This window comes from Fringilla coelebs (assembly GCF_963513975.1).
Source record: "Fringilla coelebs genome assembly, chromosome: 5".
Taxonomy (NCBI): Eukaryota; Metazoa; Chordata; class Aves; order Passeriformes; family Fringillidae; genus Fringilla; species Fringilla coelebs.
In genome coordinates this window covers 15,134,048-15,278,226 of record NC_140033.1, presented here as the reverse complement: position 1 = coordinate 15,278,226, position 144,179 = coordinate 15,134,048, and the positions used below count along the sequence as shown (strand labels likewise).

General features: G+C 41.3%; 1 protein-coding gene across 2 annotated transcripts; it reads right to left on the bottom strand.

Annotated features, from left to right (window-relative positions):
• Positions 1–74,167: 74,167 nt before the first annotated feature.
• Positions 74,168–143,407, bottom strand: CPNE8 (copine 8). 2 transcript variants are annotated; one of them, XM_084206276.1, is made up of 20 exons: positions 142,843–143,407; positions 129,539–129,579; positions 123,007–123,053; positions 121,938–122,041; positions 119,166–119,205; positions 118,327–118,403; positions 112,920–112,983; positions 110,153–110,256; positions 108,414–108,518; positions 105,152–105,193; positions 99,530–99,605; positions 96,842–96,895; positions 93,727–93,788; positions 89,913–89,959; positions 89,056–89,237; positions 87,063–87,190; positions 83,574–83,676; positions 80,920–80,977; positions 78,192–78,265; positions 74,168–74,750 (listed from the first exon to the last, which is right to left on the bottom strand). In XM_084206276.1, the coding sequence occupies exons 1-20, from the start codon at positions 142,980–142,982 to the stop codon at positions 74,562–74,564; spliced, it is 1,737 nt and encodes a 578-aa protein (XP_084062402.1). In that variant the 5' UTR covers positions 142,983–143,407; the 3' UTR covers positions 74,168–74,561. The 2 variants fall into 2 exon arrangements, with proteins under 2 accessions (XP_084062402.1, XP_084062403.1); XM_084206277.1 differs by lacking the exons at positions 93,727–93,788; positions 96,842–96,895; positions 99,530–99,605; ... (8 more) ...; positions 129,539–129,579; positions 142,843–143,407 and adding an exon at positions 93,789–93,848.
• Positions 143,408–144,179: the final 772 nt, after the last annotated feature.

The following is a 144,179-nucleotide window of genomic DNA, read 5'->3' as shown; positions in this document are numbered from 1 at the left end:
TGCACCATTCAGTGCTGTTCCACTACAACAGACACTGTAATGGGCTGTGTCATTTGTGTCCTTAATAGCTCTGCTCCCAGCAAAACAAATGCTATCTTTGAGTAATCAGAATATTTATACCTTAGGTCCTCAGTAAGGAGGAATGAAGAAGTTTAGTGCTTTAAAGAAAATTTGAACTTTTGAGTTCAGAATTTCTTTAAATAATTTAAAATAGAAATAATTGTTTTCTTATGCCTCAGACCATTAGTTAGGTTTTTTTAAAGAAAAAAAATCTCTTTTAGATTAATTCATTTCCCATTGGACAAAATGTGGGCAATGTCACCAAGAAAAATATCTTAATTAAATCAGTGATTTCATTGCATCAAGAATCCCCTGCTTTCTCTGATGTTTATTAATGTTTTTCATTTTCAAGCTTTGGTTTTTCCCAGAGTCATTGTCAATGACTTGAGAAAGTATTTTGTAGCAGAAGGACCAGCCTGCCTAGGGTCTCTGGTCTCCTCTCGAAGGCCACAGAAGCAATGTGTGGCTTTCAAGTCTTATTGTTTTTACAGGTAGGAAATAGGTGAGGATTAATGACCATTATGCACCTCTAGAGAAGCAACAGAGAAAAAGCCCTTCCTAAAAGGGGACTAACAAGTAAAGAAAAAAGCCAAACAGCTCACAGGGATGGATAAAGCCTGGGAATCTCTTTCTGTGAGCAGACACTTCCAGCTCAGATGTTACAAAGGACTCTCGAGTTTGAACTATCAGAGAAATGGATCAAACAGCACAGTCAGAAAGAAAGAAAAGGAACAGCACAAGATCCGATTTAGGCAAGAACAGAATTGTGATGATGCATCAATGAAATGTAGTAATTTAAGAAGGGATTGTCTGGTGAAGGAGAAGAGAGATAACCAGGTAGCATCACTTCAAAATCCTCTGTAATCCTCTGTACTTCTTCATGTCCTGCAACTAAGGATGCATTCTATTTCCTATATGGTAAAAGTAGAAGATTATGTTTTCTATCCCATATTTAGGTCTTGTGGTGACATGCAGGGTCTTTGAGGATGTGTCACAGTCCCGAGGGCACTCCTGTCCCTGCCCAGCCTGCCCATGGCCGGGGATCCCATTTCAGCACAGTCCACACCTGTGATGCTGTCAGGGCCTGCTCTCCAGCCCTGCACAGCCTTGCCTGGACAAGAAGATTGGGGGTTTTTCTGGTTTACTGAGTGAATTGCAGAACTCCCCTGGGCTTTGAGGGGGACAGGACATGGCCCATGGCATAGTTCAGTCATCTACTGTATGGTGTAGCAGGTGATCAATTGAGCTCAAAACCAATGAGATTTTGAGCATCTTTTTTCCATAATGCATGCTTGTTTTTTAAAAGATGTTCTCTTAAAATAGACACAGCCTGGAGCATGTAGCAAATATGTTTTTTCAGCTAATCTCCAACATCTGATTGCTGATACTGTCAAAGATAATCCAATATATATTAGGTGACTTTTTGATATGCCATGATAGGGGAGTTTTGTAATCTTTCCTCCATATACTTAAAAGGGGTATGTTTTTCACTGCTGATTGAAATGCTCCCTGAATGCCAGAAATGCACTCATCAACATTTCAAGTGATGTATTTATCTGAAGTAGTTTCCTTCTGATAATTTCATTTGATGAATCAAAAACACAGCTTTCAAATCCCTGCAAATCGAGACAAAAATTTTTGGAGAACATTTATGAAAGCAATATTGGGGTCAGATAATCTAGCCTTGATTCCTAGTGGATGTTTTATTTTCTTTTGATGTTGACACCTTATAGCAGCCCATTGAAACCCAACATCAACTTATTACCCAGCAAAAGATACAGCTGTGATGCTCGTGTGAAGAATATGGCATTTAATTCAGCTGGCTTCAGCACACGGGGACCTCCTTCAACATTGCAGAAAGGCCCAAATCTCTCAAAGCTTTTACCACTAATTTGACAGCAAGGGAGTTTTTTTTTTGTATTTTTCTTTCTTTTTTTTTTTTTTTTTGCCACTGGGAGCCAGTTATTTGAACAAAGCTCACTATCTCCTTCCCCATGCTCTCAATCTTTTGCTTCCTCTCCCCTGCCATTGCTTCTACTCTGATATGTCTCAAAAAAACAGCTTCCAGCATTCCCCACAGACTTTATTATACTAAAAGGAGGGAAAAGAAGGATTTCATTTAAAAGATTTGATAGATGCAGATAAATCTATGAATTTATTTGAAGTTTCCAGCAAAAATAAAATGCTTTGGATGGATAATGAACAATTGAAGACAGTAATCTTAGAATATTAAGCTAGAAATCTGAATTTACAGCCTGGCTTTCTGTAAACACAATTACTGAGATATGCAGGTTGATTTTATTAACTTCCAAAAAACTCCAAGGCAGATAAAAACAAAAAGTGCCATGAATTATTCTAGAATATTTTTCATTTAAAATTACTCCAAACCTAAAAAGGCTCCAGCAACTGGAGATAAACTAAATTGTACTTAGAAAATGTTATAATACTCTTTCTAGCTGCTCTGTCAAAATAGATTTCAGGTTGCCAGGAAAGACAACCATTGCCCTTCCCACGTACTCTACCATGCTTTCATGTGCTGGAAACCAAAGGAAAAGGTTTTTTAAGTTTTCCTTGAAAAGGAACTTCAAGAGTAGCACTGTAGAGGAATCAGAAGAGCCCTCTGAACCGATGCTTTTTGTTATGAATTCTTCTCTCTCCATCCTAGTCCTGTGCAGAAATCTGCCATTTGTTTTTGTGTCAACCCAAGCACAGACAGGATGCCACAAACACAGTCTGTCTGTGGTGAGGAGTGCCTGTGCTGCTTTCATGTGTAGCATTTCAATGCTGCCACAGGCTGCTAGATGTGGCTGTGATGCCAGCTCGAGGGTTTGCATTGCCTTTCCTGCCTCTGCCAGCTCTCCTGGGCTCTCCCACGGCAGACTGGAGAAGGAGGCAGTTGTCTGCACCCCTTCATGGCCAGATGTGGCTCCAGGGCAGGCTGCACTTGGTGCCTGTTGTCCCACCAGCCTCTCCAGCCCAGCTCCACGGACACCCTGTGCCACTCACCAAATGGGCCTTTTGCACTTCAGGACACAACCCCTTCCAAAAAATGCAACCATTTCCTGCTAGGAGCAGGGCAAGGGCTGAGCAGCCCCGCTGGTGCCATCAGTGCCTCTTCAGCAGAAGATGCCACGCTCTGGGTCTGCCCCCAGGAGCTGCCCAGGCACATCCCAGCTCCTGTCCAACCTCCCCTCGGGACCAGAGCAGCGCTGGTGACTGAGTCAAATTAGGGATGCCAGAAAGACATCTTTAGTTAGGAAAACATCTGGCAAGTCCCTATGACCATTTGTGTGCAAGAAAAAGCATTGTTTACTGCTGCAAATCCTTCTGGGGGTCTGCGTTCTGGCGATGCAGTGGCTGTTCAGTCATGAGCCTGGAAATAATTTGTGGGATTATTTTTGGAAATGTCCAATTGTCTTATTATGCCAAGATTAAATGGGGCAACAGATGTAGTAATTAAAAATGAAAAAGTGACAGTTATTTTTGGCTCAAATTGATACTATTAACTGACACGGTAGATGGGCTTTTAGAGCCAAAAATATATGCAATAGCAGTCAGAATAGCTGTTATTTCCCTGCTGTTTGTGAAAGGCTTATGAATCATGTTCTACACCCAGCCAATGGCATAGCTTTATTTCAGATGCTATTTAAATTACACTTAATTTAAATGAAGAGGTGGAACTAAGGAAATATCTGAAGGTTTTTTTCAGGCTTTGTCTGACATCAGAAGTCAAATGACTGCATGTCTTGATTTCCAGAAGAACATATGAGACTAATTAATAAAATGAACAGAAAATGTATCCCAGGTAGATCTGTAAAAAGACCATATTGAATTTATAGCTGCAATGGCAGAGTTAATTTGTATTTCCATAAGATCAGTATTGAGAATGTACTTCTTTTGCTTATTAATATTATGTGGGAGAAACTGGTCCTTTCTTACTGACCCATCATTTCCAGAGCATCGTATTAACATGTATCAGTAGTAACAGCACCAATTTTTTCTCATTTAAAATGGGAACAGTAGGATTTGACTCTGCTTCTTACATACTCCTAAGTATAGTCCTAGAAATAAAAATTATTTAAAGCCCCCACAACTAGTTGTAGGCAAAGCCTACAACTAGGGACATTCCCTGGCTATAAGGATTTGACTGAGGACTGTGTGTCTCTGAGCTCATTTGCCCTAGACTCACTGCAAGCCTTAGATAAATGCATTAACTTTTAAAAAAGGTAATCATTATATTAATTTATCTCCTTCATCTATAATTCCAGGTAATGCATTTTGGCAAGCATCACTTATAAGTAGAATTATTCTCCCCTGGGAAGCTGCAAATGACTCCTCTTCGTCCAAACATGTTTTGCCTCAATGCACAGAGACACACAGGCTATCTTCCAACTTAAATCAATATTGTGATCAACACTGAATCCAATTAAAGCATACTTTCTTGGCTTTTCAGATGGTGAAGTACTGATCCTCCCCAGCTCCAGCAGACAGCAGGGAGGTGCAGAGGGTAGCTGGGGAGCCTGACTGCACAGCCCCTCCTGGAGCTGTCGGGGTCACTCCATCAGCGCTGGAGCTGGTGGGCAACGCCTGCTTTGGCTGGCAGAGAACCAGGGGCTGCAGGTGAAAGCTTGCCTGGCACCATCATCAGAGAGCTGCAGCACTACAGGTTCTCCTTGAGCACAGACACAAGCAGGCAATGGGAATTTATTGCAGTGCCTTTGCAGCTTCCACTGGGGGAAATCTGCTGCAGATCAGGCCCTTGACTTTCCTGGCCATTCTCTGCTCTTGCATGTCCGGTGGATTAGAGATACTCTGCTCCTGCAGTGGTTGCTTCCCCTGCCCACTTTGGCAGGGCTGCTTAACCTAATTTTAAAAATTTATTAGACATTTAGTCTAATGCCCACTATTTGGGAAATGTCTCATGGGATGGGTGTAAAAGCAAAAGTAAACTTTTTTTGCAAGAGGCTGGCCTAAAAAACGCAATCTCCAGCTGTTCATTGCTGGGAACACACATTCATAGCATTCCCCTTGGGGTGGTATTTCTGTGGCACTGTACTTTAAGTGAGGTGTATCCTTTGGAACTTGCAAGGCAGCTCAACTAATTTGCTGTGAAAAGTAGACAGTAAATGAGAATTTATTTTTGATAAACACTTGAAAATTTTCTATCTCGATGGAACACGTTTGATAAAAGAACAAATACTTGATGTCTCCTTCAGGATGAATTGGAGAAGCCCAGTTAGAAAGTTTGCATAGAAATCAATCATTTCCAATTCTGCATAAACGCTCTCACGAATTCTGTGTTCTGCAAAATCAGGGGAGTAAGCACATTTGTAACCATTAGTCACACACACGACACTCTGCAATGTTATCTATGATTCTTTGTGCCAGAGCAATAGCTTCCAGCTCTAAATGCAGATCACACACCACAGACTTTATTTATGGCCTTTATCCCTGCTTCCTTGCAAACAGCAGGGCCAAATGGACAAAATGTTAAATAGAAGTATCAGAAATCTCTGGAAGTCATAGGAGAGCAGCTAGAGCCTTTTTCTGCAAATCCTCTTATGCCTATGTTTCCACATTGTAATGGAGTTTTTTAGAGTGTTTAAGTCCAACTTTCAGGGGTAAATGGTTAGAGTAGGTTATTGTACAGCTGTGCCAGCAGCACGAACTAAGCAAGTCCCAAAGAGTGCAAGTGCAGCCAAAGTGATGGGGAGCATTTCAGTGTCATATGCTGAAGGAGTGTCTGGCACCTGACATTTCCTCTCAATTCTATGTCCCATTCTCTGCAGCTCACCTTCAAAAACCACCTGACAGAGGAAAAAAGTGTGACCCTGAGGATTTAAACAAAACAGTCAAAGCTTGATCTTCTACTGTTTTGTACATCTTGTGATGATCTATGGCTCTCTAGAAGGGCAAAGTTGCTCTGAAATGTGGCCTTCCTTGAGAAGAAGAACTTTACACCAATTTTGTTTCCCTGGTATAGAACGTAAATTGCTGCATGGCCTACAAGGTGAGTTCTCCACGCAGCCTTGTCCTCTCTTTCTGCCATTCTGTTCAAAGCCCCTTTCACAGCTGTGAATTAAATCAAGGGCAGGACTGCTGGAGAAGGTGGATGTCTCGGGGAGCTGAACTGCAGTTGTGCGCTGTGGACCGTCCCGAGTTCCTGATGTGCACACAGTGCTTTGCCAGGCACTCAAAGGTACACATTGCAGTGGCTTGTGCCCCCTGAGAGCACAAAGTATAATGATGTTTTTTAAAGATGTTTGTGTCTCCAGACATTGCCTACATAGCCTGTCTTATAATTATAGATCTGTAATTATGTACTTAATGATGACACCCCCTCTGTCTGATGATAAATATATTTTTTCATAATAGCACTTAAGCATTGCATATTTACTAATCAAAAGGAGATTTGCAGTGCAAGTGAAGAATTACAAATTAATTATACCTTATCTTTAATTATACCATAAATAATCTGGATCATTTTCCAAGAAATTATGTTAGAGCTCTTGTAAAGGCATTTACCCTGGGTGCCTGCAATGGTCCACATCTCGTGCTTACCCTGACAGTGTAAGAAATCCAAAGTGCTAAGTTTTCATTACTACTGCTTCTGAAGTAACTGCAGTGCACTTAAAATAGATGTACAATTCATGAAAATGAATCATTAAAAGGCATTGAGTTGAATTGTGCCTGGCAGATGTTGTCACAAACATTGCTGAAATACTTAAACACTTCTTCCAGCGAGTGACGAGAGGATGCTTGGCAGCAAAATTATACCATACCCAGAGAAGCAATGCTTTTCATGCTAATGCAAGAAAGCTTCATAAACAACCTCTTGGAGCCCTACTGCACAGTTAAGAGGGGGCTCCTTCCTCATCTGTTGGATAGTTCTTGGTCAAGGCTACATCATCCTACCCATGGTGATCCCGCACCTCAGCCCTGGAAAAATGAGAAGTTGCAAGCAGAGGGAGGCAGAGGCCAGTCTGGCCTGAGCTGCTCTCCATCCCCTGGGCTCTGTGGGCAACCCTCCTGCTCACCCATGGTGCTGCTGCACAGGGCTCATCTGCTTCTCTCATCTGAAGCAGCTTGATAACACAAACCTGAGCAGGGCAGAGGAGGACATCCTGGACAGCAGGAAAGAATGGGCTGGTTTAAGATTGCCAAGGCCCTGAAACCAAGGTTTTGAAGAATATGATGATTTTCTGTGTCCTTTCTGCTGAAGAGCTGGGTCAACCCCAAAAATGCTTTGGCAAGTATTGTAATTGCATAATTTGCAATGGCTTGTTTGCACCATCTCCTTGGGTGCAGGACTTGATCATGGGCAAGACTGCAGGCTCTCCAACACACAGCTGTAAGCTTGACTGAAGCCCATTTTTGGTGAGTACATTTTGGTGCTTAAACGTGGCATGTCCACACCAGACTCTTCTTCATGTCACACATGGGAAATGCCCCAGCCATCTTTCTGTGATCCAGGGAAAGCAGACTGATGGGCAATTCCACTCGCATGACACAAAAAGTAATTTTTTTTTCCCCCTCAATAATGTTTCCCCAAATAAGACTCATGTATGTAGAGGTCAGTTCTTACTGGCAGGAAAATATCTTGGTTGGAGGATTTTTTTAACTTCTGGAGGAAAATGGCCTTATCAGATTCCTCAGCAATTGAATAAAGCATGTGGTCTCCCAGCTTACCTACAATTTGAATAAGATCCATGCTAATGCTGATGGCCTCAAAGCACACACAACCTAAACATACTTTGACAGATGATTTTTCTTCTGTGTGTGACTGAAATGAGTATATCCTGGTAGAGGACTTTATCAGTTCCAGCCCAGCTAATGAGCTTAGTCTTCTTTCTGAACTGCTGAAATGATATCAAAGTGCCTGCCTGAAGGAGGCATATTGATGAAATTTTGCTTCAGCTCAGAGCACTGAGAAGCTTAATCACCTGGATCTCTCACCAGGAGAGTTTCCTCACCCACTGCAGGGTCTGCCTGAAGGGTGGGCTCTTTGCTGCTCTCAGCTCAGCTGTCAGCACCTGCTGATCTACAGCAGCCTGGTGGGTTAGCCAGGGAAGCAGTGAGTGGTTGGGCTTCCTGAAATATTTTTCCTTGCTTCATCCATAGATGATGGGGAGCTGGCCTCCAAACTGACCATCTCTGTTATGATGGAGACCGTCTGTGGCTGAACCTCACTGTGTTCATGTGACTTCAAAGATGCAATTGTTCTTGCTATGGTAGCAGTCATTCCTCCTACCTCTGGGCTAGCAAGCTTTCCTAGGACTTGAACACACTGCTTATCTGACATTTCCTGTTTCAACAATTCAGAAAGTGGACACCCTACTTTGCAGTATTTTACACTATTAATTTGTCCATTTCTGGTGCACAAATGGAGAGAGACTTTCTATAGCGCATAACCCCTAAGCAGTGTTACCAGTGCTTCACAAATCCTTTGCACTTCATTTCTCCTTCTAATGAAAGGTCTCTCTGTTTCCTGGGTTATGAATCTCTGCAGAGCCTGTCTCATAACTCCCTAAATCTTTCTTCCTTCTCAGAGTTATTGTTGCTGTGCTCTTTTACATGACACCATTCAAAAGCAGGTTTTGTTCTGCACGAGCACATAGTCATGTTTATAGCTCCTCTGAAGCTGTGTCCCATCACCCTCCTCCATGCTTTCCCCAATATCCACCAGCATGACATTGCTGTTTGAAAGCCCTGGGGCACCAACAGCTTGTGCCCACATGAGCTGGGTCTCTGGGCTCATTGCTGATTGCCACAGCTGGTGGTGGGACACAGCTCTGGCAAAGCCCCAGTCCCCATGGAAAATCCACCTCTAAGGGGGCAGCCATGGCTTGAGATCAGTAAAGCAGCATTTGCTTTCTCTCTTCTTACCTACAGCATGTCTTGTCTGGAGCCTCTTCTGAAGCTGAGAAAGTGAAATTGTGGCAGCCTGGAAACAATGTTTGAAGAAGAAGAAAATGTGATACCACTAAATGGCTCTTTCATTCTGCTGCTGAGCACACATTAACCTTATTTAAAGATGCCAGTTCTGCATGCGTCATGTATGCTAATGTGGTTTTGCTTTTTAACTGAGAGCCCTTCTTTCCTTGCAAAGCTGGCAGTAAGGATATCTATTGAAGGATTTGTTGGTATCTTGAGTCTATTTATGTTAAAAGATTGAAAAGTTCCAATCATTATTGAAACTCTGTAATTGAGTTCTCCAGAGACTAGATGAATCAGAGAGCACTTGTGTTTTCCTGAACATAAAAAACAGTAAAGATTTCAAGAGACAGTTGGGTTGTTTTTTTTTTTTTCCCCCAGGAAAGGACATATATTTTTACCAATTTTAGCCAAGAAAAAACATGGAGATGTTTGAGACTTCAGAGTCACTCCTGAAGGAATAACTAGCTCTTCAGAGGGCTGGAACACAAGACATCACCCTGGGATATATCCTGGTTTCAGGATAACTGTGGCTGGTTGCTGTTACCAGTGTAACAAAGAGCCCTAAAACATCATTCCTGTGCCTTCTGTAATAGCACATCAAGTTTTGCTTTTCAATTCAGAGTCCTCATTAATTGATATAAATTATTAATACAAAAAATGTCATTTCCACCTGAGGGTGAAATTAAGATTGTTTACGATTTTATACGAAAACTGACATCCATGTTTTATGTTGCCCCATTGCCTGTTTTTGATGGTATTCTCCAACACTGAAAGCCCCAGCTCCAAACTCCTGCTCCCTCTTAGCAAACACTTGCAGATGAAGCATGCTCTCCCTGTCGAGAGCCAGAGCACACATTTGACTTGCTCAGCATTTGGCTGCTGGTGCCAGGGGAACAAACCCCTCCCCAGAGAGGGGAAGGATGCACCAGGGCTGGAGACCCACTGGCCAGCCTGGTGGAGACCACAAATTAGCCGAGTCTGCAAACAGTTCAGAGCAGGAGCTGTGGTTTCCTGACTTGCATTAAGTCTAGAATGTAATTACCACTGAGCACACGGCACTAACAATAACAGTTGTTCTGCTGTACTGACAGCTTTATGCTTCTCTTTGCATTGTGTTGCACTGTAGACCTTACCCTGGTTTTAAACCATGAACCCTGATTATTAAAGCACACAGAGAGGAATTGTGCTGTCCTACATAGCCCATGCTGCAAACAGGGTGAGTGCCTCGGTAATGGCATTGTGCTACACACAAACGCCTTTAATCATCCCAGCACTGCTTCCACAGTGTCTTGTTTAGACTACTTAAAATAACCTACCCAAATTAAGAATCTTTGCATAAGAAATGATGTGTGTTTAAAAACACAATGAGACACATTCTGCACAAAGGTTGGTTGGGAAGTGGGAGTGAAACTCTGTGCAAGAGGCAATTCAGCAGAGAACTTGCATTGTCTGTAACACTGCAATTAACCTAAAACATCGCCCTTGTAAATAAAAAGATTTGCAGTGTGGCCACTGCTGAGGAAAGCTAGTGATGAAACATTTAGGACAGTCCTTTCAGAATGCGACCAATTTTCAGAAGGCATATCAAAGTTTCATAGTGGCACTAATGCAATCACAGATGAGGAATGATTTTATTTTTATGTTGGGCTTTAACAAGGCTGGATGAATGTGGGGTGGCTTAACGAGTGTGTGTGTGCCGAGGGCCGCCTGAGTCACAGCTTGTGCAGAGCTCTTCCTGCAGCTGAGCACTCGTGTCAGCCTGCACGGGGCTCTGAGCCCCCTGCTGCCTGCACAGCTGAACCCTAATGCAGGAAACCTGGCAATTATGAGACAGCTTCACAACCGGCAGCACAGCCTCTGGTTAAACCCTCATTAACCACCTCTACCCTGCTCCTGGCCCAGTCTCTCCAGGCCCAGACTGATCACATTGAGGGGTAATAAAAGGAAGCAGAAGTGTGTTTCTGTGAGGTGCTGGTTGTACTTTCTGTATCGCCAGGTTGTCCTCACACCCCGCTGCAGTGGCTCAGCCGTGGAGGGAGCTGTGATGGTGGGAGTTTGCAGGGACAGTCCAAGGTGCAGCAACAGCACAGCTGCTGCTGACACCCCCCTCTGCTCCTACGCTTTCATCACTGTGCTGCAAAAGGTCTGCTCTTCCTGCCTGATCTAAAAGTTCAGGAAAGTAGAAGAAAGTTTTCATGTAAAATGGCAGGAGAGACAGAGTGCTGTGGGGTGATGTACATAACAAGCCAAAAGGCAGTACCATGGATCCCTTTTATTGGGATTGGGTGAGGACTACATAGAAAATTCCAGCCAGTAGTATTTCTCCATGCAGCAAACAATGGCAATTTAATCATGGTCTGTAGTGAGTGCCTGGATCTCAACACAAGCCTGTCCCCCAGACCTGAGCCCCAGGACTGCCTGTGCTGCACAGCTGCCGGGCAGTGTGAGCACAGACACGGCAGAAACTCATCCTCCTCTTTATTCTCATCCTTTTCAGCAGGTGCAGCACGTTTTCAGCAGCAGAAATGTTACCCAGGAGATGCAAGCAGGCACCAGCCTTGCTCAGGGCAGGATGAAGCTGCCCCCCTGCATTCTGCCTTGCCCAGGATCAGCCACCCTGGAATGGGGCACAAAGTGGGGTTGTTCCCCCAGGGCTGGGCAGGAGAGCATGGGATTCCTCCTGCTCAGAGCACCCATGCTGACCATGGGGAAAGGGCACAACACACCAGTGTGGTGCTGGGAAGGGAAGAAAGCTTTGCATCAGCTCTGGAGTCACAAGTTTGCCAAGCAGATGAGTGGTGGTCCTTTTGCATGCTGTGAATTTCCAGCACTGCCTCAGTTGTGCTGGGAACACAAATATTTTCCTGTTGTGCTTGTTCCAAATCAGTAACAGCATCCAGCAGCTGTGCTGGTGTGTTTTGACTGAAGAGACACCACTTGATGTCAGCATAAAGTAACTCATTATCAACACATTCACCCAAATTCACATTTAGAATCTTCATAAATTATTACCATTATATTAAGCTACATGTTTAAAGCTTTGCAGCTAATTAATATGCACTGATTAATATGCAGCCCAGACTCAGCCTCAGGTACTGGGAAAGTTTCTGATATAATAAAGCTACAAGCAGAGTGACAGGGACATATTACCTCACCAGATGGCACAGTTTGTTAAAACAAACCAACGCATTTCTAAGAGTGTTCTAAAATCTCCACTTGAAACACATTTTAATTTAAAATGGAAGGACATTTACATAAAAAGGGTTCAGAGAACAAATATTCCACAAGCTAGATAAAGGCAGTTCTGGTGTAGGGCAATAGAAGGTGGGAAAACATAAACTAATAAAAAACATTCTCAGTGATGGAATTTCAAGCATGACTGTTGTTTGTGAGGAATTTAGATTGCTATGGAAAGCTTTCCTCTGGAAGGTGACAGCATAGTCTGTGTTCAAGAGTCATCGGCACAGCTGAGGTACAGAACTGTGTGAATAATGATTAATCTGATAGGAAAACAAACATTTTATTTTGGAGGACTGAATCCTTTAAAGGTTTTATTAAACTTTAGGTCATGCTTGGAATGGAAACACTGTTCTGTAATGAGATCCTGAATAGACTGAAATAAAGAAGACAAAATTAATTTTTTGAGATTATAATCTGATTAGGCCATTTGCTGTCTGAAAAAAGGAATTAGCATGTCTTGATGAATTCACTGTTGGATGTAAAAAAATGTTGCTGGATCTTTGGGTGTAGTGGAAGTAGGTAACGAACTCAAAGGTGGATGTAGGCAGTTTCCCTGATTCACTCCTGCATTGTTCAATCCAGTCCTTGGGGTTTTACTTATTTCCTTTTAGTAATCTGAGGCCAGTTTAAAGCAATATGGGTGCTTATATCTTTGTTGCTCCAAGACCCAGGAAGGATGACCAGACCCCAGCATCCACACCTCTGTCAGGAGACGCAGGCAGTCTGCACCGCCTGCCCTGGGCTCCCCAAGAGGAGCACCACCTGCCCTGCTGGGCTGACACCCCAGTCCTGCAAGCCTTTCCCACTGCGTGGTGTCTCTCCAACAGAGAAAGGGAAGATGACAGGGATGAGGGCTTTTCTTCCAAAAAGGGAGAGGGTGCTTGTGATGGTGTTGGGTGACAATGCCAAAGGTGTGGGAGGTCTGTTTTCCAGCCTGCCCGGTTTGCTGGGCTGTCACCTCTGTTCAGATCTGTTATTTTGGCTTCCTATGTGTATGAAGTTTGCCTCTGATCTCCTCCTTCTGTTCTCACACAAGAGGTAAGAAACTCCTCCTTGCCTCATTGTTTCTTCATTTCTTTCTGCCATTTCCCCTCATCTCCCATGCTTCCTCCTTAGCTGCCCATCTCTTAGAGCAAGGGCTGTCTTGACTGTTTCTGACATGTCTTTGACTTTCATGGGAGGCCTTTAGCCCCTCCATACTACAGAAAAGAAAAAGAGTTAGTGTTTTCTATCACTTTGCTGAGAGGCAATACACACAAGAGAGTTAAACATTTTGATGCAGAAACCTTTTTCACTGCAGATAAATTGCAATATTTTATGTTCTCTACAAAGAAACAATGTACGGAAGGGTAATTCAGAGAGCTGACATTGCCATCCTGGTGCCTTTCTTGTGCAAAGACACAACTCCAAAAGAAAAATTGTAGCAACCAGGAGCAGTCAGAAGAGCTTAACCTATCTCTACTTGCATCAATAGAACATGCAATTGGAAAAGATTAATGGTAGAATTTTAACCTCATTGACAGGGGTCTCACTGAACGAGAGCAGATCTGAGCTTTGCTCTTGATTCCTTGATTAGTTCCTGACACTTTTTAAAACATCAAAGATAAAATACATTAACAGTCTTTGACTGGAGCCAGAAACAGTCAGAAATTCTGAGATAAATGGTATTTTGCAGACAAGCAAGGTGTTGCCACTTACTGAATAACACAGGTAAATTTTTACTGCAGTTCACCTTCACGACCTCCTCTTCTTCCAGCAACTCAGCATCTTGGCTGCACTACACCCACTTTTCTTTTTTTTTTTAATACCTCTGACGTATATTATATTTTTTCTCAAATATTTAGATTCAGAATCAGAATATTCATATGCTGACCACACTGCTTCTTTGAGAAGTTATGCTCAGGGGACATTATTTTTTGACCTGGACAAGAGCCAGATGTCCCAAATATCTGCAGTTCTTGGGCCTCATAAAACTCATCTATTTTGAAAGACAGTGAAAGAAAAAGAAAAGCCTAAACCAAAGCAAGTATTAAATGGTGAGTCCAAAGGTAGCTCACGTGTTATCATCTCAGTCCTCCTCTTAGTCTGCTCACATCAGTCATCCAATCTATACCTGTTTAAATAAAACATAGGCAAATATTCACTGTCTGGTGTATCCAATAAATTCACTTTCCCATATTCTCAGTAGCTCTTAGGAGCATCAAAAGAAAAAAAACCAACCTTTTTTGTGTGCTTTAAAAGCAGCTAGAGATTTAGAAACATTTCCTCCCCATTCTTTTTTTCTATATTCTTTACATCCAAAAAAAAACAAGTCACAAAAATAAATTATCAAAAAGCGGGCTAAGGTATTAAGTTTATTCAGGAGCTCAGAATTATTTCAGAGAGCTGCTTTTCACTCCAATCAAATGCATATGTATAAATTTTAAGTCAATATGTTTTGTTAGCACTGCTAAGATAGAAAGCTGCCTGCTATCCCTTTTAGCTAAATGCCAGGTAAATAAACAACCAACTGGCTTAAGCAAATTAAGTCAATATTGTTTGTGAGCAGGGAGTTTTGTTCAGTATGTGGCACATAAATGTTTATTAATGCTGTTAACCTGGAGAAATGCTGAGGTAAAGGAAGGGATTAAGCAAATGTACAGATTAAAACAGAAACATTTGTCAAAAACAATGTTCACAGAAGCAAATAGTAAACAGCCACATGAGTTTGCTGAAGCCAAATGCTCCCATTTAATAAATGAAAGGCTTCATTAATCCCCGTGATGGAAGCTTGGAATGGAGAACAGATCCCAGAGAAAATATTTTTCGAAGTCACATCCCGTGAGTCCCTGGCAGCCCAGGCAGGAACCACAGCTGCTCCCAGGCAAGGAGGAGTACAAGGAAGGCAGCCCCTTGCAGCTCCCACAGCTCCTGCCTGCTGCCTAAATGTTTGGGGCTGATAACAGGGCAGCTGGAGGAGCTATCAGCTGTGTGGGTTGCTGTGATCAATAGCTGCCTTAGAGATGCTCCTGGCCCCTGAGTGCTGTGCACCAGCTGTGATCCAGATGCCAAAACTGTGTCGTGACAGGGTTGTCCCCACGCTGTGTCCTACCCTTAGACACCCCCTTACCACTGTGGCACTTGCTCTGAGGGCTGCCCAGAAGCAAAGCTCATGGTGGTGGCGAGTCCCCATAGTTCAAGTGAGCCCTCCAGCACTGGCTGCCTTTCTGCAGGAGCACTCAGAGCTCTGTGATCAGCTGCATGTCTCATCTTTACCCTGAAACAATATCTTTCCATCTGTCAAGATAAGGTCTTGAGCCACACCTTCAATCCAATGCAGTTGGATGAATCTTGTCTAACACCCAAGCACGATGGAGGTGTCAGGTGCGGGGCAGTATTGTGGTAGGAATGCATCCACACACAGCACTGCTGCCTGAAGGTGCATCTCATCCCCTGAGCCTCAGCTGCAGCCCTGCTCCAGTGCTTGCTGACTGCTCTGCAGCAGTGCCTAGGAGCAACACCCTCCTTTTCCTTCAGCAAGCAGCTTTGCACAGCACTGACTTGGCCTCCACAGCTTGGACCTCTCAGCTTGCCTACAGCATCACAACATCCCTGGAATGAAGCCAAAGGCAACCCTGCACACCAGCTGGCTCAGAAGGCTGAGGCATGGCTTGCCACCATCACCACTGAAATGTCTTCCCATGGAATTGCTCGTCACCTTCCCAGTCACTGTGCCCAAACTGCTTCATGTCCTCTAGTTTCATATGAGCTAGAGGACCAGGACAGAGAGCAGACAGTGACTGCTCAGCTGAGGCAGCCCACAGCACCTACAAAAGAATTCCTGGTGTGGCCAGCTTTCTCTTCTGCCTGGCCCCTGTCAGGGCACCTTGTCCTCAGACTGTTGTCCCTTTCCAGAGTTAGATCAAAAGTGAGCAGATGCTCTGGCAGTGTCTGGGGTGGGGAAATGACGTACATAAACCCCGCATTAGGAAAATCAAGCTTAAAATAGATGGGCTCAAAGCCAAGATACTCCTTTGCACACACTTCCTCCCCAGAGCAGAGGAGGAAAGTGCAGAGATGTGACAGGTGCCAGTCACTTTGCTTCACTTTGTATTTCTGGTAGCAGATTAGATACTGCAATGAGAACAACAAAGAAAGAATTTGAACTAAATATTTAAGTCCTCTGCCTTCCTGGGAGATGGGCCAAGGGAGAGCCATAAGGAGAGATCTGGGATGAGAACAGGCCACACACCTTCCCTTTTGTCAGCCTGGAAAGCATTGGGTGTTTCTGTACTGAAAATGCAAGATCAGCACTGAGTTGTTCTCCTAGCATGGGAAGCTTTAGGAGAAAAAATGTCTAAGAATGTACAGACAAAAGAGTCCTGGACTATTGGCTGAAAAATGGATCAGAGCAAGTTGTTCCAAGGGGACAGCTCAACTGAGGATCCCAGGAAAAAAATTTTTTAAAAAGTAAAGTGGAGGAAGCAAGGGTGTTTGAAAGATAGCTGTGATGCAGATAGTGTATCACTGGAAGAAGGTGGGGAGAGGAGCTGTGGACCCCATCCTTACCCAGCAGCCCCTCAAGCTCCTGCCCACACTGTGGCATGTGCTGTGGTGTCCCAAAGCAAACATGGAAATGTCAGGGGAACACTTTTCTATTTGGTTGAAGGGACTTTTTTTAGATTCACTGACTTCTTACACATTTTGTACAGGGGAGTGAAGTGTAATGCAGATTCCCCCAGAAGCCTTCGTGCCAGAGTTGAATTTGCAGCACACAAGAGCTAATGCCACACGGCAGCTGAGGCTGAGCTTGAGCTTGCAGTGCTTTTGTGGTGAAGAGAACATTGAGATGGTCAGTGCTGCAGGAGCTGAGTTGCACTGAGTCCCTCTGAGTCTGGCAGCTACATTTTTTTTCTTTGTGCTGCAACATGCAAAGAGAATTCGCTTTGCCTTCTGATGTTTATCTTAGTTTTGCATGTGTTCACAACTCACAGGAGAAAATGACAAATTGAGAAAATATTTGTTTTCACAAAAGCCGAGAGACTGTTGCAGCAGACAGCCAGACAAACACAGTGTAAGTGCCAAAGTCTGGGCTTTTCTATACAGTGTGCCATGTACATGATCAGTTTTACCTTCCTAAAGGGCAATAGGAAATTCAGTCTGTATGTGCCATAATCACTGCAGCGTCTCTGCACAAGGAGCACTTGTTGCATCCCACTGCAGATTTTTGGAACACCCCCCAAAAGGGAGGCTGAAATCATCAGCCACATTTCATTTGGCTACGCCAACTGAATCTAAACAAATTGAAAAATGACCTGCCTGTAGCACTTCGAGGCATACAGCAGAAAATAACTCTGAAACAGCTGCTTATGTTCACTGCAGAAAGGTTTATTTCTGATTCTGAGCTTGAGCAGCAGAGGTAAATAGAACCACCTGTAAACCATTACCTGTCATGCCCCACTGCCCCCATGTGAAAAAACAAGAACAAGCATTGCTTGGAGTGGAGTTGGTCTAGCAAATGATGAGGAAAATTGAATGTTTTCTCTCAAAAAGCAGCAAATGAAGAGGAGCTGCTATATCTGAAATGATGTTTGCCTGAAAGGTACCAGCTTTTGACAAAAGGCCCATGAGTCTAGCATTTGCTTTCTCTCCTGGGGTGCCACATGAGCCACTTTGGCCTTTCCTTCATACTTCAAGAGGGATTTTGGTGGTGAAACAAACGGCTCTATTTTACAAATGGCTTAAAAGGCTCTGCACTGGTATATAGGCAAAATGGAGAAGAGCTCTGGAGAGTAGTATAGCTAAATGTCTTTTTACTTAATTGTTATGGATTAAGTTTGGGGGGAGTTTTGTTTGTTCTGTATTTAATAATGGATTTTGGTGCCGTGATATTATACATTCCATGTAAAACCCTGAAAAAAGCAGACCTTAAAAATGTTTGCTTGTAAAACCGAGTTATTTAGGTCCATGGTTTGCTACCAGCAACTGGCAGCGTGATTCCAAAGGTGGGCAATGCCGAGGTTCCCTGGTCCATGGCATCCTAGCTCTCCTAGACAAACACAGCACAGTACAGCTTGCCTGAAGCATTTCTCTAGTTCCACTGTGACTTTATCCCAGTTTCCTAAGGAAACAAAACCATCTGAGCATGACCTCTGTCTTTCCCTCTCCTCTTTTCTCAGCTCCTGAGCCCATTGACTGGTTTGGCCCCCGTGAGACAGAGGGCTGGAAGCCTCAAAGATCAGTTTTCCCTGTGGATTCTGTGCAAACTGGTGGGAAGGTGTTTACTCAAAAAGACAGCTTTTAGTGCTTCCACCAAGGAAAGAGGTCTGAAAACTTTGGTATTTCCCATTGCTTGTCAACCCCTAGATAATCAAGCAGTAAGTGCAAGGCGCCACATTCAGTGTGGACTAACCACACCCACGTTCTGTCCTGCCAAGAGGGAATGCCACAGATGACAAGAGAGGATGGAATGAGGGTTACCTAAAGAAGGAGGATGTTCAGGGGACAAAAGAACTGTATTAGTAGGACAATATGTCCTACTGGCTTGGCTGCCCACAAATCTGCTTTTCAGGATATTTTTTAATTTTCTGTCTCTTCCTTCTCTAAGTCCCTGCAGGCAGCAGTTGGTCCTTGGAAGACATGACAAGGAGAAAACTCTTTGGTACCTATAGAGAATGTAGAAGAGAAAATACACCCCCCAGGATCTCACCTTGAGCTGAAAGGAATTGGAAAAGTTAATGTTTCGCTTTGTTCCTACATCCACACTCGCTCCTGGAAGTAAAGTACAAGTACAGGGTCCTGCCCTGGCAGTCTCTAAAAGCAGAAGGAAAAGAACAAACCCTGAGGGGGAAAGTCAGGAGCGTGCAGTGCCTGGGAGCTCTGTGGTTATCCCTGAGGGAAGGGTCAGCACAAGTTCTCACAGAAATCTCCTCCTGAGGGATTGCCAGGATGCTGGCTAGGAAAGACAAGGTGCTGTTGTTGGCATGCTGCTGTCCCTTGGTGCTGTCACCAGGAGCTCTCCATCACTCAACAGCCCTTCTGCTCCCCACCAGGCCACTCGAGTCCATTAGCAGAGTGTCTGGCATTTGCTGCCACATGCCTTTCCTTTTCTTCTGGCTCATATATAAGCCCTCTTGACCTCAACGCTGGTGTGACACATAAACAAGTTATATAAAAACCCTACAAGTGCATTTTTGCAGATCACAGGTCCCCTATATTTAATAGTCCAATATTTGAAGAGATTAGCTCGGTTCAACATGCGGTCAGTTCTCCTCTGAGGGGATTCTATTTTACGCCCTTCTGCTACCTCCCTAAACAAGAATTCACATATTTCTTGTTTTGAATGCTTTGTTCTTGTTATGAGATGTAGAAAAAAGCAAGACCCAAAGTGATCTCAGCAAATAAGAACTGGGTATGTGATGCTTCCATCGTGTTGTGCCACCAGATCATAGAGAGGGAATCCACCCACTGCCCTGAGTCTGGTAACTGCTAATTCCAATGCCAGCTTTAACATCTGGTTCTTTAATGTGGTGTACATGAAATGGTGTTTGTGCTGTGTGCATTATTTGAAATACCTTCAGAGGTTTTAAGATGTTTTCCACAATAAACTTGTATTTAGTTGGCAAAGCAATATCCAGTCTGAGTACGCTGAAGATGAGGCTGGTCTTCTCCAGTTTTAGTGCTGTTCAGACTGTGTGACTGAGCACAGGAAAATTATAAAAAACAAGAAGGGGTCCAAAATGGGGCTGGGAGATGTTGATGCTTTTAGGGTCTCAGATGGACCCCCAGACTCCCTGAAACTGCCTCTGAGCTCCCAGGGCTGCTGGACCACAGCCCAAAAGAACCACTGAAACAAGGCTCCTTGTTTATTTGATGTGTTAATTTACTTGGGTATCACTATGAAACATTGGAACAAAAAGCATGTACATAATTCATTCCCAGGTGCATTTGGGATGTCTGGTCCTGTCAAAGAAATATCAGGAACACATGGACTAAACCACCTCCCTGTCTGCTCCTGCAGGAGCAGATTTGATCCCTGACACCGGCAAGCTGGTACGTGAATTTTACAGATCCACGAGAATAAATTGATCTTAGTCACTTCTCACCAGTTTTCCACCAAACCAAAAGTATTTTAATTATTTGAGTGTCAAGCAGTCAAATGCTGTACCTCAGACACAGCTATTTTCCAGGAGAAAATTAGAAGCACAGTGGAGCAAACAATATGCCAGAGAAACTATGATCACAGTGTGATCCGGAGGATAAGTTTAGTAATGCAAGTGTTTCTTTGCTGGATGACTCATGGAGAGAAGCAGGGGCTGGAGCTGCTGAAAAAAGAGCCTGCTCCTTGGGAACATGAGCGAAGGTCAAGGATCAACTGTGCAAAACCAACTTTTTGTTTGACGTTAATAATCTTTAGGAAATGGATGGAGTGAGAGCAAATGTCAGCTCCAGTAATGACTATGTAACTTTGGGACTGTACAGAAAAGTGATAGCCCAGCTCACACTTTGCTGGTGGAAATAATGGGGAGAGGTGAGCTGAGGATCCAAGCCTTGCTTTAATGGGGTTTTTTTTTCAGTTTTTCTGTGAATTCTGATTTATCAAAGGCACAGGCAGCAATCTTCAATATTTCTCTCTCTGTATATATAGCATATAGGCATTTATATACATATATGCACTATGTATATACAGTATAGGTATGCACCATATATGTACTGTATAGGCATCTTTTACCTTTGTGTTTTGTCTGTGCAGCAGCTTTCCAAAGTTGCATGAGAAACATCATCTCACTGACTGTCACTTACTGAATTTTAAAAAGTATAAATGTCTCATAGATTTTTTAAATTAAGGTTCAGCTGGCATGTTATAATATTTAATACAAAACATAAACATGGTATAATAATATGCATATTATATAAGAATATGTGTTCAATTGTTAAATTTTACACATACTGCTCAGATCCACCCATACTTTTTCAGTGGTTATTTTCAGAGTACCTTCTTCCAATAACAGTTTGTTGAAACCTCTTCTGTTGAAGTCTCTTGCCAAAATAGCAGCAAGTTTAATTTTGTTTCTCTCCCAAATTGTGGCACAGCTGGCAGTGTGCAAACCCAACAGACTGCTCTACATTTGTGACTCTGCTCCTTCCTTCTAGACGAGGGATGCCAGCTCTGTAAATTCAGAGGCCAGATCACATCCTGTGAGAAGGTCAGAGTATTAGGGGAGAAGAATATAACATGTAATTCTGCTGTCTGTTATTTTGAATTTGGTGGCATTTATTTCTAAATGGAGGCTTGTTGGCTTCTTTTTTGGCAGGGCCACCAGCCATGATGCAGCTCTGCTTTGCACTGATGAAAGGATTATTGGTTCCCCAGCCAGCCTGCTCGTGGTTTGCTGTCCTGTGCTGGAAAGATTTCCTGGTGCCAGCCTCAAATGCCACTTCCTCTGGCAGGTCCATGGCCGTTTGTCCCACTCAGAGCAAACAGGAAAGTCTCAGCTGGGAAGTCTTCAAGCTGAAAACAACTGGGAGCTGGAGTGCTTGGGGAAAGTGTTTTTCATGTACTTGCCCTGTTTTTTTACTTCCCCAGACATTCACTTTGGTACTGTCAGAGATATGATCCTGGCAGGCACAATTTTAGTCTGATGCAGTACAGATATTTTTAGGACAAAAAATCCAGTTTATTGCGTTCTTCTTCACAACAGCCTTTTCTGTCCTCGAGGAGTGTTACTGATTCTCCTCTCCTCCTGACTATGAAATTCCAGTTTTTTCAATTTTCCTTCAAAGGAGAGAACCTCAGACCTCTCATCTTCATCCTTTTAACTGCTCCTTGCCTGCACCACATCTTCCTGGGGACACATTACTCACAGCTGAACACAGGGCTGCAGCAGGGCCGCAGCAGTGCTGGAGCCAGGGAAGGGTTAATCCTTATGTCTTTCAGGACAAGTTTTCTGTTCACCCTCAGGATGTGTGCCCTTCTCCACAGTGGGTCAGCACCACTGACTCATGCTGCTCTCTGATTCAAAATTCTACAAATTCAAAAGTTGTTTGCGGGTCTGCCAGCATGCAATAAAGGCTTTGTTTTTAGTTTTGGAATTTGTTCATTCTTTTGTTTTTACACTTTTTTATTCTGCATTTTTTAATTTGACCCCACCTTGCAAATCCAGTTTCTCTCACACCAGTTGTGAATGCTGCAAATCAAGCTCTGAATTAATATATCTCCTTCAGGATTCTCCTGAATTAATATATCTCCTGGAGATATATTAGACTAGAGAAGCCATAATACTGACCTATAAGACAAGTACAAAAAAAAAAGGGGGGGGGGGGAAATCAGCTTTCATTTCAACTGGAATATTTTTAAATTAAAGGACAGAAAAATGCACATCCTTTCTATCAAAAAGTGTAAAATAGATCTACTTTTTGTCAGTGCTCAAAGATATAGAAGCAAAGTGTGCTTGTGACTTTAGGGAGGAGACATTTTTGTACTAGCATCAAGGCATGTAATGAAAGTGACAAGTTTGGATGTTGGGAGGAAAGGAGTCACAAAATGCTCAAATATTTTTGATTGAGCCAACCTTGGAATGACTGGAACAGTGGTCCTGTGTCCATCTTGCACTGTGTGCATTATTTGAATTGCCTGATTCTTTTTAGGCCAACCAATGTATTTTTGTATTTTTGTACCACACAACGTCGTCTCTCTATATCTTTACAACATGATCTGCTTGATTCTTGCCAAACAGATTAGTGGAGGGACAGGACAGGATACAACAAAATAGATTAAATTGACTGTGAGCTGTTGGGGTAGAAATGATTTTCCAAAGGACATTTTACAATTGTGCTGTTTCCACTGAATTTAATTGATTTTTTATTTAATTACAGGGTATCCATTTTCTCTTAAATCTGCCTTCTTGTCTTCTCAAAAGTTCTATTACTTTTTCAATCACTGTTGGACTAATATGAAGTACAGAACTGCTTCCTTTGGCTCCCTTATTCTAAGGTAAGTGGAGCACTATAAATTTCAGGGATAAACACAGTTCTGCCTAGGACATTAACGTCCCAGACTAAAGAAGTTGATCTCCTAGAGGATGAGAATGGGGAGATGGCAGGCTTGTGTTCCAGACATGTGGGATAATGCCAGAATGGGTTCCTGCCATTTGAATTTTGGATCTGTGAGATAACAGACTTTGCCTTAGTAGGAGGCAAAACCCTAAAATCTAGTGCAAGGAAGAAGGGGATACATGCTAACTTAACAAGTGAATAAAGAGAAACTTGACCAAACTTCACCTCTGGCCACGACTGGCAATGGGGGCAGAGGAATCAGTTTAATCTGTTGGCTTGACAGAAAAGCTGTATATGATGTAGTGGACGACATAACTCCCATAATTTTTCTTCAACAGTTTTAGAGAGTTCCAAAGATGTTTACAAAGATGCTGTTGGGTTTCTACTATGTATTCTGTAAGCTTTGAAGCAAAGTTCTTTACAAGTCTTTTCTCTTGCTATATAGTCTCTGAATTGTATTACTTCCATCATGATTCTTGAATAAATATGGCATGAAAATAAATTTAAATTTTAACCTTCATTCTTGTTCCTACACTTCTGAGAGGTTCTAAGAAGATTTGAAGGTAATATTAAATGTTCTTCAAAAAAGCAGAGCTTTTATTATCTCTAGCTACTGCTAGATGCCATGGAAAATCCTTAGAAATAAAATGAAACATAACACATAAAACCCACTGAGCTACCATCTAATCAAATGAGTCAATTCATAATGACAGAATACCATTAAAATGCAGGCAGAAACTTCTCAGTACTCTCATTCTGCATTTCTTATTGTTACTTTAAGTCTTCACTTAGGGAGTAATGGAAGCGAGCTGAATAATGAATACAGTTAATACAGTCTCAAGGAGTCTCAATTTCTTTCTCTTGAGCTGAGCTGAAGGTCAAATAACTTCAGTATAGTAGAAAGCACCAAGATGGTCCTTTTTAGACTCTTTTAATGACTACAGTTTAATGGTGACAAAGAATAATAATGGAAAAGGAGATGAGATATTTTAAAGCTTTACTTTGCTTACAGCAAAATAAGAGAATAATGCATTTCAGTTCCTTGGGCAAATGACAATAAAATAATCACTTTGCTAGTTTTTAGGTGGTGCAGTGAATAGCTCAAATCAGAAACACAGACAACTGCTTTTTCCTTAATGAGTTTATTCCACTGATGAATGAAGACAAGTCAAATGATGCAGTTATTTTTCCATTAACTGGGTAATCACGGCTTGTTACTGAATTTAATCAATGGATATTTCCATATATCTAGACCCTGCTGTGGAACCCTGCCTTGAGCTGAGCACCTTGTTCCCCTCTACAGTTACCTGTAAGATGATTTTGAAGAGTTTGATGATTTTGAATTATTTTGCAGAGTATGAGTGCAAGTCAGCAGGAACACTGCCCAAGGAGACCTGCAGTGGAAATGTACGCCCAGAAAATAGAGGTGCTCATCTGTTTTTTAATATATGTACTCATAAATGTTATGTTATGTATGCATGTAACAGTTATAACTAATGACCATAACTAGCAGCTAGATCTACAGGGCAAAGGCTACAGAAGATTTATGTATTCACAGAACCACAGAATGGGTAAGATTGGAAGGGACCACAGTGGGTCGTGTGGTCCAACTTCCCTGCTCAAGCAGGGTCATCCTAGAGCACATTGCACAGGATTGCATCCAGAAAGGTCTTCAGTATCTCCAGTGAGGGAGACTCCAAAACCTCCCTGGGCACTCTGTTCCAGTGCATGGTCACTGCACAGTAAAGTTCTCCCTCATATTCACTTGCACCTTCCTGTGCATGTCTTTGTGCCTGTTGCCTCTTGTTAATTGACACCACCAAGAAGAGCCTGCCTTCATCCTCTTGCACCTTCCCTTGCTTATATTGATTCCCTTACTTATATTGATTATTCCTCCTTCATATATTCCTCTGTGCCTTCAGCTGGACAGACAGATGCTCTGCTGTGGGTGTGAGCAAGCGTGGCCAAGGAAGGATTCATAAACTGGGACACATGAGCTTGGTTGTGCTAGGTTCATGAAAGGAAGGAGCAGGAGGAAGCTTGCTGCTGGCACTGGAGCTTTTGAACCACTGAGGCAGGACCGTGAGGAATGGACAGGAGGAATGGAAGGCAGCTTAATTTGCAGCCAGGATGAACAGCGTGGCAAATCTGAAGAGAGATAATTCAATATGAATGGCTGTGAAGCTGTTTCTGTATCTCCAAACCTTACTGCAATGCCAGGGACCCTTCTATGTGACCAAGAACCAAGGGAATACCATGTGGCATCATCCAACTGGACATCATTATGTCAAAAAAAAGTCATCTTCATGTTAATACAAATGTATGAAGTTTTTCACTTCCTTGTTACATTTTGACTAAAGCAAGTAATGTATTAGTTTCTCTCTCAAATTGTCCTGTACTTTGTGCCTGATTTGCCCTCATACCAGTATGTTCACATTCCACCCTTATCATATGAGCACTGTGCAAGCCTTGGAGAGCTTTTCTCCATTACTCACTCCTTCAGCAGATGTTCATGTTTACCACCCTGTTGACCTTGTTAGCATATTTACCACTGAGTAAACAGTTTGTACTCTGTTCAGACTGTGGAGTCTATTTTGGCCAATATTTTAACAAAGGCTTAGTGTGAGTATGTGCTTACTAATCAGTATACCAGAGAAATCTGCATATTAAAAGAAAAGGGCGAGGAAATAGGAAGCATGATAAAGACAAAGAGATTAAATAGTGAACTTTTCAGTGATCTCATATAGATGGCACATTGAAAGTATACTGGGCTAGGCACCAGATCACATATACGAAGAGTGCAGGCATAGAAGGAGAAAATTAGAAAGTCAATGCATAAAATGTCATACATCTAGCAAGGGACATGAGAGGCAGCAATAAAATATACTAGGTTCAAATTAATAGTGAGAGGATTCTGAAAGGAAGAGTTGGTCTTCTACTCAGAGGGAGGCAAAGCTATTTGTAAATTATACTGAGAAGACTGTTCTGTTTCTTTTTTACCTCAGCATTCCATGGAAGAAGAGTGAAAAAGGCCATGAATTCAGGTAGAAATAGAAAATCTGCTGAGAGGAGAAATCGGTACATTGATTTTTTTCCCCAAAAATTTCTCTGGAGCTAATGAAATTTCACAGGCAATTTTGAAAACCAGATGAAACACATCTGACAGCAATTAGAGGCTAATCACTGGAAACCAGAGGATGGGTAGAGTTGGGAGCCTGCTTATCTTTATGATGGGGAATAGAGTGAACTGGGGAATTACAGTCTTGACAGTTTTTCTTCGTCTCCCAAAGTGGGAAGAAATAATCCAGCCACCAGTAAATACCCAGAAGATAATGAAGAATAAGTAACAGCTATCAGGGATTTGTCAGGAACATAAGATCTTTAACAAAGGTCATTTCCATTTACAGCAGCATGAGAGGCCCCGTGGGCTGCAGGAAGGAGGTCAGCACCACATTTCAGAAAGGCAGTGACACAGAGCTCCTGTTTCTGCCCTCTGATGAGCTGGCTGCAGGCCTGTGATGCATGCTCCATGGCTCTCCATGGGCACCTCTCCCAGGCCCCTTGGAACCAAATATTTCTGCCGACGACTTTGTGATAAACTGAGAAGTGCATTCATTCAATTTTTAAATAGCAGAACGCTGTAAGGTTGTGAGTGTACTAGGGGATGAGTGAGGTGTGAGAATGCTTCTGACTGATCCTGCCAAGATCAGATGTGTTTTCTGTAACACTTTGTAGCTGGCTGGGGTGGCCCCTCTGAAAGCCCAAGCACCAAAGGTCTCCTTGCTGGGTCCTGCCAAAGCCCCTGTGCCTCAGCCCAGGGCTCACAGACAAGGGGGTCACAGCCCCTTGTGCTCCCCACTCCTGCCTTGGGGGTACCTCCACTGCCAGCCTGGCTGACCTGGGGGCATGGAGACTTTCACCTCCTACAACACAGTTAGCATGGAACAAGGAATGAGCACAGCCAAGACCAAACATCATCTTCACGACCTACTGCTCAAAGCTCACTTTGCCTTGCAGCAGGTCCTGTGGATGGGGAACATACAGGCAGCCCCAGAAGGGGCTATTAGCCCCCCGTGCTCCCCAGCCAGCCTGCTGCCATGGGGACAGCCTCACCATAGGGACTCAAAGCCTAAAAATCATCTTAACATGCAGATTTAAATTGCTTTAATAATGATTTTCACATGGGCTTGGAGTTGCACGTGCTCTCTATGTTTTACAGGGACATTTAGTGCTGTCTCCTCTGCTGAGAGGCAGCTTTGTGTCTGGACAAACAAGTGCCCAGGCTCATAAAGGGAGGGTGGACTCCCAGACCTGGTAAGCCTGCTGCAAAGCTGCTGCTGTCAACATCTAGAGGGAGGAAAACTGGGCTCTGTTCCACCTGCCAGGCTGCTTCCTGCTCTCACAAAGCCCTTAGAAAAATGAAACCAGTCAAAAATTTGCAACCTGCCCTAAAATAAACTTTCTAAATGTGATTCAAACTTTGAAAGATTTCAATCTTGAGTTGTCTTGAAGTAATTTTTTTTATGTTAATTTTCTACTATTGACCTGAAAAATCAGTCATTTAGACAACCCTGCTCTGTGCAGAAAGGATAAAGCTTATCACAGAACCAAACACAATTTTTCAGGACCTGTTGGGAAGAGGAAAAGGCCATACTGCTTGCTATTATAGATTCAGAGCATGTTTCTCTGACCTGTCCTCCTCTCAAGATAAGCATAGTGCATATGCAAATAGCTGTAATAAATGCCATCAACACGCAAGTGGAAAATAAGCACCTCAAGCAACTAAACTAACAACTTAAACTGAAGCATGCCTCTCTCTTACTGGGAAAAGATTAAAGAACAAGTGCCTGACAGCATGTTGGGCACCTCACCTTGCTTTTTGAAGGGTAAGTCGTGGTTAAAGCCTGGCAGTGGTGATGGCACTTTTGTTGTCCCCCATTAGCAGGGGTGCTCCCTGAGGTGGCATCCCCTGGTCACAAAGCACAGCAGTGCCAGCACAGCCAGATCCTCTCTGGGGACGGGCATGAGGAGAAGACCAGCTCATCTCTGCCTGGCTGTGAGCTCTGCTGCTGAGTGCCAGGAATGGGCTGCACCATCAGGATGTATTCATGCCCAGCTGTGGAGATGTCTTCTGGACAGGTCCTAAGGGTGGGCACGCCCCATGTCCTGAAGACTTTCTCCAGTCGTTCGTCACTATTGCTGTCCAAAATCAGATTTATTCCCTTCTTCCTTCTATTGACAAAACACAGTTAAAGGTAATTTTGAGCACTTGGTTAAAAATCCCTGCCTGTGCTTGGTCTGGCTGCTAGTGACAGCCATCCTCCTGAAAGCACTGCCCAGTAGTGGGGCATCCTCACTGCCCAGCACTGCCAGGGCTGCAGGCATCAAGGGCATCTGGTACATCTTCCTGTAAAAACTCAGATTTTCCTTTGTGCAAAAATGATAGCAAGAGGCTATCTAAAATCTCAGAGTTATATAAATATTTGTAATCTCCCCATCTTTTTCATCCCAAATCCCCAAAGCTGGAATTTGATACCAAGGGACTAATGCCTATTCCTGCTGTTCCCCAAAAAAATCTGTGGGCTAAATAAATCCCACGATCTGAAGGAAACTCATCAAGGTGCATTTAAAATAAAAATCTGATATTGAAAAACTAAGGGAATGTCCTGCAGTATCTGACCCACAACTAAACACTGTACTAAACACTTCAGATATGTTAACACAGGAATGTACAGTTTGCTATCAGCTTTTACTGAGTCAGGAGAGACTATTGCATATGAGTGTTTCTGCATGGGGAATTCCAGTTCTGTCAGAAATTTGCCTCTGTCACCATCTGAGCTCTTGAATTTTTTTTTTCTTCCAGTCATTTAAAAATGTAATTACAAAAATGAAAATGCTAACAGATTTGAAATCACTTCAGGACATCTTGCCAATTAGAAACATGTTGACTTTTTAAACAAATGGCTTGCTTTCCCTGTAATTAATTTTAAAACATTCATTTTTGCACTGACAGACATCAAGCAGCTATTCTGCAGCTGTCTCAGGATTTCTGAGCTTGACCTTAATAAATAATACAAGGTTTTCTTAATTTGAAGACTAACATATGCTTTTCTTCTTCCCCATTGAAGTGGATCCATTCATGTTTCCTGCAGCCAATGCATTTGCTAGGGCAGCATATGCCTTTTGCACAATGTGATTACCTTTATGTGGGCAAGTAGGCCACACCATTAACAATTAAATATATTCAGAACTTTACATTTAACAAGAAAATAATTACTGTCTGTCCCCTTTCCCCTAATGTGGTGGGGGATGTAAACTGTGAGCTTAGAGTTCTCTGGCCATGGGGGTTCTGCCATCAGCTGCTGATGGCTTCCACCCATCCTCATGGGCAGTGCTGGCAGGTGCAGCTGGGACACCAAGCCAGCTGTGTCCCCAGGAGCAGAGGGTCACTGGGAGGCACTGCCAGCCTCTGGGCTGCCTTTGGTGGATCCCCTCAGGGAGCTCTTTTCCTCAGCAGTGTGGGTGCTGTGGGTCATGTCCACAGAAAGCACCTGCCAGCCTCCTGCAGACTGAGGAACACAGAGCACTGGGGAGGCCAGCGTGTGCTGGTGGCTTTGTGTGGATGCTGTGTCCTGAATTCACTGGGTTTGTGCATCCAGGTTTGTCAGTCTCCAGAGCCCAGCAGTCTTTGGGAACACTCCACAGACTTGCCCTCCTTTGTCCACTCCTTAGACTGTTGTTTTCTGGTTCCAATTTCTGTAAGAATGTTCACAGGTACTTGCAGAGGCCATTTGCAGAGGCCATTGATCCAAACTCACACAAGGGAATCTTAATACAATCTAGTGCCTTTTGATTATGTTACTTTGAGGGCAAAGAAGGAGAAAAGCCCAAGTCTGTGGCAGACACCAAGAAGTTAAAGCAACAGGGTGCAGCATGTTTTATTTACCTCTCCTGCCATCATTGCTTGGGGCTGCCCCTCCTCATGGCACAACACCTGCCATCAGAAAGCCCAACACTGGTTTTGTGGCAGACCCATTGCTCTGAAGTATGGGATGCATCACGGTATACAAAAGTCCTGTTGTGAAAAGGTTTTTAAGAACAAGGCAAAACAAAAAGGCCTCCCTCAGGGTCAGCAAAGAGCAGCTCAGGATGCAAAATGCAGGATATTTGCCTGGGATACTGGGGCTGAGTTGGAGGTGTCTCAGCAGGACATACTCGCTGCATAATCAGCAGCTGAACATCAGTTCCCTGGCCATACAGGTGTGGAACACTTTGGAGACCCTCTCAGTGTTGGATTTTTTAGGTTTCCACTCCCAAGGGGTTTGCTTTGCTCTCTGGAATATTGGAGGATGTTGTCACAAAGACTTTTGAAGAAGTTTTGAAGCACAGAGTTCCTAAGAGCAGCACCACACACAACGGTCCATCCCTCCTTGTGATGGCAAAGATACAGGACATCAGGAGGAGCAGCACAGTCACCCACCAACATTTAATCACACAAACCTGCATTCAGATGGCTCCCCACTTCCCCTTCCAGGAAAAAGGTTTTAACACCAATGGAAGACATTAACTGATTGGTGAAATGAAAGATCTGCTTTCATTTCTGTCCCAGCCACCTGTACTGGGCACATTGTGCCTTGTCAGCACAGTGCCTGGATCATACTGTGCTGCCTGGTGCCATCTCTGGGAAATACCCACTCAAGGTATGGAGAGAAATAGGTATCATTTTTTGAGATTAACTTTATATTCTATTTTTAATTCAAGGAAGGATCAGACCCTCCAGAGGTCATTGCTCTTCCAGTGACAAATTTTCTTGGAAAATATTGCTAGGGAAGACTCTGGATTTATTGTAAGCAAAATATTAATCAGCAACAAATACAGAGTAATTAGCTTGCTGAACAAATCCTATATGTCTTTACAGATAATAAAATTGCTGGTAAAATGACAACCACATAAAAATGTACAAATGACCTAATGGAAAAGAGCGATCACTTTAATAAAAAAGAGGTTTACTGCATTGAGGAAGTGTTTCTATTATTAAATGTTAGTAAAGATAGGCTGTATTGCTTGGTTTAATTCTTCTTCAGTCACCTAGCAGATTCCAATCTAGTGCTCTGGCCAGCTAACCTGGAACATAAACCCAGTATTTTGCAGGGGGCAATTATTCTGTTCCTCCAGGTACCTCCTGAGGCTGGCAGCAGCACAATCCCTCTGGGAAGGCAGGGTAGGAACAGGCAGTCACCACTGCTTGCACTTATTTGTACTTCCTTGCAACTGAGCTCTTGCCAGCAGTCAAGGACTGGTCAATGCAAACCAGTGAGTTTGTACATTTTTTCCTACACTGTAACTACTCCTTTTCTCACTGACCTGCAGTATAACACCCTGGATCCCCCCTTGGCTCTCTCTGTGACTCCTCTCCACTCCCCTCAGGAACTGGGACCCACAGCTGGGGGGCAGAGATGCTTCCACACAGGTAGTGCTCACTCAAAAGTGTGTCCCATGGGATACAGAGGGCTTGTGGTGCCTGGGAAATTCTGAAGCCAAACTGAAGGTCAGTAGGGAGGACATAACACCGGCCTTCCCTCTGCCTTCTTTCAGCATCAGAAACCTTATTGTCCTTCTTCCCCCCCCTGCAGCTCCTACAGTGGTTAAATTCCACATGATGCTGAGGGATCCACTAATGGTAATGGTGAGGATAACAACCATCAGTATAATAGTAACATGGTAGAGAGTAATTGGACATAAATTCAGGACCTGAGCCAGAAAAAGACAATCATGTCTTAGCTGTCAGATACCTTTTCCTTTAGCTTATGCACCAATGTTCTCAATATTAAAAAGTCTGTAAGCATTCTAGGCCTTCAAAAGCCTGCATATAAATCTTCTGTGTGTCTGCAATAACAGCAGATCCCAAACTGTTGTAGCAGGTAAAGCAATTTGCAATGCATGAGAACAGCCACCAGCCCATAAGGTGTGATTCCAGCATCAGATAAATATTTTCTTGTGCTCATTTTGCCCATCAGGCTTGCAAGAAAATTAGCCATAAGGAAAAATAAGCTGATGCTGCTGTTTTTGTAAACTAGGAACAGGAGGAACTGAGTGCAAGAGGACAGGGGAATCAGATCCAAACTGGTTTTGTGTGCCAGGTGAGCAGGGTAGGTGCTGCCCCACATGGCTCTCGGGGTGAGCTCAGCTGCTTCCACATTACTGCATTCCTTTTGTTCCCACATTTCCCTTCCCAGCCCAGCTGTGTGACTGTGACCTGTGACTGTGACCAGGAGCCTGACCTCCCCACCTGCTCCTCATTTGTGTATTTGTCTGTCTGTCTAAGGATGTGCATGCAGCCCTGCTAGCCACCCATACCTCACTCATCTCCTGTGGTAGGAGAGGTTTCATGGCCATCACAGACTCCCATTTAGGGGGGTTAAAAATCAGCAGATGACCATGGGATTTGCAGGACAAAGAGGGATTTTGGCAGCACTGGGAGTGTTGCCCAGGGAGCAGCTGGCTGCTGTGAGGTGGGGAAGGCAGAATTGTCACCTGATTGCCAACTTTCCCATCTAAGGTGGTTTGGTACTTCCCTTAAACCAGCATGCTCTGGGTTTGAAGGAAGGATCAGGAAGTGTCATTTCTGATTAAAATAGCAAACTATTTTTGAAAAAGATCTTCTGTAAAGAGTAAATGCAGCCAATGGTCTCAGTGGGAGACAAGAAATATTGACAGGCATAGCTCCAGCAGTGAGGATGGAAAGATTCAAATAGCAAATCATTTCCTAGGAAGCTCCTGTATCCCATTTTGTGCTTTAGCAAGAGTTAGGCACATCTGATTCATGATCTGACTTTAAACCCAGTGATGGCTTAGAGGCTGTATAGATCTCTGTGTTACTGGTGGCTGCTGTCACAGGAGCTGTAGAGGTGACATTGTTCATTAGTCTGTACAATGGTGATGGTGTGACGCTGCATCTCAGCTTCAGAATTTGGGTGTGGAGCCCAAATTAATCATGGTTCATATAAGCTCTGTGGAGAATTGAAGAGCTGCTGGGGATACTGTTCCATTTTCTCACTTCCACCAAGCTGGAGCATTCAGGTTTGTGTCTGGCTACTCGTTCTGTTTAATGAATTTCAGTTGCCACTGATAGGAGGGCTTTGAAGGGAAATTGCAGGATGTTGTGGGTACTCAAGTGTTCCATTCTTTTCTGTCACTTATGCCCTCAGTATCCCTGTTCTCACTCTGTTCTCTGGGCAAGGTAGAGATCACAGTGCTAAGAAAAAGGTATCTGTGGTAATGGAGAGGGTTGGAGACTGCAGCAGTGAAGACAAAACCTCCAGTTTTGACTTTTGTCTTGCTGCCTTAAACGCTACCACAATTCACTAGCACGGATTTAGCTGCATTTTATTCCTTGTAGGTGTACCTGTATTTAGATTTAAGAAACAATGGAGGAATGAAATACTCAAGTGCATGCAGAAGGAGTTTCCAGTAGAAGAAAAATCTCGAAAATTTATTCATGCTTTAAATTAAATTTGGACATTTGGTCCACCCCTGTTTTTATTTCCAAAGATAGGCATTATGCAGTACAACTGAGCTATTGCTGGAATCCAGTTTTTAGTCACCATTGACAAGATAATAATTGACCCAATTTTAGGATCCTGCACAGTATGCCTCCTTTCAGGGCAGCCTCCCCTCCCAGCCAGGCTGCTGCCGGTGAGTCAGAGCACAGCGTGCACTCCTCCTCTCGGGGAGACGGCCTCTCCCCCACTCCGCCTTCCTGCTCTCTGTGAAATGAAATGCCTTCAGTGGCAGACTGAAATAAGACATTTTCTTATCCTAATGAAAAAACTGAGTGCCTGGGTGTGAGTCCCTGAGGTGCCACCACTGCTGGAGAGCGGGCAGGAGGGAGCGCTGGATAAAGCTGGAAGGCCTGGAAAAGCAGAGGCAGGAGGAAAGAGCCTCAGCCACAGAGGGAGGATGAGGAGCCAAGAGACCGACCTTGCCAAGTGTCCTGGTTTAGGGCAAATCTGGGAGAAAACCTCCAAAAGGGAGCCCCTCCAGAGAGCAAACCCACAACCCCTCTCCCAACCAGTTCGGGAAGGATTCCTGGGAGAGAAGTGGAAAGAACCTGTTTATTTAACAGGCACAGCACCCCCAGCACACAAAATGAACAATACCAGGTGACACCACTCTGTCACCACTCTGAAAAGGATGACAAATTCAGAAAGTCTCTCTGGGGATGGTGGCTCTGTTATCAGTCCCTCCAGCGCTGGGGCAGCTGCTGCAGCCACAGGGTGCAAACTCTTGGTGTTCCCAGATCCCAGCCTGGAGCAGGTTTGAGTGGTTCCAAAACAGGGAAAGGAAAAACAGTCCAGGGAAAAATTTGGACTGTTTAGCTAAACTAAATAATGAGCAGAGACAAAAAGCAAAAGCAGCACTGTGTACTGCCCCGTCTGTGTGTCCTGCCAGCCATGGGGGAGTGGCTGATAAGAAACCAAAACAAAGCCTTCACTCTTCAGAGCCAGTCTTGAAGGCACAGATAACATCCAGCATAAACAGCACGCACGAATGGGGATACAAGCATCATAACGTCACCCCAGGACACCAAGGTTTCAGCATGAGCCCCCTAAATGCCGACCAGGGCCAAGAAAACACCACAGACATTTCCTCCTGCGCGTCGTGGTTTAACCCCAGCCAGCAGCCAAGCTCCAGCAGCCCCTCTTTGACACCCCCAAACACAGGTTTCAGCAATGTGCACCTCAGAGAGCAGAAGGGGGAGTGATGGAAGTTAACATCTGGCAATCTAAAACCTCCAGGAAATCAAAGTGTCTCCTCATGGATTATGAACCACAAGGAGTCTGCCCACATTTAAAGGAATCCTCCAGGCCTCCAAGGTATGAGTAAGCTCAAGGAAACAGATTGGAGCATCACACCAGGCCCCAGCCAAATGCAGCAGGGCAAGGGGTGGCTGGAGCCTTGTAAGACAGGGCACTGAGCAGTGAGCTCAGCAAAGCTCCCTTTCTGCTCACACTTTTGGGGAACTTTTAAGATTGTGGAGGAAAATTACTGAGAGAACTGACTTCAAATTTTTGCAGCACTATCATTTTAGGTCAAGAAAAAACAGGAAACTAACATTGTCTCTTAAATCTTTAAGATGTCAGTAAATAAATGATGTGGTTTTCAGAACTGTAAAGCATCTCATTTCTTCTGCTGACTTCAGCTGGTGCCATTGGGTGCTTCAGCACTTCTGGAAATAAAATCATTTGTTTGCCAAGGCTCGGAAGGAAAAGCTGAGCAGGCTGACTTGAAGTTCTTGTTCTTGCAAATATGAATATGAAGCAGGAAATAAAAATACAAACTGAATATGAATTGAACCAGAGTCTGAAACTTATATCAGTAGTGTTCCCTCAGGAAAATCATTATTTGGAAGAAAAGAAAAAGTGCACATAAAGACAAATTGGTAAACGCCATAGGAAAGAAGGAAGGATGGGACTTGTTTGGCATTATTATTATTGTTTGCTGTTTTGGAGCTGGTCTGCCTCTGCTTTATTTTGCAGTATTTGTTGTAGTTCTGCATTGAACTAATTGCTTCCAGCCCTGGGGTCTGTCATGAATTGTGGGCAGTGCTAATGCCTTGACTGTTAATTAATGTGATGGCAAAGCATTGAGGAAGGGACTAAAATGTCAAGCAGTAGAAAAAAAAGAATATGAAAAATGCCAGATTCCTGTGCAGTGAGAGGGGCTCCTCCATGGAGTTCTCCCAGTCCTGGCCCACTGCAGCCATGTGGGAGCCTCAGCCAGCCTGCTCTGCACAGGAGGGGTTACAAAAGGGTTTCACACAAAATCCCTTGGTCGGTTAATCTGAAACATTCTTGGTCAACTCCTTTCCACTGCAGTGTCCCAGCAATCAGGAAAAGCTTGAAATGGGACATGAGGGAGGTAATCCCATGATATGCTGGTGTCTGAAGGAAGCAAAAAGAGTATGAGATCCCAAAATATGATTTATCTAATATGATGCCCACTGGGAAAGCCAAAGATCAGTGTCTGATGAAGCTGAAAACCTTTGTCCTGGCCAACATAAGATTGGGTTCAGGAATGTTGAATGCATTGATTCCTCAGTTGTAGTTTGAATAGAATGGGAAAAAGCATCAAAACAACAGGACTATACAAAAATATTAGGACTAAATTTTTGCTCATTTTTTTCAAAAGACTAGTGTTTAATTTCTTTTTCCCAGCAGTAACTCACACATTTTAATTCAAACATCCTCACACCAAAATATTTATATAGACATTAATTTTAGTAAGGGACTTCAAATTACTAAGTTTCTACTACAGAGCACTACTTAAGATCCGTTTATTATATAGCTTGCCTAGCAAAGCACCTCATGACACAGAAGGGAGAAATGCCTTAGTACACTGTTGTGGTGAAAAGAGAGAAAAGTAAGATTCAGCGGCTGAACGAGATGGTAAGACTATAGGGCGAAAAAAAGGCACCTAAAAGCTGCTGAAGAAGAATCACAGACAAAGCAGTTGAGACAATCTTTGATTTTATGTAGTTTCCTCATTAAAGGCATTGAAGAAAACTTCACAAAGGGAGGCTGGTGGCAGTGTTCAGGCAGGGGAGGTGAAATGGAGGATGATGAGTGACGGTCTGGCTCACCCTGCGAGCCGAGAGCAGAGCCCAGGTTTGTCAGACACAGCTGAACGTACCTTTCACAAGACTGGCTCCTTTTCTTCTGGGGCATGACATGAAGCCCAGAGTAGCTTTTCTCTCTGGGTCCTGACACAAGACATGAGTCAGAATTATGAAATACAATGAGCCATCACGTGGACTTCTCTAAATCAAGCTATGCATTGTGTTAATATTTCTGCAAACCTGTTTGGCGCTGCCTTGTGAATCCTTGACATGTGCTTAAGTCCCACAAGTCATGGGCTCTGTGTTCCTTGTCCTGGAGCACTGTCTGCAGTGCTGTATTGTGTGCTGCTGAGTTACCTGTGGGATCACTGGGCTGTAAATTTCAAAATGCCAACACATCCAACCTCTTCCAGCCATCATCAAGGGAAGAGGGATACAATGAACTTGAGAACTGGATGCAATAAAACTGAATTTAGGGACAGGAGGGACCACTGTGATGTTAGTTGATGCAATTTTTAATTGACACCATTTCAGTCAGTATAAGCAATGCAGAGAAATACTCCTCTTGCTCTAACTGGTCACCATCAGACCACTGGCTGCAGCTGAACCCAAGGGTGTCTTTGGGAGTAAGGCTGCTCAAAAGTGCCATGCTAATCTATTTCCAGCACTTAATGAACTTTCAAGTTTTTGAAACCTTAATAATCTGTCTTATTTAAACTTCTTACCAACCTCCAGATGAAGATGACCCTATGAAATACATTTATTTCTATTCTCTGTAATGCAGCATAAGGTGCCTGCCCAGAGTTACAAAATGTGAAACACTGCAATAATTTCTAGAAAAATTTTATGTGTATCTGCCTATTTTCTCTTTTGGTTATATATGCAAACTTATGTTTCTGGGCTGGAACTGCTTTCCTGAAAGGTGCCAATGTTTTTCCAGTATGTATATCAGCAGATCAGCTCCTGACTCACACTCTCCCTCCAGGATTCCTTAGACGGCAGCTGCAGCAGCCGGGCTGACTGCTGGGGCAGCTCCAGACATCTGCCTTGTAAGCAGGGATTTGAAGATGCTCCACTTTGCACAACCTTTGCCTTAGGGTCAGAATTACTTTTTCTTTTTTTAAGCTAGCCATGGCTGTCCTTCTGGGGCACCTCTCACACTTAAACCTCCCACTTAGGAATGTGTTTGGTTTAGCACAGTTTAGCAAAAGCTGCTCAGTAACAACTAACTTTCCCCTACACCTGTGTTTTCTTTTTTTCCTATTTCTCAATGCTATTGGATTTCCCATGTGTGTTTTCATGGGATTAATATCAATGTGATGTTGTATATCCCTAATATGTCTGAGCTTCATTTTGTAAGAATGTCTTTTGTCCTCTGTTCAGAAGAGGTGCCTATTTGTGAATCCCCATTTGTAGGCTTTCTTGACCCCAGAGCATGGAAGAATTCTCCTGCTATTTAAAAACCCCCACAAAAGTAACACCTCTTATACCTCCATGCTGATATCTTTCTGTTAGATCACCTTGTACAAAGCAAGCTGAATTCACCCAATGTACAAAGCAAGCTGAATTCTCTGCCTTAGAATCAGACACTCATTAATTGTTTTTATAGGTGTTTGCTATGATTACATTGCCCTTATTTCCAGTATCTGCTTTGAAACACAATATTAATTCATTTATTTGCTGTGTCCCATACCAATCTCATGGTGAACATTGCTTTTCAAATGTGTTGACATAATGCATCTCTTGAGAGCTTTGTCCTGCTGTTTGTGCTATTTTTTAATGTTAGAAGTGTCACCCTTTCATAAAGTAAACTGCTTTGGTTGCAAATAGAAGAATTTGCCCCTTGTGCTGAATACATTTGGATCTTATTCTGACTGTTGTCATCTTGTTTATGGCTTCTGGGCCAAGCTCTGTGCTCACCCTTGTCTCTGTTTCTCCTTAGGTGCACATCAGCTGCTGTCTGCTGTCCTTTGTTTTTGGGAATCACAGCACAGCTTTCCTTCTGCAGTGACTCAAGGCAAGTACCTTTCTGATAGTACCCTGCTGATCTGAGCTACCCACAGTTCTCTCAATTCTAATTAGTCCATATGGTAACATGGCTCAAACTCTGTGCACCCCTTGGCATCAAGCTCAGCCAGAGTGCTCAGCTTGCTTTGGCTTCCCAGGGGCACAAACAATGGGAAACAATGGGAATGTGGGGGCATAAATGCGATTGTTAAAAATGAACATGAAGAACCTCACTGCCTCTTCAGATGCTTAAATAACATTTGAAATCTGCCCTCTGATATTAGTTCTTCTCATAGGATGGCTTTGAGAATGCAGTTATTGCACATGCAAGGATTTTAATCTGCCAAGTTTCTCTCCTGTCCCTCTCAGAAGCTTTGAAAGCTCACAGTTCTCATCTGCTCTGCCTGTGGCTTTGGACTGAGCAGCTCTGAGCACCTCTTTGCTCCCTGTTTGTCTGAAGGCCAATCTGGCTCCAGAGTACAGAGGAGTGACTCACAACGAGCTCGCTGGACACTGAACTTCATTCCTTCCCTCAAGCACTATCTGTGTTGCTCTGCTCAATTTTAGCACTTGGTCCCAGGAAAATCTCATCCTTCAAGGCCCCAGGGGACCTTCTTTACCATGTGTAATGCTCTTCACACACAGCCATGGGGTTTCAGTAAGGGACTGCTCTGTGTCCTTCATTGCACTAAAGCTGTCTAGACAGATGCTCACCTTTGATTTAATGCTCTCTGCAGCCAGGGATATTCCTGTCTTTCTAGGTCCATGCTTCCTATGACTAAGGATTCTCACCTGAAGGTTTACACAAGGTGTCTTTCTTGAGGACGTGGCAATGCTTTAAAAGGAAAGTTTTGGGGCTGAGGCCAAGAACAAGGCACTGAGAGAGGTGACTGATCACATTGCTCTAGGGGTCAAGGGTCCATGACCCTTTTACTCAGATAATTGTTGTTGATCTGGGGAAAATTCCTTTAGTGTCCCACTGTTGGAAGGTCTTCTCTGGGAGCAGGTGGCTGTGCCATCCCCTCAGAGGGTACCTTGTGCTCTCCAGGGATTTGACCATAGTCAATCTGCCCCTCTCTGCAGATTACAAATATAGGCATGAGGTTTTTCTCCCATCCCTTTCAGCAGCTGCTCTAATAGATTTTGCTCAAGGGAAATATAAAGGAGCCAAGGAAAAGAAGACTCCAAGTCTACATAGACAAAGAGCATGTTCTTCCTTAACCTTACAGCACAAATTTTTTAAAACTGAACTTCTTTAAACTCTCATTAATATAGTTCAGGGGGTTGGGGATTTTTTTAAGTTTGGGTTTTGTTCAGTTTGTTTTGTTTTGTTTTTTGATGGGTTCTTTGGTTGGTTTTTGGTTTTGGCGGGGGGGGGGGTGTTTGTTTGTTGAGTTTTTTTGTTTTGGGTTGTTTTTTTGGGGTTTTTTTTTTTTTTTTTTGGTGCTATCCTCAGTAACATATTTGTCATTTTCCAGTAGCTTTTAAAAATGCTGAACCTGAGATTTCACTAAACATATGTGATGGTAATCTGCCAAGTGAATTTGGGCTGTCAGAAGGTGTAATGAGCTCTGTATGGCTCCCCTGTGCCTCACCAGACTGGGGCTAACCACACACTTTCCCAGGAACACATATTGTGCATATTTTTCCACTTTTCAAGTTTTTGATATAGATTTTGAGTGGCACTAGCCTAGGCAGTATTCACTGGGAGGCCCTGAACTGTGTGTGCTTCGAGCTGCAGAGAGGAGCTGGTGGCCTTTGAGGGTCTGTACTGTCAGGGCAATGTTTCAATTGCCAGGTGAGAATCAGTGGCAGAGCAGGTGCTGTGTCTGCCTGGGCACATCTCTCTCTGTGCTGGGGATGCCCCTGTGCCTGGCTCAGTAGCATGCCTCTGCCAGAACATGCATGATCCAAAGCTGCAAAGCCTGGAAGAATTATGGGTTGAGTCATGCCCTCCTTCTTCAAATTGCAGAGCAAATGGTGCAGGTGACAATGAAAGAGGCCCATGTGTAGTCCTTGCTGTAAAGCTCAGTATGGGATTGTCCTGGTGGGTGTCTGAGCCAAGCATCCCCCTAGACCTGGGGTAGCTGCTGGTTCCAACCCTGCCTGCAACTCTCTGCTTCTGCCTGGGGCTTTCTGACACCAGTGGTCACCTGGCCTGTCCCTCCAGACCTCAGCAGGAGGGGATGAATCCAGCACATGACATGTATCCCCAGGTGGGGCTGTGGGGTGGAGGCAGCTTCAGTGCCACGCGAGTGAGTCAGCCTCCCCTGTCAGAGAGTGCTTCTTAATTTAGAAGTACCAGGCTGCAGTTCCCCCAGACATTCATCCCTGAGCCCTTGTGCTCACATTTGCTTCATTGCTGGCCCTCTGATGGTCTCCTGTGACTTTCTGAGGGTGCCTGACAGCCCCCCAGGGGCACCTGCGGGGCAGGAGGAGCTGTACCACGAAGGGAAACGTTTCCACAACGTGACCAGCAACATCAATTGCTTTGGAAGCCTCATTGCTGTTCTAAGCTCCAGAACTTGGCTCCTGTGTCATGCTTGTATCACAGAGGTATTGCCCAAATGATTCTGGAATCAAGGTCTTTGAATGTGTCCCACCTCAATTAATGCACATTAAGGACTAAGAATTTACTTGTATTGTTATTAAATTTTGTTAATCTAAGTAGTGGGTCTTCTTATTGAGGTCCCTTTTGCTAGTCATTGAGGCAAGAGGAGATGATTTTCTTTTCAAAATGAAATCTTGATAGTGTCCCACAAAGGGTGTGGTGGAACTCCTAAAAATGAACTTCCTCAATCACTACTTGCAGTGGGAGCGGGACAGTAGTGAGGTGTCCACCTTGTTTGGCTCACCTTGTCTCTGGCTGTTGTTATCTTGCTCAGTTTCAGACAGGTTAAGGGTGAACCTACAGAGCAAGTAATGGAGAGGAAGAAATGATATTTTATTATTGTTATTAATTATTTTCACTATGCTGGCTTCTAGCAGTGGAGGCACAGAACAGGTCCCTGCTGGGGAAAGCACTCTGCAGGTGCAATGGAAAGGCAATTCCTGCCCCAAGCAGCACAAACATTAAACAAAAAGATTATGAGAGAAGAGACTAGGTCTCGGTGTCATAAAGCTCTTATTTCCTTCTGCAGTGGTGAAAACATGAAAATCAAAGATTATTGCCTGACAGATGTTTCCATAAAGCAATAAAACAAGCAGGGAGAAGAGCAGTCTTCCATGAAGACAATAATTTCCCTTTGGATGCTTGACTGCTGCTTCACTGGGAAGTTTTCCACATCCTCCTCCATCGCCAGCAATTTCTTGAAGCCAGTGAGGGGAAGCCTCGGGACAAGAAAACCTCTGGAGTGGGAAACCTCCACAGCACACCTCTTCAGTGCTGTGTGTTCTCCCTGTGACCTCCTGCAGGGAAACTTCTCCCAGGGGCTGTTTCAATACTCAACAGAAATAACTTTCCTGTGTTCTCTGTGAAGTCATGTGTCAGAATGACTCCAGATATTTCATTAATGGGGCAATGCCCACGAGCAGAGTACTGAAGCCAGCTCTTGGCCTCTCCAGACCAGCAGCAATACCAATGCCACCTCTGTAAGGGTGAACAAGTAATGCCCTGAGCAGCTGAAGCTCTTGGGTGCTGTTTTCTCCTAAATACCAGCATGTGTGAGCGAGGGTCTGGTTTTGGAGTGGAAACTGCTTATTGCATCCCCAGCATTCTGTGGCCAGTGGGGAAAAGGCTGTAATGCAAATTTCTGTTTAGTGGTATGATCTGAAGAAAGCTTCATTTAGTAATACCCATGTATTATTTAAACATTTATCACTTTGCTCTTTCTCAGAACTAGTTCTCATCAATTTATCATGTGCCTTACATTTTGCTACCTACATTTTCTTCCTTTTGGTAAATCTTTTAAAGGCAACCTGGAAAATTACAGCACCAACCATGAGCCACTTTGCATGTTGGTGGCTGGGTGCCTCAATTACTCTGCTGCTCAGGGTTCAGAAAATAGTGTCTTTGTAGTCAATCCCAGTCTTTGTACGGTAACATCCCACTGCCAGCACCCTCTCTCTCCTGCAAGACACCCAAGACAGACAAGGCACTGAAATAAGACCATAGGGATGTGGAGGAAAAGAGCTTTTGGTATCTCTCTCTGTCTCCTCTGCCTCCCTTGGAATCCAGCCCTGGGCAGTGCTGGTGGGGCACAGAACTGTGCCCCTGAGGGCTGGAGCCAGCCAGCATCTGGCTGCAGGGCTGTGGTGAACAGCTGCAGCAGAGGTTCCTCCTGCCTGCACAGGGCCTTGGGGTCTTTGATAAGTGCTGTGAGCTGCTCCTCTGGGTCTGGGCTCAGAGCCCGGGTGGTCTGCAAAACCCTGACAGAACCCCAGCCAGAGGAAGCTCCTCAGCCACCCTCCTTCACCCAGTGTGGCTAACCACTGTGGCTAACCAGTGTGGCTAACCAGTATGGCTAACCAGTGTGGCTAACCAGTGTGGCTAACCAGTATGGCTAACCAGTATGGATAACCAGTATGGCTAACCAGCTTCCAGATACCTTGGGGGCAGTGGACACCCAGGAGGTCCATGAGGAAAGATGGAATGCCTCCCTGGTGGAACAGCAGTGTGGGGCAGCTGAGCCCTCTCAGGCATGGGGAGAGCTGGGATGGGGCATGCTGCTTGTGCCCATCACCCCAGAGTGTTGCACAGTGCACCAGATTCCAGCTTGGAACATTTAAGTGCAGGCTGGCTGCTACCCCCCATCACAAAGGAGTTGTTTCTTTGCAATGCATGTTTTATTTATAGATGAACATTAGCATTTGCAAGAAGAATGACTTGGGCTCTGAGTTATCACTTCCTATTAACCTGAAATTATTGAGTGTCTGAAATTCGTGAGGAAAACCAGCGAGCAGAAAGTATAAGGAAAATGTTCCTCTCCTTTCCTTGGAGCACAGAGAATAAACAGCCTCCCCCCTCTGGAGGGCTGTGCACAGAAATGTCAAAAGTGACAGCAATTGCCTTTTTAAAGAATCACAAACATTATCCATTTTCCATCTCGTATGTATACAGCTCTTAATATATATTGTATAACATGTACATTATCAGATTCCTATTTGCCATTAATAATTGATTTTATATTGCACAGAAGGGCAGGTCCTGCAGCCTTCTGTTGTGCTTTACAGCCCTTGCTCCTATGAAAATATTTCCCTCTAGCAACGCTACAGCAGCCTTGGGGTTTTGTTTGAACAGGATCTGAGGGGCTGAGGAAAAAAAAAGTACCTTTCAGCTACACAGGACTGGGCATGGGGATGGGGAAGGACTGAATGGTTACTGTGCCCCACTGCTGTGGGACCTGACCCATTCCCATCCCCAGCAGTGGATTTCTGTGCTGGCTTGCAGGGAGCTTGGGATAAAGGGCAAGGCTCATCTTGGCAAGTTTGGATACCTACAGTTTGGGCATCTTAATCTGATTGAGCCTGGATTGCTCCTCCATCCTGCCTGGGGGCCCTGCCCCACACAGAGCTGGCCAGACAGGCAATAACAGCGGGCTGAGCTGCTCTCCCCTCTGTTGTATTGCACTAAAACCCACGGATTATTGCACCCCTCTTTCCCAGGGACAGCAGGGAGAACTCCACCAATTACTCATGAGAGATGTTTAACTTCTTTCCAGGTTTATCAGTGATCTGGCATGAAGCTCAGGCTGTGAGGAGGAGGGCATTCCTCACACCCCTAGAGCAGACCCTGCAATTTTGCAGAAGGCCCCTTGTTGTTCCTGAGCCCAGATATCAGGGCAAGGCTCGGAAACAAAGCCCCCATCTTCTAACCTCCACATCTGAAAGGCAATATTTTTAGTGCCTCATTTTCAAGCATTCTTCCTCTTCATTCATCCAAATCACAAATAATCATTTGCATTTATGTAGCAACTTTTAGGCAGAACTCTAAAATGCTTTAGAGATCCAAGATGGCTCTTTAAATTGCGTTTTTTAAAAATCCTCCTTATGCTCTGGATAGGGACAAGCTGGTATCAATCAGTTCTTTCCATGCTTATGAACTTCCTTTATCTGTGACTGACAACTTTAATAATCATCTTTACGAAGCTTAGGCAGCATCCAGAGTAGCACCTAAATGGCCCCCAGGAGCTGTAATTAAAATTAAGCCGCCCATGGGTTGCTTTGATTACAACGGGGCAGGCCAGCTTAACCTTCAATTTATGCTGACTTAAAAGATGGCTCATACAGAGAACCTGCTTGCCAGACATAGATTTGAATTAATTATGCTGATTCTCTGCTTTTATTTTACTATCTGATTAGGCTTACAAATGAAATCACAGTCCCATCTTTTGCAGAGGCTTTGGTGGGAATGCCACATCCCAGCAGGCTGCTGTGGGGTACCTGTGGGCTTTCTGTCCCTTCCCCAGCACAAGGGAGGTGTTTGGGCATCTCTGGGAGGTGGTAGCCTGCCATGCACCCGCTGCTGAACTATTCCTGGCAGACACAAAGCTCCTAATTTGATCTCAGAACTGCTGGGCTGGAAATGTGTACTGAGCATAAGCAACCAACCCTGGCAAAGCCCAGCTCAGCCAGATGCACGTCTTCCCCCCGCTTCTCACTAGTGGAGCAGGTTTTCAGGCATTTCTTGTCTTCCAGCTGCAAGGAATAGACTCTTAATTAGCAGCAATAGAATCTGAAAAACTAATCAGAAAATATGATTTCTTAGGTAAGGTTATTCTGTGCACCAAATGCAGCTTCACGTGGGGCATTTTGCGTAAATTAAGCTAGGTGTCTCTCATGTTGTGTGGTTTGAAAAACTGAACTGAAAGGTGGTGGATGCATTACAACAAGGCTGTAATTTTGTTACAGTCACTTTTTGAAAATGTCAAAATACAGATATGAAACCTCCCCCTCAGCAAATTTACCAAACCCATTGCTAACAGATGAGCAGCATGTAGCATTGCTTCTTATCAAACTTTTTGTGTTAACTTAATAATTATATTTTTATTTCCTTTTCTTTCCTAAAAGCCTGTATCATATCACCAGCTGAGCTACAGTCTCCCTCTGACAGCCTTGCTTTCCCATAACTTGACAAAGCACATGGAGTTAGGGAATTTCTTATGCCTGTTTTCCTGTGTCATGGTTTAACCCCAGCCAGCAGCTCAGCCCCACAAAGCCACTCCTTCACTCCTCCATGGTGGGATGGACGAGAAAATCAGAAGGGTTAAGGAAGAAAAATTTGTGGGTTGAGCTAAAGACTGTTTAATAGGTAAAGGCTGTGCACACAGGCACAGCAAAACAGGCAATTAATGAATCCCTTCCCATGGGCAGGCAGGTGTTGAGCCTTCCCCAGGAAAGCAGGGCTCCATCATGGATAACAATGACTTAGGAAGACAAACGCCATCACTTGGACTGCCTCTGCCTCTTCTTTCTTCTTCCCCCAGCTCTGTATGGTGAACATGATGCCACATGGTCTGGAAAATCCCCAGGGCCAGCTGGGGTCACCTGTCCTGGCTGTGTCCCCTCCCAGCCCCTCGTGCACCCCCAGCCTCATCACTGGTGGGTGGGGTGATGAGCAGAAAAGGCCTTGACTCTGTGTAAGCTCAGCAGGGACTCAAACATCCCTGAACTGGTTCCAGCACAAATGCACAACACAGCCCCATACCAGCTGCTATGAAGAAAATCAGCTGTACCCCAGACAAAGCCAGCACACTGACCAAATGCTATCCTTTTCCAGCAGCAAAGACATTCCATGCACTCTTCCTGCACCCGTGGTAGATCCAGACTGCGTTTTTCATTGGCATCTTTTAATGCAGTACAGATAAAATAAAGCTACTGTGTGCCTTTCTTGGTGAGTATGGCACGAAAGAGGCTTGAACTCCTCTTATCAGTCTATGAACAGATGAGTAGGTTGAGATAAGAAAATACTAGAATGGAGTGACTGCCAGTGCCTAAACACATGCATATCCCTGGTGGGTGATCTGTAGGGTGCCACTGTCCACAACTGCCTACCCCTGGCTTTCCAGAGCAAAGCTGGCACCCACACCTCTTGTGGGGCAGCAGCCAGGGGTCCTGAGCTGGCTAAATGGGGGAGAAATCTCCCTCTCTCCTTGTTTCTGCAGGGGGAGATGGATCCCACTTGAGGATGAGGGCACCCCATGAGCAGACCACAGCACCACCTGGGCTCTGTGGCACACAGGACTCTTGTACAGGACAGGAAATATTGGCCAAGCACAGCCTATTTCTCACATGCAATTTTTAAAGTTTCAAGGCACTGCTTTTGCAAGTTCAGGTGGTTGATGTGATAACTTCTGCTGCTCTTCTGTTGAGGATGTCCTTACAGACAATTGCTTCCCATCTTCTCTAAAGTTATTGGCTCAGCACACAAGCAGCTTCTTCAAACACCATCCTAAAATGTCCACTTCAAAGACAGCAGAATATTAACTGCTTTGGTAGGGAGGTTTTGGAGAGTTTAGGCCCAAGTTCCTCTCCTCTGTCAGCTTCAGGCACTCAGCTCTTGCAGTGAGAGCCACGGTGCCACAGTTGGAGTAGGTCTTACTCTGAAAAGAGAATCAAGCATTTGCCAGACACTTGGCTTATCCTGCACTGTGTTCCAGATGTTTTAGGAAGGCTTTAAATACAAGCCCTGAGATTTACTTCTTAATTTACACAAATTATTAAACTGGCAATCTTCGTATTGCTGGTGAAACCTTATTAAGATTTTTCAAATTATCATTACAAATTGAATTTTCTCCCCTGTGTCTCATGTACTATGAGTCCTATTTTCTTAGCACAGTAATATTTCAAGGCTAGAATTAAAGCCAGAAGGATTGGTATAGCAATTAGCCTTTGAAATAACTCCATCTGCAGTACTCTGGTGCCTTTTAATACTTGGTCAGTTAATGGCAGAGATCTTCCTAGCAGCATTTCTGTCTCTGCATTTTTGTAATGCCCTTTGAAATGGGAATTGGTTTAACTGGGAAATGGCTGGGTCCAATCACCTGCAGTAGCTGAGAAATACCTTTGGATGGTGACTATAAGGACAAGGAAAGAAGGACCAGGCTTTGCCTTGCTTTCAGAGACTCTGGGGGACACAGCCTGGATGTGACCTCCCAAAGATGTCTCAGTGGTTCAATCCTGCACCTTCTGGTACCACCTTACCTGCATATGTCACCTTCTGCTAAGTCCTGATCTGTGGCAGCCCATTTCCAAGGCAGCTTCTCAAAAATGTTCTTCTGACTTGACCTATGTAAACCTCAGCCACAAAATCACAGGTAATTGGTGAACAATAAATTTCAAAGAAAGTTTTAAACAAGCAGGACTGGTCAGGGAGGAGAAAGAAGAACCACAGCCACACACAAATTTTGCCCAGTAGCAAACCCATCACTAGCAGCTAGCTGCTGGTGTTTCTGGAGTTAGGCAGGCTCTAGCCCATCTCTCTGCTTTAATCCCAGTGTTGTGATGGCTCAGGGGGACAGCAAACTGGTTTAAAAGCTTCTCAGGCATGGTGATTGGATAGCCCTTGTGCAGGCATCAAGCCCATCCATGAGGAAAAGTGGGGCAAAACACAGTCAGGCACAGCAGCTCTTCTGTCTTACCTGCATCTGAAGGATCTCCACAGCTGAGGCTTCCTCAGCCTCTCAGGGCAGCCTCTCTCTCACTGTCCTGATGAAGGGAGTGCAGCCTTACCATGGCTGATGTGCCAGGCAGCAAGGCTTGGTGTGTCCTCTCCCAGCAGCCAGGAGTTTGTGCCACTGCCAGGGTGAAGGCAGGGTTTACTCCATAGAGGATTTTGCTCCTCTCCTTGGAATACAAACAGTTGAGTTTGACTGCTAAAGCTGCTCTGCATCGCTGCTGGGAGGCAGCACCCTTGGAGGCACCACTGCTGGAGGCTATGTGGAGATAATAACTGTGTTTTTTCCCCCTGGATGTCAGTGGAAAGTAAAGCTGCAGTTGTGACCACTAAGGACATGACTATATCTCTAGTGCAGGTAGGTTAAGTTTTAACTTACTTCCTGCTGTGTCAGTCAAATGTCAAGAAGAGAATGTGCATCATAAAGTACCACAGAGAGCCAAGGTAGATATGGGAGGTCAGTTAATAGTTCAGGTCCTTTAAAAATCCTTTAGGTTTCCTTTACACATATCAAATTATTATGGCCATTTTCATGGCTGCTTTAATTATATTGTTCCTTCCTTCCTAGAACTCTGTAAGCATCATGAGTGTGCAGCTGATATTAACTGCTAAGGGACAGGTTATTAAGGGTAACAGCTCCTAGACAAAGAATGTGGGAGAACCAAACCAAACAGAATGAAGTCAATCAGCTTCAAGAAAGACATTTCAGTTCTACCAGCATGTAGTCACACTGGAAATTGCAGCAGGAGACCAGTTTGGACTACTTCAGCTCTTCAGTAAACTCATACAGGAAAGAAGTACAGAAAAAATGGGCATGAGGTCAAGTGAGCAAGGATGGCTATCAAAGAACAGTATGTGCTGGAAGCGAGAAAATCAAATTCAAGAGAAAAAGAAATAAAGAATAGCAAACCCCACAATGTGTGGAGGCATTGGAAAGAGAAATATCAGATGACACATTGGTTCACTACTCACCGCAGAAGGAAAGTTAATGACAAGAAATACCAAGGAGACAGAATGCCTCTTTTGCGTCAGTTGTTACAAGATGCTTTGGTAGTGATTGAACAGCTACTCTAACTGAGGGGAAATGGTTCAAACTCAGATTAAAAGAACAGAAACATGAAAGATCTTAGAAAGTACAGCAATAAATAAAATATTTTCAAATTGCTGGAGCCTCATGGAATTTGAAAGTTGGATGCTCTCCAAGGATACTTTGAGAAGTACATGTAAAATATCAGGGTAGAAGTGAAGAACGAAGAAATTCCATAAAAGAAAATTGTATCTCTTGCTGAGAAGAGGCAAAAGGAGGCTCTGGTAAATGCACATCATTTGGATTATTTCTGAATCTCAGAAGAGGTCTTGAAACAAAAAACACCCTACTTTTAACTGTTTCAGCTGTATCACATATACAAGAAATAGCCCCTGTAGGTTTGTCATACACCAAGAGTGTGTATTGATGGCTTTGGGCTGTGATCTTCTTGGCACTTCACAGATGTCATGGGACAGCTCCTGAACCTGGACTGCAGGAAGGAAGGATACAGGCTCTTTGGGAATAGCAGGCAGGAGAGATGAGAAGGGGGTGTTACCCTCTAGGTCAATAGGCTGAGGGGATGCACAGCCATGGCCTGGGAAAGGGCAGCGGGAGTGGGTCAGACCAACATCCCACCCTGGTGTGGGATGGCCCAGCCTGTCCTGGGCAGCGTGGGAAAGGTGCCTCTCTGCTAGTGAGCCTGTGACAAGCGGCTCCAGGCACCTCTCCTGCCCCACCGAGTGGGTGGTACCGAGAGATCCACAAGGGACAGCGGCAACGCTTTGATTTCTTCAACAGCTGATGTGGGAGGACTCTGGAGGGGCCAGGGCCATTTCCCTGCTCCAGCCTGTGCACCCATGGGCACTGCAGGGGGATCCCCCTGCCCTGATCCCAGCTGTGGCAGGCACAGGAGGAGCTGCTTCCCCTCTCTGGAGTGGGGACAAGCAGGATCATGGCTGCAGGTGACTTGACCACTGCTGTTCCTGGTGACACCAAAGAATTAAAATGTAACCAGTTCAACGTGGATGTAGGTGACACTGAGACAAAAGCTGTCTCAGGACATGTAGGAATTAATTCAGGGGATTGTCAAATACCATCAATAAAATGATGGAGGAAAAAATGCATCTTGCTTTAACAGGTCTTAACACTCTGGCCTTTCCAGTTGATTGTTAAGAGACACACAAGGAATTTTAATCCTATCTAGAGAGTACTGAACAGTGTCCTTCAACTGATTTTAATTACCATAAACGCCGTCACTGTTTTTCAAGTTTCAGTATTCAGATGCAGTGAGCAAAGCCTGCTCCCCCCCCCAAAAAAAAAAAAAAAAATCAGACTGCACAGTGTGAAGATTAATTCATGGTCGCTGTCAAGGAACTTGGATATAATAAAGGAGAAATAAAGTGTTTCTTGTAAACCTAATATTAAAACATTGTTCCTTTCTGTTCTTCTGCAAAGAGCATTTTAATGGGACTCTGTAGGTGAAAACTGCATTAAAAACAATTATCTGTAATTGCTATCTTGCTGCTCTTGACCTCAGAACACACAATCCTACACTCCCTGTAAGGGAATTATTCTTGGGATAGATACTTATGTAAATGGGGTCAAATATGTGAGACATTTAAGATCGATGGATAGCAGGAAAGCAGAGTGACCAGAGGCTACAGGTGAGTTTTCACTTGTAGAGGACTTGTGCAGAGGCTGAGCTCCCAGCATTTCTCACCCCTGCTGCTCCAAGCACTCACACAATCACTGTGGCTCTGGCACTCACAGCCAATATTGAGGGTGTCTGACAGCAGCTGTACTCTGAACTGCTTCCAAACACTGCACTATTTACAACTGCAAATGAGTGCCCACGAGCAACTGAGGCTCACATTCCCTCCTACAATGGTACCTGGCACTTAGTCAAAAAAAAATCCTGGCAATTGCCTCTGTGTCAGATGATGAACCTCAGCCCAGATTTGCTGTGCAAGCTGCAGATTTCCAACGGGAGATGCATTAGAACAACAACAACAAAAGTTTCATCCCACCTTTTTCCATATGGCTAGAGTAATATCTATGGCAGTCAGCTGCTGAATTAGGATCCAGGATTCTGGATGCTGTAATTTGTCCTGTGCTGTTGGAGAAGGGCTCCCCAGTAGCCCTGATGGAAATCATCCAGTGGAGTTAAAATGAAAGCAGGCAACAGGACTTCTTAGAAACCTGTTCCCTTTCTGCTTTTGCACCGGGAAGCATCATCACATTCATTTTATTTTAATCCTTCTGGCAGGATGGCTCTCCCTTATGCTCAGACACTGCACCCTCAGGGCTGCCTCCCTGCTGCCTGCCAGCTCGCAGCAAAGTGAGGGAGAGACACGAGAGACACTGCTGGTGCAGCTGCTCCATGCACCCTGTTTGTGTGATGGCTCTGGTTTGCCCACTCAGCTGGAGCTGTTGCTGACAGTCCTGACACCAGTGTCCAGGCTCAGGACAGCCCAGCACCTCATGGGGCATGGATTCCTGTTGGGAAGGTGCAGCTGCTCAGATGCTCTGACCTAGAGGTGGCTGTGAGCTATCCCCATCACAGATGCTACTTTTAATCACTTTAACCATTGTAACTAATTCAACAGAGGACCTGTTAGTTGTGCCTGGCCCTTGATGCTCAACCGGGGAATTTGAGGATTAAAAGCCTTTTTTCCCATTATAAAAATGGGTGTCGGGCACCCTGCTGCCAAAAATGGCGTGGGGAATTTCTTCCCTACCTTTTGCATAACACAAATGATGCTTCTAGATATTTTTATCTGCAAGGCAAACATGGAATACTCTGAAAAAATGTCCTGTTCTTCCCCTGGATCTGCAGAGACCCAGAAGCACCAGCCTGGGACAGCGACTCCCACATTTACCAGGAAGGAGCCCTGAGTGTCAGGTCTGGCCATGCCACAGAGAGCTGAGCTGAGAGGACTGGCAAAGGTGTCTGGTTTTTTCTCAGGGGTTAGAGTATTACTGTCCCTGGTGTGCTGGAGCGAAGACTGAAGGCCCTAGGGAGAGTTACAGCCTATCACACACGAGCAGGCAGGGAGCACACAGGGAGAGAAGGACACTTGGCCTCTACTTGGCTTAAACTTCGACTTAAACTGAGTGCAGGTGCTGAAAACAGCACGTGGGTCAGGGTTTATCTATGGGTATGAGAGCTACCTGCAAGTAGCTCTGTACTGGTGGGTGTGTCAGCTGGACACAGCACAGTGACAGCAATATCCTCTGCAGGTACCTAGAGAGACTGGAGGAAGTGATCTGCCTCTAAACACAACCTTGTTATAAACATCTCTTTACTAGAATTAAGACCAGACTCTTCAGAGGAAAAAGTCTGCTTCCTCCTCCTCAGGAGAAGAAATGACCTCCCTGCAATGCCTGTGCTGCCTCCAGCTGATTCTCCAGCTCCCAGGCAGAAGGCAATCAGATGGCCAAAGTTACAATTCCTGGGTCACATCAGCAGAGGAGCTCCTCCTGGATGGCGTAAAGTGAGTTTGTTCAGTGATACAAAATGCAAATTTTAAATCAGTGGGAATTACCAATTTTATTGGGTTGGTCTCACACTTAAAAGCTAAAAAGGAACTTTCACTTTATTTCTGGTTACAGTTTCAATGCCTCTTACATTTGGAAATGGTTGTTCCTTCTCTCTGCCTGGCAGTGTATTAGTCAGAATACTTTTCACAGGCTCCTTTATACACTGAAATTGGTTTTAGAAGAGGGCACCTTGCCAGTTATTTTTCTTCCATTTTCTTGGAAAAGGATCAGACATATTTATTGTCCTTGTATTTGTAACCATGGCAAAGTATCTTATCTTCTCTGATGCTTATGTGGTAACGCTGCTGTTTCCTCCTGGAAGTGTGTCAAACTGCCTCCCAGAGCTTTTAAGTCCATTAACATTTTCATAGGTGCCTTTCTTACAGGTGTATTGGAGTTGAACTATACAATCTCCTCAGCAGATTTTGGGCTTTGTGCTTTGTAATGACATGAGTTCTGTGCTTACATGATCGAGGCTGGAGATCAGCGGTTTTGTTTAGTGGATATGGAAGAAAAAGGAGGAGTATCATTGTCCTGCCCAAGAAATGTGAATATCCCCAAGCAATGCCAAATCCCTGGGGCCTGTCTGCTGCAGAGAAAGACACTGCATTTTCTCCAGAAATGTACTAATCAAAAAGCAGATATTTTGGGTGCAGAAAAATGACACCAAAGCATAACAAAATAGGGAAGTACAGGTGTGCAGAAATTGTGTGAAAGAATAAAGTTGCATGAGGAAAACAAAGATAGTAAGATAAAGTGTAAATGTTCTAGATGCATTGAGGCAGTGAGGACTAATAGAAACTATATTGGAGGAATATTGCAAATTGCTGCCTCCTGTGTTAAATAATTGTCTTCTATTAAGATCTTCAACACAGCAAATTTTCTTGCTTAGATTTTTCGCCACTCTCAATTTCAACTGATTAAGCACAACTAAATCAGTTTAGGATATCTTTAAAGATGACCTGAAAGGGTAAGAAGTACTTCTGCTTCATTACCAAGTAAGCATCTTTTTCTTAATGTCACACACCAAAGGTATAGCATTTATTGTTTTCTTCAATATTTTTAGTTTTTCATTTTGCTTTGGGAATTTCTAACTGATTTTCACAGGGTATTTTTGTACTTTTTGTTGTCTGCATATACAATGAGATCATACAATTATTTTTCTGCAAGACTGGAGACCAAATATGTTGATAATACAAAGAGAATAACATTTGAACATCTGACAGAGGCAGAAGTTTTAGTCAAACTGTTTAAAAAGGTTTGACTTTGTTTTTAGGGTTTACTGCCTCCAGCTTTCCACAGTGCTGTTTGTATCAGCAAAAATGTGGCCAGCAGGTCTAGGACAGGCATCACTCCCCTGCACTTGGCACTTGTGAGGCTGCACCTTGACTCCCGAGATCAATTCTGAGCACATCACTGCAGGACAGACACTGAGGTGCTGAGTGTGTCCAGAGAAGGGCAATGGAGCTGGGGAAGGGTCTGGAGCACAAGTCCTGTGTGCAGCAGCTGAGGGAGCTGGGGTGTTCAGCCTGGAGAAAAGGAGCATCAGGGGAGGCCTTGCTGTTCTCTACAACTGCCTGAAAGGAGGCTGTGGCCAGGTGGGAGTTGGTGTCTTCTCCCAGGTGACAAAGGACAGGATCAGAGACAATGGTCTCAAGCTGTGCCCAGAGGGGTTCAGACTGGATATTAGGGAAAATTTCTTAACTGCAAGATTACCAAGCACTGGAGCAGGCTGCCCAGGGAAGTAGTGGAGTCACAGTACATGGAGGCGTTTAAAGGACGTGTGGATGTGGCACTTAGGGACATGGTTAGTGGTGGATTTGGCAGGACTGGGTTAACAGTTGGACTTGATGATCTTAAAGGTCTTTTGCCATCAACAATTCTTTAATTCTGTAACATTGCTGCCTGCCACAGAGCCCAGTGGCTGCACAATGGAAAGATCCAGCACTGTAAGCAAACACAGCATTGTAAGCAAACACAGCATTGTAAGCAAACACAGAACCACGTTGCCCTGGGCCCTTCGTCCTGCAGCTTAGCTCACATCTTCATGCACCTGGAGAAAAGGTTCAATTCTCTCACATTATTGGGACGGTTGGTTTAAGAGTTGTGATATTTAAACCAGAATTGGAGATGAAAGAGAATGACAGAGTCTGTCTCAACAGGGATGAAAGACCCAGAAGGGTCAGAGGGCAACCAGAGCCTGCGTGTGTCAATGGCCACATCTGAGCTGGCCTTCCTTTATAGTCACCAGAGAGAAACAGGCACAACCTCTGTGAAAACTCACTGCATTCTAATGAAGCTGGCAGAAATAGTCCAGCTTAGTCACACCCTGTGAGAGCCTATTTCTCACCCTCCACAAGAAAGGGAGCTCAGGGTGATGGACTCATCTACAGATATTTGCACCACAGATTTCTAACATTAAGGCAGATGGATCCTTTGATTCCTTCCTAGCTGGCATCAGTTCCAACACCTTCTGCTTCTATGTGTATTTTTTCCTGTCTTCAGAAGTATTATATGACTTACAAGACAAGCTTCCTTGGGAAAGAACAAACAAAATTGATCAAAAATGAACTATGCTCTCTTGATACAGCAAATAGACTTGGATGAAACGAGATAAGATAAAAACCTGTCAATATTTGAAGGCCTTGTAAATTATAATTTTGGCACAATTGTGCTGATTTGCAGCCTGTCTGCTGCTGTAGAGTCCAGAAGTGGCCCCTTGATGCTGTTATTAGCAGTTATTGATTTCTACCATGCTACAGACATGCAAATTTCTTTGCCAAGGAATTTGATCTTTGGGGGTGTGCAGGGTTCAGAAAGCCTGTTGGCTGCCCTGAAAGCTGAGACGTAAGGCAGGCCCCAATCTCTCCACAATCCGTCCCAGTCTCAGTGTTCAGAGTTTTCCCAGCAGCTCCCTTTCCCTGGAGGTTTGAGCCAAATGAATACTCAGGCTGGTATTAATGGTCTTGTAAGAGTGTTCATGATCCAAGTATCCCAAACAACAATTTCTCTTTAAAAAGGTAGGCAGTAACCCAATACTGCAGAATATCCTATCATACAAGCACTCTCTTATTGGACTTTCTTCCACTGTTTGTTGGCTTTCTTCTTTGTCCAGGAGGACATTCATTTTGGTGGTTCTCCATCAGCCCTGTGCTCTTTTATCTCTGGATGTTGGACTGCTGGTGAGACCAGTTTGACATGATGGGACTGAAAGCTGAGAGAGCAAAATCTGTGGTGTATCATCTCAGGTCTTTAGCTAACACCTTCACAGTTGTTTCATTAAAAAGTGGTCTGTGCTCCCTGGTTTGTTCAACCCATAAGGACAGCCTGGAGGGCTTTGGGATCCCAGAAAGAGATTAAAGCAGATCCAGTCAGCAATTTAAAGCCAGGCTTGAGAGGGGAAGGAAAAGCCATACTGTCCATGGCTAACCAAAAACATGAAAATTGTGTTCACAGTTGACTGGTGGCACAAAGGTAGGACAGGAATAGATCATTTCAAGATCCAGAACCAAAAATTTTGGCCTGAAAAGGTTAATGGAGTCCTCACAACCCCCCCACCTCCCCATGCTTGTCAGTCAGTGGAACTCTGTTACAACAGTCTTAGGTTGCTCCAATAATCACCAGCAAAGGCACTGGCAAAAGCAGGTGCTGTTCACCAGGGCCGAGGCCAAAGGAGCATTTCTGGGACCTTGGTGCAGCTCAGGGCCCTGAAGGACCATTGCCATTCCCTGCTCCATGGACAGCCACGTGCTTTGGTGGGGGCAAAGCAGGACTCACCCTGCTGGGGACAGGGGGGCTCAGGCTGCCGGCAAATCTCGATGGCGCTTTGGAGCAGGGAGCTGCAGAGATTTATCACCCGGCCTGTAACGCCTGTTTTGTGTTATCAGTTTGAATTTGGCCAGGGCTTGTGTGATGCTCTTTCACTGCATCACCCTGCTCTTCGGGGAGAAGGCTCACAGAAGTGCCTGATTTATCTTCCTTCCAGCACTTACTGCTCTTTTGCTTGCTGCTGCATCCCGTTCTGTGTCTTAGCTATAGCCTAATACCTCCAACTTTCCTTGTCCCTGCATGCAGCAGTCCCAAGACTCTGCTAATGAGAACAAATTATATTTTGGCATTAAAGTTTTTGAGATCCAAGGGGAGGCCTAAGGTACAAGAACATAGAAGATATGTACCATCAATTTGTGCAATGACATTAAAATGGGGCTCTAATGACTGGAAGCTGATCCTGGATAAATTTAAGCTAGCAGGAAAACAATGACTTTCAGCAGAGTAATTCATCAGTAAAATAGCCAGGCTGGGATGATGGAATACTCGATTTAATTGGAGATGAGGTGTCCCCTTCTGGAGAGGTGAATTGCATGAATTTCTTTTCTGGCCTGTAAATCTATGTGGGAATTCTCCTTCACTGGTTTGTTTTGTTTTGTTTTTTTCCCTTGCCCAGGTTTGCATACTTTGGAAATTATTTTGTCTAGTTGAAAGATCAATTATCACAGGGAAGTCCACAGGAAAGTACTGTCATGTTGGCCATGCTAAAGGGAAGACCAGAGAGCTGGTATCTCCCTCACAGACTTTTAGGGCTGGTTTTGGGTTTATACTCTTGTCTGCAACCACCCTACTGCTCTGTTTGCATTCTAACCTCTGAGTGTCCCAAGGAAGTTCATTACTTCACAGCCAGGGTAATCCAGAGCTGGTGTGTTGGATTTCAGCAGCAGCAAGGGCTGTTGTAGGCACAAATGGATCAGGCAGCTGCTGTTGAAGGTCCATCTTCATGTCCAGGTGTAACAGATACGTGACCCTGCTTCCCTGTGTGCTCCCAAACCGGGTTGGTGCTCACCCAGGAGTCACCCAGCTCTCTGGGCAGAGAGGCAGAGAAAAGCCCTGAATTGCAGTGGGTTTGTGCCTCATCTGCTCAGAGGATTCGTGTTTGTTGACTTCACCTGGAGAGCTTGAGCTGTGTTGGAGAAGCTGGGAGGTGGAGCAGTGGGATCTGGTACCACATCCTGCCACATCCCCCACGTGTGCTAGAGCAGCAGAATTGCCTTTTTCCAGACTGGGGAAAGGATCTCCTCCCAAACACTCTTCTGTTCTCCCGTTCTTGGCAGTGTCTCTGGCAGGGAAGGAGGTTTGGAGGAGAAGTCACATGAACTTATAGCAGGTCCAGCTGATGGATATTTCCAGTAAAGGACTCCTCCTTGAGACAGAGGATCTGCCTTGTGTGAGGCATAACAAAGCAGAACATCAAACACCTGCACTCACTGACAGCATTCACAAAGCACTGGCCCTGAGCTGAAACTAATATCAGGTGTCAGGATTTCAGGAGGCCATGGCTGTACTTGGGAAGCACTTCTTCTTTGTGTAAGGATTTTTAATCTGTCTTCTGTAAGATACAGGACACTTCAGCCTTCACCTGTTGAGGTTGTCTTAGAATGTTATGAGAATTTCTCTGACCTATGTTAAATGCAGATCATGAAGATTTTTACTACAGCAGTAATGTGTCTTATAGGAACTCCTGACAGAGAGTTATCTAGGTGGAAAGAAGACAAGAAAGGGCCCCCTGCTCCAGCTGGAGCTTAGGCAAATATCTCAGGGGCCACTGTTGGTAGAGTCGTCATGATCTCTGCATCCAGGAGCTGGGAAGAGCCCCTACTGCCACACAAACACTGCTCTTCAGGACAGCCAAGCACAGCAATGTATCCTTTCAGTGTCTAATATAACTGGGGAAGAAAAGATGATTCCTAAGTCCTTCTTAGCTGACAGTAAGACTAAACCTGGCCCAGCCCACGAGGCTCAACAAATGAGCCAAGAACCAGCTGTCCACCTGAAATAGGTGGCAATGGCCAAAGCCAGCACAGCAGTGTCCCACCTGAAACCTTTCCGCTCCTGAGTGACCCCTGATCCTGCAGAGAGAGCTGTGGCTCTTGCACTACCAGCAAGATATTGGAAATTCAACATGGTTTATTACCATCTGCCTGTTGTCTACTACAGCATTTATAACAAAAGGAAGGCAAATTTTTCTCTGACAGTAAATCTACACCACGGAACACAAGAAAAAGCTTTGTTTTGACTTGTAATCTGAGCAAACCTGACAAGGAAGGAACAAAAACTGCAAAGGAACAAAAAAAGCAAAAGAACAAAAGGCCATTTTTAATAGCATTTTTTGCAAAATAGAAATCATGAAGCTGAAGCATAACAGCTGAAATGTTCAAAGTGTTCCTGTTAGAGGCATTTCCTCTCAGTATTCTTCCAAAGTCACCTTCTAAACAACTAATGCAACTATTACCTCTGTAACCGTCACAAAAACATTTGACCACTTGTTTGCAAGTATTGAGGATTTCCAAGGAAAGAGGAGTTGTGTACCTGAAATTCATCCTCAAAACAGTTAAAATAATCTAGTTTAATCTAGGGATTGAGGATTCCCTGTGAAACCAAATGAGCAAGGCAGTAAAGTACAACTTGCTCTGATATACCTGCTGTATCTCATCTCTTTCTCCTCCATTTACAAGGAATTATACTTTTCAACATGTGTGCACCCCAGACTTGCTGTACTGACATGCTTTTGATCCCCATTAAAACTCCACATCATACATGATAATATATGTGAGTTTTCCCATACATGATGCATAAGTAACACTGAATTTTTTCCTTTGGCATTCATGGATGAAATGTACAGGTTCAGTATAGCAGAGCAGACAGGCATGAGATTTGACTGTGGTCTTTGAAGATGGCAAGCTGGTCCCCCTCCAGTGCTCAGGTTACCCAGTGCTTAGTGTATGGCCTGTGACAAGGGCTGCAGGAACCCAGGAGCCAGCAGAGGTCCATGATCCCCAGTGGGACCTAACTAAACAGGTACTCCTTGAAGCCACTTGGCTTTCCCAGCTGCAGCAAGAGAGACATTCATCCCTGAGGATTGCTCCAGAGTCGCGACATTGTCGTCTCAAACCACCTCCAGCCCAGACCTCGTGCATATCATGGTGGTGTCAGAGCCACATTTGGCAGGCTCAGCTGCACTCTGAAGAGCTTCCAGGGGAGGGAATTTGGACAATGTACCCCATTAGGGTTTCTTGTATTTGGCTGATCTGCATGGAGCAATCTCCATGCACTACCCCATTCAGTGCTTCCCCCTGCCTCTGAGATGCTGTCAAGCAGATTTCTCAAATGCACAGCAGAGAGTTTGGGAGCAGATCCTTCCCCCAGCCTGGAAAATGGGGATGCTGCTGCTGTGGTACAAGAGAGGTGTGTGGGGCTGTCGTAGCAGACACCCCTGCTCAGCCCTGAATCTGCCTCCTTCAGCAGGAGAACAAGGCATCCCAAGTGTTGTGGCACAGGCGGAACCTCAGCAGCCCACACAGGTGAGAAACTGTGTGAGCAGCCATGGTGCCCAGACAGATGTCATCTCCAGATGCATCAACGACTGCCAGGATGACTCTGAAATGATGAAATATCCCAGTTTTTTCTTGGAAAAGTCAATCCAGTGGGACCCCATCATTGTGCTGAAGCAAATACTCTCCTATCATCCTTGCTCTGTTTTTTCTAAAGCAGCATGGTCCTGTGTATTCAGCAAGGAACACAGAGTGGAATGCACCAGGAGATTGCTTCTGAGAATGTAGCTCAAGCCACTCTCTTCCTGGTGCTCACCTCCACAGACTCCATGTCCCCAAGATCATGTTTTCACAGAGGGCTCTGTGATGGAAGGGGTCCCTGGATGCCACCTGCTCCAGTGCCCAGCTCAGGGTACATCGGGTTTCTCAAGGTAATACCCAGCTGAGAGTGCTGCCAAGAGAGAGGCTGACTGTTCAAAGGAGACCTCCTCTTGTCTCTGTAGGGTTTGGGTTGGTCTGAAGGATGGTCCCTGGTCTGGATGGTCGTGGTCAGGGCAGTGCTGATCTAGAGCTGAGCTCTGAGTCATGCCAGCAGTACCTGAACTGCTCTGCATTGCCAGCTCACTTCCTCACACAGCCTGTGAGCCTCTGAAACATTCAGATTGTTTCCTCTAGTTGAAATATTTTTAACCCACCTGAACAGCCCTAAAAAGTGAGATTCTGCCTCAGATTTTTTTTTCCCGTGCGGATGAACCGATAAAGGAGAGAGGAATAAAGAGATGGAAGAGTTGTGAGCTGAAAATAGGACATGACTGTAAGGTGAAGCACAAGAGGGACACACACAAAAAGTGAAGCAATGTGAATAGTGAAGGAAGACAACACTCAGAGGCCAGTTTCTTTTAACAGCCCTCTTACCAGGAATGGAAGTCATATGGAAAAGACAAACTTCCCTCATACAGAAAGCTCTTACATCATCACCTGATTTTTGTCCTTGTACCTCCAAATGGAAAGGACTCTGCCTCCCACACCAGGGAGGAAGTGCACAAAGGCACAGACCCAAAGGGAAATGGAAGCACTGCTTCCACTGCTTCACTGAGGCAAAGTAAAACTACAGAGTAGCCAAGACACGTAAGGAATGTGGTCATTTTAAGTTATGTATTTAGAGCCACATCCCGTGTCTGAGCCCTGCTCTGCCTTAGCATCCCCCTGCTCTCAGTGGGGACTGCCCCAGCACCCTTTTCTCCTGACAGGGAAGCAAGCAGGAAGCAGGCAGGGCTTTACAGTGCTCTTCTTGCCATTCCCAGCTCCTACCAAGAGGAGTCTGTGTGGTACAGAGGCCTCACTGCTACCCAGGGGAGATGATGCAAGTCCAAGTTTAAGAGCAGAAGCTTCACAGCCTCTGTGGGTGAAAAATCAAACAGAGCAGACTAAATGGATTACGCTAATTAGGAGATGCAATATCCAGAGAAGGACAAGACAGTACTTTCTTTGGGGATATTAGCTGTTTCACAGATGAAAAATAAAGTCTTCCCAGCTGATCTGTCCTGGCTAATGTCTTTGCAGATAGGCTTTGGAATATATTTGCAATGTCATTGGTTTGAGCTCGTATCTGCAGTTATCCCACATCCTCTAAGACTTTTGCTATTGAAGTTCATTCATTGAAAGAATAAATAAAAAATATGTTTAGTAATTGAAAGGAAAACTAATGCTGTTTTCCCAGCACTTGGAAACATGTCACACTGCCTTGCATTCAGCTACCTGAGAGCTAAGTCTTGTTATGTAACCGTGGGGAGGTTTTGTTCTGCACCTCTCTGGCCAGCAGGCTGCCAAGACTGCCCCCAAATTCACCACTGCCCAGTGTGATTGTGGCAGTGCTGGTGCACACCAGGATTCAGCCCTGCCCTCCTGAGCCTCTCCGTGCTGCAGCTGCTGACAGCTGTACCAGGGCAGCAGCTGCTGCTGCCAGGGACATCTGCCACACTCATGCTTAATAAAGGAACAGCAGGACCTGGAAGCAGGGTAGGGCTGAGTAGTGGAGCTTGGGAATGAAACAGAACTGTCAGAAATAGGGCAGAGAGCTTGCTGGTGCATGCAAGCCTATTTAATACTTTGGGCAAGTGGCAATGCAGTGTGCTGCAAGCAGATAAACACTGCTGGGATCTTTGCTTTGTAAGGTTTAGTCACATTACACTTGCCACAAATAAATGATACACCCAGGGACAAATTAGTGAAGGAGTTCTCTTTTCTGACTGAAATCTAAATGATTTTTTGGCTGCCACCTGATCTTCTCTAAATAATACAGAACTAGTCCTGACCCTAGCAAGTCATCCCTGTGGATGAAGAGTAGAAGGATGCTGCTGGCAGCTCCACTGCTGGGCAGTGAAAATGCTGAGCTCTCCTTTCCTCCCCTGCTGCCCAAACTGCTGGGCTGCAGCCCAGAGCCCTGCCCTCACCAGCTGCCCTGGCAGTGCCAGCTCCTCCAGGCTTGCTCCTGGTGCCTGGGGTGCCTCCCCACCCAGCACTGCAGACACATCCCCAGCCCAACCTACCTGCCCCCAGCCACATGGTCCTGAATTGCTGCTTACAGAAATGATGTATTTTCCCCTTTGGTCTCTGTTTTTCCTTGTGCAGAATCTTCCCAATTAGGGATAGATTTTTGGCTGTTTAGTAGATCAGTCCCATGTTTATGTATTAAAATTTTCTTCAGCCTGTTTATTCTGCATCCAAGGGCTTAATCAGCAATTGTGCTTAAGGGTAGCCTGTGTTTTTATTTTCTACTTAATCAAATGAAAGAAGGCTCTTTTGTCTTTTTTTTATTTTATTTATTCTTAATTAAGAAAATGATGAGACTTGTTCCATAAGAGGAGTGCAGCCTTGTAGCTCCTAGGCAGGAGCAAGCAATGCTGCCAGGGGAAATATTTTGTACACAATCTTCCTTTTGGATCTGGTTATAAAAAAGTAATGGCATGGACATGATCAATGTGATAAAAACCAACTGCTCACTTACTGAGCCCTCTACCAACCTTGGACAACGTAAAATGCACTTATTAGAACAGCTTATCCCTATTTATTTTTATAGATAAATATATAAAGTTTAAATTTATAAACTAACATATGTAGTCAATACACAAACACTTCTTTTCTTTGAGGTTAGCATTGATTCTAGCAAAGCACATTTATGCTGAAAGATGGAAAAAATATAATAAAATATATGAAATTTTAATCCCCTAGAACAGCTCTCTGGTCTTCCCAAACCATCTGCTTCTCAGCCAGGTGTCTCCTGCCCTTGCAGGAGGAGCACATACCTGGCTGGAAACCAGGCTGCAGGAGAAGGACCCAGTGTCACAGCAGCTTCCCCACTGCTGATTTTAGGTCAGTGACAACTCATCAGTTTTATCCCTTCAGTATTCTCTTCACAGCTCTGCTCTTCCTCTTGGGAACTGGTGCTGTGCTCAGTTCCTTTCCTTCACTGCACAGAATTTCTGATCTTGCCACAGGATCTCCTTCAGTGAGCTCCTTGCTCTTCCACAGGCTGGGGCTGCTGGGCAGTGCCATCTCCAGTGCTGTCCAGGGTGTCACCCGTGTTGCTGTGCCCCGTGGTGACAGTGGTGGCAGAGCTGCACACCCATCCTGTGCTGTGCCTGTTCCTCTGCCCATCTCCCACATCCCTGCCACCACTGCCACCACTGCCACCACTCCCCGAGCAGGGCACTCCTGTGGGGCTGCCCTCTGCTCTGGGGAACACCTGAGAGGAGTGGTTGGGGCCCTTTGGCAGTGTGACTGTGTTTGCAAATCCCCTTCTCCTCTAACCCAGAAGGAATGCTCATGCACACACAGGTGCCAGCACCTCTGCTCTGTCCTTCTTCTTCCACTAGAGCCCACAACAATAGATGAAACCCTCCAAGACAACCTTTTCTTGCACCACAGCCATCACTTGACTTGAAAGATTTTCATCAGCTTCACAGAGCACTATCATGGCATTACTTCAAGTGCCAAGTGCTTGAATTTAACCCTGGAGAATTCCTTGGAGAGGCTCATTGCAGACCAAGACTCTGTGCAATCACTCCTGGATCCTCCAGTGATAAGTGGCCATCAGTCGAGCTGCCAGCTCTGCAGAGAGCTGCATCCAAGGACAGCCTGTGCGAGGATGGACTTCCAGCAGAGAACCAAGAAGGGAAGCTCACCACAGGACAGCTGCTCATGGTTATCATTGCTATACAGTCTCTTAATTGAGAGCACCTATCTGGCAAATGCCTTCTTTTTGTGTCGGTTTTTTTGGTTTTTTCCTCAGTTCCTCGTGAGGGCAAACGCCAGCCTGGTGATTCTGACAGCAGGTGAGATCTATGTTGTTGAATTTTACCCATTTCACATCTTTGATCTTTTTGAAATCTGCCTCCCACTCTTTGATGCAGCAGAACAGGGGGTTATTCTTGCTTTTCCTGTCAACTCCTACCAGCAGCTGGGAAAATGGTGATTTCCTTGCAAAAAAAGTGCAAAAAGCATCACACAGTCAACCCAGGACAGTTCCAAAAACCATCAAAGCTGTGATTCTGCTTACATTTTTCTCAGGTTTTGCTTAGGTTTAACTGAAGGTTTGTCAGCATCTTCACAGGTATAAATGAGAAATAGCTCCATGCCTGACTCATCCAATACTCCACCACATATCCTACGTGGCAAGAGCTCCTGCTCATCTGCTGCAGCACAGATTTATTGCTCTCAGGAGGGGGCTGAGGGGTCCGAGTGTGTTTAAAACAAAAATCTACGAGGCCACAGCTTATGCCCTCTTATCTCCCAGGCTGACTGTGCCCACTGCCAGAGCAGGACCTGCCCTGTCTCCCTGGCTGGGGGGGCTCTGTGGCACCTGGACCACAGGGCTTCAGACATCAACTCCTCTGCCTCTGCCAGATGGAAACACTGGAGGAAACAAATGTGCTCCCAAAAATAGAGGCTCCCCTTGTGGCTTTGAAGAGCCACGTGTCACTCACACTCCTGCTGAGTCTGACTTTAGGTACAGCTGGCTGCTCTGGGTAAATTAAGAGGGCTATTACCTCTTCCCAGAGCAGATTGTCCAGGTGATGGACATACACAATGATTCAATGTTTAGAAAAGCCCTAAACTCCAGGAGAAGTGCTATTGAACCAGCCCTCAGGGCCAGGGCAGAGGCACCAGATGGCAGTGCCAAGGGAGGTGACTGCCAGCCCTGCCCTTCCCCACCAAGCCCCACTCAGGCACCTGCCCCTGGGGCTCAGGTGGGTGTCCTGGTGAAACAGGGCTGGCTGTCACTGCAGTGCTCTCCCACTGCAGCCCTGTGTGCAGCAGGAGGTGCTGGACAAGCCAGGAGGGTGGAGGGATGGAAGGCACGACAGTGGGAAGAAAGGGAGCAGAGGGAGGTGCTCCTGCTCTGAGTCTCTGCTGAAGCTCAGATTTGAGGTCAAACAGCACATAAACTTGAAACAAACAGGTGGGAGAGTTTTCAAATAATGCAGGGACTTCTCCCTCCTCCTTGACTCTTGTGACATCTGCCTGGGCACAGGCCCAAGCCAGCAGGGAAGGCAAAGCAGTGCATGGCCAAACCCCTGCGCTCCAGCTCCTAATGAAATTCACACAAATTTTAGAAAGCGATGGAGATGTCTGGAGCTTCCTCCACCTGTCACGGCCTTATTTCCAACAGATGCCATAATGAGGCACCTGGAGGACAAGATCATTTAGTTTTCTTTAGAGTAATCCCAATTTAGATGGTCCATAATTTAATAAGAGTGAGAGGGGAGCAGTGACTGGAAGAGCTCTCTGGCTCCTCAGGGCTGATGAGCTGCAGCCAGGGGCCCTGCCCTGCCCTGTGAGCTGTACAGCTCTGCAGTGCTCACTCACAATAAAATCTGCCTGCTGCTGTCCTTGGGGTGAGCATGCTGGCCTGAGGCACAACACCCAGCAGCCAGGTGCCCTGGATGCCCTGCTGCAGCTCTCAGCATGCAGCAGTCCAGCACACAGCAAAAGCCAGCAGCTCCTGGAGAGGAAAGCACATATTGCAGCTCTTGGAGAGGAAAGCACATACTGCAGCTCCTGGAGAGGAAAGCACATATGGCAGCTCCTGGAGAGGAAAGCACATACTGCAGCTCCTGGAGAGGAAAGCACATATGGCAGCTCCTAGCAACTCAGCTGGGCCTTGGGCACCCACAAAGGTGCCCAGGGCAGCCAGAGCACAGAGGAACATCTGCCCTTGCATCCCTTCCCTTTGGCTGGGAAACCTTGCCCAGAGACCATCCACAGAGCTGGGTGCCCCTGCTTGGGTATTTTAAACACAGACTGGCCTACAGCTATTTCTGCAAAACAAACAAAGTTTGTGCTGCCCTGGGCTGGATGAGGAGCACCTAACAGTGCCAGAAAAAACCCTCCCTACTATGGTGGGTGTGTGCTCAAACACATTTCTTCTCTTGCTAGTTCTCCCAGGACAGTGGGAAAGGTTGCAGTGCAGCTGAGAGCATATCTCCAGTAATGAAATGCTGTGATTTAGTGGTTTGTCACATTCACAGTGGCATCACCTTCTTCTTGCCTGCATTCCTCTGAGGGGCTTAGCAAGATGGGAAAAGCTACTTCAGAAGCAACTGTGGTGTGTCTACCACTGAGGTGTAAGTTTGGGGTTTGATATGCTGTAAAACCTTCCTGTGCTGGAGGGCAGCTAGCAACAGGGAAATAGCCAATTTCATTAGCAGGTGTGATTTCTCCATAATGTCAGTTCTAGTGACTGAATCACTGAGTAAAATGCTGGAAAGCAGTTTTATTTCAGGCTTTTTGTAGGGCTACCATAGTGGCATTTGCTGAGGTTTGTACAGTTCTGAGTTATAGAAAGCAGACAAGTTTTGAGGAGGTCTAGATAGGAGAAAAGGAAGATGACTCATGTTTAAAACCAGAGGGGTTCTTGTTATCAAGTACTTTTCATGGTTACAACAAAAGAGTGAATGTCTGCAGTTCCAACTGGGAGAGAAAACCATGAGCTCAACAGAAGGTCAGTGAGGGAGAGCAATTACAGCTTGCATTGCAAAGTGATTCCCCCTCAACACAAAGGGGGTACTTATTTCTGAATTTTAACGTGCTAAACATGCAAAGCACAGATTTAAAGGCATCTGATAATGTTGATCTAACAGTAGCTTTATTCCAACATCCCTTAAAGATTCCTCAATTCTTTTATGCAGAGATTTGCCTGCTATCAGTGAGTCAGTCAGAGGTATGAGGCAAAAACCAGTTCATGAAGGAGCTGCATGTTTCAGTACAGCCTAGTGCTATGAATCTCGAGGAGCCAACAGCACATTGGGTGTTGTTCCTTTTAAAGGAATCATAGGGAATATTTCTGGGTGTTGCTGGGTGTTGGTTGGAAGAGCAGTTGACCAAGTACATCAAGCCCAGGTGTCATGACTGTAGAATTGACTGTACTTAATTATCAATGGGACACTTTTGGTGCTGTTCCAACACCTTGTTGCAAAACCTCAGGTCTGCAGGTGGGGATGCCCATCTTGCTGTCCACTTACACCAATTTGCTTGGCATATCCTGCTCCTCACCTGACCTCCACCACGAGACTTTTCCCTCCTCACAGCCTTTGGTCACACAGGGGCTGCTTGTCCCACCTGCCCACTGGATGCAAGTCCCCTCAGAGTCTTCATGAGCCTTTGCTTTGCAAACAGGTGACTGGAAGCACACATGTATTTCAGACAAGATCTCACCAGGGCTTTCTTCAGCCCTCCTGGTGCCTTCCTCATCACCCATGCACTCCAGTCCTCTCCCTCTGCATTATCCTTTCCTCTTTCTTAAACAGGCCACCTACCTTTGCAGGACTGACAAAAGGGGCTTCAGGGGGACATGTAACTATTTAATGTATTATTTCCCTGTTCAGAAGGAGGCTGCACAATGAGGGAATCCCTAGCAACTCTCCAGTGTGTTCTAAACAAATTTCTAAGACAAGGATGATGTAATTTCCCTGAGATGCACTAGAAGGGGCTTCCAGACAGTTTGGAAGGTTTGTCTATCTGCCCGTGGAAGCCACCCTTGCTGCCAAACACAGCAACATCACCCACCACTGCTGGCCTCTGAGAGCAGCACCCCTTGCACAGCACAGTTACCACACTCCTTCTGGTTAGCTGCATACAAAACACACCTAAGTGCTTCACTTTTTTCCTCACAGGTTAAAAACCATCTGCTTTTTTTCTCTCCTGGACTCTTTCAAAATTGTCTGTGTTGTTCCTAAAGTGTGACCTCATGGACCAGCCACAGTGCCAAGCTCAGGCTTCAGCACAGCTTAGCCTGGAGAAATTATTCTCTCTCTTGCAATATGAACACACCTGCTGTCAGCATCTTCCAGGGTGATCTTTGCTTTTTATGCACCAGTATCACAATTTGATTCATATTCTGTTTGCAGCCCAGCTGTAACCCACAAATTATTTAGTACCAAACTGCTGCTTATAAAGGTGTCTTTTATTTTCATTCCATTTGTGCTTATTTATCTCCCTCCTGAATGTAATATTTTCCACCATTTTTTCCCCTGACCTTCCCTTCAACTCATCAAAACCATTTTTTAATTTATTCAGGGTTCCCAGCTGCAGTCCTGGTAAGCTAATACTTTCATTCACTTTAAAAATGTAGGCTCTAACTCCTTTGTTTACCGCACTAATGACAACATTTGCCAGGAGCTGTCATGAGGGACTCCTGCTGGACTCTTCCTTTCCTCCAGGTTTGACCACCTGTGGATGTTTCCCATTCCCTCCTGCTCTCAGGAAGCATCCACCAGGGCTGCCTGGTCACTCCTGTCCTTTCGGGGCCTTTCTGCCTTGTCCCCAGGGAAGTATTTAATCTCTCCACAGTCTGCAGTGGCCCTTTGCTCATGGAAGAGAACCAATTTCCTTCTCCTTGAATTCCCTCTGGCTGGTGATTGTGTGCTGATGGCTCACTCAGTCCAAACAGCATTCAGTGCTGATCGCTCTGCACGTCCAGTCAATTGCTTTGATTTCACGCTCAGCCTGAAGCAGAGCAAACCACAGAGCAGCCTGTGGCACAGGGACAGCAGGGCCCTCAGTCATTATGGCAATCTTGTTCTTCTCAGAGCTGGGCAGGATTTTTGCCCCCTGGGAAAGAAAGCAGTGCAGGAGCGATGGAATTGTTCCGTGCACAGGCACAGCCTGCTGGGGCTGGGGAAGGTTCTCCCAGCACCTGTGGCACAGGACCCACACTGCAGGATTCCTGGACAGGTGTCCCACAGCACCTGTGCACCTTCTGCAGGATGGGATATCTGCAAGAACACTCAGTCACTTCAATGCCTTCGATGGTTTGCAAAATAAAATCATCAAATAAAAATCCCAATGATGAAATTTATTATTGCCAAGTGTTCAGCTGTATGCTCTAAACTGAAGTACTCTACACCCTTTTTTAGATGGCCAGCTTGAAAATACCAGTCACCTACAGTCACTTGCACACTTATGGCAATGCATAATGCTGGCTGGAAAGAACATCTGAAGCCATACCATACCCTACCAACTCAGGGGCAAAGAAGCAAAAATCCACCATGGAGCACAGCAGAGAATGTGTACAAGTGCTGCAAGCCAGTTTAAAAGTGGAGGACATTTCACATGAAAAAGATGAACAGCATGAAACAGCAATCCAGCAATGGGAATGGGCACGGTCTGTCCTTCTGAAAATGCTTCTGCTGCAGTGACACCCCTGCTTCCCCACCATCCCCTCAGCTGCAGTGACACCCCTGCTTCCCCACATCCCCTGAGCTGCAGTGACACCCCTGCTTCCCCAGCATCCCTTCTGCTGCAGTGACACCCCTGCTTCCCCACCATCCCCTGAGCTGCAGTGACACCCCTGCTTCCCCACCATCCCTTCTGCAGGGCTGGTCCTGCTCTCATGTGTGACCCTTGCTCTGGCAGCTCAGAGTCAGACATGACCTCGGCTGGGGAGGGCACCCCACAGAAATCCTCCCTGATCATTTGCCCAAATTGTTCTGGCAGTCCTCAGTGCCCCTCTGAGTCTTTCCAGGTGATCCATGTGACAGCTGAAGTCTCAAAACTGCACCTAGTACACGAGCCAAAGCCTTATTATTTTGAGAACATGGATTATCCCAGGTGGCCATTATTCAATGTTTTACCTATGACACCTTCCCCTCACTCTGTTTTGTGGTCCACTACAACCTCAGACACTGTTCTAAAGAATTCCTGCACAGCCAAAAAGTGCTGTAACTGTGCAGTAGATTTTTGTTCCTCCAGTACTCCTACCTATTTGTCCTGATTGAATTTGCTCCTCTCTTTTAGGCAATTTTTCTAATTCATAAAAATAATTTCAAGTTTTAATTCAATTTTTGGAAGAGATTAAATTATCTCCAGTTGATATAATCCAGTAATTTATTAGCAAAATATTATATATTGCTTCATCAATGGAAATGGCCAAGTAATATCAAAAGCAAGACAGGTCCCTGGGGAACAGCAATTGCTCTGTTTCTGGAGAACAGAGTCCTCCTCTTGATGGAGGACTGATAGCATTTTTCTGAACAATCTAACCAGCCATAGAGTACTTAACAACACTTCAAACAAGGCCAGTTTCCTGCTTTGCTTTTAAAATGTATTCTTAAAGCAGCTGTTTCTCTTTTTTTATCCTAAAGCTCATTATATTGCTTTTTAAGAAAATTGTTTCAAAACTGTGCAGTAGTAGCACAATTTTATTGGCAGAGGTAAACCTTAGTCAGATTTATTTATTTTTAATTGACTATTTAATTCAATGATTATCCCTCTTCTGTGAAGCTTGAGGAGAAAAAAATTGAGTATTTAGGTTTTCCCTAATGGACTAAATGCTCATCCTTTTGTTAAATAATTGATTTAACTTACTTCCCTTTCTAGTAGAAGTTTCATTAGGCTTTTACAGTCACAGAATTTTTTGCATTTTCTGTTCTTTTTTACACATATCTTTGCTTTTACATTTATACATTGCTACATATTCTTTCTATTCTTGTTGATTTTTCTTTTCAAATAACTTCTGGAACAATTATAGTGGCCTCTTACTATGCTCCCAGGTTTCCCATTGCAGTGGTGTAACTTCTCATTATGTGTCCTTTTATTAGTTCTTAAAGATGATAAATAATTTATCATTCTGCTTGTTTCAACCATTTTATTAAGTATCCTGGAGTGAATTTCATCTGCTCCTACTTAGGTGAGAATTTCCAGCTTTCCAAAATGCAGCTTCTTAGAGAACCCCACCCTCCTGAATCCTCATCTCCTAGAGATGCCTCCCTGCAGCACCACACAACAAACTCTTTTTGTAGACCTCTGAGCTGAAGTCCATGTAAATTCTACTGTATAGCTTTCCATCTTTGCCTAAAATGTCAAAATTCTACTTTGTAACCAAGACCAAACCAGTTTTCTCTTCCAGATTGGCATCAATTCCTCACTGAATCAAACCTAGGAGTCACTCTTGAATTAGACTCCATGAGCCAGTGCCCCCCTCATTTGAAGGAACATTTGTGCCAAAAAATTTTCTGCATATATTACAAAGAAAATATCTACTCCAATATGGATACCAGCGAAAGAGAGCTTTTGTCAAGGCCAACAGTTTCTCTCAGGACAACTCTTTTGTCACATAATGTGTCACCTTTTCCCTTTTGTAAACATAAATACTCTCTACTACTCTTCAGGCATGGCAAGTTAGTAAGTTTTGATAGCAGCATTTCTTGGGAAGGAATAAGAATTTTGTGTTCCATTATTTTTGAGAATAAAGCCAGGAGTAAAAACGGCTGTAGGTGATCTTTGGAGAAATTCAAGCTCCGACCATTAACTCTCATCCCAAAAAACTGGAATGAGAGTTAATATGTGAGATTATGTAATGGTTCTCACATGTTACAGATTGAAGATGTCAAGCATAGAGACAGGGAATCTCACAGGTGTGGAAAGAGCCCTTTTCCAGTAGAGTTCTCAGTCCACCTATCACAACTATTTCTTTCCATTACATATGTTATATTTAGAACCCAATACTAAACAGAAGAAAAAAAAACCCTGACAGTGTGGAATAGAATAGACTGGTTCTTATGCTGGATAGACAAAGTAACTTTGATGAAGTAACACCTTTCTTTAAAAGTTCTTTCACTTGTTAAATAAACTGCTAGAGTAGTTTAGAGATTAATCTTTAAACTAATAAAAGGTACTGGCTAAATGAGAGCTAATAAATTACTCTCAGCTAAGTTTGTTTTCTGGCATTCTAGTGATATATTGAATACATGGCCCACTGGGAACCAGCACAAATATCAGCATGAAGACTTGTCTAATCAAATAAAACAAGAGAAACATAGTATAACTTCTGTTTTCCAAAAGTGCCACCACTGTTTGTGCAAAAAATAAATGTAGGAGATGAAAGGAGAACGCCACCACCATATATTAGATTTTAACTTACTCTTTATGATGCACTTTCATCAAAATTTGTAGTTGCCAAGTATCAAATTTCACTCATGCAACATCAATCCACTAAGAAATACATATTTTGGTGAGAAAATTAAAGTCCATATTTATGTAAAAACTGTTTCAAAATAAAAATAAAACAATATTTTTTTTTTACCAGGAAAAGATTTTTTTTGTTTTTGTTAACAGAATAATTATTTGGAAAACGTAATTTCCCACATGAAATAGTTACAGGAAGTTAAATATATTTAAAAATGGAAGATTCTGCATTTACATAGTTATGCCATTAATATTGAAGATATGTTTTCTGGCAAAAAACTTCTCATGCTTAAAAAATGCACCTTAGTTTTATACTGTACATTACAACATACAGTAGTAAGAAACAGAATTAGTAAACAGGTTATATGCAAAGAAAAAAGTTACTTATACAAGACAATTACAATTGTGACACAAAAAAAATTAATGTTCAGTTTAAACAGTATTTGAAGGCAATTCACAATCATTTCAGGAGTTCTGTGAAATTTAAGGCCATTAGTTTTAAATAAAATGTATCTGACACAAACTCACAAAACTGTGTATTTTGTACAAAATATACATGCAAAACCATTTTGTAATTATATATGAACAGGCATATAATAAATTTTTTTGGGTAGTTCCGTACACAAAATTGTGAACAAAGCAACATAGTTGTGCAATTTTTAAACCAGTTAATTAACTTTATTGTTCATGCACCCAGAATGGAAATGTGATTAAATGACAATATTAAACCCAAATATTATTAAACCCAATATCCCTTTGAATGGGCAATCTAGACAAAAAAAAAGTTAAAATTTAAAATTTTTAGAGTTTAAAATGGTCCATTATAAAACATCTGCTGTAATCACTTCAAAAGACATTTCTGATGCAAAATTTCCAGTGCTTTAAGGAATGCATGATATGATTTAACAAGCTCAGTGAGTCAACTATAATACTCTGATAGTTCTGGATTGAGGTAATTTTCATTAATTAATTATAGCGAGTAACTATTCTAATTTGTTTCAGTAGTTAGTTTAAAAAACTATAAACTTAGATAAACTTAGAAACTGGAGAATCTCTGAAAAAATACACATACCTCCCCCTCAGTCTGGAGCCAGTTATAAGTCATATGCAATTATGTTATTCACATTTAGGAGCTGAAATTTTCAATACATGAGATGAATGGATTACTGAGAACTGATTGAAGCACTTCAGTTACTTTAAAACACATCAATATATTTGTCCTTAGATTTCATTTGTATTTGTCTGGACAAACATTCAAAGAGATATTGCTTCTCTTGTGACAAACTATTGCAAGCTAGAAGACATGTGAGTCAATATTCCAAACTTTTATTCTTAAGAATAGTTATAAAAGTACTGAAATTTAAAAATAGTAACATGTAAACATTGATACAGAGTAATAGCATTCCTATACATTTATATACACACAGTATTCAGAGAGGACCCAATCTTCTGAGTTGAAAACCTGACTTGTGCTTCCCCCCCTCCAATAAATACATCAAAAAAGTAGGGTGTTTGGACTAAAAAAAAAAGTCTCAGAACATCAACATTTTACTCCTAGCATTTAAAAGCTTTCCAGTTGCTTATGCAACTAATAGGAGAATTTTGGTATGTGAAGAGAACTTTTCTAGCTCCAAAAAGTTATCAGAAGCTACTGCTGCATCCAGAGATTTGTGATAAATGCCAAACCCTTCAGAGCAGTCATATCTGCGTCTGCAACACGTGAATTGGGGGTGTGTAGGGGGGTGGTGCAGGTGATGGCTTTATTCCTCTGACTCTCATGTAGGACAGAAACTGCTCTGGGATTTCAGCCAATACATCCTTAGCAAGTCTTGCCATGCTCAACACGTGGTTTCCACTTCTGTCAATGTAATCTCGGAATGGCACAAACTACAAAACAAAAGAGATGTTCACTCAGGCCGTTATGCAGGCTATACAGAATATATCTTACAACATTAAAATAAGAAAGCTTAACCTAGGGGGTTAGAGTACATGAACATGTTACCCTACGCAGTTTTTATGTACATACACATAAGTTGCATTTTATGTTATATATTTTATAAACGCACATTGTATCTCAATTTTTATAGATCTGCCTTCTAATAGAAATAGTGTAACACTTCCACTTGGGTGAAGCCCTTCACAAGGGCCATGGCTAGCTCAGGTTGCTAACGAAGTGCTTCACTGATATATTTGGGTTATCTTTCAACCCTCTCCAAGAAAGTAATTTTGTCTCAGAAAGCCACTCTCAGCTTACATTCCCTGCTCCTGGGGCCACCCACCAGACTCCCTCCACTCTGGCACTTGATCAGTAGATTTTTTTGACCTCTGAAGTGAACAAAACAGAAAGGATGACTTTAAATTTTTGACTGCTTTGCATTATACCTAGTAGAACTCTGAACCACCTGAACACTTTTAATATGATATTAACAAATGCATAAAGAAGCTAAACAAAAATGATTGGATCAAAAAATAAGTTGTTTTGTGATATCCAGATGTTCCACACCTAAACCACTTACCTGCCCAGCCCTGGCTTGGATTTTGTAATAACTAATGAGAATCTTGTGCTACTGGGACACCAAAAGGAAACAATTCAGGCTCTTTGATTTTTTTCCTTGTGTAAAAAGTGCATGCAGTCTGAGCTAAGGAACATGTATCCCACCCTAAGAGATCCCCTGACCCATTAGTCTGCAGATATGAAATCTCAGACCACTGTTCTGCAGTAAAGTGGGGCTATTTCAACAGAGCAATTGTTGAAATGCAATCACACAACACAGATGGCCTGATTTAGCTCTTCCTCTCCTCTCCTCCCACTGCAGAGATGTCAGAGGAGCTGGAGGAACTCTATGGACAGGAAAGCAAACCTAGAGATGTACAAGGACAGCTAACATGGAGATGGCAGAGGAATGGAATGAAAGGCATGAGAGAAACCAGAGGGAAACTGATGGAATGCCAAGGGCTTTTTTGTATAATTTAAGAGTTTAATTAAATAGGCTGATATGCAAAATTCTCAGGAGAAACAACAGGTGCATCACTATAAGTAAATATTCTCCTAAAATTACTTAAACGGCAAAAGGATAAGAAAGGAAGAATTTGTACACATGTAATACAGAGTCCCACAACATGTATGCATCCTAGGGAGGAGGAAATAGTGAAGAACATGCCTTCACATGAACTGCAGCCACTAGTAAATATACCACATACAGTGACTCACTGTTAACAGACAAACTTTTTCTGTACTGATTTATCAAAGTATTTCACAATACTGTTAGAATTAATAGGTAATTTCACTAGTTGATTTTAATTAACCTAATACACACAAAAAATAAACTGTTTTATTTGAGTAGTTAGTTTTATAAAGGCAAATCAGTTTCAGCCTGTTAGATACAAAATAAAGGTCAAACCAAATTTAGACAGTTTGACAGAATCCCTTTTTATTTAGTTAGTCTATAAAGTAAATATTTGTTAGTATTTAGACAGAGAAAGAGCACAAAATAATACTGTCTTTGGGTAATTCAATATGGCATGGGGCAACATTCTGATTAAAAATATAAATAATAAATAAACATTTTATTACAATTCTGATATGCAATGAATTCCAAAGAAATACAAAAGGGTATTCACTGCATTTTTTTTCAGCACAGGTTAGTAATCTCAAAACAAAGCATTTTCACAAATCTTGTTTACAATATGTTAGAACTCTGCCCATTTATGCTCTTTAAAGCTTTTTGGGCTGCTCTTACTAGAGAAATTATGTTGCTTATATTTAAATGCATTTAAAATTAAGTGTAATTCTTGCCAGATGATACCTGAATTAGCTTTAGAAAATCTGACATGGCACACAGGGCTTTGCAGAAATTCAAGCTTGGGGCCCACCCCACACACTGCTCTGCTAAAAGCACTGACATTTACAGAACAAAATCACAGACAGCCCCTCTCCAGCCCAATATGGACACCAAGGACACTACAAAGACTTTGACAAAATGAGAAACAATTTCTTATCTCCTGTTCAGCTGTCTTACATCATCCCTACCTTCAAAACTATCTGACAACAATGACCAAAGAAACCAGCATGTTTTACTCTTCTAAGAGTTTTGGTATCTCACATTCTCATCAGTTATCTCTGTATGCTGCAAAAATGAAAAAAAGTATCTTTCTCAACTATTAGAATTCAGAAATCCATGACTTTCTTTAATGTATATCCATAGACACTATGAGGGTAATTTAATTTCTATCTTATGCTCATTTCTGATCCCCATTTAGAAAAAAAAATGGAGAGAATTTTAATGTAGTATGCAAGAAGACTGAAGAAGACTGAAAAAAAAGAGTTCTGATCATTCTCATTTCCATATATTGATGTAGCTTTCTTTATTTTTGTATTCTAATAAAATCAAACTATAAAATTAGGTGTCAAATACATGTTTTGAACACGTTCTTGGATTGAAATATTACATCCACCAGCAGTTATCAATCAATCAATCCTTAAACATTCATCAGTATCAGTATTTGTAACATTAACATTTTGAAGTTTCAGTTCCTGCAGATATAAATGGAAACAAATAAACATATCCCAAAATTCATCAGCTGCTATCTGACCTTAATTATCATGCAGTATGAGCTATTGATATGGCTCACTTATTCTTCCTCTATATATATTTGATTAAACAACAAGATAAAAATCCAACCTGTCTTGAACAGAAATAAGTGCAAATAAGTAAGAGGAAAAATAAGAGAACACCATGAAGTCTGACAAATAGGAGGAATAAAAGAAGAAGAAGAAATGGCAGTTCTAAGGTGAGGTTTGAATCTAAGGATGCCTGTGAGTGTTTAAGAGGCATTTGGACAATGCCCTTAGTGACAAGCTCTAACTTTTAGTCAGCCCTGTCCTTAAGAGGCCAGGCAGTTGCATTAGATGTCTGTTCTGAGTCCTTTCCAACTTTAAATACTCTATTTTATAAATGCATTCAGCCACTACCAGGAAAGATGGCTTCCATATAAGATTTGCTTTTAGCCAGAACCCATTTTTTCTAGAAACATCGTGTTTCTCCAAATTTTCAGTAGCTAACTCTTCTCCATGGCTGTACAACACCAAGACTTTATGACAATGCCCTGCCAGTTAGGGGTCATTTCCTAACAAATGCAGATCCACTCTTGTGTGTTATAAAAAGGCTTAGAGCTGTCACAGAGAGTTTCTGAGCTTGTTATAAACACCTCAAGATAAAGTATGTCAGTGCTAAGGTAAAATGAAAGGTAGGAATACAGATAGAAATGAGAATTCAAAACAAAGAGGAACAGTAAAATCTATCTATGAGAATATATTTTCTCTCCCACCTGCACAATGTCTCTTTCTGCAAACCTTCCTCTTGAAGAAATCCTCACTACGTCCCCATCCAGTTCTTCCATAGCTTAAAAAAATAAACAAAAAACCCTTATGAGTTCAGGTACACAATAAAATCATTTTACTGAGAAAAAGTTCAAACAACTTACACTTTTGAGCAATAAAAAAACAACAATTCTTCTTTAGGTAACTCTGTTAAGACCATTTGCATCAGAAAATACATCCTGTTTTGTAGCTGTTTTGCACTTTTTCATGGTGACAATAAATGCTTTTATCTTTATTGTCACCTTCAGAAAAGAACAGACTATGACAAAGTTTTTATCCTTTCATCTCTCAAAACAGCAAGTATATCTGGTTTTGTAAGGCAATATATATATACTTTCAGAGGTGGAGAAGAATTCATCTTCAGCAGCTATTGTTACAGAAGATATCAGAGGAAACAGCACAGAGAGGTAATAACTCACATTCACACTGAAAAAGCAGTATCTTCTAATGTTATGGAATGAGGAGTGCTTAAAAAATTATTAAATTTATTGGGCAATTCTTGTATCTTCTGAGCAGGATACAGGTAAGCTCTGTTGTCCAGATACCTGGAAGCTATTTTAGGTAGAAAGATGTACCTGCTCTCTTGTCAGTGTTGAAATGGATGGATTTGGGAGCTCAGATTATTGCTGAGATGTTGGATCTGCAGTTCTACAAACCTTCTTTCAATGTGTGCCACAGAAACCAAAGCCCTGCACCTCAGCTTCTCAGGGGTTTACAAACTGGGCTAAATTCACTGAAACCAGCACTTCAAAACCTAGTTCTTCTGAAGCAAGAACTAGAAAGTATAAATGACACCATCAGGAGCCAAGCTGAACAGAGTGGATTTGTTCAAAGAACCAAATCAGTAGGTCTGCAGAGCACGTTGCCTGATGATGCTGTTGTAAAAACGTACACGTGTTCAAACCAGGACACTGAAGAAATATTTGAAGGAGTTTCACTAAAAAATTTCTAAAATAGACATAAAGCACATCCTGCCCAGGAAACTCCAACCTAAAACCAGTATTCAGGGAAAGATCAAATTTGCTTAGTTTGTTCTTAACATTCTCTAGGGCACTACCCATGGCCATGTCAGATACAGAATACTGGGCAAAAACGCTGCTGTTGGGACCTGTTACAGTCATCCTCACATCCTTTAGGTGAAGCTCTGCCAAATGTATGTGCCACCTACCCAAATTTCAAAGTTTTAAGAACCCCTCTGGTATCCCCCAGGGGCTGGGAGATGTAGGAAACAGGGAGATCTGGAGAGGAGCAGCTTGGTCTCTCCAGGGCAGAGCTGAAGCTCCAGACACCCTGAACGTCTCCCTCCTGCAGGCACACTCCTTCAGCATGCACAGCAGACAGGCAGTCTGGTGTTTATTCCAGAAGGAATTTCTGTAAATGGAACTAATTCCTCTGTCCTCTTGGGCACTGAGGGACTTGGCATGCACCTCAGGGTGAATCTCCCTGAGGGAGTACACACCAGGATTGTGGCTCCAAAGATGGAAACTGCATCCTGCAGTACAAACACAATCCCAATTTCAGGAAAGGGGGAGGGAGGACACCCCAAGAACATGTTCTGACTGAGAAAGGCAGCCTGGGCAAATCCAAGCACTAGACAAACAGGGAGAAAGGGAAAATGCAATGGAGGGGTCAGAGAATGGTAAGTAACACAGGAATTGGAATGTTGGAATTCTCAGGAGTAAAAATGAAGTTTACAAATTTCCATCATAGGCATTTGTGAATATAAACTGTCCTTTCTCACTGATTGTGGCATACAATCATCTGAAGTGTAAGTGTTCACCTGGACAATTTCTTCACGGAGTAAGATACTTAAAACTATGACTACTCTACCACTTGCCAAGCAGCATAGGAATAATGCTTGTAATAAAATAAAATAAATTTTAAATAAAATATTTTTTGTCTTGTTTTTTCCTCTTTTTTCCTACATTTAGAGTATTTGTACAAAAATTAACATGTACAGTCATTAGTGAACACTAAACATCTGTGGTAGTAGTACTAAGAATATTTCATGTACAACAGAAGGCATAATGTCTAACCAGATGTACTAGAATTAAAAAGCATTTAGGACTTTGAGGAAGAGAGACACACAATGTCTACACTTCTTAGTGCAGTGATACAAACTTAATAAATTCATACAAATAATGGAAGCAGATTAGTTATTACAACAGAGAATGGTGTTCCAGAATATCATAGGAAGAACATGTAAATAACCTGGTAATTTCTCTCCTGCTGTAATAATGCTGCTGCACAGTAGGGCTCTCTCCTGTTACCAAGTGAAACCCTGTTTAATCCACATCACCTCAAATGTATTTATTTTTCTCAAGATTTTATTACTGCAGTAAGATCAATATTTCCACTCAACTGACACTTCACAAGGCATCTAAATATTTGTGTTGAAGAAATTGAACATTTCTTGAGTATACTTACTTTACTGTAAATGCTGAGCCCCCATATGGTTCTGACTTGAACAGAGAGCCTGAGGGGCTACACAGCTCCACATGGTAGCTTGTAATCACACCGAGTTATCAATCAATCAATCCAGCTGGAAATGCCAGCAGCACTCACTCCTCACTTCATATAATGCTCTTTTAAAGACCAATATTTGTTTGAAAAGCTACATATTACTAAATTGTAAGCAAATATTAAAAAAAATAGGAAAAACACTGGAATACTTACCATCAAACTCTGCTGGTCCTACCCCCACTATAATTATGGACATTGGAAGCTTTGAAGCCTGCAAAAGAAGAAGAAAAAGAGGTTGAATGCATTACATAACCTCTGCCAGTAATAGGAGATCTGAGAACAAAGTGAACAAAACCATGCAGAAATTATGTTTCAAAGAACAATTTTTTCTCCCTAAAAAGTTGAGTGGTGTAAGCTGTCTGCTTAGGTGGGACAAAACATCTTGGATGAAGATAGAAAGGCACATAATCTTTTATTTTTCATTACCAAGTTTGAATCATATAGGATGCTAATTAAAGACAAGAAACTATGTTAGCATTTAATATTAATATGACAACTAAGAGGACAAATTTATCCTAGAAACTTCTGTAAACTGACAGTAATTGCAAATATGTATTAAATAACAGTCTGACATTTATTTAAATGTGCCTTGCTGTTTCTTGATCTTACACAGCTGCTTGCAACTCTGGGACACTATTTTGTACATTGATCTTATGCCAGTTTTTAAAGGAAAGAAATAATCTATTTGAGCAACATGTATATTATATTTATCCCACTAATGAAATTTTACTCCAGTCAATCATCCATGCCACAGACAAGCAAGACATAGAATTGGCCGGTGGTAAGATTTTTAATTTTACTTTATCTTATTTATTCAAAGACATCTGACTTTCTCTGAATAAACTCTGTAAAATCTTTAAAATTACAAAGTAATTTACGAAAATTACTACCCTGTCCTGATAGTAGCATCAGTTTATAGAAATAATGTGACTGTGCCTCTGATGAAGAAGGTATCAACTAAATCCAAAGAACATTCAGCAAATGTCAAGGTTAAAAACTTAGTGAGATAATTCTGTTGCTTATTGAGATGTTGTGATAAACTGTAAAATGTCTACAGTCATTTTAAACATTAAACAGGACCACACACTGGTCAAAAAAATCATAGATATAGACGTTCTGATCTCTTAGTACAGAACCTTCGGTTTTCTAGAATGTTATTCTTGATTGTAAAGAAAGTATCCTTTAAGAGATTCCTACACAGACACAGAATTATGTGATACAATGAAATATGAAACAGTAAGTGGCAAAGACAGCATAAAGACAAAGAGTTAAACTTTTGCATATAAACCTAAGTGTTGGCATTTTCTGAATGACAGCATAACCTTTAAAGAGTTTGGTAAAGCAGAATGTGTCTGACATACATGCTGTAATGAGAAAGATGCCTAAAAGCACAATTAATGTTAAAATTGAAATATACTCTGAGTTTTATACACATCAAGTTGCATTGGACATCATTGCCCTTTTTGGTACTATGGATATTATTAAGACTGAAAAAACTGCTTTTGAATAGCATTTAATTAGTTCTGGCATGGTATACTGGGCTCCCACTTCAAGAAACATGCAGAAAAATGAAGGCATCTTCATAAAAACCCCAGACAGCAAATATTATCAAACTTCACTTACACTAAGCTAACACAGCTGCTGTGGTTCCAGACAGTTGCAGACTAACAGCCATTATTTGTTGAAATGAGCTATTACTGCAAACAAGGGTTTTCTGTATGTCTTGGTGGCAAAGGAATTAATCTTACAAGGTATCAGCCAACTGCACTCGCTGCTCTCTTATGCACAGACTTCAAATGGAAGGGTGAGTCAGAATCAAGAGCTGCTCTTTTTTTCTCCACTGAGTCCTTCTGTCACCTAAAAGCAGCTCATCTAAAAGAAATTATGGTTCAAACTTCTAGTCTGGGCTGGAGAATGAATTTCCAAGCTTATTATTACACAGATTCTGGATGTGTGCTGCAGGCTGGGGCTGAGGGCATCTTGGTCCCCAGGGAGAGGCTGCAGAACACTGGGGTGGCATTTTCATGAGCACCCCACAAACTGAAACAGCATCAAATCTCTACAGGAGGTACTGAAAGTGGGTCTTCAAAACTATGCCACCTAATTCTACATTATTCACTTGGACATGATGCTAAATTACTTTAATGTAGGCTTTTCAACTCACCACTCTGCTGATAACTAGATCCACTGTGGTATGATAAAAACTACTGGTAGAGATCTTTTCCAACCATGCCTAGGAGTGTTTCTGTGAGTACTCTTATCTGAAATTTCCCACAGGCAAAAGCACAATAGAACCTGCTCATAATACAGAATATTACCTATACCCATGGCAGTTTTGAAGAGAAAAATACTGAAAATAATGCAGAAACTCAGAAATAAGGAACTTACAGAGTTTTAGGGGACTGTTTTGAGGGAAATCAGATCATTGGTATGCTTGCCATTCAGGATCAGAAAGTTTGGGGCAGTTTTTAAAAAGTGATCAAAACTGTCAATTATGAGAAAAAAAAGAGTTTACTATGCATGACTGCATGGTGGGATGTGCATGAGGAAGGAGGAGGCAAAAAATAGATGAGTAAAATCATACAAACATACAGTGAGAGAGAAGAGTATCACCACAAAACACTGTCTAATTAGGTCAAGTCCAACTTTTGCTTTCTGTTCATCTTTATGCATAATAAACTTCTCCTATTTGGTAAAAATGGGTACTTGTAGAACAAATCTAGTGACTGAACTATTAATCCACTTACTTCTTTGCCTAAAATATGAATTCCTACAAACATTATTTCAACACTTTCAGTAAAACTTACATTCACTATGGATTCTTTTGTCTGAGCCATATCAGATATAACTCCATCTGTAATAATGAGAAGAACAAAATACTGGGAGCCATCTTTTACTGAAGCAGCATATCTATGGGAAGAAAAACCAATATTATAATAGTAAAGAAAAAACCTTTATAAAAGGAATTAATATGAAAACAAGCTGTATTTGTAAAATTTGACTACCAAAGACTAAAAAACACAGTGAATTTCAAAAGTAAAGACATTTATAACTAAGCCAGACTTTATACTTTTAAATGAGAATTATAACTAATACAAGATTGACAATCTGCATGTGTTGCATCACTGAAAGATGGGAACTGTGCCACTACCAAAGGGGCAGGGACAGAATGTGCTTTATGGAATGATGGGATGTTAGAAAGCCTAAGCTGTTTAATAGGTATTACCTATGGGGAACATAGCTTCCTGTGAAGGGTATACATGAATACTGAATTATAGTTTATAGCACAAGTAAAACTTAACAGGAACTCGCACATTGCATATTTTTCTCTTTTTTTTTTTTGTCTTACAAATCCAGGTTACTTACTGTTGACCATGATTGCAGATTAACAGTTCACATTTATGTGCAGGTTTGTAAAAGGCCTGAACGTGCACCCTACAACCCTGGCCTCGATATTAATTTCTGTGCACCACCCACAGATGTCCTTTCCTGCAAGACTCAAGCTTCTCCTTGTGCTGTACAGGAATGCAAGATAAAATAGACCCAGTGACACCCAGTGCCATTCCCACCTCAGTCAAAGAACCCAAGAAGCAAATACTCTTTGAAAGCGAGCAGCTTTTGAAGGTTTCAAAGTCCTGAGAGAGAGTGAGCCCAAAAAGCCTCACTCAATTCTATGGCCTGAACAGAAGAACTTTTGTTTGTGGAAAGCTGTTTGCTGCTTCACATCCACTACAGTTCCTACTTTTATAAAGGCTCTTGGTGCTGTGAAGAAGTCAAGAAGTAGAACCTTGTGCAGTGAGTTGTATAGAGAGCAGTAAAAGAAAAAAATTAGCTGCCTCAGGAATACTTTTGAACACATAACCAAATACCTAATATGCCTGTGAAATAACTCACTATTTTATTGGTCACTGAATATGAAAGGCTCACTGAACAGAGCACGTTCAATGATGGCCACGATGCTTACAAAATTCTCTGGTGACAACACAGTGCATTGGCAGGCAACTGCTTCTGATAAATACAATGCTGCAGCCACGACATTTACAAGAGTGTGGAGAAAGCCACAACTGATTTACAGAACATCAGCATCTTCCAGCCTCTCCCCAGGATCCAGAAGGGTAAAGAAGCCATACAAGCAGTGAACATGTTGGATATCACCTATTTGCATGCTGGCAGTAGGGACTGATATTTAAATATTGAGATTAGCAAGACCTACCATGGGACACATTTTCACTGCCAAGCAGAGACTTCTTTTGTCTCACTTTTCCACACTGCTTATAAACTTTTCAATGATGATTGCATTGACAAGGTATGATGAGAGAGTAAAATAAACATTATTATCCTCCCTGAGCACTTATCGCTGTCTACATACCTACATTGAAGAAATGGAACAGAACTTTGGTTATTTCAAATTTTTCACTGATTAAAATGCTCCAAAGCCTTTTGCCAGAAAGATCTTACATGAGGAAGGGAGATGGGAGATGACACTAAGTTGCATCTGGTGTAGTTTAGATAACTCTCTAACTGGGAAAAGGATAAAAAAATTATTATCTGCCTAAAGAGCTTCCAAAGAATACCAAGATCACAACAGGACAGTAATATCTGACATTGGTTACAGAGATTTCATTAGAGGCATTCTTTTAAGTAGGAGGGATGTGGAAAGAAGAAATTTCTTTGAGGATGAAAGCAGGTTCAAAGAGTAAGTGCAGGGCAGTACCATGTCTATGAGAGTCACCAGAATAATCAAGAAATTGAACCTTGAAGGAAGATGGTGTTACTGAGAACTGGACTGATACACAGATTGCTCTAGGGATGGTCATGCAGTAGAAATCCTTGTGAAGACATTTAGCTTTCCCACTATAATGTAGTCTGATTTTCTACTAGGAGGAGCTCCCAAAGTTTGCAACAAATTGATATTTAAACATAAGTTCAGTGGACATAATACTGGTGGACAGTGTTCTGTTATTCTGCAAATGTTGGCAAATGTTCCTGAAAAACAACTGGTGAGAAAAAGAACTAATTTTATGCCAATGCTTTGATAAAACTGGATCAAAAATTTCAATTTTTGCAATGAACAGCAGGCTTGAGATAAATTGTCAAGTTCTGGGTCAGGCTGTGACCAGTTCTGAAGAAAAAGAAAGAGCCAGGAAAATGGTTGGGTTAGATTTCCAGATAATGTGGCTAATGCAGACACTGAGTGCCACATATATGGAACACTGCTACTGAAGAGATCATGTCAAAGGAAAGATTAAAGGAGACAGATACTCTCAGATGACAAGCAATGTAAAATCCATGTACATAATTTCAATGGTATGATCTGAAAACAAAACAACTAACCCTAATGATAAATAGCTGAAAACAACTATCTAGCCATGCTAGGGGGCACAGGAAATTCTCTGCACCACAGAATTTGCAAACTGTTTTCTGCTGGTCTGAAAAACTAACAACAGCAAACCAGACAGTACATAATACCTCTTGCTATTAAAATTAGCTATTTTGCAAGCTCATAAATAAAACATTACAAGTACAACGATTTACACATCCCAACTTTATTTTGTAACCAGCAGCTCTTTGTGTCTATAAATAAAATAAAATCTGTTCAGCAAATCACCTAAGCCATATCATTTTCCTATATAAATTCATGGAGGTATTATACTGCCAAGGTCTGAGCTCAAGATTATAAATCAAGATCTTGTCTGTCAAAATAAGGCAACACTATCCTTCTTAAGAAACTTTCTATAAACACAGGGAGGTTTTTACTTGGAGGAGTTAGATGAGGTGTTGCATAACAGCACCATGGCTCCCCAATGGTGACAGCTGTATCATGGCCTTAAAAGTACCACTACCAGCTGGGAATTGTTGGCACAGAGAGACCTGGAAGATTTTGTTGACATTTGGGGCATTCAGAGATTAAAGAAAGTACACATACCTAAAAAAACTCAAAGCTTATAAAAATTTTTGATAGATGTACATATTTTCTGTGAAGCAATAATTCTGCGCTCTAAAGGACAAAAAAGGAACATGAAATGACAAAAAATTTATTTCCTTATGATTTCTGCTAAGAATTTTGACTCAGGCTGGTCAACTGGATCACTTGTATTTCTTTTTAGTCAGCAATTAAATTTTGCATAATACCAGCACATGGTCTTCAAACCTACTCAAAGTCACAAGGTAATTATGGGACTGAATAAACAAAACACCTGCCAATAAATGCCCTTCTCTACAACTGTCAGCCTTTTATATGCAGCAGTTGTTCTGACACAAAGAAGCTTCTGCACAGCACCTGTTGTGATGCTTACCTGGCTACATGATTAATTACAGGGGCAAAGTTTGTTGGTCCATAAAGCTGTACAGATTTTAGACTCCTGTAGTATGCCTCCATTACACCATCAATTCCATGGCAGTATGGATTTTGAGGGTTTCCATTCTAACGAAAACAAGAGATGATTAATGAGTGTAATTATGAAGTAAAAACTACACAGGTTAATGAACACTACCCAGTGTAGCTATTTAAAAGGCAAAGACCTGAGCACTCTAGGATCTGTTCAGAGAGCTTACTCCAAATGCCCAGTGTATGTGCCATGTCTGCTCATGAGTGTTAACTGCTGAGGTAAGGAGGTTCTCCAGCCTCAGCATTCTGAATCACCAGGGCTGGCTCCAAGACATAAACACCACCTTCAGTGTAATTAAACCCTCCTTCATACATGAAACAGGCATTTCCCTGTGTGGATTTAAGGTAAGAATTACAGGTCAGATGTAAACCTGGAAGTATGTTTAGGAGCACAGCTCAGGCTCAAAGCTTTATTCTTTTAAAATGTGAGAAAAAGAAATGGTAGCCAGATCCTGAGTTCATACACTTAGAAGTGTGTAAGGTAAACAATAAACTTTCCAGTGTTTTGGCCTGATATTTCTGCATTGAAAAAAATATTTTTGACCTGGTATAAACCAATGAAGAAAGGAATTTACTCTTTGGGAGCCCACAAAATAGCTGGTACTGTAAATTCTTAGGGTAGACATTTTACTACCTACCTCCATAATGACTCTTTAATGAGGATACCTATTTACAGATGGCAATACAAACATAAAAGCAGAATTCCAAAGCCATGTCAAGCCAGGAAAATGATCTATGATCTTTCAAATCATTCTGCACTCCTTCATATGCCAACACCTCATTAGCCAGCACCTCATTCTGAGGTAAAGTATACTTGCCTGAGAATCTAGAGCACCAAAGGGGATTTTGGACAGAATTTGTCTAAAACCTTAGAAGAGAGAGCTGCTAAGCATTATGAGAGAGACACCTATATAGTTTATATATGGAGGAAGGAAATACACACACACACATATATGTATATGTATTTATGTACATATGTGGTGCTTTTGCTTCTGTAAAAGTATCACCATGGCTCATAAAGTAACTGAATTAATTTTAGAAATATCCTTAAAACTGGAAGATGTATCAATATATTTGGACTTGCTATACAAAGTCCAAAGTCTGCAATTTAAATGAGTATTTGCAATTGTACCTGTTTGAAATTACATCTATGTGGGAAACATTTCCCTGAGGTAAGATATGTTGCACTCTGTTCTAGCAGAGGCTGACAGAAGACATACACATCCACAGTCACCAATCTGCAGCCATGTCTTTGATGTTAACTAATTAGAACTCCCCTGACACACCTACATTTGCAATAATTCTGACAAATTTATCCTACTCTGAAAAGAACAAAAACCTCAAAATAACCACCAACACCAATCGCAAGCATCGCCCTTCTGGCAAATCCTGGCAGATTTTAGGTTTGCAATTTAACTGACCCATGGAGCAATCTCAGATTTGTTCTCATCAACTCATCTTTTAGTCCACTCAGATATCCCTATGTCTCTGAACTAGCAGCCTGTAAAGACACAGATCCCAGAAAATGAGACAGAATAGTAAAAATAATAATGAAATATTATCTTGGAACACAAATCGTTTGCTTTAGAGATATTAGCTTCAGTCTGAAGTCTTTAAAGCATCTGTTTCTCAAGCTGCTACAGCTGAGGTTAAAGATTATTACTTTTCTTTATTACAAATTTTGGCCTACAGGGATTTCTTGACTCCAGATTTCTCTCCATAACTTCCAGTGAAGTAACTTCACTATGATAAAGTTTTGAAACAACTATTTAGAGTAAGCACATAAGACTTAGCACATTCTCTGTTCTTTACTTGTCCAGTCACTGCTTAAGACTACAACCTTAACTCCCAAAATTCAGTTGTTGCAAAGAAATTTTAAAAGTATATATTTATTTACTTACCAGTGCAAATTCATGTGATACTCTTCCATCTGGAGGAAGTCTAGCTCCAAAACCTAGAGCTGGGAACATTTTATCACTGTCATAGTCCTGAATTATTTCACCAACAGCTCTCAGTGCCATGCCATAGGCATTCAGCTGATAGGGATTCATGTAGTGCAGTGAAGTTGGCTGTAAAGGGTTACCTGTTGAAGCAAGGATCAGATTTACTTTAAAACTGAATCACTTCATCACTTGAATTTTTTCTCTTAAAAAAAAAAAAAAAAAGAAGTTGTTTCAGGTAAAAATGCAGTGTTCCACATAAATTTTAAAAGTAGTAGATTTTTAGTAGTTCTCAATACATTTTAGCAGAAGTAGCTGTATTTCAGCATTGAAAGGGCAGCAAGACACTTGTAGATTTGTGCAATTTATACACTTTCAAAGCAAAATTTACCAAAGTATTATGACATTCTGAAAGCAGCTTTGGAGGAGGATCACAACTTATCTCTGCTTAGCCCCACTTCAGCCTCACTCTCCCTGGAACTATTTGGCCCTTCTCAATAGGTTCTTCTAAGTTTTCTCCCAGCAGTTCCAAAAAACCAGACAATAATAGTAAAATAAAATAATAGTGAAAATCAAAAACTACACAGATATTTGCAAACTGCTTCTGGCTATTAAATTTTATAAGTAGCTTTTCCAACTTTTATCTGTTCTGTTTGTCCTGCTTTCCTAGACAGGAATTGGCCTCTCATCTGTTGCTCAGCAAAATGGAACCCCGAGTCCAGGTGGTGCCAGCTGAATACTGCTACAAACACACTCATATGTGCACTTAAAACTGGGCACAGCACAAACACACACAAGATGTTTGTTTTTATTCTTACCATTGGAGGCTGTGAAATCAATAGCGACTGTGAAATTGATTTGGGTTCTGCAGAAAAAGCAAACACAAATCTTATTAATAGTAGTACTGCTATGGAGAAAAATAAACAAGAGATGGTAACATCATTTGTGCACAAACTGTAGGATGCTGACTTTTAATAGAGGAAATAAACACTGAAAATACTCTTATATAAGGTTCAAGCCAAGGGCTACACAACACTAACTTATTAACACACTGAAAACAGTTACTTAACTACATCGTTCTTTTTTTCATTGTTTATTAAAAATCCTAAATAAAGAATTCGCAAGAACTTAACTTCCATAAATATTATTAATTCCTTTTAACAGTAATACTGATTTTCCCTTGGACACATTTTAACCCTGGTCATGCAAGAAATCCTCCCCAACTGAGGTGGAATACCAAAAGAGAGCAATGTGCCTTATGGATGCAGTGCAGCATAGATCACTACTGCTTTGCTATAATTTAGTTGGCATAGAAATACATGATCTATTTGAAAGTGACAGGTGATTTTACCCTATCTATCTTCTTATATACCACAAGAAATTAAGAAAGTATCTTTAAAGGAACAGTAATCCTCACCTCACAGCCACAGAGAGAGCAAAGTGAAACCTGTCATCTTTTAATGAGTTCCATCAGTACTGATATACATAAGGGAACAAATTAAGCCTGAATGCAGTTTTTGACTAGGTTTGATTATGGTTTTTTAAGCAGTACATTGGAAGGAATCATGGATTCCCTGTGGCTTCAGAATGACAACCAGCTGGTCTGTCAGCAGGGGGGAGCAGTTGAAGGTTTGAGGACCGCTTACTGCACAGAACTGTACAACAGAGCTGTCAGAGTAACTAATTCTAAGAGGCTGCATCCTCTCCATGGCATCTAAACCCCCAGTGTCCCTTATAATTTCCCCTTTGCAGATGCTTGTTGAGCCAAATGCTCCAACAACATACAGAAGATTTTTCCAATAAAGTCTCTTCAAGATCTTCCTCTCACATAGTTCTATTACTCCTTGATAGTCTCCAAGGATACAAGAAACAAATGGCAAAGCTTCCACAATACTTTGCTATGGCAGCCCTTTCTCATGCCAGGCCTCCTGTGAACAGCAAACATGCCTCCCATTGCAGTGGATAGTGTGCTGCCTGGATTAAAACAGCTGTCATGAAAGGAGATCTGAATTTCCCTTTTGACCATCAGTGATTCAATACAGCTCAGTTAAAATACGTGACCAAATCCCTTTGAATCCAAAAAATGTATGGGTGTTCACTCCTAAAGACCTGGATGAAGGTAAGGCTTTTAACATGATGGAAGAAAACATTTCCTCTTATCTTCCACTAATCCAGGACAGAAGAGATGACAAGATATTTCTGTTGCAAAAGGATTCAGTTCCTGAATTTTACTGATTTACAAATAACTAGCTCACTACCTTTTCCAATAAGTCAAAACAGGTAGAAACATCTGCACAGAAATATCTTTTCTGTCCACTAAGTCTTGGAGATTTGTGGCTTCTGGTCTTTCTTCCAGACAAAAAAATAAGAGTAGACACTAAATTAGGGTTGACAATCATTCCTGTAAGTTCAATTGCATTCCCTTCCAAGACTGTATTCCTTACTCTGCTGAACTTATTCATATATTTGGAGGGGTTTTGATAGGAATATGGTACTAACTGGGGGCTGGATTAAGCAGCAGGAGAAATGTGATTTTGAAATATACAGTATTTTTAGCACAACATACTTTAAATGTGGGAAGGTCAGTGTGGCAAAAGATGTGATTGAGTATCAAGATGTAAAGAAAAGTCAACTATTAAGGAGGTGCTATCAGGTAATATTCAGATACAAAAGAGACATCCTCCTCTTTTCTGCCATACTGCTATAAAATCCAGTCTTACAGAGTAAAAAATATCTGAGTTTATGGACAAACCTCTATTTCACTCTCCAAAGTTCTTTAAGAAAACAACAGTCATACAGATGATACTGGTAATGGAATATCCCAATTAAACAGATGCAGACTTAAATCATAAATAAATACTGTAATTATAATTTGTTAAAGCTGTCAAGATTTCCATGACACCTCCATTAATTCTAAACACCTTAAATGATTTACAATGAAAGTTTTGAACATGAAGTATTTTATTAGCACACATTTATGGAAGAGCAAATATGCAATGGTGCCTATTGCAGAATCAGTGCTGTCTACCTCCTGCCTATCTAAATGGAAGGAAAACAGGGAACTTAAAAAAACTCAGTTTTGGAGGACATGATGGGAAAACAGACTGATGAATGACAAAATCTTTTCTTTCCCCTTCCTTCAAATATTTCTCAACTGGACTTTAACTGATATGTAGTCATATTAAATGAGACAAACAAAGGAAGGAGAAGCCCAGAAAATAACTGAGTCTGAGCCTCCTGACATGAGCCTCATGTCATGTTTGCATAACTGCATATGTTGAGAAAGAAAGGTAAGATCTTACACAAGTACTTCTACAGTTCTCACGGGCATGTACATAGAAATAATTGTATGAATCACTACAAAAAGATTCTATACAAAATAATTAGATAAGTATTACTGCCCATACATTTAAACAAGGAGCATTCTAATTAATTATATTACTTTTTTGTAAAACAGGCAGAAAAAAGTTTAAGTGGAATTCATTAATATCCCAAGTCTTCTCTGACTTGCAGTTAATGAGATAAACTTGTATTGCAACACCTCAGTGAGGAATGTGACAGACCACCCTAGAAGATTACATAAATAGCCCCTATATAATTTTCTTTTCAAATTTTGACACAAACCTCAACTCCTCAGCTCCTTATACTCCTTATACCTTGCTCCTTCTGTAGAGATGAATTTTGAATGAATGGGGAATAGGATGGTCATGGCATATTTGTACAGCACACTTCAAAGGAAACAGCTGCACTAGAGGCAGGACTCTTTCTTCATGCATTTGTGCATACACAGACTTCAATCAATGGAAATTTCTGGTAAATATGGATGGATGGCCATTTTCAACTTCTGTCCAAGTCCCCAACAGGAATGTAGGACTGCCACTGCTGGGACCAAAGGCAAAGCCCTATGTAGTACTGTCAAAACACAGCACAGACTTTTTTTATTTCCACTGAACTCTGGTTAAAGACTTAAAAAAACCCCAGAAAAACAGAACTTGGTTCTTCACAGGTAATCAATGATCTCAAAAACATGTAGAATGTATAGGCAGGCTTTATGCCCCAAAAATCAAAAAATAAGTGCCTAGGAATGCATAATAAATTTCCATTATATTAGAGAACAATCTGGAAGGTATTTTAAGAGCCAGGAATTTTTCAGATTTGGCCCCATTTTCAGGCATGTTCTAGGGTAAGACATTTGACACTTCTGTCTCTACTTCTCTTCAGAAAAAATGACAATAAATGAGAAATCAACTGTGCTATAAATTTTAATTAGTATTGAAAAAATGCCTTTGAAGGGGAAAAGCTCTAAATAAATGCCAGTATTAAATACACCAAAGCTTAGTATAATTAGAAGAAATAGGCAGCATTTTAATAATTTCATATATATATATATGTAATTCCCTTTTGTTCAATCAAATTTTCTCTGGCTGATCAGAAGTCACTCTTTCTCATTGTTTTAGTATCAAGTCCAATTCCAACAGTATGAGCAAAGTCCCATAACTTAGTAACTATCTGCATGCTTTATGTAGGAAAGTACAGCCCCTAAAATGAGGAAATAATACAGCTCCTCACAGATGCTACTGAGAGCCATAAACAAATTGTGAAAACAAGAAAGGTTTGTTGCTAATCACATACCCGCCTTTAATATAGTCAAGGAATGAAACTTCTGTTTCAATTAGGAAGGAAAGCAATGTTACCTGAAAGCAAATAAAAGAGAGTCAGACATGAATTGTGTGTTTCCCAGCTGAACAAGTAGAGACATAAGCACAATGTTTTTCGAGCTCTGTCCTTAGGACGTAATTTCCTACAGTATTAAGGGAAAAAAGAAGATTAAAAAAGATATTAAATAATTTCAGTAGGCAGCTCTTGAAAGGGAAGAGACAGGTTGAGAAGTCTATAATTGCCTTCTTTTTTTTTATTTAAGGAGAAGGTAAGGGGCAGAAAATTGTATTCCAGAGCACGTTACCAAATACATGTTTTCTGATTTCTCTGTACTACACCTACAATTAAATATTACAGGGTATATGATGATGCATCTATTCCATGAGCACTTCAACACTGTTTAAAGAACTCAATTACAATTATTTATGTAATTACTCATCTCACATTAAAGGCGGTATTGAGTACTGATGCAAGCCTAGAATGCAAAAAATCTAGTAAAGTATACACATATAGGAAATATACAAAAAAACCCTAAAGTAGTATGTGTATACATATGTATGTATGTATATATGTATATGTATACACATACATCTGTATACATATAAAAATGCAACGGTAAGAAATTTCAGCAGTCCCAGATTTTATCTTTCAGAAATGACAGAGATCCAAAACACAGAGTAATCTAAAGGTGTTACTGGCATTTTCAGTAATCAAGTCACAGACGTATAAGGTCAAGTGGAAAAGATCCTACACTTAAGATCTTCATATTTTGTGCAATATTTATGAAGCAAAGAATTAAAATTTTTATTTTATTTACACAAATTGTCTCATTATATAAGTGCAGCAGGCAGGCAGTAAAAACTGCTTAAGTAACTACTCAGAGCAAATCCATGAATAAAGATACAAGGAATAAAAAGGGAGTGGAAATCATCACAAAATTTTGTGTCCATTGGCAGCAAAATATAAAAATGGAAAACACTCCTATATTGTAAACTTAGAATGAGATTACATGCAGTAATTCTGTCTTCTACCCAACTTCCTTTGTCACAGTTCTGTGTGATTGAGTGATCAGCTAAGCTTAAAATCACCAAATTGCCCTTCTAGCTGAGAACAGATTCTACTATTAGTAGCACAGCCTTGTAAAAAAAGACCAAAATTTCTATGCACTTTCCCACTGGACACAGTAATATTAATGGTTAATCTGCTCTTACAGCTGGTTCTCTTGTTCCTAATTAATTTAAGCAAATATTTTCACTGCATCTGATTTTAAAAGTCAAAAACTGGAAACAAACAACTCCCAAAGTGTCTGAAGTACTTACTTACATATAGGCAATGACTACCAATGCCTCAAGTTTTATGCAGGGCATTTTTTATTTCACTATTAGGCTTTGTTTAAAACTAACCATGTATTCTGAAACACTTCTGCCTAGTATGTAATTTGATTGCCTGAGTTCAAAATGACCCCTTAAGTAATAAATTGAGATATGCACTGTATGTACATAGTCCTTAAAGGCATTAGAGAGATAGCAGTCAATTATTTATATCCCCTTTAAGTTCTCCAGAACTCTACCTCCTATTAATGAAAATTATGGTCTTGGTACCTGGCTTGAAAATTTAAAACTCTGCAGGATAAAGAATATCTTGGGTAAATGATGAGGACAAGAAAAACAAAACTGCAGGCAAACACATAAGAAAGTGACCATGTGGAGAAGCAGAAGGGAAGCCTGAAGGACTACTAGAAGCAAGGGCAAATGGGGACAGAGATGATTTGGTATCAAAAAAATTCACAAAACCAACAGTACAGAAGGAAAAAGAAAAGAAAGGGTAAAGAAGGAAAACAGAAAAAAAAATGCTACCAACCATTTATTGGAAATTTTGATGTAATTGGAAGTAAAGAACAAGACATAGCTGATTTTGCCTGTTCAAATATGAGTAAAATATGGTTTTTCAAATGCAGACAGATACTTGCAAAGATGTTAAAGTATTTTAAACCAAAATTAACATGAAAATTGAATGTGAAAATACATTTTTTGCCCTTCTGTACCCTATGCCAGATTTCATACCTAAAATTTAGCACTGGTTGAAAACAACCACTTTACATAAGTTTATCATTCATTAATTAAATGCAATAGAACTTGATTTTAACGTGATAGATTTTAGTAAAAGGAATCTGTTAGCAAAGAATAAATTACCTAATGAATTAGATATTGCATGGTAAATTTTAGCAGGCAAGCTGCTTTTGCCAATTTTTCATAATTTAAAGCAAAGGTAGAAAAAGAAGTGTTTATTTTCTCACTGATAAACAGACTTAGGCAAGAATGTAAGAATGTCAAAACATTCCTTGAAGGCTACTTTTCAGCATGAAAATAGCCCTACTGAGCCCTACTCAAGAGTGGAACTGTTCATGTGGAAAAAACCCACATGGTGGATGTGTTTACAAAAAACATCTCTCATAACTGATTAGGTCTTCCAATACACCAATCCTCAAAATTTACTTCACTTTTTTGTAAATGATGGTGTGAACATCATGGGTGCCAGGACATCAAAGCTGAGCAAGTGCTGAATGGAAATAATTGTATTGCTACCAAATGGTTCATAAACACACAAACAGAACATGGAATGCAAATCAAATAAGAGACATTCTCATTCCAAACAAAACTAACAGATCTTTCAAAATAAATTTACAAACAACTGTTGGTAATAAAAAATGTTGACTTTTTTTGATTTTGCCATAAGCATACTAGCTTTTAACAATGCTAACTCAGCAGATACATTTGAAAAGAAAATTGATTTGTAAAAGTGCAGGTATGTTTCAGATAAAAATTAAAAAGTGTTTTCAGTCCAACAGTTTCAATTATTTGACGGAAATTTTTTGTAGAACTTATTTTGAAAACCACTGGCGATTTGACAGCACATTTGAACAAATGTTATATCAAACCCTTCAAATTAAAAAACATCTGAAAATGCTGTGTAAAAGTAAATAGTTTTGTAATTGTGGCCTTGACACAAAGTTCTATTCTAATCCTGTTAAAACTCTCTTTGAAGCAAGAAGAAAAAACATCCAGTAACATAAAATACATTTACTTACTGTTCCAGAATTAACATACTTTTTCTTTTTTCCTTTTTTCTTTGGATTTATTACCTAGAAACACAGATACAAACATTAAAGCAGTATGATCCAATATAAAGATAAGTGTAAGGTATTTTCAATGCAGAAGGTACTCTATTTTCAGTGCATGTTGAAAACCAGTGAATTTACCTTCATGGTACTTGCCAGGGAGCCACTGCTGGTAATCATATTTGACAACTAAGGAATGGGGGCAACAGAGTCCCCACAGAACATTCATTATATCTGAGAGTGAAACACACTTATATCTCAGTGAAACACACTTTGAATTCTCCCAGAATTCTGCATTGTTCTGCATTCCTGATCACATGTTTCAGTGTATAGTGTCACTCCTCTGTCACCTAACAATTCATCTCTTCACAATCCAGGTAATCTCTTTCCATCTGTTCCTCACAGCACCTGAGAAACACCAGAGTTGTTCTACTCCCAATTTCTGTACTTGGTGCAATGACAGGATCTGCTGACAGGAAGATCAAGTTCCATGAAATAGGTAATTTCATGATAATGTTGAAGATTACCACCTGACTGGCATACAGGAATTTGGGGGGGGATGGGGGGCTCAGTGCACTCTCCATACCCCAGATTCTTCATGGAGCTAGACTACAAAGCATTAAACAATTTTCTTGAATGTCTGGAACCCATGGCCACAAACTTTCTCACTGTAGCCTCCAATATTTTTTTTCCCTCCTGAATACCTACAAAAGGCAAGTACAAGTTAATTTTGTTACATACATATGTAAATGTACTCCTGCTTTTCCAGAAATACACATGGAATCAGAAGCAAAACATTATTTTGTTAATTAGGTCATTCAACTATCTCCTACATACCTAGGAAATTCAATGCCTTATGGCTTCCTGCCAAGTTTTACTGTAAACTACTCACAGATGTTCTGCAAATGATAAGGAATGAAAACATACCCAATAGAAATCTTAGTCACTTATCTGGTATAAAATATTTAAAGAATTTTGCCTGAAAATGGGCAAAATAGTTGTCTTCCAAAGATTTTCTCCCTCAACTAAAATGAAATTACATTTAAAGATCCTATTCTTTGCACAACACAGAACAGCTGTGAAATGGAAGGTAGAAAGAGACAACTGTGATTTGAACTCTTCCCAAACATGCTAAACGAGTGCCTCTTTTCCCCCAGTATGCCACACTGATGTTATACAGTAAATATCCTGCCAAGCTTCTACTCCTTTGCACACATATAAGCCTATTAACACTTAAAAAATCCCAAGTAGCTCCTGCCCCTCCATTTAACAGTGTCTGATGAGCAATAGACTAAGCATGTATAATGATGGCAATTAACAATGCAGCAATTCTTGCTGAACCAAAATTTTAGCCAGAAAGTGACTCCTGCTGACATTTGCCCAGAAGAGGAAGATGAAGGTAACAGGCTGCCTGTCTGCCCTGTGGCAGTGCATTCACTGCTCTCCAGAATTCAATGGTCAGACCTGAATTAGCAGCATATTGCTTGCCAGCAGTCATTAAATGCCAAAGAGAAGATTCATTTGAACTTTCTGCTTCAGGTAACTCGGCAATTGGCTTCTTAGGAATTGCAAGAAACTGCACTAGAGCTTGGAGTGAAATATCATGGCAAACAAGGCATATACTTGGAAGCAAAGATGAATTAAATGACAGCTTGTTTCTCTCCTATAATTCATAGTACTATATTTATTAATATATTTACATGGAGTTCCTTTTAGAATTTCCAATAACTTCAGCAATTAAACAACATTTTTTAGAATGTGAAAATTTTACATCCCAGCAGGAACCTAGGAAGCTACATGACTTATAATGAACCCATTAAAAAATGCTCAATTGCAAAGAGGTGGTTCTAGCAAGGTTCCTCATCTTTAAATACCGGACACTCACTCAAACTTCTCTACCTGCCTTGGGTTAGTTTGTAACAGCAAAACATTTAGAAAAGAATTTGCCCAGTATCTTGTGTTCTGATACTGTACAGGCTAAGCAAGTAGGAGCAGTACCCAAGTGGGGAGGACTGCAGTGTGGGGAGGCAAACGAGAGCTGTTCAGGAAATAGACACTGTTGCCAGGAGTATGATACTGACACTATATTTAAGAAACTGAAAAATGACTTAAGATGTTATGACAGAATACTCCTGGTAGGGTAGGATTTGTGTCAGTGATACAACAGGAGAGGACATTTTCACTGCACACAGTAATCTGTGTTATGACACTATTCACAGGAAACTACTATAACTTACTGTAACTCTGGGGTTGATCTTGGATCTAGATAAGGAAAAAGCCATGGCTTTCTGTTATCTTTGTCCTGCTCTGCACAGCAGCACCTTTGCTCATCTTCAAAATAAAAGTGCAGCACATAATTGGAGCACCCTCCTTCCCTAACTTCTTTAGTGCTTACCTAAACCATTATATTTGCTACCACCTATATTAGGACTATGATAATACTGAAGTATAATGGCAGTAGTCTGAGACCAATTAAAGGATACCTTAAGGAATACCAAAGACCTGCACACCATGCAAAAGCAAAAAAAAAAAAAAAGGGTTAGAGCCACACAGGCTTGCCTTCTCATTAGTGGCAATAATAGCTTCCCATTGTTTTCAGTGTTTTTCTTTGTTTTCTCATTTATTTCCTGAGAGTGAGTAAATACTCATAATACTTACCTCATAAACATTGAACTGAGACTGCCCTCTCGACAGCTCTCTGTAACTTGTTGTGAATTCTCCAATGAAATCATGGCTGTTTGAAAAATAAGATTTTAAATCAAATGCACAACATTTAGGAATTTAAACATGTATTTTTTCTATTAATGGAAAAGAGACACAAGGCCAATACGAACTGACACCCAAAAACAAGTAATGGCAACAGATATAATTTGCTTAAAAATCATTACTACTCCCTCTGTTGTGTAATGCAAATTTAGAGTTGGAAAGGATTAGCTTAAATCTTTTTGTTGTCTTTTGCTTAACTTAGCTGCACAATGAGGATTATGTTGTAAATCAGTGACTGACCCCAATGTAAGTTTACAGAACCTGAAAAAACTGTCACCATTTCCTCAGTGGATGACCACTGGCACTACAGACTCTGAACTGTGTATGAGGCTATGTGAGAGAAAGGGAGTTACTGAAAGCAGGAAAGAAGTAACTTAAACCAGAAAAGACCAGTGCTCCCAATCTCTGTAACATGACATGGAACATTTCAGGGGAAAACCCAAAGCTTATTTCAGCTTCTTTGTCTTCCCATCTGGGGAGAGTAAAACAATCCACTGAGGCTACTCAGCTTATGGTATATTGGAAAGCAGATCTCAACCTAACAATAAAGCAGAGGTTATCAAGCTTCTCCTTTCTAAACTCCATTCCTGCTCCAGGAATACATTTGTCACTCCTGTGCTGCCATTCAAGGTTTAAAAACTGCTTTGCCAATGCATGAGCAGGGCTGGCACATTGCCCAGGAGCCACTGTGAGCACCAGGGGCTTGTGGCAGGGGAAGCACCCTGAGGAAGGTGCCCAGGCTCAGGGAGCAGGGGCACAGAACCACGGGGCTGCCAGATGTGACCGAGCTGCAGGTTTGCATCTCAGACGGGATGGAGGGGCTGCAGGGCTCAGAGCCCCAACTGCACAGCTCCCAGAAGCCACAAGGTCTGCTCCCATTCTCTGCTCTGCCCAGCTGAACTTTCCCCACTGCTGCTCCAGATTTTCCCAGCTGTGGCCTAAGAAGGCATTGTATTTCCTCTACACTCTGCCTCCACATCTGGTGAGCTATGAAGCTGTTTTACCTTCCCTCCAATGGTAAGCTATAATAGAAATTCCAAGTTTTAGGACTTTGTGACTTGCAAAACTTGTTTTTAAGAAATTCAGCACAGTTCTAATTAAACTATAAATATTAAAAGCAAATTTAAATAAATTGGAATGTTGCAAGATGAAAAATGGAAACAATCCACAGCAACATGAAATTTCTTTTTGCTTTATGCATAATGAAATTAAACAAAAAAACACCCTCAAATATAAATCTCATTTTCTGAAATCAGCATGAATTCAAAAAATATGTAAATCAAACAATGAAATGTTCAGTCCTCATGCTGATACAAAATAGGCAAAGCATACTGTAAGAAAGCCTGAGAAATACTCTATATTAAAGATATTCCTCATCACCCAGATTCCAAAGGGACCACCTCACATGAAACACTTCCCTTTCAGCTAGGAGATCATCAAATTGCTTCCAAAACAAAGACTTTTCTTAGGAAATGTATTTTGGAGGTATATCTCTGCTTAAATGCTCTCCAGACTGCAAGGACTATTTAAGCAGGGAATGGAGGAAGCACCCTCAAGGTGTATTTAACCTTGGGTAACCATGGCACTGGAGAAAAATATATATTGCTTAAAATGGAACTTTTCCCTTTCCTAACAGTTCTAACCTTTCATTTTCAAATCAGGTTGTATATTTAAGGCAGAAATTCAAACAACAGTTCAATGACTACCTACAAACATGCTGCAGCAAACAGGAAACATGAGCCATGCCAGACAGGACTGTCCCTGGGGAGCAAAAGAATATGTACTGCCTAGAAGTAATTGCTCCTGTAATTCTGAGAGACACTGGAAAGGCTCCTTTCCCCATGGCTATATCCAAACACTGACAAGACCTGAGCTGGAAGGATGTGATTCCTCTGATGAATCACGTTGCAAAGGGATGGGCAGACATAACCAGTCCAGAGCCCTCTGCACACAGCAGAGCATCAGCCAGGATCTTCACCCTGGGCATTCATTCAGGTGGATGTACAGGCCACCACTAGGCTGAGTGACTGTTGGACAAAATATGCCTTTGCCAGATGTGCAAGTCATTAAGAAAATATTCTAATATTAATCATCACACTTCAGCAAATGGATCTCCTTATTAGTCTCTGGACTGAGAATCCAAAGTACTTATTCTCTTTACCTGCCTAACACCAAATTTTCCTAAACTTTCATCAATGAGTGGCATATCAGAACACTGAACCAGACAGTCTCAGCACACAAAATTATCTTTAAGCCCATCTCCCTAGGTTTTCCACGTTTAGCCCTGTGCTTTGAAGTGCTGAAAATCACTTTCAAAATTGTATAAACTTTGAATTTTTTTATTATCTAAAGGAAAAAAAAAAAACAACAGAGGAAAGGACAATCATAATCAGAAGCACGTCAATAAATAGGGAGAAAATGCAAGAATTAAAAAATCAACTATCCAGCTGAATAAGGAAGATGAAGAACAAAAAATAAGGTGGAAGAGCTTAGAATCTGAAATTTAAAATCTCTTCTGCAGTATTGATATTCTCAGATGAATGCTTCTGTGGCTCCAGCTTAGCATGACAATATTTACAGCTTCATAACTCACCCCCCCCCCTTTTTTTCTATGTAACAGTTCATAAATGTCAAGACTGTGAAATGACTTTTGCAACATGTATGTTAAATGATACTTTTTCTGAAATTAAATGAGAAAGCTTTTAAAGAGAACTAAAAACATCCTAGTATTGCTGATGTGAAGTTGTGCACTATCTTATTTTTTTTCCTTCTGTCAGATCTGTCTGCTTCATATGTAAGGACACTCAATAAAAAAATCCTATAAATGTGATTCTGTCAAACAACTGGCCCAGTAACAAAACCAACTTTTGTTACTTCTTATAGCATAAAATATTTTGGGGTTTCTCACAGCTCTTAGAAGCAATAAAAGCGATCAGAACAAGTTGTTCATACTTTGACAATTTTATGCAAAAAGTTTTATGCAACTTTTATGCAAAAACTGGTTTGACACAAAAGATGTTTAATAATTAATAGTGTTAATGTTACCAAGGGAATGTATTATTTTTTGTCAAGAAGTATTGTGTGGTATTTGAAAATAAATAAGAGCTATTTGATGACAACAATATGATCATGACATTACATTACAATTACTCCAACAACATCGTTTAGGAACATGAAGGAAGAAGCTCAACCCAAAGCACCATGGTTTTATTTTTCAAAGCACAGGTAACACAGAATGGGGAAAAGGGGAAAAAACTTCTTAGTCAGGACTCAGGAAGTCAAAATCCAGTCAAGCCATGATTCAGAAATCAAGTATATGCACCATAATTTTGTCTTCCTGATTGCAGAGCAGCCTGTAATATTCAGAATAACTTGCTTTGCTATCTGGAGAGCAGGCAATCTTTCAAAGATTGGTCCTGCCCAGTCTGCACATCTCTGGAGCAAACAGATTCAGTGTGGTGAAGTGTCCAGCTGGCGTAACAATAAAAACTGTCCATCACAAATGGAAATTAACAGAGGAACAGCAGAGTTGTACAAAAAATTGTTAAGAGTAACCCTTGAATGGGATTCATTTCAGATACGCTTGGCAATGCCAGAGTTAAATTGGGCACTTAGGTTTTGCTGTGATCACTGTGTAGGTTTACAGGCACCACCAGCTGGCAATTCAGTCCAGGTAGGATGGAGTCAGTCAGACCACTTTCCCCTGTAAGCCACTGAAGTAGCTTAAATGATTAGTTCAATCTACTAGTCTGATTTTTGCATGGTCTAAATTCACATGAGATGAGTTCAATGTCATCTTTCAGAGGAATGTTACATTAAAGATGTCAGTGCTCTGTGTGCTTCTAAATTCAAAATAGACAAAATGCAGAAAAAATCATACCATTAGAATAAAAAGGAAAACATGTGAATAGTATCCTTCACTTTTTGTTTTTTAGATATTAACTTTATAGGTATTCAGATTGTGATGTGAGCAAACACAGATAATATTTGAAACTATTTCAGACTGGAGAGGCCAATGATTGTCTAAAATGCACAGTATGTTCAAGATTTCACTCAGACTGGCAGTTACTTAGTGTTCTTTGTCAGATTTCTTCCTTTTCTTTTTAATCTCACAGAGTTTGGATAAAGTGATACAGCACATGGGGTTTGATACCTTGATAAAATATAATCCTTGTTTTTTATTAGTGTGGCAATACAATTTAACTTTTCATTGCTAGATTTTTTTTCAAAAAATGTGGTTTATACACAAACATATAAAATTTTTAAGGATTTGCCAAATCTCATAGAGAAAAAAAGTTAATAGAAATTCTAACAGGGATGCAATGATTTTTTGCTAGTGTGGCTTTTTGAATTTAAAGACACTTATTTTAATTGCTAGAATGTGTTATGTATATATGTTATTTCTCTCCAGGGAATATCTAATCAAGAAGGATGACTTTACACTGGCAGGTATTCATAGAGGGTAAATGTGAGGTAAGAAAGCTTGCAAATCAACAGGCTTCATGATGGAAAAACAAAAAGACAAAATTATAACCCAAGAAAGCTGAATAGGCTTTTGGATCTTGTCAGCAAGGTAATGAACAGGATAAATTTGCTTACTATGATTACAAGACATTGCCACAGAAGCACAATATCATTATCAATAATACTAGAAGCAAATTGCTCTGGTTGTATTAAAGACATTACTGTAGAATAAATAATATGCTTTTAAAAATCAAAATGCAAGTGCATATTCATATATTTTAAAATATAAGTAACGATTAATAGGAAATAATTAAGACAGACCAACTCAGGTAAATGGAAATAAACATATTACTGTATTAAATTTCAGTTCTAGTACCAAGATTTATGAATACAGTTTCTAATCAAAGTATGAAGATATACGCTCAAACATTTTTAAAAGAACAAGAGGTACCAATCCATTGTGTTAAACAATAATTGTACCTTGTTGGTCAAAATAAAGGCAATTTGATAAGCTCATTTCTTCAGAAAAAAATGTACAGCCAGTACACTGGGGTTCACAGCTCTTAAGAATAACAGATATCCCTCCTGAATTTAGCAACAGAATTTCCACGTATATTCCACTGTCCTCTTTCAAGGGGGTTATACAAAACTCAGGTCTTCCAACTCCAGAGTTTACAATAACCTTTTGATGAAGACAGACATGGAAATGAAGATTCAGACCCAATGTGAAATTAAGGTAATGAATGGGTGGCTTCTGCACTGCAATATTTGGGCCACCACGAGTCGCCATTGCAGGCACGTGCATTTTATCCCATTCCATGGATGAATGTACACACAGCAGGTTTGAAATGGGCTAATGCACCAGGATTTACCACACCTCCAAAACACAGAGCTGCATCACAGCAGAATTTTTCTAGTACCTGTACCTCTAAGTGTTGACAAATAACTAACTTTCTCTAATATTATGCTGGACACTAAATATCTATATGTTTTGCAATGTGTATATTCATGCAGGAATAACCCTAAAGTTTAACAGAAAAAATGTCTTACCTCCCATCTCTATCCCAGTCATATACTTCTACTTTAATTGTCCTAAAATAAAAAAACAAAAACAAAACAACAACACAACCCTATTAAAATGTTAAATATGTACCCAGATTGCCTTTAAGATTAATAGCATAAGGGTGCATCACTTGTGCCAAATTCAAAAAGCAGAATTTTTCAGTCATTTCTCATGGGGCAGCAAACAGCCTGTCAGTTTACACAATACTTCTTCATAAATCAATAGCTAAATACAGTGGAAACTAAGGAAACAATCAAACACATTGGAAGTTTGACCAACTTATTTTTACTTGCTGATGCTCTGAATTTCCTGTGGTTTTTAAAATAAATGATTCTTTACACCTTAAAGTATTATCAAAGTTTTTAAGAACTGTTTCCTTATGAGTAAAGTGAACCCTTGAGCTCTAACCTTGCTTCAGGGATGACTGAAAAACAAATAAAAAGGAAAAACCAGCCATTTCCCAAGTAAAGATAATCATATTTCACATATTTCAAGAGTGATTTCTTAAAATGCAAATACTACAGAGCATATTATCATCAACATCCTTGATGAAACAGGAAAGATATATGGGGATAGAGACAGTACACAGCTTTGTTCACCTCCTTTTACTATAGAAAGTGCATGTATGTAAGCAAATTCAACTACCACCAGCAGTGAATCCCATTTGGCCTAAAATCAACTGAAAATGGGAAGGAAAAATAACACCTCCCATATTTTAAGCAACAATGTAACTTACTTTCATTCTTCAGAACAGTTTCACATGAAGTGAAGTCATCAGGGCTGTCTTATTAATAGAGGGAACGAGAATCTAAGCAATTACTTTGTAATTTGCTTCCATGGAAGCTGCTCCTCATTCTTCCAATTACATACAGTCAAATATATATTGATTCATTTTCTTTAGTAAGAAGGGACAGACTCTTTGGGGGTAAAGCTGAGCAACAGCTGATATTATATACAATATACAATATAATAACAAGCAATTCACACCTGGATATTTTTCATATTTTTTATGATATTCCAAAATAGGAAAAGAAGGACTTGCTTTGTCTGGATGTACCTCTTTTCAACTCAAATTTAAAGGCTCTTAACTACAGCATTTGTTATATTTTAAAGCTCTTGCAAAACTCAGGTTGGATTTAAATTACCTTACAATGAAAACTGATTAAAGTGAAAGTTGTTCTGCAAAACAAAGTGAAAAAACAACTCCAAGCCTCTTATCCTACCAAGTGTTTCAACCTTCAAAGGAAACTACTTTCACCTTCAGAAGAATTCAGCAAAAAAAGGCAATATCACATTTTTTCCCTAGACAACCCTTATTTTACTTCCATTTCAAAACCAGTTATGACAGACAGAACACACCACTAAGTTAAGATTTATGTAAGGTTTAGTGGGATTTAAGTTGTGAATAGTCTTACACATCTGTGTCCAAATAGCAAAATCATCTCAATGAGAAAACTCAGATTATCAAAACAAATTATTAAGAATATCAAGATAAATTCCTGAGAAGGATCTTCAGACAGGTAACTGCAGAAAGAGCAATTTGTCCTCAAATAAAGCTCCTCTCTTTAATATGAAATTTATTTCATATTAAAGGATTAATTACGGATCTTGACTTTTATCTATTTTGCAAGATATGCAAGATATTAAAAGACCTTTCCAATCTTCACACACTGAAACTTAACCTTTACCTTAAAGGACACAGTTTAGAGGATGGTTGCCTAGTTTAATATTAAAAAAAAAACCTTTCATTTAAAAATAATCAAGGTTAGAGTTAGGTATCTGTTTTAAAACTTTTATGCAGAAAATAACTGTAAGTGCTTTTTGAAAGCTCAGACTAGGAAAAAGAAAGAACAAAGACATTAGACATTAAGTACTACTGCAGTACTGAAATGCCATTCCTGTGATGTCTGAAAACACTGTATAATTGCATAGTATAATTGCATAGAGAAAAATTAAGCCAATCCTGGTCATTCCATAATGAAAACAAGGACAGAGTTCACTCAGAAGCATGCACTACCTGAAGATTTAGTCTCCCCAACACTGGTATAAACATTCACTGTGACATACTTTCACTAATGACATTATTCCCAGCTTTCACATCTATCACACAACCCAGAGCACCCAAAACTTTATCTGTGAAACTATCATTATCTGAAAGAGACCTCTGGGGTTTGTGGTTTTATGTATTACCACATGGATGTTAGAAAGTTAATCCTTACTTTTAGAAAGAAGGGTTTTCTAACTAAAAAACCCCAAACCTCTGAAGTTTTTTCTGGATTATCAGCAGGTTAATTTGAATTAACTTGAGAGCTAATGACTACTTCTTCATTTGAAACATGATTGTTGTATGCAGGACTATGAAGTCCCATGGAGCCTTTATTCACTGGGCACATCATGTTGAAAGCAGGTCAACAGTAGACACACAAAAATAATTTGAGGAGTGCTATTACACTTTCAACTTCCCTTAATTTGGAATGCTGGAGTTATTTCAATATGCCTGCACCACAACATCTTTTCTAATTATTATGAAAACTTTTTTCTTTAATATGATAAACAGTGCAATCTTCAGAGACTAGCTTAATGAATACTATTTTGCTTATGCATTATGCACATTAACCCAAATACAAGTAAAAAATTCTATTTGAATATGCTCATTAAAAAATTGCTTCATTTTTATTGCATCTAAGTGAAAGAGTAACCAACATGGCCATTTTTAAGGAGTCTAAAAATACCCATTTCCTCTGAACTAATTTGTTTGTTATTAGTGGTAAAATGTTGATTAAAAACATGTTATTATTACCACCTAAAGATAGATCCTTTTGCATGGCACCACTGAAAACTTCAAATCTGAAGATGACTACCTTCTGTGTTTGTCAGCTACTGATCTATGTATTTTAAAGGCTTTCATTTATCAGCACTCTCTGACATTGCATTGTCACCCAAGGAAAACAGCTCATCATTTTTTCTCATTGAAACATTAAAAAATATTTGTGTACACCTGTCACAGAGACTATGCTTTAAATTAGTCTTTTCTTTCTAATTCACCCCATAGAGAGCAAAGAGCTTTTTCCAGAAAACACCACTAGCATTTCCTACAGATTTAGCATATTTGCTTTATTTTTCTAAATTCTTTTATGTGATGAACAGTTTTGAACACCTATTATCCTTTCAAAATGTTGATTAAATAAAGAACACATGAATTAGGGAGAAAAAAAATGTATATGCTAAAAAACTTAAGCTACATCTTACCGGTCATAGTCTCCGTTACACAGTGCTCTGACAGAAATCTTGAATGCCTGCCACACTGGATTCAATGTATTTTTCACAACTTCTGTTTTGTGGCAGATTGTAAAACTGCAATTAATACAAAAAATTAAGATACATTTTGTATTTATTTACTTTTTCTTTTGTGTCATCGAAGATGGAATTGAGCTGTAATCATTCATACAGACAATCTGCATATAAAATATAAGGTAAGGAAAAGAGAAATAGAGTGAAATCAGAAGGAAGGGAAGACTGAAGAGACCTGCTGGAGAGAGATTACAGACTAAAGTGCTAAATAACTCTTAATCTAAAATGTTTTTACCCAAAACTTCAACAGGAACTATAACCACTCAGTGACTATTTCAGGGAAGAGCAGTTTCCATCCCACTAGTTTAAAAAACCTGGTAACATGCAGGAATTAGTCACAGATCCAGAAAGAAAGCAATCTTGTGAGGATCTGACTCTTGCTAAGAGATTAAGAAAGTGAGCCAAGGGAATGATGGCTTTCAGATTTTTATTCCCCATTTTATGTCCATGAATTTTTAACCAGGGCTGTCTCAGGTAAAACATGTAAGCCTCTCTGAGATTCAATGATCACCTTCTCTCATGAACTGCATTTGCATATTCTGCTTTCTCTAAATGATGCAAAATTAAAATACCTCTTTTGAACTCCCATCGTGGGGACTGAATTGTTCAAAAGAAAGCAAGAACAAGGTCACTGGTGAAATCATTACTGAAATTCCTCATCCAGTTGCAGCGAAAGTTCTCCTTTGAGGGAATGTCCTCCTTGTGCCCCAAACACCTACACTTTTAGGCTGCATGTGCCAGCACTCCCAGTAATACCCAGAGAAATTGCACAAGTGACCTTCATGTCACTCACAAAGGAGCCATAACTCCTCCAGGCTTGCAGTTTTACATAGGCAGTGTTTACTCAGGAAACTGCTCCTATCATCTGCCTCCAAGGGAAAAAAAGCAGGTAATGGACACACACACCCATAAACAGATTCATGTTAACAACTGTTCCAGTTAAGCTACAGAGAAAAGTACCATCATGTATCATGATACTTGGTTTGGTACATGTTAGATGTGAGGACTTGGAGTTTCCAAGAAATCTTAACCTGCTAGTAGAGCCCCACAAAGGCAGAGTGCTGTGTTGACCAGCGCAGAGCATGTCGAGGCTTAGCAGTGGATCAGAAGAGATTAGTCTACTTTAGCTAATTAAAGCATGAATGTAGCAAACAGCCATTTGTAAAAAATATAAATTCTATTTCAGGGGTTTTTAAATTCAATTTCCTAGAACTATGTCAAAAAGATAAAAGATACTTCCTAATTTAAATTTGCATCATAAAATGTTTTTATTGAAACACAATTTCTAAGAATTAGCATATTTTGCATCTACAATTTTCTTTGAGAATTCTATTTAATTTAAATGCATACTATATCTTCACAAAAGTAAAACTATTTAGCTATTTTATTACAATTAATTGTCATAATGCTCTATATTTATGAGACATTTACCTCTTAAAACCCTCAATTGCAATGTTTGAACAATTTGTTGTAATAGTTTTATTCCTATACTGCCTAACATGACAAACTGAAATCCAACAAACATTATAAAAGAAACACAGCTTTATCTGGAAAGTGTAAAAAAATGAGAACTATATTACCTGTAAATAATTAAGTTGCCTAATGATTAGGAGCAAAAATACTTAACAGGCACCTACCTGCCATCTTCATTGCTTCGATGAAATACAAGGAAAGGATCAGATTTCCCAAAGAAGTCCTTCTTGTCTAGCTTGTTTGCACAAAATTGCATTAAAACTGAATCCTGAAATGGTAATAAAGAAAAATTACAGACAGCATGCACTCTACTACACTAAAAGAAAAAAAAAATGACTAAACTATGCACATAGAACACAAAATAAATGGGGTTATCTGTCTTCTAAACGCTCTCTACATAACCACATTTGTGCAATGTCTTCATAGAGCAGCTTGAATGCTGGAACCAAGAATTCCTTTGTAGGCAAACCAGAAAAAGAGCAATTTTCTATGCTAAAATGGCTCAGGATTTTTCAAGGATTTCCTGACATCCAAAACTACATTCTGAAAGAAGTAGGTGCCTAGGCAAGGAAAGTATATTAAAAGTAATTTTTAAAACTCCAGTCAGGCACGACTCAGCGTCATTCCTTCAGTGACTTAGACCTGTTGTTGTCTGTTCCTACTGCCTGTCAAGCAAATGGCTGCTGGCTCTTAAGAGTCTGGAACCTTCAAGAAAATGAGCCTGAAAGGTACCAAGTACATCCAACCTGACACCAAATAAGGATAAAAGTTTTCTTCACTGTGATCAGGCAAACTGAAAGTCACACATGTCATCTCTTTGGGCAAAGTCAAGAACAAGAAAAAGATTGTAAATGCAAAGATAAACTTGCAGCAGACTCACCAGCTCACTGGGTCAGGGCCTGCTGCAAGATTGCTCCATAAATAGATCTTGAGGTGCAACAGCAACAAGAGGATGATGGCAGAAAATGTGGGCTCACCACTGAGTGGGGCAGGAGACCAGGCGACAAAGGACATTGCAAGGTCCAGGTTTCTCATAGCTTTTCTATGTCTTTCTCATAGCTTTCTATCTTACTGCTAAGATTTACCTTTGGGACTCTTGGAAACCTGAAACCCAGACCTGATAAAGTCTGGAACAAGGATAACTTGTGCTTGATAGAGGAGGACCAGGAAAGGAACATTTAAAAGAGACCAGAAGTCCATGGGACTTGGTAGGATGCACCTGAGAGTGCTTGATGGAGTAGTCTAATATTACTGTGGGGCCACTTTCAGCTACCTCTATAAAGTTATGATATTCAGAGGAAGTTCTCCTGTGTCTTTCAGAAAGGGCAAGGGGATCCAAGCCAGTTTTATCTCAAACCCTGAGGTGATGATAGAGCAAAAAATCCTGGAAAACATATGCAAACACATGAAAAAGAAGAAGGTGGCTAAGACATTAAAGGATTTACAGAGGGGAAATTAATGCCTGATCCACTGGAATCCTTTCCTCAGAAAATGAGTGGCTGATTGGATGAGAGGAGCCTAGTGGATGTTTATTCTTCACCTTAGCATGGCCTGATACAGTGTGTCCCATAAAACCTTGCTCACAAACTAATGAATTATAGAGTAGAAAACTGGACAGTGAGGGACACTGAAAAATGGCTGAACTGCTGGGCTTCAAAAGGTCATATTGAATGGCACCAAGTCCACCTGGGAGCAGTCACTAGCACGGTACCCAAGGCATCAAAAATGGGCCAAGAATGCTGAGCATCTTCATTAACAACCTGAATGAAGTACAGAGTAGACCCAGTGCAAGTTTGCAAACAATACAAAACTAGAAATAGCAGTTTATACAGCTGATGGTTGTGCTGTCATTCAGAGACATCTGTACAGGCTGGAAAAACTTACCAATATGAACCTCATGGGGTTCAACAGAGCAAAATGCAGGTACTGCACATGAAGGGGAAAAACCCTATGCACCAGGACAGGCTGCAGGCCAAGCAGCTGGAAAGCAGCTTGGCAGAAGAGGACTGAAGGGGCTTGGTGGACACCAAGTTGATCAATGTGCCCTTGGCAACAAAGGCCAACAGCCTGCTGGGCTACATTGCTAAGTGTGCTGACAGAAAGTTGAAGGAAGAGACTCAGCTTTGGTGAGGCCACTCCTGAAGCACTGCTCATTCCTGTTCTAGGCTCCCCAGTACAAGGAAGACACAAACATGCTGAAGCAATCCCACCAAAAGCATCACTAAAATGATTAAGGGATTGGACCATCTCTCATCTGGGGAAAGGCAGAGAGAGCTGAAATTATTTAGCCTGGAAAACAGAAGGTTTACCAATTTGTGTAAGTACATGACACTAGGGAATAAACAGCCTATGGTTAGTAGCATCCAGAGGAAGAAAAGGTTGCAATATGTACATACTTGAAACGTGAGAAATTTCACTTAAAGACAAGGAAAAGCCTTTTTACTCTGAGTGTGCTGAAAAGCTGTAACAGAGAAATTGTGGAGATTGCTTGGACTCAAAATCCAACTGCACAGAGCCTGCCCTAACAGGGGCAGAATTATTGGACTAGACAATCTTCCAAGGTCTTTTCCAACCTCAGCAATTCAGTGATTCCAGAACTCACTGACATTCTGAATATGAGCTGTAAAAATTTAGATAAAGTAAAAAAATCCAGAAGATCAAGTATGTGACAGCTGCTGAGACACTGCAAGAGACTGTGAGAGAGTGAGAACATGAAGGAGCATTAGAGAGAATGCAAGAGATACTGAGCATTGGCTTCTGCTTCTTTCTGTTTCTTCTCTCAAAAACTAAGAGCAACTTAAAGGAAAACAGTATTCTAACTTCTTACATAAATCACAAAATGCAAATGTATGTTATACCATAACAATCCAGTGAAGTGTAAATCACAAAATATTTTTCATGCAAGTTTTGGAAAGCAATGAGCACACTTACTCTGCAACACCCGAGTTCCTCTGCTGTTACAATGACTGTTCCACACTTCTTCCCAGGAATTCCTCTGCAAAATACACAACCATATCACCTTAGTTCCTTAATATCATGCATGAAAATTACAACTGACACAGAGAGCACAAGGTAAGTTTTCAAGTCACAAAGCTGATGGCATGCAATTCAATTTCCTTCTTCAGCCACTTGTCCTGTGTAAAAAAGTTGGTTTATCCTAAGTGAATTGGTAAATGAGCAGCATATTTATTCTAACTAGAAAGAAACAAATCAGTTTTGATTTTAAAGGAAACAGCATTCAAAGTTTCAATAGGTTGAAATAGTATCAGAATTCTACTATCCACCCTCCCACTGATGTTTCCTTTAGAGATGACTGCAACTGATTTGTGAAAAACATCCTATTGCCAATTTTACTTTAAAAAAATACCTAAAACATAGTTAAAAGTAAACACCAGCATTATTTTACAACATTTATTCTGAAATGTCTATGAAGACACATAATAATCTCACCATCATATCTGATACAGGAGTTGCAAAAGAAATTACTATTCACCCAGAGAGCAATTAAAAACACAGGCTATACCACCAGAAATCCCAAAACAGCTCCTCAGCATAAAAAGCAGCAGAGAAACAGAAAACCCACACATAACCTGATAGTATTCAGTGCCAGCAGCCTTTTGGATGGGGACACACTCAACACAGGAGGCCATGGGACTTATAAAAGAAGGAAAATATTAACATGCTGGTTCATAAAGAGGTGAAATACTTCATCAAGATTAGCACAGAATTTCTCTTCAGATCAAGTTCTCATTATTCAGGGACTAAAAACTCTACCAAATTACTTGTACAGTTTTTGATGCCGTTAAGTACAAACTTCGTATGCTTAAGTCTACATGCATGAAAATATTACTGGACCATTCACAGACACTTAAGAGTTTGTTCTCTTAAAAATCCCTTAAAAATAATTCATTAAGAAAAAACATCCTTAAGTGTAAAGTAAGCACTCTGAGAAAAACTTCAATGGTCACAGATCAGGCAAATGGAACAAACTTTAACTAGCAATAATGCCCTGTAAGAAAATAATAAAATAATTTCAAGCTGGTCAAAGTTCAAGCATGAAAAAAAATTAGAGATTCATCATTACAGACCAGTCTTTCCAATTGCCAGTGAAATACTGACCAATACTATGTTAAAGACAAGCATGAAAAGAGTTCCATGTGCTTAAATCTAGAATGCAGAGCCATTGCTCATCTTCATTAGCTCTAAGGGATAGCTGGTAGTGAGCTACCCTGGAACTGGTTCTATAGCACTGAAATTACAATGGAAAATTTATATTTGGGCAACTGGTTTCTCCGGGTTTCTCTGGAAAGAGTTACAGATCAGGGTTTGTGGGGTAATAATGAGAGACAGACAGATAGTTAGATAGATAGACAGACAGACAGATATAAAGAGAGAGAGAGATATATTAACTGTAATCTGCATTGCATAACTGCAGTGAACTCCACCATTCAAGGCTAGTTATCTGAAACTCAGATATAGAAAATGTGCCAGTCTAAGTGTGAAATAAACAAAGGAAAATAAAATGTGAAAATCTGCATTTCAGTGGGTCTACTGGCTTGAGAACCCAGAACCTGTAGGCTTCTCTACAGTGATCACCTCTTTTTGGACAGCATTTCAAGGAGCAGGTAGAGAAGCACTGTTAGAGGAGCAGAAGAGACAACCATTATCAAAGAAAGGCTTTCAACAATACCTGCATGTCTATATAAGATACAATCTTGAGAAATAATTATTGCCTCCTTAGAATAAATGTTTCCACAATTGAGACACCACATCTGCAGCACCAAGAGAAGTTTAAAAGGACACTCTGAAGAATACTTAGGCTTGAACAAGGACTGAAAGGAGGAGCTTTACAGAGCCTGTGTAGAAGATGAACATTTATGTGGAAATTCAAACCCGAGAGGTGAAAAAGAGCCTCCAATTCTGCAAGCTGGAATTGCAATGAGGCAGAGGACAGAACATCTTTCAGGTCATTCAAAAATTTACAGGCTTATCCCTGAATTTGCAGAGCCTAGCCCTCTGACAGTCACACCCACAGGTAAAAGGAGAAGACAAATATATATGGGAAGTTCAGGTATATTTTCTATCAGTTATGTTCACAGCAAAATGACAGGAAAAAGAACTTCACATAATAGGCCAGCTGGCTCCAGTAGAGTCTCATTAGCAGGCAATGGCACTCAGATGTGAATAACTAGCACAGAATGCTCATTAAGCTTTGCAATGGCCCTATCTCCTCATCAAAGGAAATCCCTACAGGAATGCACTTAGCAGATCCTGAAAAAAACCATTGCTCAGATGTGGCTAGCATCTTCTCTCAAGGAAGACAGAATGTGCAGAGATCTAATTCTGGATAATGTCTGAGCAGGTGACACTCTTGAGAGAAGAACGAAACCATGGCATTTCAGGAAGTAGATGAGTCTGCACATTATCCTTTCATGCCAGTACAGCTGGAACATGAGAGGCCAGGCAGAGTACATCCTACACATGGAGCTTGTCTTGAGAAGGCATTTAATGAATCTAGTAACCCAACAGGTAAAGAGAACAAACATCACTGTTAAAATGTCACATTATCCATTTCACCTTCTTTGAATTTACTAGAATTATTTTCCAATAGAAATTATCCAAAACAAATGTTCACATCTGTATCTGGCCAGTCTGTAAAATAAAGTGCAACACTAAAATATGTTCTTGAGCAAAAAATGCTCACTGTCACAAGGATAACAGGCTACCACACTACAATACTGGGAGCAAGACTCTCCTGTGACAGACTGCATAAAATTCCCAAGTCCTCAATGGTATCAGAAACAGAGAGGGAGGTTCAGGGGACAATCTCACAACTGCCAAGAAGTAACACTGTCAAGTTCATGCCTCAGAGGTGTAATCCACTGGTGCTTGTAACACCAATGAAACTGCAAGGCATGCACACCATGTTGGCAAAGAAAAATGTGAATTGTGTACCTTCGCTTTTGTACTTGCCATAGGTGCAAGGTGTGTTTCAGCCTTCCTGACTGACCACAGCAATGGTGACCCTCCAGGCCTGAGATGTTTTATTTTAACTTTGAGGAAGGACAAGACTACCCTTTCCCTGTAGACCTCCTCAGGTAACCTTCCCTGATGATACACAATCTGACTGAAGCCGGACAGCTCACAGCAGCCACGGAATTCTGAATTGTGTAAGACTTTTGCAAATGCCTGAAGTACATACAGCTTCTTCTAGAGAATAATAAGCTTCAAATCTTTTTAATTTTCATTTTGAAGGAACATCAGAGCTTACTTGAATGCCAATCAGAGAATGGAATTCAAGCTTCTCAAACTGCATAAGTATAAAAAGTGCTACTTCTGTAGGGTAGCTGATTGGGACTAAAACAGCACCAAGCATTTCTCTTCTTTGTACATCCATTGGCAGAGAACTGAAGAGGGAAAATGTTAATGAACTTCAGAAATATGGTGAAAAGATAAAGCTCTCTTAATTCATAGATCATAAAGAGCATTCATGCTATGAGAACACAGACTTGACTTCATAAAGAGAACAGTAAACTCAAGGCAGTAAATACCCCTAAGAAGGGAAGACAGGCAATATTGTCAATTCAATTCTCATTGTTTGACTATTAAGAGACATTAAACACACATCTACAAAGCAAACAATCTTGAAATGCATTGCAAAGTTTTATGAATAACAGAAATGTCTCCTAGACACCCAGACTTCAGAGAGTCCAGAATGGACAATCACTCAGGCACAGTTGTCAAGTCAAAGCACTGTCAAAAGCAGAATAAACAGGCACACTATGAAGAACTGATAAAAAGTCAAACATTCTCTCATTAACATCTGTCTACCCACATGTTGGGTCCACTTAGTAACTACCCTACAAGACAGTATCAGAACCCAGACCTGAGAAATGTTTATTTCCCATGAGAAAATATTTTACACAGGCCAACACAACTGGGAAGTAAGACCTCTTTTCCACAGAATCTCCACTGATATTTTTTCTTTTCTCATAGATAATTTCAAACTTTAAACTTCACCTGTTACTCATTTCAAACTTCATTTAACCTGTACCAAATGCTAAACTGCTGAATGAACGCCTTTTAATCTACATGTTCAAAATAAATTTCAGAAATTTCTCAGGAAAAAAAAGTGTACTGCGCTGAGTAATTGACTAATTGAGGACAGAAAAGTTTGAAGACTTTCAAAAAGTCAGGCAAGATTCATCTTACTAAATATAAGTGTGTTCAAAGTTAGCACTTCTGTGACCAAGTGACCACAGGCTTCCAGGAGAATCACCTGACAATCAGTGAGCCCAGTCCACGGAGTTGTGGCAGTGCAATCTGCTGTGGCAGCTGGCATGAGCTAGGCCTAGACAGTGAAGAGTCAGTGAGCTGTTGTTTTAGTAGAACAAAATAGGGCCAACCTCTTGTCCCAGCTGACAAGCCAGTATTTCTGTGCTCAGACTGCGCAGCCATCACAAACCAACATATGTCCAGAACAAGCAGTGACCTGCTGTGTGCTGCCATCCCGCAGGGCTGGGGCTCTGGTTCTCCTGGGACAGCCCTGCAGCTGGGCAGGGGCTGTTCCCCTAATTGTGTTACTGGAGTTCCCCTGCCTGTGCCTTGTACCTCTGTGATTCTTTGAGTGTGTGGAGATGGGTTTCTAAAAGCTGAAGACTCTGCTGGGATGGGTCTGAAAGCAGCCAGGGCAAGGCATCTGGGCTCCCCACCTACCATCGGGACACTCCTCTCGTTGGTTCACACACAACCTTTTAAATCACATCTCCTAACACCACTTCTCTATTAGGACACTCACTGTACCAGTCCTCAAGGTTATTTCCTAGACATGTTTTTAGAAGTTTAATATCCAAAATGAGATTAAAGGGAGAATCACAAAATACTGTTGTCTAATATTTGCTGATGTTAATAATTTTGTGTGATTGTTTCAGAAATCTGATAATCTGGTCAGCTGATTCTTCACTGTTTCTTTGTGAAGGTTTTTTGCAGAAACTCAAATGCTTGAACAAAAGGTCATTAAAATTTTATGATGTGCTAATTTGCAAATCAAAACAAAAACATTTTTTAGATTTAGTACATTCAAGCTATTTCGAATGCAAGATGTAACAAGGTTGACAAAAATTATGGATCAGTCAATTCCTTTGCTAATTCTCCAAAATAAAACCTAAAATATCATAGCCTATATAAAGGAAGATTTCTCTTGCATGTAACTATTTACTCTCTCTTAAAAGCCATTATCTGTCAATTCTGTATATCAAGATATCTCACAGCAAAGAAGCTCCACAACTCTAGCCTCATGCAGCAGTATGAGAACACTCCAACATTCCAGAATACTTACACAATTGATTTTTCCAGTCTGCTCCCCTGTGATCCCACTATTTCTCCCAGTGTGCAAAACATCTGTCCCAAAAAATCCTGAAAAGCAAAAACATAAATCTCAGAATTCGTATTTCACACAATGAAATTTGGCTTCCTGTTTATCTGAGCTGTTCCCTACTGAAGAACAGATTCTGCTGAACACCACATCTCAGTAATAACTATGAAACAGTGAATCATAAACAGACTCACTACCACCTATTTCACATAACAGTAGGTTACACTTATAGGTGTAATTCTAAGGCACTACACAAGCACTACAGTGAGGATGTAATTGGAGATCAATGGCTGTCTCATCTTTTCACTGTGAAGCACACACACAGTATTCCTTCTACTATCCTCTTTTCCTTTGCTCCAGGTTCTCAAAGGTTCTCTTACCAAAGCCTTCCTGTATTTAGTTTTTAAAAATTCACTGAGAAGCCTCTGAGTTCTACTCTTGCACCTCTAAATGTTAAAGTTACTATTTCATCACTCCCACTTTTATACTCATGTTGTCTTGAAGGTTTCTTCTAACGTTGAAACACAATAAAAACATGCTTCAACTTTAGGACCCAAAAAAGTATCAACTAATTCCAGCATATTACATATCTGAAAAGGCATACATGCATGCTCAAATATGCCCTTTGCATGAGAAATGTCCCATTAACATTATACTCATTTTACTTAAGTGTTTTCACTCATAGCCTATCACTGTATTTGTCTCTGTGTACCTGATATTACTTAGAGTCAAAAGAAAATAAACATACTTAAGAAATGTAAGCAACTTAACACAAAGAATTATAATAGTGAAGAAGAACTTACATGTTTTGACAGGTTAGGACTCTTTGAGTCAACATCATAGCTTAGGGAAAAAAAAAAAGAAAATTTGTATCAGAGTTGCCAGATTACATATCTGAGGACAATTATATAAAGAAACAAAAATTAAATAATTATTTCACCTATTGCCATGTGTGAAATTTACACAAACAGATTTGTGAATGGAAATTCCCCAGTAAGGAAGACAAACTGAGTCATCATATATAGGACTATGGTTCACTAGTTATTTGAAATTGAATAATTTTCAGCAAAGTGCAAGCTTTAAAGATAAATTCTTCTGATATTCCTTTTTGAACGGTGAAAGATGACAAAAAGCAGACCAAAATTAAAAATTGACCCTAGAAAACAAACTAACTCGTAAATTATTTTCTCAAGTAATTTTTCAGTCATTTGAATAAGCAAATAGAAATAACTAACAATAAACTAAACTTCTTTTAGCAAGGGTTTTACTTGTTTTTTTGAGTTTATAATATTCTTGGCCTTCCTCCAGCTAGAAAATGTCATTTCTCTGTCGTTTCCCTTCCATAATCCAGTCAAGAGTTTTAAAAAGTTACTCTCTGAATTTAAGAGACATTGAAAAGAGATAATGTAAGAAATTAATACAGGATTACTAATCTCTGTACTTTAATAGTCTTCCATCTTTATCAGATAATCCAATTAATGCTTTTATCAAATAATCTGTTCAGATTCAATACCAGTAACCAAACTGAAAAGGTTTTCAGCTGTTATGTTACTGCCCATGTCAGGCTCCCCTGCATGGAATGCCATCCCTTTGGCAGTGCTGCCACAGCTGGAGCTGGGATGCATCATGGACCAGATCACAAGTCAGGATGACAGGAATACCATAACATAGCTGGACGTGGTGCAGCACAGTCAAAGCTTTAGAAACATACTCATAAAGAAAAGAAATTCCTACAAATACTATTAACATGAGTTAAAACCTCCAATGAAAAGCAAACTGCTTGGTGAAATTGAACAGAAAAACACAACTTGTAATTTGACCTGACGGACAGCTACAGAAGTAAAACAAAGAATGACTTCACTGGCAAAATCACTTACTAAGTTATAAGGAATTTCTTTGAAAAAATAACACTTTGGCCAACAGTAGTACACAATTTTGCCACGGAACTGAATACAGGAAGATTTCTAAAGCTTCAGAATTGGGATTTAATCCATGAGTGGCTATGTGTGATCCACATTTCTAATTCAGAGTTCTAGGATATTTAATTTTCTCATGTATCATTGTTATAGGGCTCTACAGCAAATTCCCACAACATGGCTATATGGTCATTTGCAGGCAAGGACAGCAACAGCTATTCAGCTGTGAGTTCAGAACAGACCAGTGTCCAGGTAACCCAGGACAGCAGCAGAAAGCAGTCAGGTCTTTCTGATGAGTACAGAGAACATGCAATATTTACAGCTTTTCATAAACAGATGGGAGTCCATGTCTCTGACTACATAAAGAATAAAACAGGGGACTGTGTTTTCCCTTCCAGGTCCAAGTCCTTTCCAGACAATATTTATCCAGAAGGTCTTTGCAGACTCCCCTTTCTTTCTGTAGGCTGAGCTTTCTCTTTTTCAGTTCACTTCTTTCACTTCTCATTTCTCCCCATACCCCACATGCATCCTCTGAGAAGCAGGAGGCAAACAGATACAGATTTCCACACAGCCCCCACTGCGTGGCTATTCCAGCACTGCTTCATACTTGGAGAAGAATCCTTTATTTCACAAACTGATTAGCTCTGACTCAAAATTTATTTTAAATAACCCACAATAGTTATACTCCACAGATTGAATGACATTAAACCTAACTTTTAAAACTACAATAAAGTCTGCATCAGGCCTCCATTGTGATTTGTACCCAGCCACCTCAAAGCACCCTGTAATCTTCCTGGCTTTAGTATTTCCTTTCATTCCTTGAAAAAGGTGGTCTAGTACATCTTACAAAGAAAGTGAAAAGAGATGGGAGAAGGGTTTTTCAACTAAAAAAGGACATACAAAGAAAATTTGTGGCCACAATGCATAGTGTGATGCAAAACTGCAGCAAAAACTTAATTATCTATGAAGATTATTCATACTCTCCCCTAGGGCAAGGTTAAGAAAGAACTGCTAATAAAAAAAAGAGGATGAAAATTAAAAAAAACCAAACAACCTTGATTATCATAAAGACTGAAATAATCAGAAAGGACTGAAATGTAAGAGATGACATGCAATGGTGACATGACCTGGTAACTGGACTCTCAGTTCTGTTTTCCAAAGAATGAAGTGAAAGTCAAAACAATTCCACCAGTGGAATGAAATGAGCACATCTGGAATAATGTCAAAAGCCATCTTCTCGAACAACTGCTGGTGTTTTAAAATCTTAAAATTTAGTATATTTAGATGAATAGTAAGAAAAGTTTTGCTCTGTACGACTTGTACAGTATTTTATTTCTGGACAGTATATCTGTACCTCTTTTGATGACCGTGTTTCAAGGATATTTTAACGTTTTGACATCTTTTCATTTCTAATTTCTGAAAGCAATAATTGTAAGCATAATTGTACTTTGATGAGTTAACATCTGCCAATTCTTAAAACTCGGTCATTATTAAGTTAAATATTTATTTCTGAGGAAGCAATGCTAAATCAATCATGTGTATTAGATTAATTTATCTTATGTCAATAGATATCATCTCTCTTCAAGTAAATTTTATGCTGGATAAAACTTCACATGCTTACAGAGGCTGCAATATCAGAGTCAAAGATTGATAACTTACAAATCAAATCGCAGATTCTCTCTTTCTTCAAAGAAGTAGTCCATTATAAATTTTCTTACAAAATCTGGATTTAAAGTATTATCAATTACTTCTGTTCTTCCAAACTGTAAAAGAAAAGTGTATTAAACTACATGCTTCAGGGAAGTATAATTAGACTGCCAACACCAGGAATATGTGAGATATATGACAGCCTTTAAAAATCTCTCTTAAATAGATGCCATGAAGGAAAATGACTGCATTCACATGAATAGACCTGTGGATGAAGACAGAGTGGCAGAAGACCTCATATTTCAATAGAGAGTGGCACATAGCTTGTATTGTACCACCTAAACTTCATCAACATCATCTCCCAAATAAAAATCCACAAAAATTTGAATCAGTAACAAAAATCCACTGTTTCCTGAAGAAATGCACACCAAGAAAACCTCCAACCAAACACAGCAGCAAGCAAAAGCTCGCATCTATTGTTTATGTCAGACAGCTTTAAATATTAGGGAACACAATCCTCCTATTGCAAAAAATGTGTCATTTTTGCACTGTCCATCTATTTCACCTCAGTTCAGCTCTCTCTTCAACACTCCCCTCTCTTAGCTTTTGGCAAAATACCTTTTCCTTCTTACTGTTTATAGAGGGTCCCCCAGCCCCTCTCAAGCTGAAAATACTTTAATTTAAAAAAAATTCAAAGGTAGTTCTTTACCACAGCTACAGACTAGTTTTGCTGGCACTGACCACCACCACAGCTCAGTCCTGTTTGATTGTCTTCCTCTCTTGAGAGCCACAAACCCTATCCAAATTGACTGCTAAGTCTGGTTTAATTTATCTGAGGGAGACTGTAAAATGGGAAACTCATGTGTTTTCTCTAATTTGTTTTCTTTTTTGATAGAAATGTGTGATACAGCTATGGAAATTGAGATCAATGTGACTATATTTTAAGTGTTTGCTAGTACACAGGACCCCCATAAGCCTAGCATGGCATTCAAGAGGCAATGACATGCCCTCTTCTGCTAGGACAAATGACCAGCCTTAAATATAGCCAAAAGGTTTATACATCTTTGAATATGCAGCTTACCTCTCTCCATTCTTTGTTTCCAATTGCTTGTGTGTACAAAACACAGACTGCGAAAAAAAAAAAGTTTGGTTATTTTCAAACTTTAACAAATCCTTAAATTAACTGAACTAATTTTGTAGTCTCTTGTGCTGTGGAAAATAGTAACTAGGACAATCAAATAGTAATGTTTTCCCTCAGCTGTCAACAAGCCTAACCAGAATGGTGATCATGTGGTCTAGCTGTTGCAGAAATCAGCTAATAAATGGAGTGCTTCTAAAATGGGAGGCAGCACTTATGCCTGACCTCCAGCAAAGCACTTGACAGTCTTTAAAGGCAAAATTGGATAAAAGCAGGTCTTCTTTAAATGTGGGTGGTCAGGCTATTCTAGATTATCTAATGCACAATTACCCTAAAATATACTTCCTTCAAGAGAGAAGAAAATTAAAATAAAAAAAAAAAATGAGGACTATACTGAAAAGAAACAGGGGAAACAGAACCAGAAAAAAAGCGGGAAAATAGACTTCTTGGGTTTTCTTCCTTAATTTTGCTTCAAATTATTTATATATATTTAAATATCTCCCATATGTGTATTTTATTTTTTTGAACTAAAGCCTGGTAAAAAATAGAATCAATTGAATTTGTTGACCTAACCTGATTTTGAAAGACCAATCAGAACAATCCCACAGGTATCACTCAGATCTCTATTTCCAGTAGAGCACTCACCACACATTAGGCTGCAGCTTTTATCACAAGGACTGGTGACAGGGGTGCAGTGATTATAATCAGGTCTTTTAAACATTATTTTAAGTACAGATCATTTGCACTGAAGGAGCATTATAAACCTTATTTTCTACAGTCTTGAACTAGTTATAGGTAACTATGATAAAGTAATTTTTACCAGAAACTCCTCTTCAAATCCTTTCTAAACAACAGAAATACAGATATTTCAACATTTTTTTTCCTCAACAAGTTCTTTTCCTGTACAAATCATTACTTTTCTAAAGAAGGTAAAAATAATACTGTTTTAGGCTGTAGCCTTGAACGGCAAAGGTAGAGGTTTGATTTTGTCCTCAGTGAAGTCAGAATCATCAACAGACGAAAGCAGAAATGAAGTCAACCTTCTAACTACATTTTCTTCTTACTTAAAATGCATCTGCTCCACACCAAAAAAGAAAAAAAAAAAACCCCTTAGGCAGTAGCAAATACGAGGGGAAACAGAAAAAAGCCATTTCAATATTTTAGCTCACATAGAAGCTAAAAGTCTAAAAGTTAACACTTTTATGTTTTAAGTAAGATTTCTTGTAGATGAAAAAAAGCTTTTATAAAAAAAAATATTCAAAATAATTCTCAGGAGATGTCCATCTTTCTCCATTTACTCCAAATAAACCCTTGGCAATCATGCTCCTACCTTTGCTTACTGTTTATAGTAAAGGGAATCCAAACCACAAAGCCTATTTTTACAACACACTCTGGATTAGGCTGCTGGAGTGTACTACATGAAGAATGAAGTGAAATGGGAAAACGTGAGAACACAGAAGGAAATAGAAGCTATGAAATCAAATAAAGAAAGTTCTGTAGGTAACTGAACTTCTGACTACCCACCCAGATTTGTAGAATCATAGAACATCCTGAGCTGGAAGGGATTCATCAGGATCATTGGAGCCCAGCTCCTGGCCCTGCACAGGACACCCCAGGAGCTGCCCCACGAGCCTGAGAGCATTGTGCAAACACTTCTAAAATTCTCTCAGGGTTGGTGCTGTGACCACTTCCCTGGGGAGCCTCTTCCAGTGCCCAACCACCCTCTGAGGAAGAACATTTATTTCTAATACCCAACCTCAACCTCCCCTGACACAACTTGAGGCCAGTCCTGTCACTGGTTACCACAGAGAAGAGATCAGTGGAAGATCACAGAATCACAAAATGACTGGGTTGGAAAAGACCTTCAAGACCATCAAGTCCAACCCATGCCCTAAACACCTTAACTAAACCATGGCACCAAGTGCCACATCCAGTCTTGTTCTGAACACATGAAGGATGGTGACTCCACCACCTCCCCAGGCAGGCCATTCCAATATTTTATCACTCTTTCTGTGAAAAACTTCTTCCTAATATCCAACCAGTATTTCCCTTGGTGCAGCTTGAGACTGTGTCCTCTCGTTCTGTCAGCTGCTGCCTGGAGAAAGAGACCAACCCCACCTGACTACAGCCACCTTTCAGGAAGCTGCAGAGAGAGATAAAGTCACCTGAGCCTCCTTTTCTTCAGGCTAAACAACCCTCTGCTAGTTGTAGACTGCAATAAGGTCTCCCCTTCTAGGCTGCAGATGTGGCCAATGTTTTAAATATAATAAAAATATAGACTAATAAGCAGTCACCTCCCACATTTTATTGTAAGTAAAAGGTACAAGTCTGACAGGGATACATACACGGGTGCATCTCAAACTGACATTTCAAAAAACAGTCAGTTCTAATGAAAGCGACAGAAAAGACATACATTTCAGTCTTTCTGATAAATAATTTGTAAATGTAGAAAATTTTTCTATCTTTCCTCTAAAATGCACCCCCTAAATTTTAGGAAACCAACCATGATACTGTTCTCCATCAATGTTAAGATTCACTACCTCAAATGGCTCTTGGAGAGAGTTTTGTAAAGATCCTGATACACTAATTGCAGTAATCACTAAAAAACTCTGTCAAATTAATATCCAACTGGAGAAATGCAGATAAATATGAAAAAGTTGATCTAAAGCACTTGAAATGCTCAAACCAGAGACTAAAGGCTCCATAAAGCAACCCATCTTGTAGCAGAAAATAGTAAACAGCATTGTCATGAGGAAGAAGAAGGAATACGGGGGATAAATAATACTTCAAAAGCCATCATATCATGCAACACATCCTAAGACAGAAATAAAAAGACAGTTTTTCTCTCATAATCTCAGAAACTGAGGGAGCAATGAGAAAGTTCACAGCAGCACACAGATGAAGAGTAACTGAGAACCCTTTTGGAAGGCTTTGGTGTATGAGTTGTTCCAAGAGCAGATACAGCTACATCTATACTCAGGAACATTAATAATTAGTAGTTTTTAACTCTGGACACTGATACCACAATGTCATATCCAAGGTAAATTTAAGTAAGTTTTGTGATGAAAAAGAAGGTGAAAATGTCAACACTTATTACTCTTACTTATTACTTGTTACAGATACAATTCCCAAAATCCTATAGGTTATTATAGCCTGCACCTTCCTGTTTTCCCAAATAGAAATATGGGCCTCCTTTCCCTTTCAATGAATATATGCTTATCCTTTAGCCTGGCAACTCCTGTTACATCAACACTGCCCATCCCAGTTTTCCCAAACACAGCAACATATCCATTCCATTTCAAGGAAGACACCCACAATGACACTGACCTTTTCCCCACACTACCTAAATCCTTCCATGGTACCAGCTCCAGCAGGACACCCCAACATTCTTCACTGACCAGCTTTTATACCTTCCAGGCAGAAGTGCCCTCAGGTCCCTTTGTCCCAGCTGCCAAGAGATTCTTCTCACTGTTACTATCCTCCATGGGGAGATTCCCCAGGGAAGAGCTCTTATGTTTTCAGTGTTCATCCTGGGCTCTTTTGATGATCAATACTCAGCAGCCACAGGGCTCCTCCCCAGGAGGAGTGTGCTGCTGCCAGCACAGCTCTGCAGGGCTCAGCTTGAGCTGTCAGAGTATGGGAAGAAAACAATTCTGCCCGTCATTAGACAGAAGAAACGTGCCAAAATCATTAATCTGTGTCTCCTCGGCAGGTCTTATCCCTACTTCATCAAGGAAGCACTACTTTAGCTCAGCTTTTACAAGAAAAAAAAACTAAATCAATAAAACCCATAGATTTTAAAAAAATATTCCTAGAAAAAATGGTTGCCAGACTGGGAGATCAGAATGCCCCAAACATTACAGTAAATCAATATAGATGACTTGCTTTGACTCCACTGAGCAGAAAGCATTGCCAGTAAGAGGCTTCAGTGCTGTTTAAAATACTCCCTGAACAATGGCTATCCAAGCCTGTCCCATCTATACCTGTTATCTCTACAGTTACTTCTGTCACTTGCCTCTGGGCAGGCAAAGTGACAGATTCCTCTTGGCATGAATATTCTAGATCGCAGGGAAATGGTCAGAATTGGAATACTGAGTAGCAATTACAATACAAAAAAAAGCATATCTCCTAAGAGAACCAGGAAAGTCACAAGCTCCTTTTTCATTTCAGGAGAACATGGAAGTCAGCTACATTCATGTGTGTCCCTCTGAGAAAAAGACCAAGAAAATAAAATTGGATTTTCCCTACCAGTATGATCCTTAGGTAAATACATTGGAGTACGAAAAGCATATTAGAACTGGCCTAGCCAAAAGCAATGAGATCTCAGCATAGAGAATGACTCCACATGGTTCTTTCTTCTGATATCTAATGGCTACAAATTCAGTGGCTGTAAAAGTGGATCTTGTGGCAGTGGCAGGATGCTGATTTTGACACCTTTTTAGCTATAGAATAAACTTACTGCATACAGAGCAGCCAAAGAATGGCCTTTGTCCAAGTGAATAGACATTGAGGAAAGTTGTCCTGCTGTACTTCCAAACAAAGAACAAGAACACTTTATACTACTCACCCCTTTTACAGTAGGGCCATATCTCTGTGCCCAACTAAAGGACAGTACAAGCAAACAAACTAAACTGGCTATTAAAAAACCTGCAGAGTACTAAAATTGGATGCACCCTGATTGGAGAATACCCAAAGTCAAAGCTGCTCTGACAAGTAATTTCTAGAGTGCAAATACAATATGAGTACTTCCAGAGTCAACAGTTTCCCCCTTCTAGCTTGCAACTGCTGGCACATTTTTGCTGTGACATGTGTGAGCAGGGCACTGCGTGCTCCCCTGGCTGGCAGAAGTTCTGGCAGGCAAGCGCTACCGTCGTGGTTTCCAGAGCTGACTGGAACCAGCTGTGACTGTCACAGGGTGGCTCACAGCCTTCTCCCACACAGCTCACACTGCAGGGAGCTCAAACACACTCAAACACACTCAAACACACTCAAACCCTGCAACTTATACAGCACCCTATCTGACAAAAACTTGAAGCACTTGTCCTTAATAATAGAGAAACCCCATCACTTTTGCCAATATGAAAGATCTCTGAAATCATTACAGGCAACAGGCCACTAAGCATTCTTCAAAAAGGGTCTTTATTAACAGAATCACAGAGCTGTTAGGGGCCTTTGAAGATCATCCAATCTAACTCCCAACTAATTTTTACTAATTTTTTTAGCCAACTAAAATTCTTTATCAATATGCAAAACACTCGGTTTTGTTTCTGTGTGATCCTCATATAGAGCCATGGTATTGCCTATGTCTTCTGGGGTTGTTTTGGTGTATTTTGTTGTTTTTTTTTTTTTTTAAGCTTTACAGGTTAGAAACTTCAAAAGTACTCCTAACTTCTTGTAGTTTTTCCCAGGAAGTAGAAACTTTTCCATTCAAAAGTGTACGGTGGAATCTCTCTCAAGAATGTTTTTCATGCAGAATGAAAACATATACTCTAACAAAAGTACTCAAATGTTTCATACTGCTACATGACTCCGTATTCAAATATCAGGACATGGTTGCGTGTCCAGGGACTTGATACAATTATATGTGTCTTGGGTTATTTCCAATGCCAGTAAGCACAAGATGTGGTATCCCAAGGAAGAAAAGCCCAGGCTTAAAGAAAGAAATTGAACTTATGGATAAAAGCAAATGGAGAGTTGTAGGAGAGACAAGATGACACCACAACCGAAGGACCAGTCTAATAACCACACAGAACTCCTTGGAGTAACATTATCAGAAGAGAAAGGAAATTTTTTGTGATCTTGGTCCCTTGATTAAAGTTTTCATAAAGCATCAATACAGGAAGATAGTAATGGATTTAAAATCAAAAGTCCCATCATAAATTCACAGACATGAAAGTTTTGGGGGATCCTGTCATAATTCAGTTTACGAGGAAAGTGAGTGTCACTAGTTTACAATTCTTAACAGATTAACTAAAAAAACCATCATACCGTTTTTGATCAGGAAAGATAGTGTTTCCCAGAGATTAATTAACCTAATTTTATTTTTCAGCATTTGACTCTAAGATCAGTGAACAGTATGTACTAGGAGCAACAAATGCTTCTAGCGTATTATTATTATTATTTTAGTATTTTGCCTAATAGCTTTGAAAAATATCTAAAACAACAGATACTAAAAAAGAAACAACAACCCAACTTTCCAGAATGTATTAATTTTAGGGAACTTTAGGTTAAATACTAAATAAGAGACTATTTAGCTCAGGAAAACAGTATTAATAACAGTCTTTAAATTTCCAGTTCACATAACACTAATTATAAGTGTACCTTATTAAAGTGGAGCCTAATTACTCTAAGTAATTGTCACAAAGACAATGTAAACCTAACTGACACTGAAGAAAATCACTCACTTAATTTTATTCCAGTGTTTGCACATTTAAAATACGTAATAAGAAGAAACAATAAAATACTATATACTCACTTGGATCAGATTTAGAAAATGTATCTCTGTCCAAAAGATTTCTATAAAAAAAAGAAGAGATAAAAATAATCTTAGGTATTAAAAAACTGTGGAAGATGCAAATCAGATACCAATGCACATACATTTTTAACATTTTTAATCAGGAGTCAATGTAGGCTTCTCCCCTCCTAATACACCACACTTAGCCAGCACTAACACTGGAGTCAGCTTACATTTAATTTTATTATTCATTCTGGATTTGAGCAAACTGTGGCTCATATACTCCAATACCATGAATCAATACCAACCACATGTATGTTATATATACATGTAACAGGCATCAGGAAGAGAAATACCTTTAAATCACAAAGGTCTACCAGAGATTAACTTGCCAGCTCAACCCAAAAACTTTAGACTTTACTTAAAAGCTTGGCTATGAGATTTCAGAGCCATCAGGAAGTATCTCTAAGAATCTGTCATGGACAAGTAAGGTAAAGAGAACTAATCCATACACAGGACACACCTAGGAATAAATATTAGTTTTGTTATGGAATGCAGTCCCAATATCATATCCACACTTCAGCCAGTTGAGAATCATTCACAGATGAACAGACTTAAATGAACAATTCTAAAGAATCAGGACTGGCCAGAAACCATTCTCAGCATAGTTATCAACATTTCATCATTTAAAAAAATATTAAATAAATTGTAAAAACTATCTCGACAGACAAGGAAAATGTTCTGAAAAGAGGATGCCATTGAAAAGAGACAAGAAAGAGCTAATAAACTTTGGAAGGTATTAAACTTATCAGCAAAAATGCAGCATATCTACATGGAGCTGGATATATAGCAGTTATGTCAAAAATAGTCCTACACATTACAGTTGACCATAAATTGACTGCAAGTCAGGAGTCTTGTACCTTTGGGAAAAGGCATACTGGAATACACAAACAAAAATGCCATTTTAGACTAATTGGCTGCTCTTCATAATACTGATAAACACTCAATTCAAGCAATAATGTTTTGGACACTCCAATTTCTTGCAGTCTAAGACAGATAGGGAGCCTCTGGAGTTCAGAGAAAACAGAAATAATTGGAAATATAAAGACTGTATCTATGAGGGAAATACTGCTACAAATGGAAGCTGACCTCGATGTAGACAGAGCAAGTAGGAACAGGTTTAACCATAAATTGAATCTTCTGCACCACAGGCACAGAAGTTGAACTTTATTCCATTGTTTTACCATCTTTCACTGTTAAAGGTGGGAGACATGATGTGAAATATCCATTGTCTTCAAGAACATGTCAGATAGCTACAATTTCTCGTAAAGGTCTTTGATCCTACCCCAGAGCAAAAGGAAGGATTAAATAACCAGCTTATATTCCTTATAGCTGATTATTTTAAATAACTAGTAGAGCCTGTTCAAGCCATTAACTACTCTCATTCAGATTTAAATTACATTATTTTTGTGCTATTAAACAGTGTTGAAAAGCGTATTAATATTTTGTTCAATACAGGTGTTCTAAGTGGTCCAATTAAGACTTCAGCAATGAAAAGATACTGTATTCTAAATTTAGGTATTGCCAAGTTCACACTTCAGAACAAGCAATATGAACAAAAAAACAGCTTGAAAAGAACATTGGACAGATCTGTTTTATTTAATCTAGCCAAAGTACACACTAGCTTTAATATTACTACTTGTGAACACACCTGAATTCTGCACACACTAATTATTCTGAACTTCTCTAGTCCATTCAGATATGTAATTTTTATGCATACAATTATACTCAGTAAAACCATATCCTACCTTGATGAAAATCAGGCAAATATAAATTGGAAGTATTAAGAAACCCAGGAAAATCAGTGAACCCAAATCAGTAGTTGACAACAATCACTACAAACTGCTTTAAAAGACAGTACTGCAAGTTCTGCAATATTGGAATTGCCAACCCAAAATCAAAATTGCCTCCTATTCCTCCTTAATTATACATACTTAGATGCACCACTAATTCCTGGTAACTAGAATTGGATTATCCCAAAATGAATTGCAGTAAAACCTCAACATTAGACTTATATGGAACAAATAGTACATTAGATTTTGGAACAGGCCTCCCATACTCACCATTAGAATTCCAAAGAATTTCAATTCCTCTGCATGATGACCATACAGTGACCTTATAATTGCTATGTTAGTGCTTGCCACTGTAGATTAGGCTTCAGAAATTTTAGTCATGCTTATACTGAGATAAGGTGCTTTGAGTTCTTTAGATACTTCCCACTCTTCTTGTGCTCCTTTTTAAATTTTGTTCCCCTCTATTTTCCCATTTACATACTAACATAAAGAGTGGCCTGGTACTGAAAAGCTTAGCTGATCCTGGTACTTCCAGCAGCCGCAAAAAGCAGCCACCACAGGAACAGAATAAAGAGAAGGTAAGAATCTGTAGATGAGATTCCACAGGTTCTTAAAGAATCTTAAAGAATTTCAAGATACAGAATCTTTAATGAGTTAAGAACATTTCTACAGAAGCACTATCCCTGAAAGGACTGCAAAGGTAGACACCCAAGTTTAACACTTTTCAGATCAGCTCATGCAATAAAGTCATGGTTTCGAACTAGTACAACTTGCAACATCCTCAGCTCAACCCTTCACACCCTTTCCTACAAATAAACAATGTCTTCAGCAAAGTTTGCAGCATGCCTGATTGTCTAAATCATAAAGAGCCAACCAAAATAATAATGTAAGAACTTGGCAAGCTGTTCAAGCAATGCAGCCAACTTCAAAAGAAACTCTAAAGAAAAAGTGCCAACAGGAAAAAAAAGAAAGAAAGAAAAAAAAGAGTCTGATTTGGCCAGTAAATCACCTAACACCTCAATAGGCTGCTCAATTTCATTTGTGAGTTTTCATTTCAGAGGAATAACAATCAAAGTGCTCCTTTAAATATAAGGAAACTACACAGTCACTGTGCATAGGACAATCTACAAGTAAATGGTAACACAAACCAGAAAGCAGACAATGTATTTCTAGAACTTTAGGTGGTCCCTGTACTCTTAATTTTCAATGGCACTCTTAATTTTCAATGGCACTTTCTGCACATGCTGAGTAATACAGAGCATATTTTTTTAGTGAGAAAAGTATTGTCTTTGGTTGTAAGCTATTTTGTCTCAGGAAAGCTCACAGACTCAGAAACCAGAAATATCTGAAACTTCTTTTTCTTTCTCCTAACCAAAGTATTGAGAGAAACAGACTCATACCTTAAATGAGCTTGGTGAATATATTTTTTGTCTATGTCCATTAAGCCTTGCAGATAAAGAATGCAAATAGAAAAGGAATTTCTATCAATTATGAGAGAGGGGAAAAAAACCAAAACTTTTTTCTTAAGAAACATGCATATCAAACACCTATAGCAAGGAAGGCTGGGAACATCTGTGCAGAAAGTATTATTCTACTAGCACAGATCTTGAAGGAATTCATTCTGCACCTGACCATTCTGGTGTGGACCTTCCAAAACAGTTGCAACATAGATGTTAAAGGCGAAAAAAAATTAAGAGGAGCCATGGCAATAATACTGGAAATGCTGGGATCATTTTTTTCTGTAATGAGAGCCATTTCCCCAGGGTGGGAAAGAAAGCAATCAGTAAATAAGATAAAGTTTAAAGCTTATTTTAGAAACTGTATTTAGCTTTGTTTGCATAGTTTCATAAACTCCATAAAAATTTATCAAAATAACAGTCCAGTGCTCAAGAAGTTTTTAGAATAGAATGCTTCAGTCAGAAGGAGCCTACAATGATCATCCAGTCCAACAGCCCAACCACTTCAGGGCTGACCAAAAGTTACAACACATTATTAAGGGCATTGTCCAAATGCATCCTAAACACTGCTTGGGGCATCGATCTCTCTAGGAAGCCTGTTCCAGCACCTGACCACCCTCTCAGCAAAGAAATGGTTCCCAATGCCAACTGTTTTGTACTGTTAAACCTAAAACAAGTCACATGTATAAATCACATGCTTCACTGCCCTAGTCAGCAGTGGGAGCTCACCAGGAACCATCACAGCCTTTGATGCTTCCTATGATCTCTCCTCCACTATGCCCTATGTGTATGTTGCCAGGTGTATGCCAGAAAGTAGCATTTACTCTCCTTGTCCACATATACTTTCTATCAAATTTTACTTTATTTTAGTGATGAATAGCTGAACTTCCTTCTCTGCATGTTTTTTTCCCAAGCCTTTGTTACACCAAGCTGATAAGCAGAAGTAAATCCAATTCTCCCATCAGAAATGACAGAATTCTGGCCTTGAAGAACAGACCACAGTAACTATAGAACTGAGCAGCTTAAAATCTGATTTTCTAGTTTCAAAATTTTAAAAAAATTAAAAATCTGTATTGACTGGAAAAAGACTTACTTTGCTTGCAACAGGTCTGACATCTTTAATTTATCTTTAATGATAAATATGTGGCTCACTTCAGATTAATTTGTCAAAATCTCTCTGGCTGCTATGGCTTTATGTTTCTCCTGCTCTTTAGACTTACATTTAAATACATGCAAAGATTTCTTGGTTGTGAAATAAAGCACTCAGCAGTTTGCAAACACAGAAGTTGGCTACTCATGCATAATAATTTTTAGAACATACACATTTTCACAGTATATCATATTTGTATTATAAATTATAAGCACACACTACTACTCTGACACTTTTATCAATCCATGGGGAAAGGAATTGTCCCAAGTTCATGAAATAAAAGCATTTCTGTTTCCCTCACTTAATGATGGGCCCGCATCACTTTTTCACAGAAGATCCTGATAAGGAAAGGAGCATCCTAATGACTTTTTAATGTGCAGAATAGTACCCACTGTACCACTAATTGTACCATAACTGTATGATTACCTAGTAGGCACTACCCCTCAGCCTTAATGGTACCACTGAACTTGCAAGGATCAGTCCTAAGATGACGTATGATCCGAAGAGTCCACTCAAGTGAAGAGCCCACTTGACCTACCTGCAGAGTAATTGCACAAATTACTTAGTGGCAGCTTCAAGAGTCACCCTTCCACAGCTCTTTACTCGCTCCTTCTCTGTTCTGTCAGAGCACAACAAAGCCAGCTATTAGCCTCCAGATCTCTCGATTCAAAATGCCCTGGACCTAACAGCAGATCAGACAATTTCTCAGAATTTTACATTATTGTCAAAGTAACTGGTTTTCTTACAATAGGCTCACAGGTGAGACAACAGTGATTACTGACTAACAGGCAATTAGGATGACCTGTTCATTTCTGTTCAAACCATCTCCACTCTTTGGGGCACCAGAAGAACTGGAAAGAAAGCAAACATATCTCTGATGTGGCAAGCTTAAGAAAACATTCACAATACCTCTTCATAACCTCTGGAGAAGTAATTCACCAGAAAACAAATAATCTTCAGCCTCACAGTAACTTTCATTGTTAAGCTATATTGATTCAGAAGGCATAAGGGAAAAAAGAAAGGGAGAAGCAATGAGAAGGGTAAGATCAGCAGCGCTTCCCTGAGTTTTAACACAACCCACAGAAAGCCATCTCTGGCTAGATGTACACAAACAATTTTAGGATGAAACCTCTATTAAAACTGCTGATTGCTCTTGAGGGTTAAAAAACCCCAAAGGAATTGCCAAGTTTATTTACTCTAACACAGCAATAGTTTTACAGGGATTCTGTTGAAACAGATGGGAAGTACTGGGTTATAAAAATACAGTTGTGCAGATGAAACAGACCTAAACATAATCTTGGACTATCTCAGTTTAAATTAAAAAAAAAAAGACCAATTAGTACTATCACAAACTGGTGGAACTCTGCTTCAGCACCAACCCAAAATTCTATTTGAAACCAACAGAATAAACCATCCACATTTATGTTGTTAGGGCTGGGCAGGTAAACAGTCTCTGGCTCTGAGCTTCTATATCCTGGGAAATGGCACTAATGACTGCTGGTGGTCAAAAGAGCTTTTCAATCTAGTGTCAACTCACCACTCTTTTCCAGTTACTTTAACTCAGACCATCCAAATCCATGGATATGCTGCCCTAGGTGAGATCTGATTTCTTTAGGAATGTATAATACATTTAATACAGTGTTTCATTAATGCACAACAGCATATAAAACCTACAGATTGGTTTTGTAGTTTTTCTGAAACAGCTCTTTAAAAGGTATACTTTAAAGAAGTAATTTTAAAAGGAAATATATACCATCAGTGTAATATTCATCTTTTCTCTGCCAGTGCAGGACTGTTGGCTGGTGGAGCCACTGCTCAGATGGGCCGATAAAAAAATGAGGAAAATTCCACCACAGAAAGTCTTCATAAAAATACACAAAGTCATTGCACACGTCCTTGCACCTAGATCTTTTCCTGCTGCCAGGCCTTCCTGTATGCCACCTTTCTGAGACCTGTGACAGTAGGCTTCAGCTGAGGGAGGGTGTTACAGAGAGCCACCTGCCAGTGTCCTACCTCCCGTCTGCTGATTGCTCCTGAGGATTAAAAAAAAACAAAGGAATTGCCAAGTTTATTGCCATGGTCAACCATGAAGTTTACAGTGGCAGGGGGGAAGAGGTGGTCTCAGAAGGAGTGTGATGTTGATGATTTCTTCCTCCCCACTCTAAGGACTCCTAGCTGAGTTAACATGCCCTGACTTCATTCATCTGTAACTCCATTCTACATCCACATTTACTGTGCACCACATACAGCCTGTATGACATCTGCTTGAGACCTGCTCTTTCATCACTTTTGGTTTGCCCAGCTCCCAAACTGCACTTCTTTACCAACCACTGGTGACCTCTTTACAGCACTGGGGTGCCCAGTAAGGGGGACATCCTGAGTACCCCTTTTCACCCTCTGCTGCCACACTCCCATCCTGTGCTATCACACCATGACAATGCTCCTCTGCACTGCACCATCCTGTCAGGGTCACAAATATATCATTATACACATAACAACTACTTGCTGCTATCTGCTGAAGGAAATATGGTTACACCACACAATTATACAAGGACAAGCCAAAAGGAAACTAACTAAGCAGTAGCCACCCAGTAACTAGAAAAAAAGGGAGCAGGTTTGGGTTTGCAGCTAAGTAAAACCAAACAAAGCTCCACATAGGCAAAGGCACATTCAGACAAAACCTGACAAGTCCTGACACTCCCAAGGTCGCGTGAAACCTGAAGCCTGCATGAGAACTGACATGGTAAAGGTTAATGACTCAAAAATCAGACTTGCAAAAGCAACAGGTGCTTTGCTGAGGCCAGATTCACATCCCCTAAACAAAGGGGAGGAGAATTTTTGGGTGTGTGGTGAAACTGTCGATCTTCCTAAGAAGAGCCCAGCTGCAGAGGAGGTGCACACCCAGCCACCAGAGGATGACCACACCAAACCAAAAAGGCCAGTAAGAAGCAGATCCTGCAAGGCAGGGTAATGCTTTTTATCATGCCAATGTCCTCTCCTGATGAGACTCAAGTATAAAATCACCCCCTGGGGTTGGTATCAGGACACTCAAAGGTAAGCCTTGAAGGTATTAATTCTTTCTGATAAGTCACAACTGGCTCAACCTGTGCAGTCATGAGAAACGGTGGTGATGTCTTAAAAAGGGCCACAAATCTTCAAAGCCCCCTGAAGCACCCCCAGACTGTGCATGATCCACAGTATTCAGAGTGTAAGGCTCCACTCCCAGGGGAGGCACCTGGACCTTCCCACCTGCACATATATTAAACCATTGAATCTTTTCTTCCCACCCATCACTTCCCTGTATTTCCTCCCATTCCAAACCACAACAGGGGCACTTCTCCAGCCCTGGCAGACAAACACTGTGACCACAACTTTGATCAAAAGACATCAAAATATCAACAATCGAGGCTCAGTGCTGGATCCACGGGTAGTGATATCTTTCTTCTTCTTTTGTACTCTTACCCTGTCTTTCTTTTCCTTGTATATTTTCCTAAGTGATATTGTTATATTTTATATAATTATATTTCTATTAATAATAACCAAAGCAGATACACACCTCCTTTCCAATGTAACCAAACTGTTCTGAAATAAACCTGCCATGTGTCATTGTGTGTGTACACATTGGTCATTCAGTCTCATTTCACCTCATTCCACCACGAGGGATCTAGTAAGACCTTTCAGTTCCCCCATCTCAGGGGCAGGTTAAAGCAGCCTGTCCCTTGTATGGAAAGTCACTCCATGAAAAGCCACTGTCCCTGAAGGAGACAGAGGAGACCTATGCCATTATTTGATAAAGGGAGAGAGTCCACTCGGCCACATGCCCGTGGGGTTTCTCTCTCGAGGTTTCAGAGGACACAGCCCCCCTTTATCCTAAAATCCCAGCCACATGTTGACCTCTTCCTTTCCCCAGTGGCTGCAGTACTAGGAAGGTACAGCCTTCCCAAACCACCTACCACATTGACCCCTTGAACATGTCATTTTCCTCCAGAGTTTAGAAATTCCTGGGTTCTGCAACAGACTTTGTGCTGACCCCTTGTCTATTGCACCTAAGTTCAGGAGTCAAACTGTCTGGGCTCTGCAGCTTGAGGTTGGCAGAGGCCCTAAAGACAAATTTCAAAGACACTAACTCCCATTTCTCCTTAAGACACCCATGGAACTGTTTGTAAAGACACTAGCATCCATCTTTTCATCACCAGCTCTCGCTAGACAAAACCTATAGTGCAAACAATCTGCTTTAAATTCTATTAGTCACACTGCTGCATGTTTAAGTTGCAAACAATAGAGACACAGAGGTAAAAACTAAACTTGCACTCTATCAAGAATGCATCTCCATGACTATGGACACTGTAAACCATTTATGTTTTTTCTCATCTGAAACCAGCTGGTTCTCTAGGCAGTATCACTTCAAAAAAAAACCATGTAAGATCAACCTTCTGTTGCCAGTCACACATAACCACTCCATGGACTTTTAATCCATTCTAGAAAAACTTATACACAAAGAAAGCAGGAAGATGAAAACCAAGTTTACAATCAAAATTAATTTTATATTCTGTATTTTTACTACACAGAGTTACAAGCTCAAATAATTCATTATGAATATCTCTTTTATCGTTATATCTTTCTGTCACAGAGACTTCTAACAAATTATTAACATTTTAAAAAACCCAGAAGGTAAGTATGATGGCTGGAGAGACATGATCTTGCCAGAGATCAATGCCTAGGACAGTCAAAGATATACTTCAACATACTTTTAGGTATTGCAAACACTTGGAAGTGGTTGGTTAAGACTTTCACACTACCAAACAAAAAGAAAAATTCTGAAGTGATATGCTTTCTTTGTTTGTGCAAGAAACTTGAAATTGAATATTTTCAATTACTGAGAAAGGGGATTGCTTAATTCCATTCAGTTCATTCATTAATGTTAGATTTCTTTACAAATTGTGAAGTGGCATAGGACTGATCCAAAACAGGCATGGGCAACCAACTGTACTTGTTGAATTAACTGTGACAAGGTGTTTATGGTGCCTTTATGCACATAACACCCCTTGTGGGAACACAGGCAGTGTAGAGTTTATCCAACATAAACCCAGACCAATAAAGACACACTGCCTGATTGAACATAAAGCCTTTCAAAGCAGTACTATCACAAACGCTCTGAATTAGCAAAGTGACCCTGCGCTGTGTCAATATTTTAAAACCGGCTTTCCAATAACCATGTCATCTTTGATACATTACTAGAAGTTAAAATGATAAAACTAAAGCTTCCTTTCCTTTAGATATTAAAAAAACACCCTCAATAAGATAATTCTGATTGATAAGTCCATAAATAAACATTAACATGAGATATAACAAAACTCTTGACCTTTTTATTAATATAAGACTGCAGAATGGCTGCAGAATTATCAGGTACTCCAGGAAAAAAGCCTACGCCTGTCCACACAGTAACCATGATAAACAGAAACCATCATTACACAGATCATAACAAAAAAAAATTAAAAACTTGACCACATTATTTTTAATTTTGTATGCTCACACAGAGCACAAGCTTCAAGATACATAACCACAATCTTGCAGTTCTCAGCCTTAGATAAACTAGTTTGGTCAACACAGAGTAACAGCGCTAACAGAGGGAAGATGGGAACAGACTATGAAGTTTTTCCAAGACTTAACTAGATTGGAATCAGTGGAGAACATCAACAGAGGGAAAACAGGATGACAGGTTTATGTCCTGAAGCTTACACACACGGCTGGTAAGAGAAGAGTCGTGTCTAGACACAGGGTGATAGCCAGCATACAATGCAAACACCCCTGCAGAGGAAGAGGAATCTTTTGGCTGGAAAACATAGTGAGTAAAAGTGCAGCCTATTTCAACTCTGTCACACAGACTGCAGGGACAAGGTCTTGATCCTTCACCACATGACAATTGTGCAAAATTATGCCAAGAAGAGACAAATAAAGATTGCATGGCAGGTGACAGTAACATTTTCATCAGATCATAAATGCCCTTCAGCACATGTGATGAAGGGAGAGACAGGGTGCAGAGGGAGATGGATACTACAGCATCTACTACAGCAATTGATCCAGACAATATAGGACAATAACCAACACCAGAGGATCCTCTGGGATGCATATGTAAGTTCTTTTGCCATATTAGAGCTGGCTCTTGAGTCAAAGACTTCTGCTTCCTGATAAACTACATCTTAGAGGGTCAGAAAAGAATTGTGAAGTTTTTATTTGATAGACAGTGAGTACTAATAACTAGGATTAAATTAATTTCTTGCTTTTCTAGCATTTTTTAAATTACAGCTAATGCTGACATTCAAAAGCAATGGGAATTATATAAAAAACTTTTAGTCATAAAGAAATTCCAGAAAGAGCATTGCCTGACAACCAAAACAGTTCTGGATTTTACAATTTTAACAGAATTTCTCATCCCACGAGATACATTTCTCCTAAAGGCTACCTGATGTGACCCTGAAGCTAAACCAGGGTGGCTTGGAGAATATCAAGTAGTGCAATGCCATCTGCATAGTGCTGAATCTGGATACTTTGGCAACACTGGCAGTATGAGGATGCAGGCAAACTGGGAAATGCTGACAAATAAACCACATGGAATTGAGAGCTAAAGGAATAGAAACTGTATCCTTACTGAATAAGACAGACAGAACAAAAGAAAGAAGAGTCACAGATTTACTTCATGGTACAAACAGTTTGCACTGCTTCACTGACCACAAGTTACACCACCTGTACAAACTGGAAGAACTTCCCTCCTACAAGGAAAACAAGCAAAAACCCACAAAAAACAAATAACCCCCCCAAAAAAATCACCACCACAACAACAAAAAACTCCAATGCAAAACAAAAAGAAAAACCCAAGGAAAAAAAAAATCTAAGAACAAATGATAGTTATCAACTAACAATTGTTGATGTAAATTAGTGGCCACATTGGTCCTACAACTCTTTAAATATCAAGGAAAAAAACAATCATGACCCAATCTGTTGTTAAAAGCATTTCTCTCCAGGGGTTAAAGAATACACAACTGCTAATTACAGAATTTTCAGCACTCTCTGAATTTTGCAGTTTGCTCTTGCAGTCTTTCACAATTTCATTTAACACCACATTTCACAAGCTTTAGCCAATGAATGTGTTTACAGATGAATCACAAACGTGTTAACCATTAATCTCTGCCCTAGTGTCACTCATTTTATACTCTGCTCTGAAGCATAATTTTGTAATCAAAAATTGTCATCCAGCACATACAGAAGAAAGGAATCTCCATGGAAATTCCCATCCTTCTGCACTTGACATCAAGACAAATGAAAAAGTTTTAACAAAACTGGCATGGCTTTTAACAACATCTACAGAGACACTGCTGCTGTAAACTATATACTGAAATTAGTTACAGTAAGGTCAGAATCGACTGACTGTGCTCTATACCTGCATTTCTATGTAACTATCGGATGGATTATTGCGAAACATGGCAGGTATACACAAATGATACATGGAATTAAAGGAACTGCCATATGAAGCAAGTTGTCAAATTCAGCAGAAGTGCTCTGACATCTGTAACTGCGACATGCTATCTGAAGAACTTAAAAGTAAAGTAACGGTCCTGGATTGCTTTTACACATTACAGCACATGCTTCCTGCTACAACAGTTGGTACTTGTGAACCTTGCAGAGACAGCAAGTATAACGGGGTGTTTATCTGTCAGCCTGGTGACTGCCTCAGTATTAAAAATTTAATCTTACTCTGTTTCTCACTGCTTCAGCCTTCTTTTGAAATTCACTTGATAAAACATCAAATCAGACTTTATTTACTAAGGAAAGAGAGGGAGTGGTCTGACAATTTAAGTTTAGAGCACTGCCGTTCTATCGTGTTAGTAGTACAGGTAAACAGCAACATTATAAAATGGGGAGCTACATTATAAAATGAAGCAATGTCTTGTAGAAGAAACTCTGTCGCATTTCCCATCAGGAAATACACTGACAGTTCAAATTTTCCGCTAGAAGCTGCCAACTCTGCTGGTGAAAGGCGTCACGGCTTTTGCAACTACTAGGAAATATTTAAGGAAGTCGCGGAATGTGAACGAAGACACGAATTAAAAAACCGCACAAATAAAACTATTTTTTAGACCTCTAATGAGAAAATCTCTGCATCCCGGGAGAAATCAGGATTTTTGAAATACCGATAATCAAGTCAAAGGAACAAAACCACAGACACTACATTTGGTGTTTCGGGCTGGCATTCCCTCAATTTCTCGGCAGCAGCGTTACGATAAAACATGACGAGGCAACACAACACGCCCGTACTCCGAAGTTTTGCAAGAGAGCCTTGAAGAACCCGTGACAGGACTACTGCGGACGGAAGGTCTCCGTCCCCACCACGGCACTTGGGACAGCTCCAGAAGTTAAATACCGGCCGGACAACGCGCCCTGCGCACTCACCGCCGCGACTCCCGCTCCCCGCCGGCGGCGCGGGCAGGATGCGGGGCGGCGGCAGCCGCTGCCCGTCTCGGCAGAACCCGGAGCCGCCGCGGGAGCCGGCGCTTGGTCGCCGGGGCCCGCCGGCAGCACCCTGCGGCGGACACGCCCGGTGAGCGGCCAGCGGGCTGCAGCGGGCTGGCAGCCGGCCCCGGGCTGCGCCCGGCTCTGCCCGGGGATGCGCTGGCAGCTGCCGCGCTCGGCACGCTCCGAGGGCAGGGGCGAGAGCGCCTCGCACAGCGCGGGGCATGCGGAGGGCGTCCCGCGCTGCCCTTCTCCTGCCCGCTCCGCTGACAAGCCCGGGACGAGCGGCCCCCGCCCGTCCGCCCCCTCCGACGCCGCGGGGCGAGCGGGTGGCGCGGCCGCGAGCCGCCTCCGTACCTGCAGGACACGGAGAGCTCCACCTTGGTAGCCGGGATGCTGGAGCTCAGTACGTTAAAATCCCCCACGGACGCCATCTTCGGAAGCCCACCGCTTCTGCCCAGCTCCTGCTGCCCCGCCGGCTTCCCCAGCCCGAACATGGGACAGAGCGGCGCGGGCGGGAACGAGGAGGGAGGGAGGAGGCGGCGCCTGCCGGCCTCCGGAGCGCGACGCCGCTGCCGCCCGTGGCGCGGAGCCCCGCTCCGCTGCGCTCCGCGCCCGCGGGATGCGCCCGCCGACTGGAGCGGCGAGGCGGGAGCGGGCCGTGACGTCACCGCCAGCGGGAGCCGCGCGAGCCCGCCCCGGGCGCGGGGAGCCCGACGGCCCGAGCGAGGGGACACGGCGGAGCCCTCCGGGAAAGGCGGCACCGGGGCCGCCGCCACCCCAGGGCGGGCGGGGCGGGGTAGCGCCCCGCTGGAGGCGTGCCCGGGGTGCGGTCCCGAGCGATTTCGCTCCCGCGCCTCCCCGGTCTCTTCCCTCCTGAGCCCTGCACGGAAGCTGCCGCCCCGTCCCGTCTCGCAGGCTGTCCGGGGAATCTCCTCTCTACGTGTTAGTGAGCGAGGGACCTCCCCGATGTCTTCCCCTTGGCTCCTGCGCGGACACTCCCGCGCCGTTCTGTCCCGTTCCGCGGGGAATCCCCTCCTGCCGCGTTCGTGCGTGTGCCCTGCCTCCCGCGCCCCGAGCAACCGCGGCGGCGCCCGGGGACAGCGCCTGGGGACAGCGCCTGCGGTCCGCACTCCAAGACCGGCGCGGGGTGACCCTCCCGGGGCCGCCGCCACAAAAGCCCCGGGCGGCGAAGGCGCGCGGCCGGCGGGGCAGGGCCGGGGCGCGGGGCAGGGCCGGGGCCGCCAGGGGGCGCGGCGGAGCGGAGCGGCCCGGAGGGCAGGGCCGGGCCGGGCCGGGCCGGGCCGGTGGGGGCTCCTCGGGCGGCGGAGGGGAGCGCGGCGGCGGTGTCTGCCCTCGGGGAGCCTACAGCCCTTCCCGCTGCACAACAGGCGGATTTACCTCAGTTACTGTGTGCACTGACGCACTGAAAATCGCGGGCTTCACTGTCTCACACGTGCGCAGACCCTTTCCTTCTTTTTTTCCAAGACCACCAATCCAGTTGCCCTGAATCTGTTCCTAGTAATTCACAATAATCACGACAATCAACTTATCCATCATCTTATATGTAATGTGTTTAATTTGTATCCATTATTATGGCATCTAAGTAGTCCCCAATATTCATTTCTCATTACAGCAGTTTGAAGAGAGATGAAGTGCTTCCATTCCCATGTCACAGGTGGGAAGTTAAGGTA

Bases quoted from the DNA above. Each gene is read 5' to 3' on its own strand.
- CPNE8 (XM_084206276.1), bottom strand. From the start codon at position 142,982: ATGTTCGGGCTGGGGAAGCCGGCGGGGCAGCAGGAGCTGGGCAGAAGC. The intron at 108,519-110,152 runs GTAGGTGCCTGT...TATTAATTGCAG, and splicing joins CGAAGCAATGAAGATGGCAG to TTTTACAATCTGCCACAAAA. The intron at 87,191-89,055 runs GTAAGTAAATAA...TGTTTTCGTTAG, and splicing joins TATCACATGAATTTGCACTG to AATGGAAACCCTCAAAATCC.